The sequence below is a fragment of the Pagrus major genome, chromosome 15 (genome assembly GCF_040436345.1).
Source record: "Pagrus major chromosome 15, Pma_NU_1.0".
NCBI classification, from domain to species: domain Eukaryota; kingdom Metazoa; phylum Chordata; class Actinopteri; order Spariformes; family Sparidae; genus Pagrus; species Pagrus major.
This window is the reverse complement of record NC_133229.1, coordinates 12,352,099-12,496,277: the sequence shown is the minus strand read 5'-3', so window position 1 is coordinate 12,496,277 and position 144,179 is coordinate 12,352,099. Positions and strand designations below refer to the sequence as shown.

At 40.8% G+C, this 144,179-nt stretch overlaps 4 protein-coding genes across 6 annotated transcripts; 3 read left to right on the top strand and 1 right to left on the bottom strand.

Annotated features, from left to right (window-relative positions):
• Positions 1-9,217: 9,217 nt before the first annotated feature.
• Positions 9,218-14,374, top strand: btbd3b (BTB (POZ) domain containing 3b). Its single transcript, XM_073482267.1, has 4 exons — positions 9,218-9,528; positions 10,565-10,655; positions 12,588-12,706; positions 13,342-14,374. Exons 1-4 carry the CDS (start codon positions 9,218-9,220, stop codon positions 14,372-14,374), a joined length of 1,554 nt encoding a protein of 517 aa, XP_073338368.1.
• A 55,674-nt stretch (positions 14,375-70,048) lies between these two features.
• On the top strand, positions 70,049-92,332 carry sptlc3 (serine palmitoyltransferase, long chain base subunit 3). The gene is made up of 12 exons (XM_073481227.1): positions 70,049-70,289; positions 72,433-72,624; positions 73,750-73,904; positions 74,750-74,898; positions 78,785-78,909; positions 80,328-80,421; positions 82,896-83,001; positions 84,250-84,469; positions 87,371-87,497; positions 89,306-89,441; positions 91,300-91,429; positions 91,565-92,332. The coding sequence occupies exons 1-12, from the start codon at positions 70,188-70,190 to the stop codon at positions 91,676-91,678; spliced, it is 1,650 nt and encodes a 549-aa protein (XP_073337328.1). The 5' UTR covers positions 70,049-70,187; the 3' UTR covers positions 91,679-92,332.
• A 5,287-nt stretch (positions 92,333-97,619) lies between these two features.
• Positions 97,620-109,390, top strand: ism1 (isthmin 1). Of its 2 annotated transcripts, none has more exons than XM_073482510.1 (6): positions 97,620-97,772; positions 104,475-104,693; positions 106,180-106,462; positions 108,031-108,174; positions 108,314-108,403; positions 108,723-109,390. In XM_073482510.1, the coding sequence occupies exons 1-6, from the start codon at positions 97,635-97,637 to the stop codon at positions 109,238-109,240; spliced, it is 1,392 nt and encodes a 463-aa protein (XP_073338611.1). In that variant the 5' UTR covers positions 97,620-97,634; the 3' UTR covers positions 109,241-109,390. The 2 variants fall into 2 exon arrangements, with proteins under 2 accessions (XP_073338611.1, XP_073338610.1); XM_073482509.1 differs by having other exon boundaries at positions 97,635-97,772; positions 104,478-104,693.
• A 5,416-nt stretch (positions 109,391-114,806) lies between these two features.
• Positions 114,807-141,291, bottom strand: tasp1 (taspase, threonine aspartase, 1). Of its 2 annotated transcripts, none has more exons than XM_073482488.1 (14): positions 141,151-141,291; positions 140,312-140,516; positions 139,717-139,784; positions 138,170-138,238; positions 136,995-137,115; positions 136,058-136,142; positions 135,897-135,976; positions 135,645-135,751; positions 132,982-133,101; positions 132,156-132,234; positions 127,015-127,125; positions 125,095-125,202; positions 123,945-124,018; positions 114,807-116,179 (listed from the first exon to the last, which is right to left on the bottom strand). In XM_073482488.1, exons 2-14 carry the CDS (start codon positions 140,472-140,474, stop codon positions 116,087-116,089), a joined length of 1,278 nt encoding a protein of 425 aa, XP_073338589.1. In that variant the 5' UTR covers positions 140,475-140,516; positions 141,151-141,291; the 3' UTR covers positions 114,807-116,086. The 2 variants fall into 2 exon arrangements, with proteins under 2 accessions (XP_073338589.1, XP_073338590.1); XM_073482489.1 differs by lacking the exon at positions 114,807-116,179 and adding an exon at positions 122,017-122,171 and having other exon boundaries at positions 141,151-141,232.
• Positions 141,292-144,179: the final 2,888 nt, after the last annotated feature.

The following is a 144,179-nucleotide window of genomic DNA, read 5'->3' as shown; positions in this document are numbered from 1 at the left end:
TAAGATTTTATATGAAAAGCACCTGCTGTCTGGTTGACGCCATGCTAATCAGTGAACTCATCTGCTGTGATGTTTGGTCGGCAAGAGACCCTGCATGATTTAAACCCTGTTACTGCCTGAAAACACTTTACATGTAACATCTGAGTGATGCTGCAGGTGAGGGACTAGAAGTTTGTGAAACCTGAAGCCGATCAGTTGAGATCCTATACACTGATGGCAGTCCACCGGTAGAAATATCTATTGAATGTTCAAATTTTACCAGCCACTCAATAGATTAACTTTGTTTTTTTGGCTGATGATTGAAACAAATCAACCAGCCACTTGCATAATTTACCAGCATTTGGCTTATATGCAGGAAGGTAATGATGGGTTTTCAGTGTTCGCATGAAAAAGATGAAAACAAGCACATTTGTTAAAAATAGGTAAGTGTAACACAGAGGCAGAGTGATTGGACTGATTTAAAAAAATATTTTAGAGCAACAAGAGAGTTCCCTCTGAGAAAAAAAAAAAAAAAAAAGAACTGGGTAGCTCCCTGTAGCTGCCCCAGCAACCCCACACTTCAGCAGCATCTCCTTGAGGAGGCAAAACAGTCCTAGTCTGACATCAAAACATATGTCAACAGAACATTAAGTATTTCCACTGCAGAGCTCTGTTACCGCCTCACTGATCTATACAAGGAAGATAAGCTGTGTCCAGACTGGATTAGTATTGCAGGACAATCAATGTTGGGTTATGTTATTGAGTACAATCCACGTCAGTGATTTTAATAAACAATATGGGCTCATAAAGTAGTACTTTATTGCCCTCATAAATTAATGAAAAAGCATATACTTCAAGTCAGACTCCAAGGTAGGTCTACTGCCAAAAGTGTTTGAAATTTATGAATCACATATTGATCTGGATGGTAGTATCACAAGGAGGATAAGAGACATCCTAGTAACCGCATGTCAATATGTCATAATCACAAATAATAATGATTTTCACAGCACTGAACTCACTGAAAATCAACAATAAAAGTCCACACTGCTGGAGTTTTTTTCAACATTCAGGCACTCTAGGCTACGGCACTGCCTATTGAATAGAAAGCATGTCTGTCAGAATTTGTTCAAAGTGTAGATTTCGCTTTTCAAAAATGTCCCCAGACAAATTTCAGCATTTCCCCATGCCCACTGAGGAGTCTTCTGCCTCTTACAATGGTTAAAAACAGTATTTGAGCGTATATGGCCTTTCCCCAGATACAGTCTGTCAGTCGATCAAAAAATATACAGAAACAGTGAAGGAGTCATGATCAGAGGGGCAACAAGTGATAACTGTAGAGTTACAAGAGGCAGAACAGCTGGTAGGTCAGTTATCTTTCGTAGTAAAAGGCTCGAAGACACCAACTACCTGACTGAATCAGAACATAAAGTTTTCACTACACAAGTGAAACACCTGTGACGATTTGGACTTTGTGTGTGGTATTTCTCTGTGCTTCATGCTTTTGTTTTGTAAATGTGTTCTCATGTGCTCTCATCATCAACGCCAGCTTGAATCCTCTGGTCCTCTCTCCACTCGCTGCCAGGTTGTTTCCACTCGTCGCTGTGGTATATATGGCAGTACAGCTAGTGCTATTTTGTGTGACTTTATGGTCTTGTGTAACTTTGCTTACCCTCATGACTAATTTTTGTATCTCCTGTCATTCCCAGAGCCTGTGCAACTCTGAGCTCCAGCTCCACAGCCACCCTGCCACCCAGCCTCCTGCACCGCTGCCACCACCAGCCAAGATCCCTCTGTGATCCTCCACGTCTCACTCATCTGTGCCTCCACCTAAGCCTCAGCTTCCCGATATCGTGAGCCCCAGCTACTCCATCTGCTGAGCCACCAGCCTGAGCCTTCCTCCACTACCCATCCACCTGAGCAACCTAAATAAATTCCTTTTAACCTTTCCCCTGTCTTGGTGTCTGCTTTTGGGTCCAACACACAACTACCTACAAACTGTAACAACACCAGCTTAAACAAAGATGTGAACACTGATCATCTTGTGATTGGATTGCTGGATTCACTTTTCAAATCTATGCTTCCATTCTGTATTCATACTAGAGTTGAGTGAGTACTCAGCTGGAATAAGCAAACAGTACAAATAATGTTTTTTTTTTTTTTAGTATGAGTATCATCTCAGTAAAATGCATCTATCTGTACTCGTGATGAGGGAAAATCCTCGCTGGGTAGCTGACTGAGGTTTATTCAATCAAGTTCTGTAGAAAGTCATCACATGATCAATCAGAAACATTGATCTGAAGCTCAATCCTGAGGCTGCTCTGTAAATAGTTTTCTATAATAAGTACAAAATATGGCATCTTCTGATCAACTTCAAATCAGGCTCAGGTTAAAATTGACAGCTTCTGAGTACAGGTACATATACAGATAATTTAGATGGTTGAACAGATACAGATAATGGTGTACTTCCTCATCCCTAATTCACTCATGATACACGCACACTATCATATACAGTAGTATGACGATGTTAAGCACATGTAGCACATGCACATTTTTTTCTGGCCTATTGTTTTTAATCCTGATTCACTTTCATCAGCTCATTTGTTTGGCTGCTTTAATATATATTTAAAAGCCTAATCAGGGAAGGGGGATGCGATTAGCTTCACTAAATTAACTATATACATTACATCTGTTGTATTGTTGTATATTATATTGTGATAACAATGTTTATCTGTATGGCCCCTGTTAATTAAAAATATATATATATTCATAAATAAAGATGAAACCCCACAAAATAATGTAGTTAGCTAATTACATGCTACTTTTCTTTGAAAAAATTGCTACATTAGGATTACGAGCTAGTTAGCTAGACATGCTAATGGCTGTAGCTAAAGCTAGAGCTTTAATTATTGTTGCCAAACGAATTCACGATAGAAATCTGAAAAAAACAAAATTCTAGCAATCAAATCTATCTTTATGTTTGTTTACTTTGTCTCTTTTTTGGAAAATAAATTACCCTTGGGAGGTGGAGAGAGTCTGTTACCATAACTTTAAAAAAATGTGTCCAGAAAGAACAATTACACTCAATTACTAGCGACATCCCTAGTATCAGTTTAGGTTACAGCTCCCTCTAGCTGGACCCTTCCAGGTTTCCCAATTGCCAATAGAAATGTTGTAATCTCTCAATATTATTGAGGTGAAATACCAATTACTTATTATGCATATACAAAGCAAGAACAGGCTTGAATAATCACTCCCACGTTAGATCATTTTTACACTAACCCCTCTATCACCAAAGAGCTGAGATTCCCTTAGGGCGGCACCAAACTACGCTCAATAAATAAACCGAATTAACCACAGGGGGGAATGAGTAACGCATCAGCAAAGAGCACCTCATGCCATGCGCAAATCATTTAATCACACTAAAAATAATGGCTATCAAGTTTTACATGACAGCAGAGAGAGGGCGATGAGTGAGCGATGGCAGAAAGTGTGTGGGAGTTGGCATGTGAGCATGTGGTGGGCCGGGGTTATAAGGTCTTCTCTACACTGTCATTACCGTGTCCACGCAGTCAGCAGCATACACACACGCACAGCTGCAAAATAGATAGATTAGATAGATTAGATACCGCATTTGTGGGGGAAGTGTGCCTATGTCAAGATGGTTGCTCTTGTGCATGTGAACTGGGGAAGTTCTAGGCTTCTGCAGCCCTCCTACAGTCTCTTGCTTTTCTGTGCTCTCTAGGCAAGTAAAATTACCCCCATACATCTTCTGACTGTGACACATTGATTGTGAGCCACGGGAGAGGCTATCATCTCATCTATGGTGTTGTTGTCTTCTCTGGTCAGTTAGAATGTGTTAGGCCATCTGTAGGACAAGGCATTGTTAAAAATTCATGATGTTTTTTTCCTAATTAAATGTTTATCTGCACTTCTTATTTAAATTCTAACAAGCTGATTATACAACTGAGGCTGACAAATGCTGAGACAATTGGCTAAATTTACACTGTGATGGACAAGCAGAAAAGAGAAATGGAGAAAAAGTGCAGTGTCAGAAAGAAAACCGCAAGTTTCAAGTCACACACACATTCACATACACATTCATACACACAACAAACACTCACACTGTTCTCGTGTTTGAGTGCCGGCTCTCTCCTAGAGCCCGCTGACTAACAGTTCCCTTTTCAGGAGTTCTAAGCATCGTCTCTGGGCAGACGCCATCACTTCCGCCCCTTCCACCTGTCAGGTGCCCTTGCCTGCTTTAATGGTGGTGGTGGAGAGGGCAGGCGGCTGGGCAGGGGGGCGGGGGTGGACACTGGACGAAATTCTGGATCCTGTCCCTGCCTCTGTGTGCCAGGCCTGCATCACAGTTCATTTCCCAGCCTCCTCTCTCCTCCGCTGTGCTCAGCCAAGCCTCTCAGCAGGTGTCTCTCTGCAGAAGAGTTCTGCCACAATACAAGGCTGCAGCTCTCTGCGCTCGGACTCAGAATGGCAAGCAATGGCCTCCACGATATAACTAATGACCTCAGTATTTACAGAGTTTTGGAGGAAATTGACTTCGATCTTCCTACCGAACTCCATTGAGATTGCACCTCTTTTTACTTTTAAGGACTTTTATTTTACAAAAACTGTCACTTTAGTTTTTGTTTGAAAATTGATGTGTTACAGTACTATGAGCACCGGCCAGCAATTACACAGTATTTACAGACTTAAGGCCACTAACACATAATTTTTTAATTCATTCTGATGAGAATATACAGTCAATAATACAATTACTCTATAAGTTTCTGAAGATTTATGAATGCTAGCGATCTAACTTTAAAGCAAGAAATGTCTATGTGTCTGTATGTTTGTCTGTATGTTATTTACATATCTCAAGAACCATCCAACTGATCTACAATCGCAATTTTGACACGAAACATGTTCAATATTGATACATTTTGAATAAACAGTGAACACCCAATGTGCAGCAGCACTATGGCTTCATGTCTCTGCAGAGCTGGGCTCTCATGGGGAAGCAGACGCAAATAAAATGGACCTTAGCGTGGTGCAACAACTTTCTGCAGCAAAACATTGCAGTCAACAAGGGTTTTCTATTCCTGAGCAAGAACTGGAGGGTTACCTCAAGGGCTAGAATGTGTAGCATTGCTCCAGGATGCCTCTCTCATTAGTTTTTGTGGTCTGGCTCAGACAGTACCAATGTAATAATCCAGATTTTACATCAAAATAGCAAACATATTTGATATTATCAGGGTGGCCCTGATGAGTCTCTGAGCAGTTCGGGAGGCTTAAAACTGGATCTGTAAACCCCTTACATTACAAGATTATCTGTGCCGAACAGCATGTTTTGAACGGGCACTGCACTGGTTTACATCTATCTTAAAATAGGATGTATAAGCTTTTTGGACACAATAATGACTTCATGGAAACAGACTACAAAAAGTGATAAAAACTAGCATATGCTGGAGGGAACAGCAGGAAAAGTATAGAGTAGCATTTTAGGTGCCTGACTACATCTACTTTTTCCACCTTTTTTCAGGTTTGCATGTATTCCACATCGGCTGCAGTTACCTCTTAAAAGATGAAGGTATCCCAGTACAACAACTTTGAAGATAAAGGTGGTGCACTGAGTAGTGTCATCAAGAAGCAATCAACAAAGGCACAGCTGGACTTCTGCTGCTTTTTAACTGCACTGTTTGAAGTTAATACACTGGGGCTGGAGCAGTGCCAAGCACCAGAGAAATATTTAAACTGTGTACTTGCATCAGAAAATAAAATGTAAATCTAATATCACAGTACTATAAAGTCAGTTTTGGTGCTATTATCTCAAAAATGTAAAAGAATGACCTTTGAGATGTGTTGAGAACTATCTTGTAATGGTTTGTATAAATGTGTTCATTTCTACATTATTGTGTCATTAACGGACTTTCTTGTGGATTGCTGCGCTACTACTGCCATGCTAATGTTTTCCTATTCCGTGAAAATGTGTGATTATGTGATGACAAAGTGTGAGACAAAGGTGATGTTGACGCCGTGACAACACCATCATTACTTCCTCCTCTCACTCCTACCTCTAAATGTGTGAATAACACGATTGCATTTTCTGCTGATGAATGGGGAGAAAATGCAATTAAAGAAAGCAGGAAAGCCATTCAGCGTGATATATAATGACATCCTATTTATCATATAGGCTGCTGGAGCCTGATGCCAGATAAATCACAAAACTGTTGGTTAAACATGTGTATTCTGTCACCAGTTATCACGGTTGCTTTTTAAACATTACAATTTTAATTTGGCAGTTAGTAATGATGCTGTATTGTTGTGGAAGAAAAGCACAAATTTATATCTAAATGAAGGTGTCTTGGTATTGTTAAGATGTAGAATTATAGTAGGACTTTTCCTTTATGTTCATCATTGTTTTTATGTCTGTGTATACTACACGTCTGTCCTGCTGTTGCTAGTGGATGTGGTTACCAAGGTAACATCTCTAGTGGCCTGCAATTTGAGAGTATGGTGCCCTGTAATGTTGGCTCCATGTTACCATAGAAAATTTTTCTGTTCCACAGCACACGCTGTATAAGGGTGCTTAGGGGGCTAACGCTCCTCAGCGGAGCAAACACTAAGGCGGTTAATTAGGGTTTATGGAAAAATCAATATTGTGACAGTGGTTCAAGGAAGACATTTTCAATTAAATTTATTCACCTCATCCTGCTTTTTGCCAGTTGGATTTTTCACATAAATATGAGATGGTATAATTTGCAAATGAACTGCTATTAAGTGATAGCGCTACTACACACAATAGCAGCAGTAATATTATAAAAGCACCATTAAATAAAAGAAATAAAACACCCAATAATTATTACATCAGTTATGACAGCATTTCGTAACATAAACTTCAACCAACCACCATGAAATAGCTAAATCATCCCAGCACTTTAAATAGAATACCCCACTGTGCACAGGCCTCAGTAGACAAGAAGAGCAAGGCAACTGTATGCATTATACATTGTGCATTACATTTATAGCCCGGTGTACTCTCCTAAAGAGATGACTTAACAAGAAAGCTTGAGTTCAAGCACATCATCTTGGTTGGAATTGGAAGAAGTTGGTTTTTCATCAAAAAGGCCAGCAATTTTGCAAACCTACAATGCAATAACTGGACATCCAAGGACATCCAATCAAATCCAAAATGTTTAAAGATACAGGTATTTTAGCACAATGCAAATATGCCTATATCCTTAAATAATTTAGAATTAATTAGCATTTAAAGTGTTACCCACACATAGCCTTGGGTGGGCTGCTCAGCTTTATTAACGGCCCAAATGTATTTGGTGACCCATTTTAGCATTTTTACTTAAATTTTTTTAACCATCCAAGAGGCCGACACCATCTGCTATTGATTAACTAGTGGACAACCTGCCCTCACTCTACCCCTCAAGTCTACTGACATTCGCACGTGTTCAGCAGAGAAAAACAGAAAGAGAAATGTTTGGTGGTATTACATCCTTCCTGTAAAAGCACTGACTGAGATGCAACCTCTCTTACGTAATGTAAGCCTACTGTCCTGTTGTTTCCCACAATATTGTAAATGCACCCAGGTGTTGAGATGTTGCCCCATACAACCTTGGCTTTGATAAGCTGCATTATTAACGACAAACTTCCTCCACACGCGACTCACCAGACCAGACACATATTGAGAGAGAGAAACAGAAAGGCCAGGCAGGCCAGTGTGTGTTGATTAAGGTGGACAATTAAAACAACACTATGTAGGCAAACTTTAGAAGGGGCTTTAAAAACAACTCCTTTTAAAGGTCCAGTTTGTAAGAAAGTTGTCTCATTCCCACCTCGTCAAATACTGACGATGGGTCGGCCGCCATCCCAAGCATCTGTATTTGACAAGTTGGGAATGACAATCAAAAATTAACTTTATTACATACCTTTTACAGGACCTTTAAAGCTCCTATAAAAGTTTGCAAACATTGTGTTGTTTTAATCGACGACCTCAATGCACACACACTGGCTTGCTTTACCTTTCTGTTTGTAGCACGTATACTACATTACAAAATTCTAGTAACATAAGAATGGTTGTTCATTTTTTCCATTAATGTTTTGTCTATAATAAAACATATGTGAACTATACTGTACTGGTAAATACTGCTTAGAGGTCAGCAAAGACCAATGAATTGCAAATTCAACTGTTTGTATACATTTCTGAAAGGCTCAAGTATAACTGTCAGAAGATGCATGAATTAAGCAAATTCTGCCCTTAAAAAGAGCTTGTACTGTACATTTGCATTGCCCTTTTGAATTATAACATGGAGTCTATATTTATTGTTGTGCACACTGAATGCTGTGGCTCCAGGTAAAGCAAACACAGGAAGCAAAACTGTAGATGAATATATCATTCTTATGGGGCATGGCTGTCACTTTAATTGAGACGTTGACTATTGCATATTCAAGTATGTGCTGCACTAGGCAGCGTTAGCCAATCATGAATGCAGTGCGCTGCCATTGGCTGAGCTGTGGAGAGAGCCGTGTACTGTGCTGTGAGGGGCAGGCGGAGGGGGGCTCTCTATCTCCTCTGCGCTCTCCCATTCAACCTCTGTAGTCAGCAGAACGAGTGGCTGAGCGGAGCAACACAGCATCCACGGCTACAGCATCCTGCAGATGACTCTGTTCCATAGAGGAGAGGGAGGGGAAAAAAAGAACAAGTGCTGCTGGAGAGAAAAGGATAGATCCACACATGAAGAGAGACTGAAAGGGGAGGAAAAGCACAGGAGTAAGAGTGGGAAATGAGAGGAGTAAACACCGCTGCCTGCCTGAGGACCACTGCAGCTGTACTAAATCTGGGGCTGTCAGGCCAACCCTCAGCAAAGCAGTGAGTGAGAGAGGCGAGGGAGCAGACGAGGAAAAGATTTGAGAGCTGATCTCATCACTCTGGACTAGCAGGGATGGGAACCCCGGGAGCTTTTCTGGCAGCAGATCAAACTTCACATGGAAAAAGTGCCTTTGGATCCCCAGTCTGAACCTGACCTATCAGAGGACAGGCAAAACACGAGAGTTACCCTGTTGGTTCCTGAAAGGTGAGACCTCATACAGAAACTCAGACGACTGCACTGCTGAGTACAGCCCAGCTGCTGTCCTCTTCCCAAGTCCCCCCTCGGTCCTCCCTCACACCTGCCTGCTCCCGGTGAATGTCTTCTCTGCGTGCACTCCCACTGCTCGGCAGTTGAACACACTCATGGTCGATGCCAAGGGAAGGAACATGAAATGTCTGACTTTCTTCTTAATGCTTCCCGAGTCAGTGAAAAGCAAGTCAAGTAAGAGCTCCAAGAAAGGGAATGCCAGTGGTGGCTCAAAGCTGCCCCCAGTCTGTTATGAGATAATCACTCTGAGGAGCAAGAAAAAGAAGAAGATGGCAGCGGACATTTTTCCCACCAAAAAGCCGGCATCCACCACCACAGTGCAACAGTACCAGCAGCAGAACCTAAACAATAATAACACCATACAGAACTGTAACTGGCAAGGACTCTACTCCACTATAAGAGAAAGGTAAGTCAGCAAGTTTTTTTCTGAACTGGGAACCATTTCTGCTGCTCAAAACAGTTTTCATTAACATTATATGTAGGGGAGATGAATTTGGCTTTTTAATTAGAAAATGTCAAAAAGTTCAGTAGAAAAGAAAATGTACGTTCCACTACATTTCAATTGCCTGTTTTCTGAACAGAATCTCCCTTAAACCTAAAATGTATCACAAAACATTTATATCCGTTATCACTCTTGTATATTGAGGTCTGTGCGTGTTTCTGTGAATGTGTGTGTGGGTGTGGGTGTCAGTATGGGTGGGTGTTCCCTGTGCCCTGCCCTCAATCTGCTGGGGGGTATCTCTGTTTACACCTCTCCAGCTCCTGCAGACTTTGCCGCTCTGACATAACAGAGGGCGGACAGGCACCGGGTGCGTTTGATATGCACAACAGGCAGAGGCTGCTCTGTGCTAAAAGCAAAATATTTACCTTGGCCTATCAGTAAAAGACCCCAGCTGTCCAGAGCAAAATGCGTGCTTTCCGACCTGGCTTTGTTGTCTCTCCAGAACATCATGGGGCTGTTTACCCACCCCTGTGACATGTTCCACTACTCAATAATATATGAACACAGCTTTATTGTTGGTCCCATTCTTTCACAGTGGGGATTTTCCATTCAGTTCATTGTCTAGTTTGCCTTTATGTCATGTAGACATAAAGAGCTGAAAAATGATTGAGGTTTGAAAACGTTCTTTTGTGTTTAAGTGTGCTGTGTCAAATCAATAATAGGTCTTAAATATTGCCTGAAACCATTGGGACACTTGATACAATCATAAAACTCTTGTTTTTAGAGTTGCAGAGAAAAAAAAACATAAATGTATTAAACTTTGTTTTGCTTTAAGTTCAGTTAAATTGGCCATTGATTGGTAGGAGTTGTATTATTAATTTACATAAAAGGTCTATGTGCATTGATTCTTCTTTAATCTTATCTTCTTCTCTTCTAAAGCAAATGAACAGAATACAATATACAAAATACATTCTCTCCTTTTGTTTCTTTCCCTTTTTAGAAATTCAGTAATGTTCAACAATGAGCTGATGGCAGATGTTCACTTTGTGGTGGGTCAGCCTGGAAGGACCCAGCGGCTGCCGGGACACAGAGTAAGAAATCTCATCAACCAGTAAGATCACGGCAGCGAGGAGGAAATTAACAAACCAGCAATCAGGCCCAGTGTTGTTCATATCATATCAGCATAAATATAATCTTCCTCATTGCCAGCTGTAATAGAACTAAAATCCTTTGTGCTCGACTCTCACTTCCGCACCATGTGTCTTTTTCGAGACAGTCCTCAATTATTTATGTAAATGAGGCTGAAGGATGGAGGCACAGAGTGAGCGAAGGAGGAAGGGATATCCTCTTCAGCAGTCATCTCACACAGAATGGATCGCCTTTGTCTCTGCTTTAGCTCAGTTTTCTCACAGACAGCTCTGCAATTATACAACTTTTAATCAAACACATCCAACAGCACACAGTTGCAATGATAAGGCATATAGACTAACATGCATTCAACTCTGCATTTCACATCCTAGAAATAGTTGTGTGCTCATTTACTTAATCATCTTTTTGAATTTTGGAATGACAGCACAATGATTCTACTATAAATGGCTATAATTGGGCCCATATTTATCTTGTTTATGTTAGTTATAACCAGCAGGTCAACATGACTTCTTTGTTAAATTCACCCTCTGACCTCTTTTCAAGATGTTCACATAAATGATTGATTGAGGTTTATAGTTGCCGAGACCATGCACCTCATCTAAGAGCACATCATTCCGTCTACTCTTTATGAATATGATTATAAAATTCACATTAAATCTGCTAAGTGATTTTGCAGCCATGACTTCGGCCCGACTATCCATTCCAGATCTACACTGTCAGATGAGCTCTGCCTGGGTCATCTTTTTTTTGTTCTTTCTATGGGACTCAAATGTATTATCTATGAGTGGTAGCTGCAGCGCACTTTGTGCATTTATAGAAAGCAGTTATGGAAGAATATTGTGGATGACTTGACTGCACTTTATGCTGAGACATTATGCCAATGGGATATAATGACGATCAGGGCAGCAATTTTTATTGTGTCCATTTGGCAGGAGTTCAGATATGCGTCATGATTTAATTTACAAAGTTATATCCTTAGTAGATGGAGGATGCAGCGAGGAACTAATAGCAGTAATTTATGTGAACATCTGTAAAATACAAAATGGGTCAAGAGGTGTGACCAATCTTATTCCAATATGCTGTATTTATATACTTGTCTCTAAATCCACATAAAAACAACCGTCTTTCAGCCGACCTGGAAACAGAAACATGAATTTCAGTGTGTAGCAACAACAACAACAGTATTGTTTTTATAAACCCTTATTTGCACGGTTTATTTTAGACTGGGTTCACAGCAATTTACTTAGAGAAAGCCTGTGTGCCTTTTTTGAGAAAATTTATACCACCCACAGACCCACCTACACATACTTGTGCTCACACACAGACATAAAACATGAATGCACTTGTAGTGTAATTACAGAATTCATAAAATTGTATATAGTGCCTATTACTGAAATAATTAGTGGCATTGTGTTACATCTGATTTCATCATGAGTTCAGATAACTCATTAATTTGAGTAAATTGAACTTAAGCTGCTCTCTGTTCAGTTGTGTTATTAGGATTTCCTGTTTTTCTATTGTTTTGTTTTTTATCAGAGGCAATCTTGTTCATTAGAAATCTGCCTCCCTGTCCTCGGGGGAAATAGCAAACTGGCTGAGAACTGCTCATTATGTGAGAAACTCAACAGGTTCAATCCCTCCAGTGATTAGAATTGAGGCACTGTTCAAAACCATAAATAGATGTGTTTTCTTTTTTTGTAAAAAGTAAGACCTACATGTGAATTAATTGCATTAGTACAGTTCCCATTTCAAGTAATCTTTCTCTTTTCCTGAGTGTTACTACATGTTATGTGGCTTCAATCACAGACAAACTGCAGCATGTTTTCATTTCTCTGTTCACTCTGTCACTTTGTTTTCTCTTCTCCTTCCAATAGTATGTATTGGCTGTGGGCAGCTCAGTGTTCCACGCCATGTTTTATGGTGAACTGGCTGAGAACACAGAGGAAATCCATATTCCAGATGTGGAACCGGCAGCGTTTCTGGCAATGCTGAAGTAAGGATTCGCCTCTGTCTGAACTCTATAACATAGAGCATTTCCTTCAGCTGGCCCCATTTTGTGATCTTATGATACCACAGTTTAAACAAATAATATCATCTTTAGCAGCTATTTCAATTTGATGCTGGGGGAGAAATCTCTGGCACCTGTTTAGCTCTTAGCTTGCCAGACAAATAAAATGACTGTTTTTTTCCCTCTATCTTTAAGTAGAATCTGTATCTATTAATATTCATATCATTATTTTTTCTTCTTATCACGCTGAATCACTCCTTTTCAACCTCCTCCTGGCTGCTCTATCACTCTCTCAGTTTTATTTTCTGTGTCCTTGTAAGAGAGCTAGAGTTGGTGGTAGACTGTAGTGTAGACAGTGATTTCATTCTGTTTAGATTGTTGTTTAATTGTTTTCAGACATGATTTTGACTGATGAAGCAATGCTGTTGCTTACAAAACTATCGTATCAGTCAGTTTCAACCACAACCAACTAAAATGTCAAATGAAGATACTTTTGTTATATTGATCATGCGATATGGTCTGTTTTTGCAATACAATTATCATCTTATCTTGCATTTAATTTCTGTGGTGCTCCATCTGTTGTCTATTAAGCTGAGAATGTCAAATTTTTTTGTCAACAGGTACATTTACTGTGATGAGATTGACCTGTGTGCTGACACAGTGTTGGCAACTCTTTATGCTGCCAAGAAGTACATTGTCCCTCACCTGGCACGTGCCTGCGTCAACTTCCTGGAGACCAGCCTGAGTGCCAAGAATGCCTGTGTGTTACTCTCCCAGAGCTGCCTGTTCGAGGAGCCAGAGCTGACACAGCGCTGCTGGGAGGTGATTGATGCCCAGGCCGAGCTGGCGCTACGCTCGGAGGGCTTCTGCGACATCGACTCCCAGACCCTGGAGAGTATCCTACAGCGAGAGACACTCAATGCTAAAGAGATAGTGGTATTTGAGGCAGCACTCAACTGGGCTGAGGCTGAGTGCCAAAGACAGGAGCTCACCTCGTCAACTGATAACAAGCGTAAGGTTTTGGGCAAGGCCATGTTCCTGATACGTATCCCTACGATGGCTCTGGATGATTTTGCCAATGGAGCAGCCCAGTCGGGTGTGTTGACACTTACTGAGACCAATGACATCTTCCTGTGGTACACAGCAGCAAAGAAGCCTGATCTGGAGTTTGCCAGCCAGCCTAGGAAGGGCCTGACACCCCAGCGCTGCCACAGATTCCAGTCCTGTGCCTACCGAAGCAATCAGTGGCGCTATCGGGGCCGCTGTGACAGTATACAGTTTGCAGTGGATAAAAGAGTTTTCATTGCTGGTTTTGGACTGTATGGATCTAGCTGTGGCTCAGCAGAGTACAGTGCCAAGATTGAGTTGAAACGTCAAGGTGTACTTCTGGGACAAAATCTCAGTAAATATTTCTCTGACGGTTCCAGCAACACCTTTCCTGTTTGGTTCGAGTATCCAGTCCAGATTGAGCCTGATACCTTCTACACTGCTAGTGTGGTTCTGGATGGGAACGAGCTGAGCTACTTTGGACAAGAAGGGATGACAGAGGTGCAGTGTGGGAAAGTGACATTTCAGTTCCAGTGCTCCTCGGACAGCACTAACGGCACAGGGGTGCAGGGGGGACAGATTCCTGAGCTGATCTTCTACGCTTGACAAACCCTGTACATACATTTGACAGATTTTCAGTGCACTTATGGAATATGGAAAAATATCACTTTGTGCATAGTGTCGCTTTCTGTTATTTATTTTCATCACTATTGTTAAAAAAATCTCAGACCTGTGAAGGGGTCTTGTGTGGTTTTAATTTCAGTAATTGGTCCATTTGAGTAGGACCAGATATATGTTTCAAGATGTTGAATCGTCCAAATACACGGATGAAAAAAAGTCCTGAAGATAGAAAAAAATATCTTGCACTAAACGTGCATGTATAATATATGTAAATTCCAAAATGTATATGATGCCACAATTGTGGCCAATGCTGCCCACAAAGATATCTTATATGATGAATATGCTACAGTATGTTTATTATTTCTATGCTTGCATAGAATGCACATATATAGCAGCAATACTTCACATTCTATATTCTACAACACACATTTCATGCCATGACTCAGTCTGGACCATCAGCATTATAAATGAAGTGAAAAAGGCTGTATGATACCTAATATCAACTTAAAATTTCATGAGGCATCTGTATTTGAGTGGTTTTAATTGAATCTGCAGCTTTTTGATACTTTGAATCTAGTAACGGGGCACTTAGAGAGGGCTTGAGGGGTCTTAGATTAGGGAGCACTAGATATAATGAGACACATAAGCCCTACAGTATCTCTCTGTAGCATGTTGCTCTGCACCTACACTCATCTCAGTCACTCCATAGAGCATTCATTTAGATCAGTCTCATTATGTTAACAGTAAAACTTTACTTAAAGTTGTCACCATTCACCACTACGTGGTAGAGTGAAAGATTTCTTTGTTTTTTTATGTAAATCTGTCTGCATTGCAGTACTTACAGCATGGGCAGAACTGTTCCATTTCATCTAGAGTGTAATACTAATTGTTCTGGCGCCTTTGTTTTGTTTACAGCAAAAAGATCAATGATTGATTCAGTGTTAGAGGCTGTTTATCTTATGGACTTTTACTTCTCTTTGTTAAAAAAAAAAACTGTACACTCTGAACTGCTGAGCACTCCCTCCCAATGTGATCATACAGTATCAGTACTTGCAGAAGCATACTGTATATGCTACAGAATTACACATTGATCTTTTTTTTTTTTTTTTGATTTACTGTGCTTATTTTTTTTTTTTCTGGTGTAGGATAAACATCTGCTGATGACAACGGATGGACAAACTGGCATTCATGTCCTGTGTTTACGTGCTACAGTGCTGGGAGACCAACGAATGTGTATGATTGTTGATGATGCAAATAAACAAAACAAGTGGTACATATCGGTTGTACATCCCATCTGTGAAAGCGATAACGCTACATACCTTGCCTGAAATTAGGAGATGGGGACAGATGATGCCCTTCAGCACTGCAGTGGTTTACAATGCCAAGGAGAGCTGTCAGCTGATTGATGATCCCTATTTTCTTGCCACTTATACACCCCGCTTTTTGTCTGTCAAAATCTATACTGCATCCCACTGAACTCTACAAGACAATACCTCGCTTTCCTTGATATGAATTTTGATAGGCTACATCTCTTAAGTAAGGCTTTTTGATATGCCATCACTTCTACACAGACGTGAAGATCAGGCCTGAGTACAAAACTTTTATCACACTGACCAAATTGCTTTGACACTAACGAGTGTTAAAAGAAATGCCTTGTCATTCAGAACCAAATTTCAGTACGTTACGAGTAAATCTCTTTAGTGTCAGTGAGCCAACAAGGATGCAGTATGCTTCTCCCAATAAGGCTGTCTAACATGTATGTCATACAGAAATGAAGGACAAACATTATGCCAAGAGACAGGGTTCATAGTTTGTTGCACAGATAACTACTGTAAGTGAACTTTGTGCTGCTTGTTAGCTAGCCAGTGCAGCTAACCTGTATCTGCTCACAGGTGAGTCCGTTCACCACATCATCCACTGAGATGGAAGTCCCGGTGCATCCTCTTGAGGCAAGCCATGTGTTTACATGTTGCTTACTTGCTAGTCCTATACTGCACAGATATTCCAACAGTTTCTTTATTTTGGTCCAGCTATCCAGGTTGAATAAAGTGAGCAGAGTAAAAACTGTTTCTCCAGCTGCTTTGAAGAGCTTCCTCCTTTGAAGAGAGTAATGTGTAATGTAATTTTCTTTTTGTTATAAAGTTGTTTCATTCAGGAACCACTATCAAAGTCAAGATATTGACACTGGTATCATCATTTCTTTTAACAATATCCAGCCCTAGTGATGACATTGACCACATGGCAAACAATCCTGAATTTTTAAGGGTTGCATCTCACAAAGTGTCTCCTTGACATGGCCATCATGTGTTTTCAAGTATCAAAAGATAAAGGGAGAATGATGTTTCGATCTTGAACGTCTAAAAAAACTAAACTGTTGAATTCTCAGCATACCACACTGGCTGTTTGACTCAAGGTCGATCTTGATGTGTCTGTCTGCTGATAGAAAAAGACAAAAATCGATAAGAGGATTTCTACTCCTGTTCATATCTTTGTCTTAGACACACTTTTTAGAAGTGCTTCACTTGTGTTTTAGATGAAGTTAAAATTCCAATCACAGATACAGTTGCTCAAGCACTGGCAAAACAAAGGATTAATAAAGACACTTCATGGATTTTTTTTCAGTTTTACTTTCTCTACTTGCCTTATTTGCTGTAAAATTTAAAAATAAGATGAGTCATTTACTAAATCTCGAGACAAATTATCTCTCTTTCATAAACTGTATGTTCAAAACGATAATCACTCTAGGGAGCTTATGGCAGGTACTTGATTACCAAGGCATTCAATAATGCTGAGACCAAGTTTGACATCGCCAATGAGCATGAAGCCCTTGATGAATTGAACTCAATATGTTGGGGGACTCCGTGCTTCAGCACAATTTTTCATGATTGTGGCGCTAATGTTGTAAGCAAGATCATTAATTGCTTTGGAGGCAGCAGGGGACTAGAATGTGCCAGGAGTCAGGAGCAGGCATGCTTTCATCAGACACAGAGAAACACACCTATTTTCATTTTGCTAACTGATCTATGGCAGCAAAATTACAATTAAGAAACCACAAGCACCTGGGAAGGAAACACAAAAATCCCAGCAACACTTTTCCTCATTTTTTGTCCCAGAACAAGTACTACTCAAGTGTATCGACCTGACATTTTTTGCTGTTGGTTACATTCAGCTCATAAGGCAGGAGTGCTGCCAAAGGCTACCAGCTGACTGCCAGAACAGTGGTGGGAACCGCTCTGTTCTTCATGGAGCACATTACCAAAAACTACTTCAGTCAGCAGCTGTGTTGACAGCTCTAATCACTTGTTCTTACAGAGAAGATATTAGTCTTCCAAAACCTTTTAAGATATAAATCTATCATTGACTCATTATGTGATTACTGAAATGAAAACAAAGCATTTCTTATTTTATCAGAGGTAACAATTATTGCGGTTTAATTCTATGAATGAAATGCAATTAAATCCTACAGGGCTAAGAATAAAACGCGTGGTTAGGCATCTAATTGTAATTAGTTTATCAGAAACAGGAACATAGGTGAGCCTGTGTATTCCTGGTAAGGAAGTCAGTGTGGTGATACAGTATTTTCACTAAATATTCAAAATTAATGACAAATATCTAGCGCTGTTTTCAGGATTGCTCATTAACTTATACAGTGCTGGCATACTGTTTAATTTTACCACTGGAATCTCCATGTATTATTCAAAGTATTTATAACCTTACATCTGTTTATCAGAGTATAGAAGAGGATCACATGTATTATTCGTCATTAATCATAAATGTGACTGTGAATTCTGTATATGACATAGACAAGTTTGGGGGAAGGAAAAAGGGAAAAAGAGTTGGTGCATACCAAGACTGGGCACATATTGCCCAGGAAAGTCTCACTGAGGGTTTAATTACTGTTCAATACGAATTAAGGATGAAAAGATTCAGTCTGACATGAGGGAGGACTGTGGATTACCACTGATCAACATTCTTAATGCTCCGTAAGATTGATTATACCGAGTGCAGATAAGTCTGTGAACAGAACCAAAAAGCCCTTCGGTATCTAAGAGGGATGGTGTTGTTTCCTTACTCTATGGTGAACAAGCTGCACAAATCACACCACTGACTACTGGGCATATTAATGCGGTGCTAGATAGAAATGTCCACCCCACAGAAAAAAAAATACCAAACAAGGGAAAAGAAAACAGTGAGAGTTACCATGTTCTGTTGCTTTACCGTATCAAACATCAGTCTGTTTACTGCAGGCAATCACATATCCACTCCTGAACATCCTGATAATTTCCATCCGAGCAAAATGTCAATGAATTAATAATGGCCGAAGAGAGCAGGGAAACACAGCTGTGGGTTTAAAGAATTCATCAAAGAAAATAATTTAAAAATATGTTTTTTAATTCCACATATCTCAAATGAAATCTCAAAGCCCCTCCCTTGAAACCACGGCCATGTTTTCCCTGAAGGTATACATATATCCAAACAAGATTGTTCAATGCAACACCGCAGTACAGAGTATATTGGTGCAAAAACTGCCCAGTAAGTGTTATGAGTGCATCTGGCAAGGGCTGCTGAAGGTTACAATGAATTGCTATAATCCTAACAAATGTGAGGGTATCTGTGCCCCCCACAACCCTCATTGCACTAACCTCAGCCTACTGGCAGCCAGTCAAGCAAGGAACAAGGGTGAGAGGAGAATGACAGAGGTAAGTGGCAAGCATGGTCAGACTAGCATTCAGGTAAAGCAGTCACTCCCTTGATAATTACCCCATAGATTATTAGTGGACAGTCTAAGATGCAATTAATCACATGTGGGAATGGCAAAAGGTCACAAAGTTCACATGCAAGGCGCAGGTGGAGGCAAGGATGAGACAGGGGTTTGACTGATGATAGCCAGCTGTGCTTCTTTGTCATCCATATTCCCATCCCTGTGGTGCTAAAGACCTACACAATGTATGGGATATTATTCTCAATAAGCTCCTATCTCAGAGCTGTTGCCTCCAGCCGCATGCGGTTGGATTGCACTGTTGTATCGAGCATGCGATTGTGTGTCTCATTTATCTATTTATTTATTCATTGGTACCAGGCTGAGCTAAATCGTTTCAACAGGCTGGGCCACTGAAAGGCCAGCTTTTATGTTAGATTAGCCTGTTTATAGCGATGTCGCTCAGATCCAGATGGATCAATATGGCTGGGATTTCTGGAGGTAAGCGCTCCGTGTATCAGGTGAATTATGATTGCTGAAAAGAGTGGAAAATACGCTTCTGGTGGACAATGGGAGCTGCAGAGCCTATTCAAAGCAGCCAAAAATACAGACAACATAGTGATGGAGCATCAGGCACACACTGGAAGTAAATTTTATTAGCTTCAAATAGTGCAGAGGTAAATACCCTGTTTACATAATTGTGTGTTTGTCCTATGAAATAAGATCCCAGAAGGTATATGAATACTGCACTCAGGCAAAAGGTAGGTCTTTCACGCGCTCCGGAAGCTGAATTTGTTGGTGATGCATTATGCTAATCAAGCTATTTATTCCCACAACTATGGTCTCGTATACCTGTCACCCGCAGCCATTACGGCAAGGCTTGATCAAAACCTTGAATGTTGGCAGCTTCCCACTGAGAGAGGTGATGAGGGCTGAGCATGCTACTTTTTGTATGTACTCTAGTGCCTCTATTCATACTGAAGCATGTCCTCTAAGGCAGCTCCATGGCTTTGATAGTATGGAGTGAGAGGGCCCTTCTCTCCCCAGGGTCTGATATAATGAGAGTGAGCTTACTACACATGATCTGCGGCTCTCTCTCAAATAAGCTACTTGAAACGGCTCGAGCCTGAAACAGTACAACAAACAGCACTGATTCATTTGTACACATGCTCTGGCTCTCCCTCTCTTTCTCTCTGCGAGCTGTACGAGGGGGGGCTAATGTGTTTTAATGTGTGATAGAGAGTGATACAGAGATGGAGAAAGAGCACAGAGAGCCACGGGAGTCTAGCTTTGTAAGCACCCATTCAGAGCACGAACATAGGGAATCTGGCTTTTCTGGTTTAATTATTTCCTGTAAGCACAAAGAGAATGTGAAGTGACCGATTTTAAATGATTGCATTCATGATTTGCATTTGTACAAGTGTGAATAGAAATGTACTGTATAGCTATTACCAGAATAATGCTTTAACTGTGCCATTTCTCTTATTCCATCATTATCTGCTTTGGGATCTTATCACTCGGAAGCGGGGAGTCTGGTAATCAACAGAGACATTATAGGCAACAAGGTATTCCTTTTGTCAAACAAATCAGAAATATCAGCTAGACTGGGAGTCAGCACAATTTAACAGTGGCACACAAACGCATTTCCTGTCCCTGAATACACATTTCCACGAGCAAATTTATTTGCTGAATGCCCATTTTTCTCTCTATTTAACCTTAAAGTGACCGAACATTTTCCCACACTGGCAATTTCTGTCTGAATTATTGCAAGGAGTGTAATAACATCTATAGTGAAGTGATACTTCGCCTGAGTTCTTTGAAATCCAACTGAGCTCTACCAGCCTGCTTTTGTGGCCTAATTGAAGAAGTGGAGCGCTTTCTCTCCTGTTTCTCTGCCCTTTTTTCTATGTCCTGCATACCACAGGGAAAACCAGTTACTGTATCTAAAAGCCCACACAATTAGCATCGTTCAAAAAGGCATTACCTCTGCGATTCTGTCCTCATGCACACCGCAGAAGCTGGTGGCACAAAATTCATTATTGTAACTTTGCGGCAGAGATTCAATGTTCAATCAAAGAGGGATTGAGAGTAATACGCCTGCATTCACCGCAGCCCCGTATCTTTGTAATACGTCTACATAAACATCCCTACAGCTGCACGATCCCAGCCTAATTGTCAAGCCGGTGATGAATCTGATGTTGGTGAAGCAAAGAATCTTTTCTCATCTTACCATTAACTGAGATAATTAGCTGCAGCTGCCTCAACTGTCAGAAAAAAGGCACTTTCAAAGTTGCTCTAAAGCGTCAGAAGTTATTTCTCTGTGTTGTATCAGATAAAGAAAAATATCAGTCAGTGAAGGTTCAAATACACACGAACATCAAATGGCTGCACTTTAACAGTAAAATGTAAGACAGGTATCTTGTCTAATTGGCAGGTGAGGGCGAGAATTCAATGTCCCGTACCTTTAATATCATTTCAGAGATTTACAGGAGCTGCCATCAGTGTTCATCTGACCTAACTAAAACTCTTTCCGCCTATGCTTTTTTGAGTCGAGCCCCAGACTATTCCCTCACTGCCCTCAATAATGGCCTCAATTTTAAGCTTTACTGTGCTTTACCTTCCCCTTATTTTCGCTTCCCTTTGAGATACCAAAGCGTTTCTCGCTCTGAGCTGCTGGAAATAATCACAGGACATGAGATGAATAAAAGCTGCGTTTTGAGGAAGTTTTTTCCTGGTCTGACTTTGTGTGTTTTTTATTCTTTCGCTCGTATTATACATGCCTTGTACAGAAGAAAGCCAGGTGACAGCTATGATAAATGCAGCCGCTTATACTGCAGTTCCTATGAAAATAATGAAATAACTGGTGAACAATAGATGAAGAAAGCATCAGCCCTGTATTTGAAGCACTCATCCCAAACAGACCCACTATCTGTGTGATTGTGAGTAATGTGTATTTTTACAGGCAGGTAATCATACATGTACACAGGCGTAGGATGACCATTATGTATTCATTCGAGGAAGGTGGATTGTACAACAAATGGTGGTTGAAAAAGGGGGAAGAACACTATACATGACTGACAATGCTGAACCTGGGGTGTATAATCATGTTTGTAAACCACAGCGTAAAAGTGAGATTTACATTTTCTCTGAGTTAATAATCATTTGAAAGCAACAAACAGACAATTAAACAGGTTAAACCTTTGGATTTTCCGACAGATAACTTGCATGGTGGAAGATCTTCACCGCCCGAAGGCAACAACAAGTCAAAAGAGAGACGTTCATAACAACAAAGTAATGGTTCATCTAATTCCAGGGCAATTTCGTTGGCTATCAATTATTATGTTGTCACCCAAGGCAGCACTAAATCAAGCAGAGGAAGAGCCAAACATTCATATGCATCTACTGCTAAAATACTACTGTTTGCAATTCTTGCAGAATTAGCATTTGTGAGTAAAAGGTGGAACAATAGAAGGAAGTTAAATATGCTCAAAATGTGCAAGGTCAGGAAATGTGCATTGATACTGTAAGCAAGGCACTATGTGAATAATTAATATCTCTCATCAAGTACGACTGGGTTTACTGAGTAGGCACAGTCTGTAGTTTCCTCTCTCACTTACATATGCGCAGAATTTGCTGTTTACTGGGAAGCTGAATGGGTTTGAATACAGCTTTGACTGCTCTGAACACCCCCCTCATCATCTCCCTTCCCATCCCTTTACTGCATAAAAAAGGCACAAGGAATATAAAAAGGCCAAGTGCGTCAGCTCAACAAGATTGGAGTGGAGGGGATTTTCCTCCAGTGTGCAGTGCTGCACCTCCAGCAGCACGTATAACCACGGGGAGTAGGAGGGGCAGCTGGAATTTCATTTCTCAATGATGAAATTCTTTTCATCATGCCTCCTTTGCATAACAAAGGTGCATAAAATGCATTATATATGGCAAAGTGTAACTGGGAACCGCCACAAGAAGGCTTTCCAACACAGTCCTCTATTTCCAGGAATAGAAGCAAACTCTTCTGCACAATATTCTCCATTGCCTTGGAGAGGTTAAAAATATCACCGCCCACCACCATCTCAACATGACAAGTGTGCACAAGTCACAATTTATACATTTAATGTGATTAGGGTGCTCATGTAATTTCAAAAGTAATTCATCCAGTGACAACAAGGGTTGAATACAGTCCAGATGTTATTCATACCTATTTGCTATATCATTAAAGTCTCATGAACTAATGACTTGTTTCCTTGGACCTCACACAGAGTTCAGTGAGGCACAGCGAAGGAGCTGTAGATTTGTAATATTTCATCAGAGGTCTATTATGCTGATAAAAGGGATGGGATGAGAAGAAGGGCCATTACAGCTGCGGATCCATGCCTGGTGTCAGGATAATTTAATCGAGCCACTAAAGACAAAGAGGCGGCCTGAGGGAAGCCTCTCAATAACAGGCCTGACTGCAGATGACAAGTGGCACAGTAACCTGTGATTGAAGGGACAGACAGGAGGCTTTAGGGCAGCCTCACCCTGCACAAACGACAAGACTCGGAGGATTAAAGAGCTCAAAGATACAAAATGTGTTTTTTATGGATAACTATAAATGAGAAATAAATTAAGTTACAAATCTGCTTTTGAAAAATGTAGAAAGGTAATGCACATTCATTATTCCCACTGAAATCCACACATGCAGTGTCACAGCTTCTAAACAATGAGAAGAGGCAGTTTGTTTCCATGATAAACATTAGGGACGTGGGAGGTAGAGCATATGTGCAGGCTTCACTCAGCTCTTGATAAACGAGATATTTCACTTTCTCTGTGCCATATTGGATTTGTCTACAGCTGAGCCAACTGTGATCAATACCTGCAGATGTTTCTCTGTCTATGTGTGTCATTACTATTTAGATCAAGCTGATGTCTCATAAGGTCTGAATAGATTACAGACAGTCTGCATACAACAGACTTGGCAAGCAGCTGATAAAGCAACAAAGGTTCAAAGTTTTTGTGCCAAGGCCTTAATTATGAAGTGAGATTCATGTGACATGGCAAAACATTATAATTTGAAATGCAGACCAGACCAGACGAGCCTTGGCGGGACCTCAAAGATGCTCAGCCAATCACGTGGCTTCTAACAGAATGCATAATTCTTAACGTGTTTTCACTAATCACACTGGACGTAAATCAATAAAACATGGGTTGGAAGGGTATCTCCAGTGTTTTGAACCATGTTGCTGCCGGGAGCTAATGCTGCAGTCTGGTCTGAGACTCTTTCAAGTGGGTTGAACTTTAATATGTGTATTGAAGATTTTAACTGATGTACTCTTGTGTAACGATGTTGCCTAGCATGTGTCCAACCCAACCGCATAGCTGTATAACAGTTGTTGCTTATGCTAGTTAGCTTGCCATGTAACACAGCAACAGTAACGAACAGCCTAACCTCTACACATCCAACACATTGACTGCTTTCTATTCTGCCACCAGTGCCTTCTTCTTCTTCTTCTTCTTTTCCTTCTTCTTCTTTGAATCTGAGGATTTGGGCTCTTTTGATACATATTTCTGAAGAATTGATTCCTTTCTGATCACAAATGTGTATATCACCCGTATGTGTTTGGTTTCCCCTCTGGGGCATCAATGAAACATAATCTTATTAGCTCAGTTAGCTGATTATCTCAGCTAACTTGATAAATGTCCTGTGCCCTTGTTTGTAAGGTGAGGTCCTCAATGATGCATAAACACACCCACCTCGACAGTCACCACCAACAACATGGAAGATGGATCGTAGACCTACAGTACATAATATGAAAGTTTGTCTTAATGTGTCTAAAGGAAATGTTTCCACTTATCTGGTGAAAACATGTTTATATGGATCTCTGTTAGCTGACTGGATTACATTCTGTTAGAAGCCGTGTGATTGGTTGAGCATTCAGTGGCGTTTCCTTCAAGGCAGGTGTGATCTTTCGGTGCAGCCTCTGCTTTCAGTTCTGTTTTTTTCAGTTTCAGTTTTCCCTGTTGAATCGCTGTCAGAAATTCCAGATAGTAAGTCTTAAAAAGAAAGAGTTGAATCTTTGAAAGAAGTGTGCTGAAGTTTCAAAACCTTGAAGACACAGATTTGCAACACTGAAAACATTACACTGCAAACGTTGTGAGAGTAAAGCAATTATTTCGGACATTCAAATCTTCTTTTTAAATGTAAAGTTTTAAGGTGCACTATGTAGTTTTGGGGATAACATAGTCAGAAGAGAAAGATCATCATTGACTGATTTCTTATGCCTAAACAAACTAAAATATATGACTGAATAAACTAAATAAACAAACTGGCCTAAAAGGACAACACATTTTTTTACTTTGTTTATATTTGGCGGACCCTGCCACCTTTCTAACTTCAAACAGTGTTCAGGGGACCTTATTTTCCGCTTCCCAGAACAGCTTGTTAATTCAGTTACGAAAAAGATAAATATTTCCGAGTCTGTGTTATTAAAATTCTGACACTGAATTTCTTCTCCAAAGCCACATATTGCCCATTTAAATAATATTTTTTTAGTTTTAAAACACTTGAACTGAGTTTCAACCTTTCAAATCTTAGTTTTAATCTTTTTATATTTGATGTAATATAGCTTCAAACTCAGTGAGCTCTGCGGCTACATACATCTAGAACGGAGAAAGGTCGACCGATCTTAAAAATCACCGGCCGGTATCAGGAATGAATGTGGACACAGGCAGACGCATTACATAAATTATGCTTAAGCAGTGCTCTCCGAGTCATTCAGATATTCAATACAGCACTTCAGGACCTCAAGAAGATTTGCAGGATTAGAGGTTGTAAGCCAGGCCAGCTCAATATATTGATCGCCCCCTTCACTGAGAGCTGCATTCAATTTCCCAACAATTAGATGCACCTGAAGGTTAATATGGTGCTTTGTTAATCTGTTGTGTGTTGTGTTGTCTAAAACTAACTCTCTCTCTCTCGCTCTCTCTCTCTGTCTGTCTTCACTGTTCTGTTCCCCACTGCATATGTTGGTGCAACTCTGCCCATCTGATTGGCTAAAAGGGTCAAATCTCTGGCAAGGCACTATCCATACTGATTTTATAGAGGTCATTTAGTAATTAGTAATGCTACGATATTAATGCATTAGAGGAGAGGCCACCTCTCAGTGTGAGGTAAGTACTTTAGATTAGTTCTAGGCAACATTACTGGCCCAAATAAATTAGGTTGGTCCCTGCTATGACCTTGTAACCACACTAACTCCTCCCATGACCGCAGTATGTTTTTAATAGGTCTGCCTATTATACCCACTGGCAATTTTGTTTCCATCCATCCCCGCTCGCTGATTTCATATTCTGAGGATGTTGCAGGAATCATGGCTGTGTGAGAATGAAATTTCTCTCATGGGATCTGGGGGTTATTTCTCTGGTGTGGGATACATTGGGCCGCAAGAAGTAGAAATGACAGCAACATTACATGGTTGAAATGAAACCCCCATAATGTTATCCATTTTTATTCATAAGATGCTATGCCTCTCGTTAGGTTTCTGTGCGTGAATGCAGAGTGGTGGAGGGGATTTTGTAGCAATAGATCAGGGACAACTGTGAATTATGGGGTCAACAGAAACATAAAGTGTGAGTGTATCTGTGGATGTAGCACACATGATACTACTACAGCCACAGTCAGCCCAATGAATTCATACATCCTAATCTCTGCTGAGAGTGAGCGGCAGAGCGAGGAAGGGGCTGATACTGACCAACCAGGAAGGAGGAGATTAACTGCAGAGGTTTCTGCTGCCGTCTGCTATTTTAGGGATAAACTAATGGCAAACTGAAAAGGGAAACAATGACTCCAGATCTGGAGTAAAAGTAGCTGAAGCGGAGATAAGAAAAAAGAGTCCTTCATTCAATACCTTTCCAGGTGAAAATGTAAGATAATGCTTTTAGTTCCTGTCACTCTATAATTCTTGCTCCAAATGCATTATTATCATTAGGCCAAGCGCACCAAACTTTTCCATCAAAGCTTATATTTTAAGCAGTCAGGACTAAGAGAGTGTAATAATTGGCCTTTTTTAAAGCGTTTTTTTAATTTTTTTATTCAGGCACAGTTAAAGGGTTTCACGCAGTAGCTGTGCAGAGGCCACAGTCATCTAGAGTCTCCACGCTTGCTGTGCAGACTGGGGAATAATGAAGAAATTAGGCCTGATGGGAAATCTTTTACAATAGCTATCATTTTTTTGTTCTTAAAAGCCTCGGTTTTACTTTTACTGGCCATTTGCACTCTCTCACTCTGCCTGAAAATGTACCTTCAGTGGTCAACTGTTTTGAACTGCCTCATACCAAAGTGACAGTAGTGCTTACTCATACGGCTAGTATTCATGATTTTCTTTTTCACCCAGAACAACGTTAACCTCCACTCCAATCAGTGTGAGAAGGTGACAGTAATTCCAAATCACTAGTCCACTTTCCCTGTCAGGTTTCAGTCATTTTCACCTTCACCATCCTCCCCTTGGCAACGGCATATTGCCACCTCTACTACAGCTGATTCTGCAAAACTGAGAAATGAGATGGATTGTGCAGGTGGTTTTACTGCATGTGTGTTTGTGTGTCCGCGTGCATGTGATGTAATCTACAATGTGTGTATATTGCAGTGGATGTTACAAACCCAGATGTCTCTAATCAGTCAATATTTCAATAAGATTGATAATACTGCTTTGCCATTTAAAGGCCGCTGTCCTCACTAATGACTGATAATCCATGAGGCAGCCAATGACTCATACAACGAAGGGTAAACCCTGCATGAATGTATGACATCAATATGTTCCCTCGAGGCTACTGATTCACGCCATATCCTGCTTTAGCTGACATCACAACGCCATTTTTAAGAAAGATGGTACATGTGAGGCTTGCCCTGTGGAATAATATCTACTGTAGCATGTTTGTCCACGTGAATCAGGCCATCAGAAGGACAGGGCCAAACAAAAGTCACTGTGAAGGGGGACTAGGTATATATATACCTACGGGGACTAGGTAATATTTTGTATGTATATTATTATACATATTATATATATATAAATATATAAATATATATATATACACACACACACACACAAAATATATAGTGTTTGTATATATAAAATATATAGTGCTTGTATGTATATATACAAAATATATAGTGTACACCAAGTTGCACCTCCACCAACCTTCCCTTTAGTGAACAACCCACTCTACCTCCTGAGCCACAGCCAACCCCTTTACCCACTTGGTCAGTACTGATGATAATCTGACAATATTGTCACAACATTGATGAAAATAATGTGATATTTGGTTTTGTTACCCAGCACTAGCATTTATCACAATATAGCCTTAAAATACATACATTTTACATCAGAAACTTAAATGTGAAATATCCCTCACCTTCAATTTTACTCTATCCTGTAAAACTGCTAATTTAAACCATTAATTCAAACTCACACTGCTCCCAGAATCCTTCCATTTTCTCATCTCCTCACACACCCTCCTACTTCCCCCCCTGGTGGCGGATGGAAAAGCAGTTGGGGGTATTGCCTCGGTAATTGGAGAAACCTTCTGAAACATGCAGATGAAGCAGGTTGAGAGACGGAGAGGAGAGGAGTGAAAGTGGAAAAGGAAAACGGACCAGATTCCTAATTATCCATCCCTTTTCTCCTATTCCTTCTTTCTTGCTCTGACGGGGTTAGAGTCGTACAGCGGAGGCTCCTTCTACTTCTCATGCTGGCCTCGGCATAATTAGGCGCAGTGTACAGGGCTGAACAGGGATTGATGATCAAATAAAGGCCTGAGTGTGGAGGGGGTTCAGAGGAAAGCTGGGGCTTTGATGAGAGGGTTAAGAGCACTGTCAGCACTTTCACTCTTACACATGTTACAACATAACACCCTGTCAGCTGACACACAAGCTGCCTTTCAAGAAACTTGGTCACACAAATGCAAATATGACGTGTACCCAAACCGTTCTGAAACACTGAATGCATTTTTGCATTAAGAGACCTTAAGGTAATAAAAGGCCGGTGCAGTTCAGTGCATTTTCAAAATGGGGGGAAAGAACAGGTAGCCGCAAAAAGCACATCAGAAATAATATTGCTCCTTTGTGGTGAAAGAGAGCCAATTTCAATGAGGTGACATTCATTTCCTTTCAGGTGGTGAGAGGAGGATGAGATAGGCTGTCTGCTTTTTAATATATCAAACAGTGTCAGAGCCCCTGGTAGCACACAGCACGGGCAAATAGGCTGTAGTCGACTACATTTTTCAAAGCACCGCACAGAAATTGTTGCTATTTGCATGAACATACAGTACAATGTGGATAAATATCACATTGCTTGTGAGATGACTGTGTCTCTGCAAGTGTGTTTGCGTGCCTGCCTCAGTGTGTACAAACTCTACTCATGCATGTGTGAGTGGATGTTAAATTCAGGATGTAAATTTCTCTTTTGCCATTTCAGACAACCAGCAACTGTAGCTGCAATCCATTGAGTCAGGAGGAGATGCAATTTTACTTTTGATTGTGCATTAAAGTAGAGATGCTAAACTGAATTGTGGGCATAACTCACCTAAATAAGGACAACATTGCATTTATGTGTGCAATGTATAGCACAAGACCTCTAACTGTGAGATGTTATCAAATATGCTCCAATCCAAATTCCAAATATTTTTCAGTGTGATATCACATTGTTTTTTGTTCTACAAGTTGAAACACAGTTCTCTTTTATCTGCAGATGTCACCTGTCTATATCCTGCCCTATTTTTATCGTAATGTGTATTCCAGTGTCTCTTCTGCTGCAGATGTTTTGACAGCCACATTCTGGTTTACTTTTTCTCCAGGCAATTTCATCTTTAATAAACACACACACCTCTTTGCAAAAGCTAATTCCCACTGAAACGGGAATGTTGAGCATTCTTCTCCTGGTTAAGCCACCTACCGCAGCAAAAGGAGACTCAGCGCTACCCTTCTTGCAGGGTGCCGGGCTGCTCTTATCGCCCCACCACGAGGCCGTAGAGGGGTAATAGGATTGAGGCTCACAGAGAAAGTGCCATGCTAACCAAGCTGGGGAGGGCTGAGGCACAAGTGTGAAGGGCCTCTGCGGCTGTCCAGCATCATGAAAGCAGAGAGGAGCAGGCGGGGAGGATGTGCTCTCCTCGCTCCATAAATAACCCTGCTAAATTGCAGGCTTTGGAGGGTCAGTGGGACACTGGTCTGCCAGTGTATATCTGGAGGCCTGGATATAACCTGTAATCCTGCAGCCCAGAAAACGAACAGCACAGCAGTTACGGTAAATGTCTTTTCTGCAAAATGGATGCCTGGGTGTTTATGAGCTTGGAGAGAGCGGGACAGAGAAAGAAAGAGGAGAGAGCGAGAGAGAGTCGAGGCAGGGTGGGGGTGATTTTATAGTTTGTAGTCAGTGTCTGAGTGGTAGACTCCTTCCTTGGCTGGCTGGGTCCCAGCAGCAGCACAGCATTCACTTTGTACTCAGAGGAGGAAGATGAAAGCAGCACTGGGTCAAATAGGGATGGGGAGGGGGCTTTGGGGGGAGGCAGATGCGGAGGGGCTTTATTTGACAGACAAGTCGGATCACTTTGGTTTCGGATGCCGGCTGGATGTGACTGTTACCATTCAGCGATAACTCTTGGGGTTAAGCAAGCATTCAAAGATTAAATAGTGACTTTAAAAGTTGCACTGATTCTCTGTGATGATTTGAAATCAGAATCCTGGAGCGCCAAGTGAAACAATGTTTTTCCGTTCGCCCTTCTACAGCATGTTCAGTGCTGCGGGGGAAACCAATCCACCTGTCGGCAGTTAGGTGAGTGGGTGTGTATTTTAGTTACATCAGCGCTCATGGGAAGGGCAGTAAAAGGCACTGTAGGTGGCAGAAGACCGATATGGCCAGCCCCGTTGTTTTGATAGCATATACGTGGCCTGCGGCAGTGAACGGCGGATGGAGGGCTATAGTGAAGATTTAGGGTTATTATTAAGAGGCAGGCACAGTGTAACACTCTGAGATGCACACGGGCATGGACTTGATATCTGTATCAGATTGGTGAGATAGGAGGCATCCCCTCCAGGACTGATTACTTTATCTGGGAGGACCATAAAGCATACAACAGGTACAGACAGCATAAAGCATGGTAAGAAATATAGTCTACCATAAGATTAAAGCTACAACACATTGAATTTTTAATACAATTGCTGCTAAAAATCATATTTGTTCATTCACCCTCTCTGTACCAGATGAGCATGAGGAGATTGGGATGACTGGATATGATTGGCAATTTGGCGTGCATGCAAACACTGATATGTAGTAGCACAGTCATGGGCACACAAGCAAGTGAGTTTTTGATTATGTTGAAGTGCCCTCTCATCTGTATGCCATATTACACCATAAGCTGTTGCATTGCCTGTCTTGTTTAGTTTGATTGATGGTACTGTTCAGTGCACCGAGTCCCATTAGAATGGTTTCATTCGTTTCACACACGCTGGATGGCGACAGCCTGCTAGCCGATGCTAAGAAAGCTAAAGTTGCTGTCTGGCTATTCCTGACTTCGTGGATAAAGGAACCTTTTTGTTTTTTCTGGACAAAACATATCTCTGTCACGAAGTGTCTGAATAAACAGGATTTAAAAAGGCAGGGGAGAATGCTTAAGGGTTCATCACTTAGAGCTAAAGAGTTCAACGGTATGGGTGACCAGGTTTGCAAAAATGCAGAAATAGCTGGAAGCCACAGCAGTGAAAGATCACGGGAATCTGCACTAAAGAAATTCAGCATTGTCAGGAACATTTTCTTCAGATCAACATATTTCTGTGAGCAGATATTCTCACTGATGACTGACACATTCAGTACCTTCAGAGATGTCTGACAACTGAACACTGTATGCTACGTGTACCACTTTAAAGTGACTATATCCCAAATCCAAAGCTACTGATCTTAGTGATCATCTTGACTTGTAGGTGTCTGCATTTTTATTCTTACATCTAAGGACACACAGGTTGATCTAACTGTAGACCTATGGCCAGTACAAACTAGAATAACTATCTTTCCCGCCAAGGTAAAGCAATCATTCCAGATAAAGTCTGACCTAGTGGACCAGCCATACCACATCTGACTGCTTTCTCAATGCTGAGTTTTGCATTCTGACCTACAGTATTACAGACTGTTTAAGCACCTGCTGTGCTTCTTCACTTTGATTTCAGGTTACACATCTGATCCAGTGTTACAAGTGGTACATTTTTTTTACTGCTGGGAATGTTCGTTTCCATCTTCAAATATTTTCATAAAATGTATCTTTAAAAAACAGTCACTATATCATTACTGTGAACACTAAAACATTATTTTGAAAAAAATTACCATCCTAAATGTCTTTTTCCTTTTAATTACACTTCTATTGCCTTGCAAAATGCAGAATTCAGCAGCACTTACATTTGAAATGTTAATCACATATGCATGATAAAATTTTATTTTTCATAATTTGAAAGGCGACACCATTTTATTATCAAACCAGAGCTGTGCATCAAGCTGGAATCAATCTCAAAATGCACATGCATGAAATTATAGAAGCATTTATGGCTAAATGAGATTGTCAGCCAATGTCATGTGTGTCACGGCTTCGGTTTTCCTCTATTTGCTGTATTCTAATTTATTTCTTGACAGGCTTGATGAGATAAAGTGAAGAGTGGTCGAGCTGGTTGTCAAGAGGAGACACGGTCTTTCTTCTGGTTGCCTTTATGGTGGCTATCAGGGCTTCTGATCTGGCTGAGAGCATGCCTGCCACACTGAGAGGGTCAACAGCCCTCACACTGCGACAAAACATGTTTTTGTTCTGTGACTGGCACCGATTCACCACACATACAGCCGCTGTTAAGTGTATAAATGTCTTAATGGGGAAAAAGCTTTCCCCTTCTGGGAATGATAGAAAAAATAACAAAACACACAAAGAGCAAGCTGAAAAGGAAATGCATTATATATGAGGTAAACTAGGAGATCATTATCAATGTGACAATAGTAGAGGAGGTAATAATAAAAGAAACACCGGTGTGTCTTGGTGACACTGATTCAGATGCAGCCTGAGAGCTTTTATCTAACACACATGACAGGATGTCCAATACAGTATAAGCAGACTGACAAGCCTCATGTATATTATATGTCATACCAAAAATCTGCACTGCTTCCGGTGAAAGTTAAAGTAAGCCTACAAAACCAACATGTCAGTGGATGTTTATTTGTATATTTTTGGACGCTGAAATGCTAAATCAGCTGTCATGTGTTTGCTACTATAACAGGATGCATTTGAATATTCAAATGTACCAAAGTTTTGCTGAATGAAATTTCCATGTGTAAATTCTCTATTTTTGCACATCTTGCAGTAATCTGTTGTCACTTGACAACCTGAGGTTTTTCTTGTCATCAAAAAATTCAACTTTCTATGCACAAAGAACTTCACTTCTCTGATATTATGTATGGATAACATTCTCTCTTTTCATTTAGATTAATGTCTCCCAACTTGTCACATGAAAGGCTGTTATCTCTTCCTCTTCTAAAGTTTCTACTGTTTAATGTCTGAATGATCCACTGGTCTGATCCATGAGGTTGCAGTATGGCTTTGATGTCCCTTTTACAATCGGCTATTTCCGATTGTGATGTTCCTCTTGATATATTGTATCTTATATTCATTTTCGTCCTCCTCCTACTAGTTTTCTTTTCTTGTCTGTCCCTGTGATTCTCATTCCTTATGTGCAAGAAGTAGACACACTGTACTTTGTCACTGGGTGAGCTTATGCTTCAAGACACACAATCCTGTTAGGAATTGGCACAGCAACGTCCATTTGATGCCAGTCAAAATATTACAGTCTGTTCGCCGATATAATGAGCAATGGCCATAATGCAGCTCATAATGAGGCTTGTTTGTACGTCTACCTGGTGTAGTATGTATTGGAACAATGCCACATTGGTTAAATACCCAAATCTGTCACCATGTGTGTGCATGTTTGCGTGTGCTTGCTTGTGTGCGTGTTGTTGTTCCTGTTTGAACCGCAGCAGCAAGGCGCGGATGCTACCGTGTCAAAGTGATGGGCTTTACTAATATGAGCCAACAGTCTGATCAGGATTCAGCAGGTGTTCTGCGTAGAGGAGACTGACGTCTGCTTGGGACCATCCATCAGAGCTAAATGGCAGATGGTCCTCTCTGTGGCCAGGCAGGAAGTGCACTAACACAATCGCTGGAGAAACACAGGGAGCACTCTACCTGCTGATAATCCACTTACGCAGAGACAAAGCTGCTTTAATCTGCCCGCTCCTTCCCTGCACACCCCCGCGCCACACGACAAGGCCAGGCTTCAAGCTGGAGAATAACCATTGATCCACTGCACACATGTAAACAGGCTGAGCACCGACAGGGCGTGTTTTAATGAATCCCTAATCACTCTCATATTTGACAGGAGGATTACAGATAATAAATACAAACAATCAAAAACAATCAGACAATTGCATTTAGTTTTTCTTGCTGTTAAATTAATTATATCTCTGCAAAATATATGTATCAATCTGGCTGAAATGATAGCAGAGCCAGATTATATCAGTATTGACAAAAAAGAGATGATTAAAAGAGTATGCGCAAAGGAAGCAATCAGGTACGACACATGAATGAATGAATAAATGAATAAACTCTGATTTAATTGTCCATCTGCTGTAAACCCAAGCACTAGATCCAAATGATGAAGATCAGTTGGGAAATTACATTTACAAGGTTCTGCCTTATAACACAAAGATTGCGTATTGTGCCAATATGCAACCTTTATGTATGAGCAACCATCAAGTAGCTACTCGGCTTGTGCTCAAGTGGAACAGGCATACATAATGAAAAACCTTTACTATCATATCCTCAGACTCTGAGATCAGTGTAAAGCATAACTGAACAAAAACTCAAATAACCTAAGTTCAGATTTTATCACAGACAATACAGACAAAGAATCTTAGCTGTGTTGTATACTTCCCTGTACATTTTAGAATTTTAGAAGTTGTTTCGTGCTTTTTATGTTATATAAAACTGCAACTGTATATAAAAAATATTGTTATGATATAATATTTTCTTTTTTATCTTTTAACATTGTTAAATGTCGTATTCATTCAATCAAGAAACTCTCTTTTGGTCTTTTGGACAGACTTTTTCCAACATGGCTTGTTTTAAGATTGCACTATTTTCTGGGATGCCCTGGTAGCTTGTGACCCATATACCGAGGCTGACACTTGTGCCCTGGGTTCAATATCAACCTGCAGTCATTTGAATCCTTTCTATCCACTTTCCTATCTTTCTACAGCTATGAAAGCCCCACCAAAAAGAGCATAAAGAATTAATTTTAAAAAAAATTGGTACGTTTTCCATGACAGCTGATTTTATGTCAATGATCGAATGTCTACAATATTTAACTGTCTAGGCTGAAATATTTACATTGGTGTTAAAAGTTTAATCTCAAAGACAGTTCTCAGGTGCATTTAATACAAGCTACCACAAGCACTGTACAATACATCCCCATTCCCAAAAAAGTAAGGACACTGTGTAAAACATAAATGAAACAAAAGTGTTTCCTACACATATGGTTTACTTGGGTGGTCCACCCAGATATATGTATGGCTGCCTAAGTATATTTAGCAACCCATTTTAGCATTTTATACTTGAGCTTGATTAACTGGCATTAAGGTGTTATTGATAACAGTATGTACGACAGTATGTAATGTCGTGCAAACTCAAAGTGATTCTGAAGAAAGATAGTTGATTTTTGAGTCTGATTCTTAGGTCGTCAAATACTGACAGGAACACTTCATTTACATATTACAAGGTGTTCTAACTTTTTTTTAAATGAGCTCGGTAATTCAGCCTGCTACCATGTAAATTATTATTATTTAATTATTATCTTCTTTTGATAATGAAATAATACTCCTGAAATCAGAAAATGCTGTATCCACACAAAAAAACACATCACTTATACTATACTACCATGCAGCCCGCTGTACTGTAATGTACTATGGTAAGTGCAAATAACAGCATGACCTTCACTATTTCAAGAGAAACTGAAATGAGCAAAGCCTGCAGCTTTATAGACCATTTTGAAATCATCTTTGAAGCACAAGGCATGTAAAAAAATAAATAAAAAAATAAAAAATAAAAAATCATTACGTTTCATCCTTTAATGATTCACATTTGGATCCAGGATGCTTATTAGAAAAGCCAGACATGGAGCTGGACGAGGTTCATCAGGCCAGGACCTGGAAGCCCAACTGGGAGTCATTAGATAAGAAGATGTAGTTTGATTGAGATCTTTTGCCAGGCTGTTCCTGATGATTGGGATTCATTAAACAACAGAAAACTCACTGAGGCTGACATCAGAGAGGTCGGCAGTGCTGAAACCCTGCCCACATCAAAACCAATTGATAGCAGGTTTCACTGTTTCTGTATCCCGTGGTGCAGAGCTGTTCTTGCTTATGAACTCATCTGTTTAACAGTTTGAATAACGGAGTTGTCCTCTTTTCTCAACGCGTGAGCACTGGAGCTCTACGGGGAGGAGGTGTCAGAGCGTAATAAGAGGGAGAGAAGGAATGAACAATTAGTGTGGAGTGGTGGAGTGGTGGAACAGTTCCACGTCGAGGCAGAGGCGAAGAGGGGGGAGGGAGCCATGAAAGAGGCCAGGTGCAATATCGCATCCTTCCTGTCAGAGAGCTTAAAAGGAGAGCAGAGGAAGAGCGTTTAGCTCTGAGGGACGCATGTGGAATGCTGACCACAGGTTGGAAGAATCGACTATTCAGAGTGCATCTCTTCCATGTGCCCTGTTGGGTCGGGGAGGTTTCTGCCAAGTAAAAACTGTTGCCAACATCTTCTGAGGTGCTTGGAATACCGACAAGGAAAATCAGGTCTGGAGGATGAGAGCTGACCTTGATCGCAACAACTGTGATGCTCTGCTGAGACTGCATGCTAGTTAAAAGAAGCACGAGACACCATGAGTTTGCCACAGTTTTCTTTTTGTACTTGATATCATGAGGATGTTTTAAGGGCACATTTTTCTCCCTTTAGCTGTAAATGGAGAAAAATAAAATAAAAACATCTTTGAGGAAATTAACTGATATTCCTTATACGCATCATTTACTGACCTCCATGCAATAGTTCTCTGTGCGACCACTGCTGCTTCATTTGTCCTGTATTTCATAAAAATCAATACAAATTACATTTCTAGTACGTCAGCAGATATGCCATAAATATTTTTTCATGTCACTGGGAATTGCAAGTGCTGCTACGTTCTCCTACTGTATGTCTCTGCTCCTACTTCCTGCCAAGCATCACATCCAGCTCAGTCTTTCATTGCCAGACCTACATTCACACACGACATGTGCCTCCCTGAGGGAAATGCTTTGTGTTATTTTGTACATAACATAAAATATAAATTAAATATTTTGAAATATTCAAGGCAAGAAAATACTGCTTGGTATATCTTAAACAGACAACAGATACTAATATTTGAACAGTGACAGCACAGGAAGATAAGAGAGGAGGGTGTAAGGTAACAGAACATAACAGGCGTGGATAAAAGGCTTTCCACAGCTGTCCAGCTATGATGTGTCCTCATTCGGCTCTTTGACTGCCTTATGTTTGGTATTAGGGGGGCCTCTATGTGTTCACATCAAATTTGTTTGCTATCGGACATCACTGGGTATTCACTTTGGTATATACATTTAAAAAAATTAATTCATTTTTGTCACATAAATTTAAAAAACACTTTGACTGTTGATCAGAAATCTGACCAAAACATTCTTTATGACATTTCCCATAAAAACTGCACTTTACTGGCAGACATGTTAAATCTCTCCATCCACTCTCCAATGGCCCTGACTCCAAGTAAAGGCTAAAACTTAATGGTCTTTTAATTTCTTATTGCCTGTCTCTGTGATTGGCCTTAAGTGCTACCCAATCTCTTTTCTTTGGTGATTACTATGGGAACTTGTCAGACTGGTTAATTGGTTCTATTGGTAGACTTTTTTCTTGAAAGGGCTTTCTATTTTTTCCAAGGGCAGCAGGTGTCGAAAGAACATCACTGCAGCCTCTTGATGTCACGAGGACCTCTCCAAATTACACTCATTAAGGCAATTCAAATATCAGGACCCTTACATAATTATGTGCTATTAAAGAATTCAAACAAGTTTGAGATTGGTTTACAAAGACAGAGTTGTGCTCACTGCCACCGTCAAGTTTTAATTGTTCTCTCAAGCTGGGAAAAGATTTAACTTGTCCCTCTAATGACAAAGGAGCATTCGTGCTTTTTAGTCATCAATGTGCTTTAAAATGTCAGTGGTATCTTTTGTTTATGACCACAGGATGTCTTTGCTCGGTCCAAATTTTGTGAAGCAGACCAAAGTCCCTGCTGAGAATTCTTGGTGTTTGTCCATCATTGATTATGAGGTCTGTTAACAGCATGCACTAACATCTCAATTCTCAGTTGAGATGAGTGCAAGGTTCAATAACCACCCGCTGCTCTCATGGCCAGAGTGTCTTTTTGCTTGTCACAAGTATGCAAAGCATTGTCTTTCAGTCTTCATTGACATTTTCACTCCAAAGTCAATACCAGCCACTTATTCGCTCAGTCATAAGAACAGAACAGGTCTAGTGGGTAAAAAGAATTCTAAAAAAAGCAAGGGCACAACGTTCTTTAAAAGTTTTGTCTCTCAAGGCAGCTGAACAGTTCTTGTCATTTCTTAAAAAGGTTTTCTTTCCTGACAATCTCAGGTGAAAAATAAAAAAAAATACTGGTACTTAGTATAAAAGAAATGTCACTTTCACGGCGCACAACAAATGCAGAAATAACCACAGATGAACAGATTAGTGTTGCCAAGTGAGATATTGTACAAAGTCACATCGCTGCTTGTCCTCAAACACTTTACAACCAGTTCACCAATAGGAACTCACAAGGCAGAGGACATGTTTTTGTATAAGACACTGAAGGACATTGACTCTGGCCTTAATGTATCTCATTAGACTACTATTTTGGACACCTAATACACTGTTTGTGACGCCTCCAGGCGGTCCTGTGTGTCATTAAAGGACTTTCTCCTCACACTGTTTTAATGGTTCAACCCATTGAAAACTTTTTGTGAGGGTGGATGAACTGTGCCCTATTAATACTCTGAGCAGGCCTTACAGACTAACGACTACCTTAACTTGAGGTTGGACAAAATCAAAGCCTGGCTTTTTTGACAGTCAGCTTCTGGTTTTGAGGAAAGCCTCTTGGATCTAAATCTTTAAGAGTGCTTTTGTCTGAGAAAGTAGGACATCGTTTGGACATAATGAGTAAAAGAGCAGATGTGTAGAGTCCAATTATGCAGTTGTAGAGACTGAGAGAAAGGAAGAAAGGGCACTTTGTTTCGTTGGCAGGTGGAGCAGATGCATTTTAGCAGTAAATGTTGCCTCAGTGGTGTGTAGTAAGTATTAAAGTCTTATCAAAATCATTAACAAACACGGTCCACTACTAAAAAGAAAATTAAACTGCACTGTCAATCAAAAACAGCTTGTGTTTGTCGATATAGTGGTTCTGCTGTGAATAGCAAATATGTACAACTCAAGTGCCACTTGGAACTGTATTTAATGAGCGGCAAAACATAAGAGACTTTTTTTTTTCCAGCAGCAATTGAGGTGTCCGCGGATGCTCTTTAGGGCTCTCTAATGAATAAATGGCCAGGCAAATGCCGCCTGACTTCAGAACATGCTGGTAGCGGGCTCCAGAGTTAAAAGCCCAAAGTGAGATTAATCACTGCTGCTGAGGGGGATGATATTCTTTGTTTCTGTTAATTTATGGTCTCTTTACGACCAAGAACCAACATCACGCCTCTCACATACTGTAGGTGCTCTGCCACTAATCATCAACAGCTCCTTGGGCACCTCTTTAGAAAATGTTCACAAGATGAGTTGTACAGAAACAAGATATCAAGGCTAATGCGCTGTTGCTTCCATGAAAATAAAGGTGCTCGAGGCTGTTCTTTCTTCTTGCTCTTTATCTATCTACAGTACAGCATTGTTTGTTTCACCTATTCTGGACTAACACAAGGTAAGAACTAGTAAATGTTACAGTATGATAGAAAGACGAGGGCAGCGTAGTATGACTGAGAGGAGTTGTGTTTGTGGACCGGCCTGGCAGGGGGAAAGACAGCTTTTAGTCAGGAGGCCTAGCACAGGATCAAAGTGAACAGCAACTCCTCTTAGCTAGGTCTGATCGGGGAACAGGACAGTCGAGCGTAGCTCTCCCTGCAGTCTGTACATGACTCATGGTATAGTGAATATTTCATGGCAGGCGTCACGGAGTTGACAGTAGTTCTGGCCACAGGGCAGCTCTAATAGACAGAAGAAAGTATGTGTAGAGGGGTGAGGAGTTGGGGGGCATTAGTATTCATAGAAATGAGTATGTACTGTATATGAACACACACGTGCACAGCATATAAAGTGTTGTAGAAACATTCAACTATCTAACAAAGTACACACAATCTCAGACAAGTTTCTTTCCTGGCTTCATAAGGCACCTGAGACGCTGAGCTGTGACTTACCAGATACACAAATATTCCCCTGTAGCCCTATTAAGAAGCCTCTCTTAAAAACACTCCTCCTCTTCTTGAAGGCAGAGCATGCAGTAGTATAACACAAAAGATATGCCATATTTATCTGGTTAATAAGGTGCCCGGTTATGTATTATTTCATTGTCACCCACACGGTTTCCTTTTTGTTTAACACAGAGCTTACATAACTGCACCGCATTAAGCCAAACCATTAAATGCATTGTTGGTCTTTCAATAGTTTTAGAGGGCAGCATTCAGCATCGACTGCTCTGTGACAGCCTCTCTGGAGAGGCCAAATCATGTAGTCTTATTATAGAGGAGACAAATCAAGTGTACCCAAACCCTCCCCTCCAGCCCTACTTTCTCAAGGTTATTTTCAAAGATAGCTCATGTCTTGCTACAGTATGTGGGTTGGGCCTTAAGTAAGCCCCGCCACTAGAGACATGGTGTAGCCCTATGCAGGAGAAGTAAGGGGGCTTCAGAGGCCACAGAGGGACAGGGGTGTAACTAATTTAAACCCCTGGGAGGCCTGCACGGGCCCTGACTTTTGCCCTGGTGGAATATAGTCAGGCCACTTGAGTCCTGGGTGTGTTGTGCTTCACACATCACAAAGGCACTGTCGACTTGTGTGTTAGCATTATAGCACTTAAACGTAATGAGATTTAGGCTTGCTGCATCATGAAGTATGACCGCCTTGAGAAACCCTTGAGATAGTGGTGGCCTTGTTCTGCCTAGGAGCACAAAACAGACTTACATCATATCAGAATCGCCACATTCCACAGTGAAATATGATTATGGACTCCAGAGGGGCATGTTCCTTCTGTCAGTGATATTGTAGCTGTCCCACAGCATATCTCTCAACTGCCTCCACTTCTGCTTGCGGGAAGGAGTACCACTTTTACAGCTCGCTGAATTCAAAGAGAGGAATCTCTGAAAACATCCCACCCACTCTGATAAGGATGTTCTTATTTACTCAATTCAGGAGTGAACATCAGCAATATCTCTTAATAAAAAGAGTCACATTCTTGATTTCCAATTTTATCGCACTGTGGACGTGAAAGGGAGCAGACTGCTGCAGCATTGTAAAGTATCCCTTTTGGTGGGAAGCCAGGCGTTACTAATATTGATTTATTTTATTTCATAATGCAGTATAATGAGCTACCTTCAGTCAAGATCTGTCACCATACATTACTATCTGACCACACCAAATGAAAGCCATGCTGCTTTTCAGGCTATTTAAATGCCTCGGCCAGATGACTATATGCAGACAGGCTGGAAAACATGCACACTGTGCAGACAGCTCATCTCTGCTTCTTTATCTCATGAGATCAAGATCTACTGTTTATTCTGTTCTATGTGTTCCATATGTACATGTATGAGGAGCTATTTTGAGAGAAAACAGAGATAAAGCCTAGCACCTGAGGGTAAGATCTAAGAGAGATGTCCTTTTTCTAACATATCACAACTTTAGCTGTGGGACTGCGCCTGACTTCAGTCCTGTTTGAACATCTATCATCTGAACATGTCATATGCAATACTGCTGCAATGTTGAATTTCTGAATTTATTTACCCAAGATACAAGATAAGTTGTTATGATTCCACAAAACAAGATTGTGTACCGGAGGGTTGTTTGTAGTCCCTTTATATTACTATTTAAACCAAAATTATTTAAATGGATTAATAATTAATAACTCACAAAAAATGTACCTATTTTTTATATTTCAGTGCGGAGGATAACTTAAAGAGTCCCACAGCCTGGGGAAAAATGCTGCCCAGTAGTCTGGTGGGACAGCAGCGGATACTTCTGTATCTTTTTTGGAATGGGTGTTGCCTTTAGTGACCATTAGGCTCTGTGCAGAACCTCACTTCGACAATATATCACTGATGCTCAGTAGATTGGTAAAAATTAGGTTCTTGGCGGTTTTAATCCACCCCCTGTAGAGCCTTCCTGTCCTAGAACAATTGGCATGAACCATGCCAGTTTTACCTTCAGAAGTGAAGTTTCTAGTCAGAATGCTTTCTGTTGCACCTCTGTAAAAGTTGACAAGGACTAACTAGCTAGCATGTGAGTTTATCCTTCTTAAAGAGGCTCTAAATGACAGTTTGTAGAAATTTACATGTATTAATAAATTGTTTTATTCACCATATATGAGTGGATTGTAATGTGACATGAAAAATGAGACCTTCTCCATCTCTCTTTTCTGCGACAGTCCAAACAATGTGGCTTTATGCACATTCTCAAGTGCCTCGTCTCAGTGCCTTGCTCCACTCCACTAATAAAGAGCAACAGGACAAATGGAGTCTGCTAAAATAAACTACTGACCTGCTTCCAAACGTTCCACAGAGCCCCTTTAAGTTTTCTTACGAAATAAAGCCATTTCTGGGCTTTCCGTGCCAAGGTGGTGATGTGTGATGGCCGTGATAGGTTCTATGTGATGTTGATTCTCAGAAACCTAATACTATGCACCTGCTCCAACTCAACTCTACTGATGTAGGGATGTGTATCTTTGCCTCTTTTTTTCTAAAATAAAGAATCAACTCCTTCTTTTTGGTGTTTAGGTTGTTCTCTGGGCAACACCCTGCAAGACTGTTGATTTCGTCCCAATATGAACACTAGTAATTTGAAATCCAGCCGGTGATGGTGGTGTCGCCTACAAATTTCAGGATGGAGTTTTTTCTCCATGTCTGGGGTTGCAATCCTGACTCTACTCTTTTTTTTACTCAAAAGTTATTCATTTTTTAAACATTAGCTTCTTTCTCTCCAGTGAGTCGACATCATGTTCCTTTTCTTTGTCAAGAAACATTTTCAACAAAGACTTGAGTGACAAAATGTTATAGTTGTAAAAGGTAAAGGACCAAATAAATGTAGCCTAGAAAAAAGTGCATACATCAGCAAGTCATCAATGCTGACTTTTTGCAGGTATTTTGAAGAGAAGAAACCTCTTCAAAAAGGTGTAAACACATTAAAACAGATGGTTCCAAAATGTGGAGGACATGAGCATCTTCAGTGCATGAGTTATATAACGCTTACATAAAGAAAAAAAACAAACTATGCAGCATCTAGATTACAGCAGGGCAGCCCTTCACATCGGCCAATCTTGCCTGAGGCTGAGATCAGGAAACATCCAGATGGCAAGTTTTTCTCTCTATCTCTTCCTTTTTTCCTCACAGCTTCACCCTGTTAGACTCTTGACTGCTGTTCAAATTGTACTTGGTCTGTCTTAATAATAATGCCACATGAACAATTATAATGCCAGTGTGAGCTAAAATGTCTCTGTTGCAAGAAAACAAACAGGATAACAAATGGCAGAGGCTAAAACTGAAACATATGATTATGCAACTACCCACTAAATGTCTGCTTCTCATACGTTCTCTGTCACTATACACTCCCTTTATGTTTGTATCTGCAGGTGCATACACCATGCTTGTGTCCAAATTGATTCAAGAGCACAACAGATCGCCATCACTTGTATTTTTGTACCAGAACTAACTAAACTGAGTGAATCATACAAAATGGAAGAAGTGCTGATGAAAGAACACATGCAGCGTATCTAATGGCAGCTCAGTGGATGATAGTGGTGTGTGTAGTACACCTGTGCTGGGCCTTGCAGCAGATGTGCTGGCCTCTTCACGTGTATGCACTAAGCAGGAGTAAAGAATCGTCATCCAGGCAGGTAATCGGCTGCTGTTTACATTGCCGTTGGCAGACCCCTCCTCCCCTGCTTGACACATCTGTAGTGTTCATTAGAGCTGAGGAGCTCTGTGCTACACTGTGTTATCAAATCTGGCCTCTCAGGCTGTTCACTTTGCAAGTTCCAGTTTCAGTCGCCAGATCGGTGCTCTGTGCCCAATGTTGGGCAAATCAAAATTTTAAGTTAAATAGTCCTAGAAAAGCATTAAGATTGCATTTAAGATGCAATTTAGACCTTAATAAATGCAAGATTTGTGCTGAACCTTTTTGGAGATAGGTGTTGATTTTTTTTGTTTGTTTGTTGTTGATGTTGATGTTGTTGTTTTTTAATGTGATGATGTTTTGGTTGAAAGCCACACAGGAGGGTTGGGCACCAGAAGACAGCAGAGAAGTAGAACAAGAGGTAGGAAAAACAAAGCGTTCAAAAATGGCAAATGGGTTTACACAGGCAGACCACGGAGAGGCGGGCAAAAGCAGTTCATAGAGGAAGGTTTACCCCAGGTGCTTCGACGCCAGATGGAGAAACAGCTGAATCAAGTCCACGGAAAAAGACTCGTCATCAGCTCCAGCCTTGAAATCTTCATTAAAACCCTAACCAAATTGAGATAGACAAAGTGAAGGAGAAGGGTACATAAAAACTCTCACAAAAGCTTGTGAATGGGCAAATTAAAATTCAAAGTGGTTTCACAGCAGAGTGATTTGACTCTGAAATCCAACGCTTAATAGATTAAATCAGAGTTATATGCATGCCAACCTTTGTATTAATTACTGATTTCAGAATATATTAATTATACAATCACAGTCTATGTGTGTGCAGTAATTCGAGGAGACAGGGATGAGTGCTCTTTATTATCTTCATTATGGAAGTTAGAATATTATTCAGCAAATGCATCCTGTAATGAATTACAGTATGTATATCATATCATTAGAGGAATTTGTCACACTACATTCCCTCTGGCCTCTCCGGCTAAAGCAACGCCATCTGCATTCTCACAGAGATGGCAGTAATTTGCTTATTAGGAGAGTCAGAGTCGTTTGTTTTAATTATATTACATTTGTACGCTAAGTAACTTCAACGTCTGTTGTGTTGTGTGTGTCATAGTCTGAGTTATCATCATATTGCTATTTATCTTTATTTGTGGTTAAATATCAAATTATTTCTCGACATATGTCTTGCTTTGTACTGCAGTGTTTTGAGCCTCCTGTTCTCAGGCTGCTCACTCAGATTATTTTTACCACAAAGGTGATTTAAAGGTATGTAATGCAGATGAGTACTATAAAATATAATATGGCTTCTATACAGTTAACTACAGTGTAACTAAAATGTAGAAACAAAATGTAAGTAAAATTTTATGAGATACAAAACAGATCTGTAACTATAAAGTTGTTACCACAGAGTGGGCATAGAAACTAATGAGGCAAGGATAGTTAAACTTTCTTATTTGTCTGCATGGTTAAAATTCTGTAACAGATTTTCTGGCTAAAATGCTGCACTCTGGCATGCATTTTAAATCACCATTACCTTGCATGTGGTTACAGTCCACATAATGTTGATTAAGTGACTGGATATATTTGGACTATCTTTTGCACTCACAGTCCTTTAACGCAGTCATTAACATGTACCTACATTCTGTCTGATAGATTTAACTGAAATACATTTACACCAATAACAGAACATTCAAACTGACCACTCGTTAGTTTTAAATGTAGACAGTGTAGTTTTAATTGGAAAGAAACACAGATTTGCTGTAAACAAACAAGACTTCATAGCACTTTCAGTGTGCACATTGTAAATCAGTGGATTAAAATGCCTACCAAAGACAGGCAACACTGGCTTGGACGTGCCTCATTATGTATTATACACTGGTTACTTGACCCACAACACGTCCCCATATTTTTCCTCTCTTTCTACCTCTTTCCAATTTAAGCAAAATTCTATGAAACAGGCCACTGGGAAATTATTTCACTTGTGGCTGTGGGAGCACAACAATGGACTGTAATAACACATGACCTGCAAGGTGTGAGGTTACGCGAACTGTGTGTTTCTGTGTGTGCGTGTGTGTTTCTGTGTGTGTGTGTGTGTGAGAGAGAGAGAGAGAGAGAGAGACAGTGTGTGTGTGAGAGAGAAAGGAGGATAAGGGAGATTGAAAAAGAGAAATAAAGACTGATGGTCATTCTGAAGGTACCATGTAGAGGTTTGATTATTTGATTATAACAGTCATGGTTTTGTCCACATTTAACATTTTGCATTGTGTGCATCTTATAGGTCTAACAAACATGTTGAATGCATTCCCTACCTGGAAAAGCATGAATGCACTAACTTTTGCACTGTTAACACTCTTGTCTTTTATTGCTGCATTGCTACTTTTAAAGCACATGACTTCCACCAACTGTTAACACCCTCTGCAGCTGCATTGTGTGCATGTGCATTAATGGAAACATACTATTACAAGCTATAAATTGTTAGAATACACTGCGCTACAACCTAAGTGGCTAAATTTGTAGTTAAATTAGCCTATTGCTAGCGTTAGCCAAATTATCTTCTGAGGGGGATGCAATACAATCTGATATTATTCAAATTAAAGAAAAAACAGAATAAATACCTGGAGGAACTTCAGGCAGGCTTGGACTACAGGAGGTTTGAAATCCTAACCACTTTTGAAATCAGGCTGCATCACATACATAAAGCTACACAGTTGTTGAGCACTCCAATCTCAATCATACACACACTACAAGATACCATTAGAGAAAAAGTTCAAGAAACTTAGATCATCTATGCCAGAGAGCACTGAAGCCATCTGGGAAGCTTATGGTGGTCAGACAACTTACTAACACATTTTAGGGTTTTGTTTTAGGGTCCAAAATGTGTAGTCAATTAATTTTAAGTCCAACTTGTGCTCAAATGTTGTTCATTTCTTACCAATGTCTGTATTCCCATTAATTCAGACATCTGTAATACTAGATCACCAAGTGTAGTTTCAAATTTAACTATACATGCTACAGTCACAATGACATATGACTGTGTATTTTCACCACATCAGTAGATTTCTGGAGCCACATTTGATACCAGTGTGTAGCCCCAACAAATTATCCCATAACCAGTGTGTGTGTGGGATAGCTGGAGAGGAGACATTAAATAGCATCCCTGAAAGTTGCTCCTAGTCTGGCCCCATCACTGCTATGTCAGGGCCTGGACAGCCCCACTCAGGGACCTCTCACGCGTTCTATTGCCTTCCTGATTGTCATGGGAGATTAGCCGACCTTAGGACCTGACAGGAGCTAGTATTACTCACCTTGACCATGCCCCCTCTGCTCTGCAGGTTTCCAATCAGAACTGGCGCCAAGCTCCCCATTCCCCAGCAACCACACTTGGAGGTCACGGTTCTCTGAAACATCTGCTTGTGACAAATAGCTGCTGGAGGGTTGGCCCATGGAGACAAGATGAGAGGGTCTGTGTGATGGAGAGAGGAAGAAAATGTACAGTGTGTGAACAGGACAGGCCTACAGGGTGGAAGGCCCCCAGGCAGGGGAACTATCCTCCAGGCAGCCCCTGTGCAAAGCACTAAGAGAAGAGAAATTGCCATAATTGTAGAATATCACACTGAGCAGTCCCCGCAGACAGACTCAAAGTAAGATGTAAAACACAGGACGCTACTAAAGTTGTGCTTTTCTTCAACTGCTTTAATCATCAATTATTAATTTCATTTTGGGGGATTCAGGCACTGAAAGTTTTTATTCAAAGCAAACAGGCCTATGATTTTAAGAACACCAACAAGCGCTGAATATCTTTTCTAGGGCCCAACCTCCTGACTCCTGGCTCTTTGATCATGCATGCATCTCATGCTCACTCTTGAGAATTTTTTGTATATTCCTTTCTGCTTACCATCTTAGCGTATGTCTTACCTTCAGTTCACCCCAAAACTTTCAGAAAACACACTTACAGAAGGAGGCAAAAAGAGAGGGAGCAAAGAGAGGGGGGCATGAGTCCAAAGATGTTTAAAACATGAGGGGGTTTTGTTGCCTGTGTTTTGCTCACAGCCATAATTAAATTCTTAATTAGCGAGCCCTGTGGAAGAAATACATGAAGATGGAATTCAATTTAGAGCTCTAACTCATTTGGCCAACAGTAAAGGGGAAGAGAGAGGGGAAGAGGCAGTGCAGAGGTAAGAGGCAAACCCAGCGGCTACAAATGAATACATTGTTTTAACATTAACTCGTATTAATGCAACTCCTGCAAATATATCTGTAGCTGTTGTATCCTGTGAAGATCTCAGTGAACCACAGCTTCCTCCATTTACACCAGCCTGAAGAGGGTTGATGGAAGACAGGATGTCATTATTTATTCCATATGCCCTTTGCACCCATGGATTGTATGAACTGAGGATATGACATGTCATTAAAGTGCTGAATGGATGGACTACTGCTGTGCACCAGGCCTGTCCTGGTGTACCTGGGCATGAACTTCATAGATAGAGGACATGGTTAAGTTAGCTTTATTAGAAAACTAACTTTAGGCAAAAAAGTAGGGGTCTGAAAAAGTGCTGCACTTAAAATTCATTCATCACATCTCCCCTGTCACACACATCTTATGATCCAGATCATCTCTCTCCTTAACCTTCAGAGTTAACCATGCCGGGCCGGACCAGGAAACCATCAAGCGCTACCTACCCACAGGCTGGCCTGATAACTTCAACTCATCGAAGTGGGAAATAGAGAATCCATTTTTTAATATGTCTGCTGAGGTCTTTAGTCATGCCTGGCCTCTCCCTGTGCCTCTCTGGCCTACTCCGGAACAGCTGTGACATAGCTGTGAGGCTCCGAGGAGGAGTGTGAATTTGCCGCAGCCCTTTGATGTGTCAGCAGTGCGTTGGCGGCACACCTCTGTGCAATATTGAAATGTGATGCAATGACGATAGGTAGGGTGAAGAACTGCCAGGGGCGAATTAAATATGCTCTGCCCCGCACGGTACTCCTTGCCTCTAGGTCCTCAACTCACCCCTTGAAATTGCAGATGTGTTGTGTGTTTTTGTAAGTGTTGGTGGATACGGGTGTGAGAGGGTGTGTGTGTGTGTGTGAGTGCTTTTGTACAGATGTGTGCGATTGTGCTTTAAAAGTGTGTTTGCACGGATGCTGGAGTTCAAGCGCAATGATCAAAACAACAACTCTAACTGTTCTTTTGACCTGTTTCTCTTCTTAAAATAAACTGATGTATAAAAATAGATACATTTATTTTGAAAAATCCTCACTCCAGTCAGAATGCCCGACTCCATGAACTGATGGTGAGCTAGAGGGTCAACTCCCAGGTGATCCAGTGAACACAGAGGCGAGCTGACAAATGTACTCATGGTCCGACCTTCCTGGCCGGGCACTGCAGAGCTCTGCTGATCTGGAAGTAAGCAGCCGGCATCCTGGGAGAACGGAGGCCTCATGGCCGGTGGAGTGGAGCTGAGAGTGAGGGGGATGATTGTGCAGTCAGATCAGCTCTGCGGAGGCGAGGGTTTAGAGGCTTTAACGTGTACGCAGCACATGTAATCCCCAAGCCCCAGGGTAGGACTGTGTGCCAGTAGGATTCTCAGCAGTGCTACCATTCAGACGAGGACTGAGAAAAGATATTTTATCATAAATATATTCATTTGTTCAATTCTTCATATTCCAGTGTGCACCAGTCTTCCTCTTAGTCTCCACAAAGTCCAACAGACACCGGCTTCTGATGTTTATCTTTTAGCTTTATCATAAAATACCCCTGGAGGCACAGTGTATCTGCTGCATCTCTACCTACAGTATGAGTGGGTCTGCTTTGATTCATCAAACAAGATCAGCAGATTTAATGACTGTGTGTGGATATCATGCAACTGTACAACCATAGTCATCATCTAATCAACTCATCAGTCATGCTATTCGAAATTTCAGGGGTATTGGATTACCAATTCTCCATTTCCTCGACAAAACCCGGAAACTCTGATCTCCAGAACAAGAAGACTAGGACATTGTGCTTATTGAAGTTTACTGCGTTCTGTGCTCTCCGCCTCCTCCTTTCTCTTGTCTCTACCCTTCCCTTCCCTTGGTTCACACCTCCCAAAGGGAGGGTGAGGAAACCACGCATCAGCACTGTGCAGGAAAAAAGCAGGAGGAAAAAGGCTCTTTGCAGAATATTGCTGTCTTGTAATACATGAGCACGGCAAGAGTTAGTCATTATTTTGTGCAGACAAAAAAGACAAATCTGTCACTCAGTGCCTTTGTTAAACTTGGTACTAAGAATTATTAGGATAGTTATAGCATGGACACCCATATAACAACTTTGCAACTTTGATGTTGAGATAAATGCAATGCAATTTACATTACATTCTGCGCATGGACAAAAGAAATTGCAAGTTCTTAAAATGAAGCACATGAGAAAAGCTGATTGTATGAGTGTGCTTGTAAAACTCTAAAACTTTTCCAGCCACTGTTAAGATAAGAATCAGCCACCCACCCTGCATTTTCATTTATTTTAACCTTGTAGTGTAAAACTAAGTGGGAATTTGAGATGCCTAATAGCAACTACTGTAAGAGTGCTGCTTGAAATCCAAGGAATTTAACCTTCCTAAGTATGATTAATCATTGTGTGCAATTGCTAATTTCCTTTTCAAAGTAGCATTACTTCTCCGCTTGGAATCAATCAATCCTCATTTCATATCCTTGAATTAATTTCCCCCTTTTCTTACTAAGCAGCTACTTCATGACATACTGTGAGCATGCGTGCAACAGTTGATGTAACTCATAATTTATGCAATCAGATACATGCGTGACTACTGAGAGGATCTTGATCTTCTAAGAGGTCTTCAGAGGAAATCAGTCTCGTGAGTGTGAAAAAAGGGAAAATGACTCTGATCTGATCAGATAGAATTCACATGTGTTACTGATGGTTTATTATCATTTTAACTACAGCATCCATAAGTCACACTGCCATTTTGAAGAAAATGGTTTGAACATGTACTGTAGTCCCATATTGATATGCATGAACAAATCAACAGTCGAATTAAATCAGATTATTAGATTAAAGGCAAAGTGTAATCAGGATCTCACGCATTGGTGGAGATTCTTAAAGGCAGCGTGTGATGTGTGTGTGTTCAAGCAGCTCAAAGGAGACAAGGGGAGCTGTTTAGCCATCGGAAAATTGCACCCTATAATGTCTTACAAGTGGCTAACTGAGCAAGAATAAAATTAAATTTGAATCCCTCTCAAGCGTCTCTGTGTCACGCTGCCACAGAAGCAAGAGCCAGTGTTCAGGGCATTCACTGTTTTTGTGCTATTGTAGCAAGTGATACTCATTTTGGCAATAACAGGAGCTCTTCTTTCTAGAATCTGTGTGTTTCGTGTGAAGCACCTGTCAGCCAGGAGACTGCCTTCAGACAAGCTTATTCATTCCATCAGCCGTCTACAACATTTCTCTGAGCGCTTGACTTGTGTGCCGCCGCCAGCTTGACATGCTGCAGGGAGTCCATGATATCCCCCTCCATTACGAACCCGACTTGAACATGGGGAGCAGCTCTGTGCTGACATGCAGAGTAGATTGATAGCTCTGTGCTACTTTTAAAAACAATTTTCTGCTGGTTTGAGGGGGTTAATTATATCTAGGTCACTGTTTTTTGATGAGATCTAAGGATGTGTACCAACCAACACAAGCAGCAAAAAAAATGCTGCATATAAGCAAGAACACAAACACAAAAAAGCATTTGCATGTACGCGTGCATGCGCAGACAACACACACACATGCACCAACACAAACACAAGTACACACGTACAAACACACACACTGCATAGTGAATCAACAAATACTATATTCAGAAGCCTCCAGAGCAACTAAGCCACTGGATGGATGCCTGGAAACTGGGTCATCTACAGCCTTAAATGCAGTCTTCTTTTTTTTCAAATTCCAAGTAATTCTTTTAATCTTCAACATCTTGCATTTGCATTTGCTTTAGATGCTGGAGAATATGTTGAGCTGTGTAACAAGAAAAGATTACAGTCTGAGCAGAACTGGTGGCCATAACTCACAACAGCATCACACTGGGGCAAAGAACATTCTGACCAGGCAAAATCAGATCATAATGTTACCATTGAACGGTGCAGCTAAAGAACACAATGTAAAGTACATCCAGTGGAAAATAAAGAGTATCTTTTGAGAGATAAATCTGCATCCGTTTACTGCAAAGTATTCTGCAAAATATTATACAAGTCAGTCTTTCAGACAATTAAATGTAAGTCTTTTGATATTGTATGATACTTGTTGCTATCTAATTCTTTCTTCACACCTCAAACAGATATTTCCACATGGGTACTTTCTCTTAAAAAAGGAGATCAGAGCAATCAGAGGTGACATCAGTGGTAAAACCCCCTCCTGGTGTGGCCTTCTAAAATCTCACCCCCTCCATGGTCAGCTAATTAGGTCACTCTCAGTGGGAGGTTTCAATATAACCCTTTGTACTGTATGTTAAAGGTCCGGTGTGTAGGATTTAGGGGGATCTATTGGCAGAAATGGGATGAAATATTCATAATGTTTTCATTAGCGTACAATGGGGGTATAACGGGAAGTCACAGTTCAGTACTACTTCGGAACAACAGGAAGAAGTAACACAAAATCCTGAATGCATAAGGCTAAGTTTCTTTTTCTTAATCTCCAATGCACGTTGTTGCACGTTATTGCACGTTGGTGCAATAACAGTTTATTCCACCGAGTTAAGACATTAGAACTTTTTAAAATTGCATTTGAAAAGACAATAAAATAAAGCAATAGTTAGCAAATAAACAGTTTAAGATTAAATGTCTTTATAAAGAGGTTATGTATCTCACTTATTGGAAAGCCACAGTAAACAGTAATCATTTAAGCCCTGATTTAAATGGGCTGACAGTTTTAGCAGATCTCAGGTATTCACAAATTTATGTGAAACAACACAACATGCAATCCTCATCCAATCCACCACTCACTCTCCAAAACTTTCCCACACAGCTGATTTGAAAGCAGCGGGTGGGTCCTCTGGCGTCTCTTGTGAATTAGCCATATAGCATCACAATATCTTCTTCGTCTTCATTTATTGTGTATTCTTCTTCTTCTTCTGCTTTTGTTGTTTAATGGCGGATAGAAAGCAGCTGCCACTTACTGGGTTGTCCATTGACATATGCTCTCTCCATATGACAGACAGACATATTCGTTGTATGACTGCATGCATCAAAATGTGACGTCCAACCAAATCAGTTGTACTGAACTCTTCCCTGTAGCATTGTATGGTCTCTGCCGTATGACTTGCACTATCCCCTTGAGATAAATGTGTGGTCCTGCTGCTATACGATAAAACCACATATTTTTGTGAGCTGTTGCTATGTTCCTGCACTAATATCACCAAGATAAATCCAAGTTCACTTCTCATGCTGGGCCAATAAATTCATATGCTGATTAATGGAAGTCAGTACTTTTATGTTCACTTGAGTCATTTTTAAAGAACGTCTCCCCACTTGCGAGTGAGCAATTTTTAGACATAAGAGTAATGACTACAAAGATCTGTCCTTTAGGGTAGCAAGACACATCATTCTGGACTGTACCTGATCAAAATAGAAACCATCTATAAAACCTGCACTGATAGGAACTGCTTCACCCATCAAATTGTGTGAGAGGACCATACTAAACTTAAAATACATTAATTTTGGTGTTGCTGAAGTAAAAGAAAGGTTGTGTGTAAACTCTAAAAAGAGGTCTTAGAGACGCCAGAAAGTCCATGGTGCAGTTTGTCACAAGTCCAAACATAATCACAACCATTAGTAAATTAGGTAATTACTGCAGGGGAACACTTTAAGCACAAGCCCTTATGAATATTCTGAAACAATAGACTGAGAGTCAGGAGCTTCCTATACTTGGAAAACTAAAATTAGCCAAGAGCCAACTTGAAGTGCATTCTCAATATATAGTACAGGCCGAGTATGCCAAGGAGCACATTTACAAACTCTGTGAAAGTGCTTAACTGGCATGAACGCCGGAGGAGGTTAATTGGGAGTGCAGACAAATCATTTTGTAGCCTTTAACCACAGTTTGGTCCAACGAAAACAAACTGTAAGAATGATTCAGCCATTAGAGAGGTGCAGTCGTACACTTGCTTTTCTCTCACAGAAACATCTTGGCATTTAACTTTGCAATGCCTGTTTCCCCAAATGCTGATCGCCAACTTCATCAGCTGGAACATCATTATGCAGATACTGTTCTGAATTCCTATCTGCAATTTTCAGATGCACTCTGGAGTGTTGCATTATTAGGCTGCTGCTCTGATTTATTCTCACTGATGCTGTAGATCAATCTAAATGATTCCTTTCATTTCATGGGTTGTTTGGAATGATGCATGTTAGCGTTCTTTAATTGAGATGTTCAACCCCTCCCCAGTGTCCCCTCCTGACATTTACGGGGGGTTCCGATGAAAAAGAGAATTTGCATATCAAACACTGGTTAAACCATTCTCCCGGGAATTACTTTTTTCCCATATAGCATAGTTATTTTCTCTGTTGTTTGTTTATCTGTTATTTTCCGCATCATGATTATTTGATTATTTGAAAATGAATGTGTCAGGATTGTTTACAGCGTGAGGGTAAGTGATGAGAGGAGTTACGAGGATCTGAGGGCTGCTGTTTTTAAGTTCACTAACATTGTAATACACATGTTGGGATAAGGTGCCTACTTGAGACCAATGTTAAGAGTAAGAATTTAAAATCTACATCATAATACAAGCAAAACATTTAATATTCTCAAATAGAAAACTACTCATCTCAGCACCTGCATGAACGTGTCCTGGTTGGATTAGAACTACACTAACAAAGTCTTTTCTCTTACAGTAAGAATACCCCATCACATGTGGTAACATCCCCCTCTCTTCTCCCATTGGCACCACTAGCCTTCATAAATAATTAAAGATTTAATCTGTGATATTTCCAAAGGTCAGAGGCACAACAAAAGAGAGAAATGCCAGTCCTTCCTATGCAGGAGCACATGCGGTAATCACTCCACACTGGGTTTATGTTTTCACCTAAAAGCTCTATCAAGTGGGCCAACAGATATGAGGATATGTGTGGAGGAGGGGGGTGGAGTGGAGTGAGGAAGCAGAGGTGCGGAGGCCACCACAACCAAACAATGTTGAATTTGCCATTGTCAAAAAGACACCTCATGAATGTTTCATCCTTTTGTCTGGAACTGGGCAGGAGGATGTCTGAGGGAGGCGTGTCTCTGAGACCTGAGTCACTTTACTCTGTGACAACCCGGGGAGGGCAGCCCCACTTAGCTCGGCCGTGGGTTTGGAGCGAGAAGCCACGCGCACTTTCACGCATAAATGTCGGGCTTCATGCATTAAATGGATGTGGTCCCTGATGGGTTCCTTCTCCTGATGCATTATCAATGAGACCCGCTCTCTGCATCACAGCCCCAGCCCAGACAGAAAAGGCTCTATCATCTATTTCCCCCTTCAGTGCTTCTCTAAACTAAGAAGCAATGGAAATTTAAAGATATGCCTCAAGGTTATAGTGAGGCATCAGTGAAGTGGTTTAGGTTCTTGTATGTTTTGCAAGTTGAAAGAAACATATAATTTTTAGAAACAATATCTGCTGCTTATCATTATGTGCATAATGTATATCATCAAGTAAAACCAGTGTTGGGGGTAACACGTTATGAAGTACATCACTGTAGTACATCACTGTAATCACATCACAATTGTCTGGAACGCAGTAATGAAACATGTTAATGTTCCTAAATTCAGTAATGACATTACAGTTACTAATCAACAATTATATTGTTACTTGTGTCACATAAGTTCTTTAAGTATCTGCATAATAGGTGGATGGAAAGAAAATCATCAAATGTGCCTCTTCATTTGCGCTCAGGCAACAATCGCCGGACCTCTAGTGATATCCATCACATTCAATATGAAGTATTACTGCTTTTACTTTTTTACCTTTTAAGTCTGTCATTGTCTCATGGTGTAAGGGAGGATAAAAGACAGCTGTTTGTCCTCTGTATGTCTTCCTTATTAGGATGGGGATTTGCGCTGACATGCAGGCATATGTGAGGTTTAAAGTTATACTGCTAACTGGCAATTAACTGTGGAGTGGTGGAGTCACTTAAGAGTAGTGCAACAAATAACTTTTTATAGGAAACAAATAAGCAAAGTAATGCATTAATGGCTTTCCAATAACAAGAAGTACACTGTGTACTTCTGATTGAAGTTGCTTCTGACCTTCCAAATTGCATCCTTTTTATTGTTTCCCTTTCTTTAGTTAGACATATATTATGCTTAAGCTGCAAAACTGTCAAACTGAGTAGCCATAGTTGGACTTAATAAATATGTATGAGTTCTAAAGGTTTTATTAAAATCATATCTATATGCCACTATATGCTATATGCCACTCTGTTGGTGCAGCTGACTCATCTGCTTGTTCTCTTCCTCAGATTACAGCTGAGAGCTGACGGTTTTATCTCGTCATGCCACCCTGGCAGTAAAATGTAAGACTTCACTAAAGTAAAAGTTTCCCTACACTTCCTTGGCATTGAAGGTAGCTTTAGTCTCCCTCTTTTTCTCTCACACACGCACTTTATGACACACTTGACTAGTATTCCCTTTGTGCTGTCTGCTCCGTAAGGATGGAAGAGTGGGATGCTGTCAGACTGATATGAGGAGCTGATTGTGTTTATCTTGCAAACAGAGAGTACACGACATTGATTTTATTTGGTGTTGTTTGTGCCTTTATAGTCAGACATGACATCAACAAAGCAGAGGAGGTTTTGTTTTAAGGATATTATGTGTTTTTTAATAAGTTAGGTAACTGTTATCTGCATTAGTGTCCAGCTGCCAAACCAGCACCTCTCCTCCACACATTTTCTCACAATTTCATATGCAATCTCAGCTCCATCTCAAACCCAATTATATTTCCCACATTATCATTTCTTTCTGCAAACTGCTTCTTGCTATTGTCTTCTTTTTAACTTATTTCAAGGAGCTTTGAGACTGGAGAGCATACGGTGGAAGGTGGGAAACACAAAGAGACAGAAAGGGGGAGTGTGAGGGGATACATGTTGTGGGCAAGGCTGGAAAGAAGAGATTGTCGCCATGACACTTCACCATGACACCCCACCAGCAGTACATCCTGTTGTTCTTCTCTTAACAGAGTCCTGCTCTTGTTCTCTACTTTGTCCTCACCCTCGCTTTCTTACTCTGCCTGAGCTTGTTGTTTGTCATTCTAACTATCTGGCACACACTCTTGTGTTCTTGATTGATATCTGAGGGCAATAATTAATAGAGTATGGGTGACAGTGCCTGTAAGAAGAGGGGCCAGAGATCCAATATGAAGAGATAAAATGTGAGATTAAAATGTGTGAGTGTGAGAGAGACAAGGCAAATGTGCAAATCTGTGTGTGTGTGTGTGTGGCCGTGTGCATAATTACATGCCTCCCTTATCTGATACTCAGGTCTGAGGGGTGTTTACTTGTCAGAGCTTGTGTCTGGTGTCCTTTGTTTGTAGCACCCACTGTTTTTAACCTCCACTCTGCCTTTGAGTTAGTATGTTTCTGTCAGGCAGCAAACCCGGCTTGGCAGGCCCAAAACAGCCAGTCTTCCCATTAAACATTCATGAACTGCAGTGCAGTGGCACCAATGCAGAAAGGTCACTCAGGAATGATCGGTTTAGTCGGGTATAGCTCTGCGCATCAACATGCCTGCCCATAATAAATAAATACATTCCCCACAGGCCTGCACCTGGGAACTCGTTCCTCTCATAATAGAAAAAGAAAATCCCATTGTTGCATGTTGTGGCTCCTGAATATGGTATTGAAGCAAATTATGTCACACACCCGAAAATAAGGCATTTAGTCCAATCAAACACCTGAGTCTTTAAATGAAGAGGCCACTGATTGTACCATTAAAGGGGCAGTTCACTCAAAACATAGAAGAACTTTTGTTTTTCTCACATGCAGAATGTGATCTACCTGTCTGGATAGATTCGGCGAGATTTGACCGCTGTTCACTCCAGTTTAAAAGGACTCAGTAGTATTTTTTTTGCAGCAAAGCCAAAGAAGATGCATTTGTAAATTTGAAAAACCAATGTTTTTTTCCAAATGAAAGGATAAAAAACTATCATAAATAAATACATGTTGTGAATAGTTTCATCTTTCTGCTCAGGGCTTAACAGCTGGCAAACGTGATTCAGTAGGAAAAGCAGTTCTCAATTAAAAGATTACATTGAGGTCTGTGGAGTACCACATCATTGTACTTGAAAAGAGACATACATGTGACTTTTTCAAATTTAACTCTTTGGTGCTTTGAGTGACAAAAAGAGTATTTCTGACGTTGCCAGACTTCTCAGAGTCACATTGCTGAAGATTCTTTAATTATGTTCAGCGAATGATATTGAATAATGGCTACAGGCAATTAATGAACTGAAAGATAGAGAGTCCTGTGTGTGTACTTCTCCCATCTACAGCTCTTAGCTGGCTGCTTCTTTGCCCACACATCTTCACCTGCAAGACTTATTGGGTTAAATGTATTACAAGGAGTTTTTATTGGTAATAAAACAAGTCTCTTAATACTCATGCCTTTATATGACCCACATAACTAAATAAGATTATCAGCGAGAGGATTTGGTATTTCTATATAGTTTTTCTTAATGCCTGTCGGATTCCCCATGAAGTAATTATCATAAAATTAAAACTATTTCTCATGGCCGATTGCTGAGGATGACTTTAGATGTTTCGCAGCCTGAGTACTCTGTAGTTTGCTGGGACAGCAGCAGATATTTCTGTATTGTCAAATGGCAGCAGAACAAATGGCTTATAACAGAACATCTTATGTTGACCTTGCTACCAAACTATATCTTGCTGTTGGCTTATTATTATTAAGAGATTATATTACTAATGTTAATAACCTTTTTAGATGTTGATAACGTTAGCTTTTTCAACAAAATAACTATTAACAAGCTACCAAATCAGTTAGCTGCAGGTTTACAAGTAACCTAAGAGTATGAAAAGCACATCAAATCACACTTTTTAATCTTGCATAGCCACAAATAGATTCCAAAACCAAAATGCAAGATCTTTATTAAAGGTGGTGGTAGTGCTTATACAGCTTTTGTCCACAGGGGCCCCAAAAATCAAATACAATTTTAACATTTTCTTGTAGCTGCTTTAAGTAACTATTTAAGCACAAATGATATTGAGTCAGCATTAAAATTTTGCCTTTGCATCTTCTCCAAAAACAATCCAAGTACAGTTTTCTTAAATACACTGTAGTGGTGCTTTAAGGACAGACTGGTTAAACAGTTATTCACTTTGCATAGTGTCACTGCAGCATTAACCTTAGCATTTTACCTTTAGCAGTTGTAGGTTGTTTAAAGCACACAGATGTGACTGAGGCCATTAGAAAGTAATCGCAGGGGATCTGATTCAATGGACTGGGAAGGGCTGCTTGAAGGGCCAGCAAAACAAATCACATTACACCTCAATTAACACCCGGGAGGACTCTGGAGCCCAGTTTCATTCTCAGCAATAAAACTCTCTATCTGTCTAACACACCGCCTGCATGCAAATAATGTACATACTGTACATCTGATGAGAGCAGGAGCAAAGACACTACAGAGGAGAGTCACATTTATTGTACGTGTAAGATCCCGGCTTCAGCTGAGCTAGTTACAGTACAGAACTGCAGCGTCTCTCTCTGACCCCACTCGTCTCACTTGGTTAATTATGATATGCTGCATCTGGCTTAGAGGGCAGCGACTTGATGAGTCCACCCTGTGGAGCGGCCGGTGTCCCCATCCAAAGACAAGGACAGTCCCGCAGAGCACCCACTGTACAGCTCAGGGCCAATTACCCACCTGCTGCATGACTGCAGCTCAGGGGTGTCACTTCATGCTAATACCAGTCCCATAATTGCTGCTGTTTTCCCAGTTAGAGGGTTATGAAAATGAGATCTTAGCAGATTTTAAAAGCCACTCAAATTACAACATATAACTGGTCGGCTTTGTTCGTATTGTTAGATTCAAGAGCAGGAATTACTGAGAAGAGACACAGCCAACTACTAGTATTAAACAGCCATTAAAAGAGAGCCTGGGATTTTTTGGTAGTGTATTAATATAATTATATGGTAAATTAAGCTTAATTATACCTATTGAAACTTCTCTATTAGTTATATGCAATCAAAATTTAATTTGTCTGAGAGAAAAATAATTGTGTAAAATTAAATCATGTATGTTGTTATTGAACTCAGCCTCCTAATGTGACTGCAATTAACAAGTGAAAACGCTACACTGTTGTAGTCTAGAGACGACTAGTAAAGAAAAAGAAAGTGGTAAACACACACAACAGTAACAGGAGCACTTACTATTTCATTACCTGCTTCGTTATCACTGTCACTATCTCTCTTTCACGCTGGTTAGGCAGCGCGCTGGAAAACTGTGCCTTCCGTTCATTTTCATAGTCGATTCCTGAGGCTGCGCCCGGCTCTCCTTCTCTTTGCCATCAGTTCCCTCAGGACGTCAAATGCAGGCTTTTGAAAGAGGGTAACAAATCAAGGTCAGAGAAATATTACAGATGCTGGAAGGCTAAGACCTCTACTCTATTATGACCATTATGACAATCCATGACATTGCCAAGATTAAGAGAGAGACAAACTGTAGAACAGGTTGTGCCAAAAAGAGAAAAGGATTTCAGTTTAAGGCTTGGTCTCACTGGGTTCCACTCTGAAATTGCCTTGCAAATTAAATGTACAGATGTTCAAAAATTAAAGCAGAGCGCTTTGTGTTCAGCAGCACAGTGTGGTCCCAATCTTATCAGTACAAGAGGAACGTCCCAAAAAGATGTTTTGAGTGGAAATTCATCCTTTATTTCGCTGCCCCCTGACTCCAGTGACTAATCATTCAGCTGCATGCTTCAGCTGGCTTTTGCCTCTAAACATATTAGTGAAGATGATGATGAGTGACAGAGACTTTTACATCTCGCCCCAATTAGCGAGCCACCCTTTTTCCCCCTCAACATTCGCTATAGGAGGAGGGTTGACACATGCCCATCAGTCACTCACCTCTCCCTCCGCTTGCAAGCAACCCTCCCCCCTAGCCTCCAGACACACGGGCCTGTTGCCACCAGTGTCACAGCCAGCCCCCATCATTCTCAATGTCCCTTTTTTCCCTTTTCAACTGCACACTGAGATGCAGCACAGACAAATCAAGAGAATGGAAGACTCTCCACATACAAAAGTCCTATTAGTGCTCTTCAATACTGGAAAATCTTTTAGTCATCAGGTTGGTGAATTAATTCACCTGTCTCATGATTGAATAGGTTGGAAAAGTTTTGAACTTAATAGGTTCTCATTTTCTGTGGTTTCCTGCCAAAAAATAAAATAGTGAGCGACAGGCTGAAAACATTCATGTCACTGGCATGAAAATAGTTAACACCAGTATATCAGCACAAGAGGTATCAGTACACAATATTGGTTATCAGCAGCTTCAGCAACAAAACATGTGTGGAGCAATCTGGTGAACACCCATAGTGACGGTAACATGAGCAGACACACTGCAGGAATACAATTTCTCCCATCTGAGCACAAAACAGGTCATTACTCAACAAAATGGTTAGGTTTTAGCACCTCAGCTTTTAGCACCAAATCAAAGGCAAGATTTTGAAAAATACCACCTAATGGTGTGAGTTTGTTCCCTGCAGCTGTGACACGAACCACTGTATACCACTGAGGAGGAATGTGATCAGAGGGAGGTGAATGTTGTGTTTCTTGTGTTGTTGAAATTCAGAGCAGTAGAGAAACCATGTTTTACCAATTAAAACTTAACCAATTAAAACTGTTGACTTATTCTAATAGCAACGGGCCTAATGTCCACTGTGTTTTGGTTTTTTTTTTTAAAAAAAAGGACAAGCCAGACATTAAGAAATACTTTGTTAAATGCATCCATTTGTTCTATTGATCTCAGTTTCATAGAGGGAAAGTGAAGCATTAACTTGCTTCTTTGCTCTGTGAGTTTCCTGTATCGACCCGTTCTTCTCGGGAACTCGAAAGTTGAAAGTCCATACATGAGCAGAGGCCTCGAAGAACAAAGCGGCCTTTAATTTCATGCCTGTGTTAAACCAAAAAATTTAAAACACAGGTCTACGAGAGATTCTGCTGCTTTTGAAGGGACAGTTTTTGCTTGTGATAGCTTAGTCAATGAGTAGGTACAAGCTTCCTTCTGTTCAGTGATACGGTTGGCGGTTGTAGTTTGGTAGAGAGAAAATATTTCCTCCATAAAACTGCTCAATAAAAGTTCTGTGGATTGTCTTGAATAACCCGGTCATGATTTGTGTAAAGAAACATTGCTGTTGAGTTTTTCAAATGCATCTTTTGACGCTTTGAGGTCCACAAGCTGAACGCCATCTAATTCCATTATGTTGGAGTGAAGGCAAACATCTCTACAGCCAATATCTCCAAAACTCAGCAACTCACACCAAAACCATCTAGATGAGTAAATAGCTCAACATGTAAGGGGGAAAACATGTATTTTTGATTTTGGGGAGAACTGTCCCTTTAAAAGAAATGGGAAGAGCTGATGTGATTAGCCTTTACTGAGACCTGCCAGAACAGTCTTCATCCAACTGACAATACATTTATCCTCCTCCAGCCTCTTCTCCACATTTCACAAGTCGCAATAATTACTTGGTGGCAAGCTCGCACCCCCAGTTTGCACTAGCCATTTCATTTGCACCCAGTTTTAGGAAACTAAGAGGCATGGGTGTCAGGCTCTCACCAGGTGTTGCCTCACACAAGCCAGGATAAAACCTGCAGTGCAGTGACAAGGAGTCAAAGCTGTGCGTGGCTTATAAGGCTTATTAACATTCCTCTCCAGCCGAAGCTGGAAGAATAACAAATATTGAATGTGACTTTTAAATACAGTAACTGTGATATTCCCATTTGAGGACCGGCAGTGTGTTGTAAATGAGTGGAACAGCAGTGTGTCGTAATATGGATTGATACCCTCATAATAACTGTGCTCGACTAAGCAGGCTTTCAAAAAAAAGAAGCCCCTTCAGCTATCTGTCTCTCTTTTTATTTCTCTTTCACTTTTCATACTAATGCAAATGTGATTGCACAGCAGACCAGCTCAAAGCAAAACTGGTCCCACACTTCTTGTGGACTGACATGCTGATATGCCCGGTTGTAAATGAGTGTACATAATGGGTTTTAATTTGAATAGGCTTTATTATTGTTTTTTTTATATTTTTTGCATCTTGTGCACAGTGTCATTTTATGTCAATGTTTCAATCTACTTTTTCATGAACACACAATAGTGGTGTGTCACAAAATGAAAAGCCATCTTCAAAGCGGTTCCACTGAAGAAGTCTGATTATTTCATCTTAGTTTCAGAAGCTGTGCATTGATTTGAAAAGTGTTTAATTTGCTTTGGACAACAACATAAAAACAAATCAATATTTCAAACTAAAGGCACTGAGACAATCAGCACCTTTTATCATCAGCCCCTCTCCGCCTACAACAAAGCTCAATGAATTTTTTTTACATCTCAGTCTAATTCATGTCCTTTACAAAGACCGTTTTCAACATAAAGGATGTACAAAGCCCTAAACACCACTGTAACAATTACTTGATTTCTTTTAAATTACATGCCACAAGAATTCTTTCAATCAATCGGTCCTTTACATCAAATCAAGATTGAACACTTGAAAAGGGAAACATCCTTATGCTGTTATTCTCTATTCTACTTTGTTACTATTTCTTACTTACTTCTTTTCTAAATGTGTTTAGAATTATTCTGAAACCGTGTGTTTTGTTGCTTTACTAACTATGCCTTCCTTGCAAAAGAAACATTGATCAAACTAATTGTAACATATGTACAGTACCTGCTCTCACACAACACATGTAAAAAGTACAATGCTGAACATCTGAGTTGTGACTAACACCTCCCTCCACATATTCTCATTTATTCCTTTTCTTGACAGCGAACTCCTTTCTTTTACAGCAAAAAAATTGCCATCTGCGCCATCTCATCTACTGGTATGTCCACAAGACAACATTTTCTCCACCCTATCCTGAACACGGCAAACTCTCATCTATCCTCCCGGACACATTTGCCCAGTGTGACAATGACTTCAGAACGGCCCAGCGTGGGAGGAGAGACCATCCGTTAAAATCAGCCCACGTCTGTCCATTCATCAACCACCCCGGAGAGGAGCTCGCCTCCAGGAGTCCCTGCCTTTTCCTGGCTGTCCAGCTACCTATCTGGATGGCTGACTGACGATGTCGAGGAGATTTAGTACGGAGTCTCAGCGGGCCTGGTCAGGACAATCCTGGCAGATAGGAAACAGTAATTACAGCTGGTAGGGGGAAGGCTCACTGGGAGTGTGGAGCCTTGCAGAGATTCGATGCCACAAGGCCAATAGATTCCTGGGTACCTGGAACAAATGGTTGCTTCAGTTGTCAGAGCAGAAAAAGGAACTACAGATTTGGGCAAATGTGACTTCAGAGGAGGTGATTTACTGGTTTAGCTGTCTCCTCAGTGACATAATTCTACCCAGATGGGAATATTAAGACTTTGAGTTCACATTCTGACTTATGTATGAGCTATTCAACATTAATAACGCTTCAGCAGAGCCCATTTTACTTCCACCGACTATGCTAATAAACTCAGCTACCTATATTATGTCTGCAGCATATACATATTTCAAATTCTCTCATGGTATTAACATTCTGCTTTTGGGAACAGCACATTAAAGTGATGTTTATAGACCGAGGAGGGAATGACACAGTTGGGAAAAAGTGGTCATATAAATGCAGGACATACCCTAAGAAGATATTTCTTCTAGCCTTGCAGTGACTCATTCACCATATCTCCAGGACTTAATTAGGGTCAACACAGACAATAAAGTGCCAACCTGACCCACAGAGACACAGAGATTTACAGCAGGATCCACACAGCCTCTGGTGATGTCTGCAACATCATCCATTTCTAAAATCTTCTTGCTTCATCTTTATTTTCCACCATCTCCCCGTTTCAGCCGACAACTCTGTCATTCTCCTTCTCTGTCATTCTGCCGCTCCCTCTTACTTTAACCTTTCAAGCCACAATCTCGCTTTCTCCCACTCTCTCTATAAATATCTGTCTCTGAGTCTCTTTTCCCCCCTCTCCTGCTCGCTTCTGAAGAGAACGGGGGGAATCTTCCATCCCCTGTGGATGTGAACACCCACTCGAGGTTAGGAGTACTGCAGCTTGCAGGAGCTAACAGAACAGGGCTTCGACTGTCATATAAGACTAATTGAAGACACAGTACAGTCCACAGCATTAATAGCCCCTGCTGTCAAACGCAAACTCACTCATCTGGTTGAATTTTACCATCTATAAGATAATACAGCGAACCCCATTTTAAGTTTTATATCCTATTCAGCTGAGTGGAAAACACACTCTGTATTCTTTACACTGACAAAGCAAAAATACAACAATGCAGCCATTTTATGCATCAACCTTTTATGATTTTCTCATTTCTCTTGGTGGTCCAAATGGATTGAGTGCTTTGCAGAACTATACATAGCCACGCTTTCAACTCTCTCTCCTGGCTGTGACTCAAACAAACACGCCGGCGTATCACAACACATAATATCACGCTCCTGCCATTCCAACATCCGAATGTAAGGAATCTGAGCTCACTGGGTTTGTAAGTCTCATGTGATAAGAATGTCTGCAAAAGGGCTTAAACATAAAATGTTAATGCAAGATAGCACAGTAGATACAAAATTCAATATTCCTCTTTTTAATGTTTTTTTTCTTAATGCTGTCTGATGTGGGTATTAAAATGAGGTCAGCCAGGCCTGACGAAGAAATTACATGATTTAATGGCACCCCGGGGGAAGTTTAAATATAGCTCTGCATTACAACTGGCCTCCTACAGTACAGCATGACATGAGTTCATCCATAAACACTTAAATCCTGGATGGGTTTGGCTTTGAGGAGTATTACGGGGAGCAAATACGACGTGTCAGCAAAGACGTGTCTATCTGCTAATGCACATATTTGCTTATAATCAAATGTTTCATTCTAGAGAGACTATGAGTGTAGGACGTGGAGATAGGGCTGTGTGTGTGATTGTAGGCTGAGATGCTGTCCCCTGCACTGCCACTAGGTGGAGGGACAACCCATGAGTCTTGTAGGCTACTCATCCAAAAACATTTCATCTGTGAGCATTCTGGACTCTACAAGTGTTTCATTAAAACACTCATAAACATGTTTTAAATTTAATAAACATCTAAGCAGAGGACTAAACCCATGAGGCATATAAAAAGAAAAACAAATTATTAGGCGAGCTGGCAAAATTCTAAGTATGTAAGTGTATTAAAACACGCAAGCAAATCAAGTATGGATTCATCATGTATTCAAAGAAAGCCCATTTTACATGACATTCACATGAAAGCAGTGTAGATGGAGATGTCCCACTGGGCGCTCAGGGCAGCTTATTTCCCATATACACTGTTTCACCATCCATTTGTATTCAAGGTAGGAAATCTCTTTCATGGGAGGCTTCAAAATCATTTTCTCCGTCTCATCTTTAAAAGGGAAAACTGCATCTAATAGTCTTAAATGCAGAGGAGAGAAGCCAGGCTGAGAAATACAAGGATCAATCATGTCAGGAAATTAAAACATCAATCAATATCAAACAGGAAGCAAAGAAATGACGTCCAATCCTCAGTCGCACCAAAAACATGAAAGATGCTTGCTGAAGTGTAAAACTGAGAATTTCCCCGCAGAGCTCAGCCTAATTTTGTGATCGTCCTTAAAGACTGATCAACTTTAGTTAAACTCAACGATAGTGTGTTCAACTGCAAGATAAAGGCTGACTCAAAGGTCAGTGTGAGAAACTTCAAATTGCAAATTATAATTGCTTAAATGTGCAAACTGATTAGAAGAATTAACACACACACAAAAAAACATTTGTGTAGTCAAAATGAACAGTGCTACCCAGATTGACATAGCTAATGAAGCCTGACAGATGTAGGTTACATCTGGTCCCACTGGTAGAAAGCAATCCTGTAGTGAAGGCTGGGAGGCACCAGCCACTGTGACAGCTCCATTCAAGACTCCAAGCTGAGCTGAGGGGAGTTGAGAGCTGCGGATACCTTTAATTTACTAAGACTGCTGTATGCTCCCCTCCATTCAATCATTCTCTCTGTAACAGCTGGATGCAGGCAGACTAATCCGGATTCACGATATGTCCTTTTTCTCTCTGCTTCACTCAAAGTGCAACACCCCTGATCTCCCAGCACTCCTCTGTCAGCCTTCCTAGTTTACCCTCATGCAAATGTCGGCCTCCGTTTGCCCCCTTCCTGACAAAGAGTCTTGAGTTATTAGACAACACTAACCCTCATCAGTTAGTGTGAAGTGAGGGCAGCTCTGAAGTGATAGAAGATGACACGTGTCATCCCACAGAGACTCAGTGTTTGCAGCCAAAACATCACACAATGCATTCACAGAGGGCCTGATTCTACTAGCTTTGCAATTCAAATGAAGACTTAAGAACTTATGACATCTGTCAAAGAGAAAGTGCAATTTCCGACTGTTGTGGGTTGAGAAAGGAGGAAATGATGCCTGTCAGAGAATGGTTGTGAAGGATAGAGTGTCATACCTACAGTATTGTGATAAATGATGTGTGTTAAAATGACATGGGGGATGGAAGATTTCAGACAGGCTCTAAAATGTCCCATATCGCAGTTCTTTAATCAAATATGACCCCTATTAAAAACATATTAGGGCTGCAACTAACATTTTCATTGTCAATTAATCTATCAATCTTTTAACTGATCAATCAATTATTTGTTTGGCCTATAAAATGTGAAAATGGTTTTAAAAAATGTTGATCAGTGTTTCCCAAGCCAAGGACAGCATCCTTAAATGTCTTTTTTTTTTTTTCCCCAACCCAAAGATATTCAGTTTGCTTTCGTAGAGGAGTGAATAACTCTATTCACATTTAGGAGGCTAGACTCAAAGAACTTTGAATTTTATTTCTTAAAAGATTACTCAAACCAATGAATTGATTATTGCAGCTGTAAAACACACATCAGCAGAATAGCTCAACAGAAACTAATCAGTATAGTGAATGGTAGACACTGACATCCAGACATTTCCTAATCATCACGGCAAAATGTCCAGACATGCACTTGCATTCCAAACTCCAAGTTCCCCTTAGCATTAACACTTGGACTGTCTGCATGTGCTTGTGCACACCCACCCAGAGACAAGCTCTTCAAAATAGCAACAGGTCAACGTCAATATGTAAACAGAAAGCCTCACTTCACTTACTGTCACAATACCAGGCATATTCCAATTTACTGTGCACCCTCAAACTAAGTGAACCACAAGACCACTGTGTGTAGGCGTTGACCTTTTACTAACAAACAATCTCTTTGTGTTTGCCCAGAAGGGAAAATATGAACAATGCAGGCAGACACAGAATTGTCAACAGACTGACTACAGGAGTAAGTTTAGAAGGCTACTTTAGATCTGACCTACGTCTGTAACCATGTGTCTGATTTATGACTCTTCAGTAAATCATCAACTAGAAAGACTAACTGCAGTGACTTCAAATTGCAGCACAATTTCCTGCTCTAAAACTGAAGCGTCTCGGTGCTCTGCAAAAAAACTGCCAAAGTAGCTGCAGGGGGTGTAAAGTGTATCATTTGGCAGAGCTGGGCTGTTTAACAATACTGCTGTAAGCCATAACCTAACATATAATCCATTTATGTAGTCAATAAAAAGTTGTTACACTCACTGTACATGTAGGACAGCAGTCCGGCACAGTGAACATGAGTTCAAGCCCCCACAATAGCAAGCATCTGCTTTCCTGAGGAGTCTTTGGGTCAGATGGAGCCCTGCTGGTCTCCCTGCCCTCTGACCTGGGACTGCATGAAGACACATTCACATTATATTACTGTATATTATCATACAGCTCATTTTTCAGCAAAATAAGTCAATTTAAGTGTATATATCCTTCAATTGATTAATCTAAACTATATCAGTGTTTAAACTATCTGTAATGTGACTTTGAGGATTATTATTACTTTATAAACAGATTACTGTGAGAGTCAAATTGTGCACTCTGATGCTGATGCAGCAGAAACAAACCTAGTGCAATAGGTTGTTCTAATATCTTGCTACAGTGAAAGTGCAGAAGTATTATCAGCAAAACGCACTTTAAGTAACAATTGTTGTAGTACTTGTTATGCAGCAAAATGGCACCTTTGAGGTCTATATTTGCATACATTGTATAATTGGATTGTTAATACAGGGGCATCAATTAGTAAGTAGCAGTTTATTGTAGTAGGTGGCTGAGTTGGAGGAGATTAATTTTAAGTACGTAAAAAGGACAAGGTACAGTAAATGGAAATACTCAGGTATGGTACAGTAATTACACTATAAGGTAAATACACTTAGTTACTTTCCACTACTCAGAAGTTATGATAAAACTATATTCTTCAAAAATATCTTATGAGTCAAACTAGACAGTATGACATTTGCAGTTGAGTTTGTCACAATCTCACTTTTGGACAAAGAGGAAGAGAAAGTTGACACATTTACACGATAACGAAACAATCCGTTAACTGAAGTGTGACTCTTTGTTGTGTGTGTGTTTTGGAGAAGCGATATTCAATCACACTAACAAATCACGAGGCTGAGCCAAAGCAACAGGAGGAGGAAGTCACCTTCCTAAGTTGAGTAAGGCTCGTCGGTTTATTACCTGTGACAGTCAAACAGAGGAGAGACAGTCGCCGCTGTGCTCACAGCAACATGGCAAGAACTGCGGCGAGCGGCAACTTGAAATCACATTTGAACGAGAATGGACCGAAATGCGAATACATCAAGAAAAATGGTTATCACAACAAGAGAGAGGTATGTCGATGAGCGGCTGGATTTACTTGAAAAAATATTCCTTGAGCAAATTATTTTCTGAACCTGTTTTAAAGTTCCTGTGACAAGTATTCTACTTCTTTCTTGAAGAGATAGTGTTGAATCTGTACGTGTGTTGTCTTCATTAGGGCTCAATACCTGTAGCCACCTCTGTGACGTAGGCAAACGTCGTGACCCACTGGCTGCTCACCTCACAAAATCACAGCGATGCAATATTTACTCTCGTTGGTAATAAGCACGTAACAAATAATTGTCTCACGCTGCTTTTTGTGTCGTATATTGTGCTACCAAAAGCGGTGACGTGCACCAGGAAGTTGTTAAGTTCCTCTGTTGTAAAAAGAGCACAGTAAACATAATAAATGAACCGGCGACCCCGCCCTGAAATTCTTCCCATTTGCAAAAGCAGGTTTCTTTGCCTCACGGCTGAGCACAGTGTGAGGAAGGTGCAGTCACCCTGGGCTTTAGTTGTGGAGATGTTTGCCTTTACATTGTTGCATATGCATATATTTTGACTGTTGAGTGACTGGTTAGTTAATTATCTGTTGGCAGTTTGTCTTTGCAAGTCACCTGGTGTTTTGAATTTAAAGCCACTGTGTTTTTCTGATTTGACCTATGTGTTATTGATTTTGTATCACGTAATTTCCATATTAATAACTCATGATGGCTGTGATGAAATGTATTAACACGTCTGACCGCTTCAGCTAGTCCAACAACTTACTTTAGAGGCATGGCACTCAAGTAACGTTAATGAATTTAGCTAAATTAGCATTACTCCTGGTATTGAACTAAAAGTGATAAATAAGGGCTTATGTTCCCCATGGTGTATTTGAATTATAATCTCAGAGCGTATCGGCTGTCCTCCATCTTGAATCTTATCCACAAGTCACTTTTGACATTCCTGACGTAGTGCTAATTGTTAGCATCATAGCATCAGTTTTTGCTAGCATTAACTTTGACTTTTCAAAACCACTCGCAAATGCGTTCATCAACACTTACCGCTGCTTAAAGTTATGTCCACAAACCACAAGACTTTACCGTACAAATGAAAGAAAATATATATATATTTCGTCTGCTGCACAAAAACAAAATTCGATTTAATTCGATATCTAAGCTGCAACTGTCCAAGCAAACAAAAACGGCAGCCGGAAGTGACTCATCTCATATTGATTAAGGCCTACTACGGCCGTTAAGGTCCTTAATTAGCCAAACCTTCACAAGCAACAAGGTGTTCATACTTTTAGTAAAAGTAGTTTGGTCACGGTCGGCTGAAGTCTTTGGTTGAAAAAAGAGTTTTTATGAATATTTTTCCACTCAAGGTGGACAGAAATGTCTTTGTAAATTGTGGATATACCTTCATAACAATGGTGAGTTATGGAATCTAGTGACAGTTTATCTTGCTAACAGAGGTTAGCTCTGTGACTCTTTAGCAATTGTAAAAGACTGGTGCTGCCACTCCTGTCTTCGGAACGTAGCTCTGTTGAATAGCTGAGATAACTTTGGTAAATTCCTCTTCAAGTTGCATCATTTCCACAGTTGGCTTAATGGCAGCAAGCAATGTTAGTTAGTTCAAGTACACATTTAAATCCTTTGACAATTTTGCATTATGACAGCTTACTCACACTGTTACAGGGTGATTCCCGCCTCCCAAAGCCTCACTGTACTTCCTTTAAACTCTGTTTAAACATTTTTAAATTCTATTAACTAGCTAAACTTAGAAAAAGTACAATGTTTTGAGTCCAAATTGGCCCTTCATCAGGTACAGCTGTAGCAGTCACACTGGTCTATATACTCAAAATCAAGGTGTCCACAAAGTTACCCCTTAATGTAACGCATTTTATTATTATTTGAATGTAAACAAGGCACAATTACACTATTTTTGCAGTTTTTGTTTTGTGTGACATTACTGTAGATCGTTGTCCAGTTATTGTTGCTTCAGTGTTGAATAATATTAGTGACTTCTGTATGTGCACCAGTAGACCACTGTCTGTCTCCTTTTTATTTAGGTTAATTGGTGTGTAAACTACAACCCTTCCTTTCAAATCAAGCCACTTTTATTCAAACAGCATTGTTCCCTTTTGTCTTGTCTGCAATGTAAGACAGCCTATTTGGTTCTCTTGTTGTATAGCAAAATGGCCCAGGGACTGGTGCTGCCTCCAGGCAGCACAGGCATGAGTCCTTTGAACAGGCGCCCATGTACGTGGCTGTCATGACATACCTGGGCTTTGGCATTGTCACCCTGTTTGGCTACTTCAGAGATTTCCTCAGAGCCGTGGGCTTAGAGAAGTGCCACCTCGCCCAGGAAAGAGAGAAACAGAAGGTAGGTGAAACATGCAATCAGCGCAAACATAGGCATTTTTCGGCACATGCACATACTGTACGAACACACACATGCTCGCAGACAGTTGGAGCAGAGAAGCATGCATGCCTTGGGTGTCAACACATTTTGTTTCCCCCTAATTATTTCAATTTTTGCTCTTAAGCTCTCTCTCTGCCTTCTTCCTTCATGTGCCTCTGCACTATAATGTTGCCATGGGTGAGACAGGACACCACAGAGAATATCTGCTGAAGACCTAATTAAATCTCAGAGGATTCAAGTTCTTTCTTTGTTACTGTGTTTTAGATTCCAGATAAGGCACAAGCACTGCCAAATTAGAGCCATTGTAGTACCAAAGATTTGATTTCTTAAACCCAAAAATAGTTGAGATACGTTGGTACTAATTAATGACTTGTTCTGTGTGGCTTCTATTAAAAATACTGTAATCTTATAAAAGCAAATGCCATGACAACATTTTGTTGTTATCAAGGTAAGGCAATATGTGTGTAGGCCGAGACAATAAAACAGCCTCTAGGAGGAATAACTAGGAAGTTTGCTCTCTTTGTTCGTCATTTACAGTATTGATTAGATACACAAAGGGGGATAATGAAGGCAAAGGCCCAAGTAACCTTGGTAAATATCATTGTCATTGGGGATGTCAGTTGGACACAATTTAATGAACTGCTCTTAGAGGGTTAGCATCAAATGAAAATCATGCACTATATAGGGGAGCCCTTGATTACCTGGCAAACTACAGTGAGAAGGGTGGGCAAGGAAATGTATCTGGTCACAAAATTATTTACTTTTGACCTTAATTTTCAAACAGAAAATATTTGTTTTTCTTGTTAATGCTGAAACCACTGAGTGAAAAAAACACCTTTTACTGTAGCTAATGTGGAGAATTTTAGTTCCAAGTTGCTTAAATTTGTATCAAGAAGAGAAATCTTTCTCTAACATTCAGTGTTGCCATGAATTGTTTGGGTTTTTATGTTCTCATGCTTTTATAGCTTTTAGTGTGATCTGCATGATCAGAATTCAAGAAGTCCCTTTTCCTGCTCTTATTGCTCCACCACTCTGTTACATCCTGCTGTTGGCTGACTGTGTGAAAATGTCTCTCATTGCTTTCAGGATTTTGTACCGCTTTATCAAGACTTTGAGAACTTTTACACTCGCAACCTGTACATGAGGGTACGAGATAACTGGAACCGTCCCATATGCAGCCTGCCAGGACCTGTCTTTGATCTGATGGAGAGGGTATCTGACGACTACAACTGGACTTTCAGGTACTGTAATCCAGTCATCTATGATAGACATACTGTAGATAAGCTTAAGACAGACCAAGTATTTTTTTGATCACAATCATCTCTCTTCCTCTGTGAGCTAATAGTGAAAGATGGAACCTAAATACCATGGGTATGTGTCTTCAGCAAGTGTATTTCAGTCCTGAATTTCTTGGATACATTTTAGATTTTTCTATGCTGCACAGGGACGTGCTGTGTATTCATGGAATATATTATGAATAGGAATATTAACAGAGCTATGGGGAGGAGATATGACACTATGAATTGGTAAAGAGGGGTAGGCATGGATTACATGTTTAAAGAGGTTTAATGTGACTAGGAAAAAGTAGAAACGGGGCAGTCGGGTTGTCTTATGTGGTGACGTGCTGTGAATGGGTAAAACATGCGGTTGGGGTGCGTACATGAGCAGTGAGAAGAAGTAGGTCAGTTGATGAAATGGAGCAGTACTCTTTAAATACTCTGATATTGATGTACAGTGAGGCTTTACACTGTTGACAGGCTGTGTGAACTGGTGTGATGTGTACCTTAACTTGTCTACCTACATATCATAGGGAAGAACAATCTCTCAATTCTGACTAAAATTAGTTGTGAATATTTGATTAAAAAAAATGTCAAAGAAAACAAGAAAACAAATGCTGCTTACACAGCAGGTCGCTGTTTACCTTTAACATTGTTATAATTGCTTCTAATGAACAACTTTATGATTAGCAATTACATTTAATTTAATGTTGATTACTTTTTATAATATGTAATCCGATCTCTGAGAGTGTGTATGTATAGAAAAAAATAGAGAGGCTAAGTGATTCCTAATGTTTACATGCTTGCAGGTTAACCGGGAGGACGATACACAATGTCATCAACATGGGCTCTTACAACTACCTCGGCTTCGCTGAGAACAATGCTGATTTCCTGAAAACTGTGGCAGACAAAACACGCCAGTATGGGGTTGGGGTTTGCAGCACAAGGCAGGAAGTAGGTGAGTTTGTGGTCAATGTTCAGTTGTACAGATAAAAAAGATTGTCTGGTACTTGTCCTCTTGCGCTAGTTTCAACATGGGCATTCATTTTATCTTGGGTAAAAAGTGTCCACTTCACAATTAAAGTTAAAGTGCATATGGTAGTGCTTCAAATGTCTTATATGTGCATCTATTTTAAGCGTCTCTGGTAGGCAGTGATGACACTGAATAAGTTTAGTATCAAACTGGAAATAAAACTCCATCTCCCTCATCACATATGCCTTCATTTATTACCTTTCTCGTGAATTATACTGCCCGCGTGTTTAATTATCTTTCAGTAGCTGCAATGTTATATGAATTATTCACCCTTTGTTGAATAATGTACCATTTGGGCATAAGCTGAGATCATTACATACTGGTCCACACTGAGGAGTGAATGAAATGATACCACTGTGGAATGTAACATCATGAAACACCCTGGACATTAGGCTGGATGCAAGAGCAACATTTGTGATGGAAGTGTTCGAACAGCAGGGATCAGAAAGTGAGTTGTGTAGCTTCAGATTAATTTTAAATGGTGTTTTATCCTCTGAACTTCAACCCGGCCTCTGATGGTGTTTAACTGGCTGCGTGCACAAGGATCACATGTTCTGGCATAGCAATGAAATCTGTTTATGGTCAAAACCATAAACATTGTGGACTTCATTGAACAGGCCAGACTTAGCAAAGTTTTCTTGAGAAAAGAAGCTCCTTTTCTCTCCATCACTGATGTTTAGTTTGTGGCACATGACACCACTGTGCTGTGTATCTACTGAGAGCAGGGTGAGAAAGTGAGCTGACATTCAAGCTCAGAGCGGGTTGAGTCGCTGCGTAGTGTTGCATGATATCAGTGGTTTGACAAGAACAGAGAAAACCAGAGGCATTAAAGTGCATGTGATCGCAAGTTATACGTATGTCAGAGTGCAAGTGCAAGCCACTCCCACACACACACACACACATACTCCTCAGCAACATCCATTATTCATTTATGTGATTTATTTATATGTTTATTTCTCTTTCAAAATGGGACTGTTTTTCCCCGGGTTTGTAATGTGTGTTTCAGCTGGCTCACCAACAGGGTTAAGGAATAACAAGCATTTCTCCAATGAGACCTTATTAAGCATCAATTATTAAAGAACCCAGTATCTCTGTAGTAGCACTGACGCCAGCATCACCAGTGTTTAAGTTCACATGTAGTGATTTGTATTTGTGATACTCAGAAAACCTTTAAAATCAAATTTTCCTGGATGGGATTTTATTGAAATTACCAGCAGTCTATTTATTTAAGTGTTTGATCTAATCTCTTCTTCAAAAGTTACAAAAAATTATAAAACATTCTCCCACAAACACTAAACATGCAGGTGCACAGAGTGCAATTGAAGGTATTTTTTTATTGATGTGAGTGTAGATACAAAGTGCACTAAAAGCACACCCTGTGAATAAACAGTCATGTCAAACATTCATGGATTTGTCTTAATGGATGGCTCACTGTTCCCACTTTTCCTTTAATCATTAACATACAGTGAATTGAATAATGATGTCACTCAAATGAATGGCCAAGAAATACTAAGTGCAGCTACAAAGCATGTAGTTGTAAGTATGTGTCCAGTAATACCCCAATGCAACAGGGCTGTTTTACATTTTAAAACTAAAACGTAATTGCTGCACAGGTCTGTTGAGACTTCAATCGAGGCTGGTGATAGAAATTATTAACTCTTCCAGGCTGGGTTTTTTGTTGTCTTGTTGTAAAGGCTTTGAAGAAAAACCTCAGTCACACGTTTACAATAAAAGAGACAGGTTTAGCTTGAAGATTTGCAAGTACAATCTTTATTGTCCCTCTACAGTAAAAACCTTGGAAATAGTTATAGAGCTTTTTTTTTTGGTAATTCAGAGGACAGTTGACCAAGCTCAATGAGATGCACATGACAGTTAACTCAGGTAAGCAAAGTGAGTGAGATCTACTAAGGACTCCACTCACCCTTACCTGAGAGTATTCAGACCTAGAGCAGTGCTATGAGGTTAACACATCAATAAGGAGGCAGGGCATCTCGAAGAAGCCCCGGCTAAATAAAATGTTCTATATAGAGAGCAAATGCCGATACGGTCTGATCAAAAAAAGCTGAGCACGGCAGTAGGGGCTGTGAGCCTGAGTGGTTTAGGAAATGTATGAATCGATTTGACTTGGCGCAAGGCCTGATGAAAAGCTCTGCATGGGAATCACCATAAAGGCAGAGCTGCTTCACTGTATTATGGTTTTATACACATCAGTCGATACCCATTTTCCAGTCCTTCCTGAAACATTCAGGCTGTTTGAACTTTTTAATGCCGGCTCTCTGTGGTTACTGATTGTTATTGATTGTGAGTACAATAATTAGTATCCCATGTATATGCAATTATTGCGCCGTTTTCTAGTTTTCTTCTGAGGATTGCCTTCAGCTTCATTTTTATTCACATTGGCGATATTGACAAAAAAATTTGATCTCGTATTCTTTCAAAAAATTAAAAGTAAAATAATAATTAAATGATTATTACGATAATACACATATTGCTTTAATATACATATTTTATTCAGAGTTTCATTGTGTATCTGCTGTAATGTTTGCAATTTTATCTCTACAAAAACAGCCACTTAGATATTGAAAATTAATGGGGTTATCTACTGTACTGCATGGTCCGAGTTAATGTGTTTTACTCTACAGTTCGGGAAAGTGGTCAGAAATCCACTTGCCCAATGTCGGTTTTTACGGATTTTATTATTAGCTGTTTATCAAACAACAGCAAAGACTAAAGTAAAATGTCATGTTCAATCTTGTCCACCTTTCTCTTAAATGTGCGGCAAACTGCACATTACATAGTTGGAATCTTACCCACATCCTCAAACGCCACCCAACTAAACTCCTCTTCTCCCCCACTTCTTAACCCACTGCCATTTTCTTGAGGCTGCCTGATCAGTACTGCACATATGCAGCTCTCAACAGACGATTCACTCCTAAGCATCTTCCATTATCATCTCTGGAATAAACAATGGGTATCATTCTTTCCAAACATGGCATTTTACTTGCCCCAGGCAACCAAGCAGTCCTTACTGTTAACCCATGTTCTGTATTGTTAAAACACTCATTAGCATTAATAAGTCACTGATGAGTTGGAAGTATTTAGAGAGTAACTTTAGTCTCTATAGTATAGTAACAAGTAACTACTACAGTAACTTTCTAGTAAGTAAAGTGTGTGATAAATGTATTGGACACACTTGTTAGAGTATATTTCTACCGTGCATATATATAACATTGCCAAGAGCCAGCAGAAATAAAATACAGTGTATATGAACCTTTCTCTGCCTATCTCTCTCTGTTGTATTGTAACATTAATTATTTTTATACCAGCGAGTGCAAGGGCAGTACTGAAAGCCCCCCAGAGACAACCCAAAAAATCCACCTTTATTGCACAAAATAGAAAAACACCATGTCAGGTGACAGATTACAATCTAGCCAATTTTCTAAATGAATTCTGGTCCCCACCTGTCACATTGGGTTATAACCACTGTCTCAGTTGCAAAATGTGCTGCAGGGCCATTTTAGACCTTGCACTTGCCTTGAAATTACCTGGGATGAAAAGAGGTAGTTGAACTAAATTACAAATCTACCACATCTTGAAACTTTATAAATCTCGTTAGAGCCCTAGAGTGAAAGGAGCTGATAACACGTGTGCTGGCAGTCCAGGCTTTTGCATTTGGGTGTATTGCTTTTTATTCATCTCTGTCAAAATGTGTGATTGGATGACAAAGACCAGAACACCTAAGGACTAATGGACTACCAGATAAACCAGCAAGTACAGTGATTGTTACCCTTTTGTGACCTCTGTCCTATAGGTAACCTAAGCATCCATGAAGAGCTGGAGCAACTTGTGGCCAATTTCCTTGGAGTAGAGTCCTCCATGACTTATGGGATGGGTTTCGCCACCAACTCAATGAACATTCCAGCACTTGTTGGCAAGGTTTGTGATTTTCCACATTAAATGCCACACACTGTATATAGGAAATCCTACTGTAAATGGGTGTAATTTTCACAGCGCAGCAGAAATTAATCTAATTAGCCCCAGCTTTTGTTCCTGTCTTGCATATGGCCTAAATTAATGAATAACAGTCAACTAAATTCAGCTGCGAACAACTCCCGACCCACCCCCATTAATTAAAATCATAATTAAACATTACAGTAGCCAGGAGGACGAGGCTCTGGGCATAGCTGCTTTCAGACACATAGACAAGGACGGGCAGGTTTTGTTAAGAGCACCACTCAAGGGTATGATTACCCATACTCTGGCCTGTCGGCACACCAGCCTGGCTCACACAGACAGCCTTGGGTTACCAGGGGCAACAAACAGCATGAATATCTGTGATTGGACTGGACAGAAGGGAAGAGGAGGTTGACTGTTTAAGTGATGAGGACGGGGTCGTTTATGCAGACCAAGAGGTGTAGCAGCCCCTTAGGCTACAGCCCCCACAGTAACCCTGCAGGGGCTGGGGGGTCAACCCACACTGCCAACTCTATCCTACAGGGACAGGCTGTGCCAGGACAGGCTTTGCTGTGCAGGCAGAGCTACATTAGAGTGACAGCTGCTGGTTGACCAGGGAGCAGGCCAGCTGGACCCCAGGCCAGAGCGAGGGTATCTGTCACTGAGATGGTGTCAACATCCCCTCTACAAGAGTTCATTCAAACTAATGCAGTCAAATGCTTAGAGCTTCAGTGTTAAATATGCTAATGTACTGGAGAGAATTTCGTGGAAAGGCTGAATTCATTTGCATGCTAATTTGTATGGAATATGAAGTGCTATACATTATGAAAATTGTGATGTGTCTGTCGGCCGAAACTTCATCAGACATGAAAGAAGTGAAAAATGACATAACGTGCAGTACATGCAGCTATCATCGCACACGGAGGACATAGATGGAGGTGATTACGATTGAGGCATGGATGGGGGTGGAGCAAGAGGAGTGGGCTGACATGTAATTGGTTGAGTTGGCCAACTATTTTACAGTACATCCTCTCGGTACAAAACTATAAACTAAAAACAAAACAAAACAAAATGTTGAAATATATTTAAAAAAAACAACCAATCACAAATCATATAGGTGGTAGCACACACTGCTATGATTTTCATCCATATACGGTACCTAATTCATTTCTTCCATACCCAAGGGAGAATCTAGTTGGCCCTCTTATTAAGTATAGACCACTAAATCCAAAATATCATCATATATGATGCAAATATCTTATCAGTAATCAAAGATTCCTGCCGGATAGTCAGTGTTACGTATATACAGAAATGTTTTGATTTCAAGAATGGAGGAACATGTGATTCAGCTATAATACTGGAAATGTGAAGTCTGTTACTCTTTCTCCGCTGATTTCCAGGGTTGCTTGATACTCAGCGATGAGCTCAATCACACATCCCTCATCTTAGGGGCCAGACTGTCAGGAGCAACTATCCGGGTGTTCAAACACAACAGTAAGTCATGCAACTCTCTCATTTCAACATAAGTATAAATCTTCTACATTACAGCAACACAATACACAGCATCATTTACAGCAAGCAGTGAGCTCTGTGTTGTTTCAGTTTGCTAATCAAACATTGTTGGAAGCGCTATGATGCATTTTGCCATAGATTATTTGTTGATGAAGTTTTGATTCATGTTTGTTCAGCCACTGCTGCTCACATCATCCAGTTTTTTTCTTGTATTTGTTCCAAACTGTTGCTGCTGTGAGAAACACATCGCTTTCAGTGCGGTACAGGATTTGCCTTTGGAAAGACCTACTTAACATTCTGTGTTTAGAGCAGCAAATGTAAACGCTTTAATGAAATGGGTTCAGTTTACAGTCACGACTGCATCAGCAGCAGAGCAGTAAAACAGAAGTTTATTTTTATCGAAATGTCATCTGTTCTCTATTATACTGTCAAATTACATATTGTCAATAGATGATAAGGGAGAATTATTAAGCATGAGTGATACAACATTCAGTGTGCTTGCATTGGAAAGATCCACCGCTCTTTCCGGAGACAGGACAAATGAGCCAGTCCTCTGGCAGCAAATGTGTCCTGACAGGTACAAGCAGAGTCAGTTATGGGTTCTCCAAGCTGATCCCAGAGGTCTGTCTAAAGGCAAAGAGCCCTCAGGCACAGAGGAGCTGACCCCTCCCTGCCTTTATACTTTCAGCACCAGATCCTCTTTTATTAGTACAAGACCAATATTTACTTAGAGGGTCATACCAATCAGCTTAGCCACAACAAAGGATGAAAGTATGTGTCTGAAATGTCTGACATTACTTGTTAACCGTATTTGTGTAGTGTATCTTTAACAGAGTTTCATACCACAGACTAAATGAACAGGTTAGTCCAGTCTAACATTGCCTGGCTTGTTTGTTTGTAATACTTCAAACAGTCATAGATGAAGTACATTCCTGTTGAAGGTTGCCATGCGCATTTTTTCAAATAATGAAATGCATTTATTGGGAGGACCATCTAGTAGCGTATGTGCACCCCAAGGCTCAGTGTAAAGATAATAGCACGTTATGGATATTCACAACCGTATGCACGTGACTTGTGCAAAGAGGCCAAGAGTACGATTCTCCTCCTCACAGTCATACAGTATCTGATACCGTGGCTTATCTTAAATCAGCGCCTAACTGTGGAATAATCTTTTCATCCTTCTTGACTGTGAACACAGCAAGCCACCGTGGGTTGCTCCTTCACTGTCTGGTTCCTCTGTGTAGATATGTGTGTCATGGGTGTACTCTGCTCTGTTGAGCAAGTGATTTTACCAAAAGAGAACCGCTGCCTCCTCAGTAACCTGTGTTGTGTTGAGGCAGCAATATTGATCATGTTTGATAGAATATTAGCTATGACAGGTTTACTCCCTGCTCAGCTTGCAGTTATACTTTGAATAATGCTCCTTATTAACTAAAGCTATTCAATACTGCCATCTGCTGGTTAAGAGCATCACCATTACCTGTCAGGAGCTCTAAATGCCACTGGGAAATTGCTGTTGTTGAAGCCCAAAATTTCAATCCTAACGTTAAGCATCCATGCAGGCTGCACTGAGGAGACCCTTGGCCAAACCCACATTCCTGTCAGTTAGTAATCCTCTCTGATACAAACATTGCAGGTGTTCATTAGCATCAGACTGTAGAGGTATTTCCTGTGTGTGATTTGTGAAAGGTGTTTCTAGCAGATAAAGTAGTGCCATGTGTACTCTGTGAACTGCCCTGCCCTGTGGAAATTATGACTCTACTTACTGTTGTTTGCTTTTAGTTGGTGTTCCTTGAAAGCTATGATTTGAGTATTGTTACACTCAATATATTGTTTTTGCTTTGCACCTATAGAATGTTTAGCTGCAAGTGATTTCATATTACAGTACTTAAATACTAATAGTTCTTTGCCTTTTTCCATAAATAAGGCTTGAATAAGGACTGGGCAATATATCGATGTTATCGTGAAAAGAGACTATATCGTCTTAGATTTTGGATATCGATATAGCATGATATGGCGTAACTGTTGTCTTTTTCTGGTTTTAAAGGCTGCATTACAGTCAAGTGATATCATTTTCTGCAATTCCCAGACTGTTCTACTTACTTGTCTTATGCCATTTACTCACTATATCCACATTACAGATGATTATTTAGCAAAAGTAATTTTGAAAATCAATGTTTTGAAAGTGTCAATATTTTTTGGTCAAAAAAATAAATGTATCAGACTTTTTGGTCAAAAAATATTGACACTTATCACGATATACCAAAAATATACTGCGATAGTCTTTGAAGGCCATATCGTCCAGCCCTAGTTTAAATTTACATTAGATTACTGAGTGTTTGCCTGCTTTTTCACTCTCTTTCCTTCTCACTCGTGTGTGTGTGTGTGTGTGTGTGTGTGTGTGTGTGTGTGCGTGCGTGCGTGCGTGTGTGCATGTGTGTGTGTGCACATGTCAGACATGCACAGCTTGGAGAAGATGCTAAGAGATGCGGTTTGCTCGGGACAGCAACGGACCCACAGGCCCTGGAAGAAGATCCTCATCATGGTAGAAGGCATCTATAGGTCAGCTGTCATTATACAGCACACAGACACACACACACCCACACACACACTAGAGTAGTCGCTCTCTCACAGGCACATATCTTTTGTCAGTGAAGTAGTTGTATCAATCTGTGGAAGTATGGGCTTCCAGCTGGTCAGGCTCAGGTAGAATTCTTCATTTGTAACCTGAGGAGAGAGTCCAGTCTGTGTTTAGCAGTTTCTGTAATAGTCCCTTTTTCAATTGCTTCCCTCTCTACCCTTGAATAATAGAGTGTGTGTGTTTCTATGTGTGTGTGAGTGTGTGGGTGTATGGTTGGGTACTGTTTGATTACTGGAGAGAGGAGAAAGGTATTGTGTGTCTCTCCCGGCAGTGAGCTATCCTGAGTCTTAGTGACCCTCTCCATCTGCTCATTAGCTCCAAATCAAGGCCAAATGGAGCCACAGAGATTGACTTGGCTACACCCCCAGCTCCAACTGTTTATCACGGCCATTTTCTTTTCTCCTTTCTTCCCTCTTTCTGCCCTCACTTGCGCCCCACATTTCAATGCTTTATGAGTGAAAAAATGTCATATTCATTGGGCTTTCAGTCAACGTGTTATTTTTGTAAGCTTTACAGCATTCCTCTTATCAAACGAAGAGGAAAACCTTGAACATGGCTATCAGTTGGTATTAATTAACCAGTAATTCCACAACAATGCTGGTAATTTGAGAGACAACTTAATTGCACATCATTGGACTGCCTATATCAGGCAATAATGCCTAATGTCAGGCTCAGACATTCAAGAAATGTCGCCCTGTAACTTCAAAAGGCTCGGATAAAGAGTAAGCAAGCTTTAGCTAGATCCTAGGCCTGCCTTTGATGTCCACATCGGTCTTGGTGAAACCCTGTCTTATGTCATTTGGGCTGCAGACGTTGTCAGCCATAGCAAGGATAGCAGGTCTGGGATTGCTCCATTCCCCAGCTATACACTCACTCATTCTGTCTATTTGTAGCCTTAAAAGGCTCACATCAGAGGGGAGGAAGAGATGGGAGAAGGGTGGGAGTAAAGTGAAAGAGGCCAACAGAAGGATTCTTAGAAGATTGGGACATGTGAAATTACGTAATATGCATTTACATATGCTCTTCAGCAGATAAAGTGAGGTTGGGGTCAGATTTTTTTCCTTTTAAATATAATCACTTCGAGTGTTTGGTTTATAATTGATTAAATGTGTGTGTCCTCGCTGTCCTTATGTAACAGTATCTTTGTTTGTGTGATTCTCCATCATTAGCATGGAGGGCTCTGTGGTGAGACTTCCCGAGATCATCGCACTGAAGAAGAAGTATAAAGCGTATCTGTACCTGGATGAGGCCCACAGCATCGGAGCAGTGGGACCATCAGGGAGGGGCGTGACCGAGCTGTTCGGTGTGGACCCAGCTGATGTGGATGTGATGATGGGTACCTTCACCAAGAGCTTTGGGGCCGCTGGAGGCTATATCGCAGGAAAAAAGGTTCCCGTGGATCTTTAGATTTTCTATTTCAGCTCTCTCTGCTTTCATTTGTAGTTAATTTTCATATAGTGTTGTCAATATAAATGTGGAGATGCAGAGACAGAATATCATTCTATACTTGGTTTTCAACCACATGATTAAGATAGGCCTCCTGAGAATACTTGGTCAGAAAAAAGTTTTCTGGTTTTATTAGATAGTTGGCAGTAGGAGAGCGGATGAAAATGTGGGGAGAGAGAAGCAAGGCAAGGGTATTTGTATAGCACATTTCAACAAGGCAATTCGAAGTGCTTTACATAAAACAAGATAAGAGAAACACAAGGTCATCTTAAAAAACATTTAATAGGGTTTAAAAGGTGTAAAATTACAGTGAGATATGAATGAATAGATCCAAATTTAATTTGAAAGAGGCGTAGGCAATTGAGAGTTGGTTCGGACCTCTGGCTTTCTGGGAGTTTATTCCAGAGGGGTTGGGGGGTCACATGCATTAAAGTAATACTGCTGGAGGAGTCACCCCAGACTGGACACTCTGATATAAAACAGCAACCTGTCCTGTCATGGCACAACAGCTAATAGAAAAGAAAGTGTTTTCTTTTTTAACTATTATTTTTAAACCAAATCAGCCAAGTAACAACCCTGCCTTTTTTAGATTATAGTTACGTCCATCATCTGTTTTTATTTCACTCCATTTCTCTCAGTTCATAGCACACCTGTTTAAGACTGAACTTGTAAACACTGATGCAGACCTGTTGATTCTGCAGTCAAGCAGAAACTAGTCTTGTTGCTATGCAAAAATAATCCCCCTGGACTCAAAGAGCGCCAAGATATATGTAGGTGGGATTAATCACACTGAAACTCTTCAAATAGCCTTGGGTATGTTACTATTCTCAGAAAATCAAATAACTGAACTGACTTTCTGATTCTTTCCTGACATTGTTTAAACAACCTGGAAACCATTGTCTGTGGAACAACATTAAAACACATCATACTAAATATTTTTAACTACTATTTATCCAGGTCTGTTTTTGAAGATGTATGGGAGTCTATCAAACACATTCCCCACCTCCCTTGTAGCTCTCATGTGTCCAACAAATGTTCCCCAGGCTGTGACTCGGGGCCTTTGTAATTCCTTTTTTTACTCCATTAAAAAGTACACTTTAGTACATAACCGCACCGCTTTTGTAGGAGTTGATTAGAAAGCAACAGAGGAAACGGCCATGTTGCTTGAATTAGGTATTCAGAGAGGGACCCCTTCCTGCCTTCGCCTTATGTCGGCTCAGCCCCTCTCTGCCATAATAAGAAGGTAAAGCTGGCAGAGGGCCAGCCCCTTCTTGTGGCAGGCGTCGGAACTGCGCTCCAGATTTAACAGGATGACTTTTAACAAGCGTGATGATGTTTGAAGTATGAACACTCTGCCTTGTTTGACAGCTGGCTGTAGTAAACTCCTGAGAGAAACAGGCAAGGAACGAGGGAGAAAGCCTTTAGATTTGACGTATTTGTTGTTGTGGTGAAATCCCCCAAAGCCTACATTAAGTGGATTCGGGTCGACCGACAAAAGGCTCCGCAGATGTGTTCTGGAAAACAGTCATGTTGGAGCTATTTTATGAGCGTTCCAAAAATAAATACCCCAATAAATATACTCCAAGCTCCTTCTAATTCACTTCAACCTTGCATGAAGGGAGCTTTTTTCATTGACTCTTTGCTCAAAGCCTGGATTGCACTGAAATAAGATTATTAAATGCATCCGTTGAAGAACCAAGTGTGTACAAGTGCATGTGGTCTTCTGGCACCGCTCCTACTCTGTGGCGTTGTGTATCACCACATCAGTATTACGGCCGCAGAGTGGCTGAGGAAACACTCTGAGCTGTCAGGCCGCGCCGCAGACCTGAGATGGATTTCGGACATGTTCTCTTAACTGGTTTATCTTGGTCGCACCAAAATCCTGCGGGGCCCTAAAGCGGTGAAAATCCCCCCCTCCTCCTTAAACGAAAACAGATGTCAGGTTGTTTCAAGGTTCTTATCCTGCGTCTGAGCATTTCCACCAAAATCCCTTCCCCTCATGTGTGTGTGAGGAAGCCGCAGCCGCCGCCCAGTGGGGACAGATGGCGAGTGAGTGGAAATGGTGGCCAGACAGCATCTCCGGCTTCGTGTCATCACCCCTAACCCGCTGGCCACCACACAGCCGCCACCGAGCAGCAGCCCATCACATGGCTCCAGGCCCTGCTCCCAACCTCGGACCACTTATACACACACACACACACACACACACGTGCTCCAGGGACTCATGACTGAATTGGTTTCCTGAAATCCTGCTCTTCTCCTACAAGAATTAATCTCCTGCTGACATTTAGGAATAATGAGCACGATGGTCCTCATTCTGGCTCATTTCAGCATTGGTTCTTTCTTGAATTAGTGCTCTGGCTCTCTCAAAGCGGTGAGCAGGAAAGGATCCAGAGCTGTTTTACAGGCAATGCCAAGATAGTCATAGTGACAGTGAAATGACTTGAGGTATTTTAATTGATTCTCAGGTGTTGACTATACGTGAGCTCGCTCTAGTGGTGCTAAAATATTAGTGCAGGGCCACACTACTGTTGCATAGAAGATCTGAAGGTAACACTTAATAACCACTATTAATAAATGGTTTATTTACGGTATTGGTATAAGTATTGATTAAACATCAATGAAGAGTTATTTCACTGTTAACAAACAATAAAATGCTTTATAAACCATCTATAAGTAACTTTATCATAAAGTCTCAACTGATGTTTATAATATTTTGTAGTAGTTCATTTATAAATATTTAGATGGCCATTATAAAGTTGTAACTGACGTTCATAAACCTTTACAACTGCTTCATAAAATACTGTAAAGTTTGATGATTATGTGTGTGACACTATGTTGCAGGAGCTGGTGGACTACCTACGTAGTCACTCCCACAGTGCAGTGTACGCCACAGCCATGACCCCCCCTGTCACTGAGCAGATCATACGCGCCATGAAGTGCATCATGGGAAAAGACGGGAGCACAGAGGGTGAGTGTCCGAACGTCGTCCTCAATCTCAATCTTTTTGCCAACAAACTCGTCAAAACCCGATGTTCTTTACAGAGACAAATATTATGTCTGGCTTGTAAAAATCTTTACACCTCTTTATATAATTTTTTATGGAAACAATAGCAAACCAAATCCAGAGGACAGCACCAATGTTAACATTAGGAGTAAGTCCAGACCTGTGGGGAAAGACAAACAGCTGCTTGGTCAGAAAATGTGGTTGCAATTACGGGGGTCTGCAGAAGGAAGAGGGAGGACGTGCAGTCCATGAGCACACGTGACCCCAACGTGGAGGAAATCATTTTCATGTGTGTGTTGTGAGGAAGGTTGTACCTCTGAAAAGTTTCTGCTTTAATGGCATCAGACACAAGGGCAGGGAAGTAGTCATTACCAGACCAGTCGCAGTACTGCCAGAGCAATTCGTCTTGAGTTATTGTAGTTGTGATCCTAGTTGTAAAAGAGACGTATTAGAGTAGAGATAGCGCATATATAGTAAATAAATGGAGGATAGTTCTACACAATATGGCAAAATTAGGCAGCCATGTTTACTGTGAGACATAAAAGAATACACACTTGTGTCTTAGATTGCTGTAATGGGCTAATCACTCCAAGGACTAAAGCCTGGCGTCTGATGGTTGAGGTATATTGTAGTTTCATGCAGAGATTATTAACTTTCTCATCTGGCTCTGAACCAGACATGCTTTGCATCTGACGTAGCCCAGTGAAATAGCTGTTGTGGAAAAATCAGTCTTGACCTGTCTTAAAGAAATGAGGGGGGGAGCTGCAAACAGTCTTTCAAAACATCAGCTCTAATGTCCATCACAAAACTATAAAAGCCCACCATGAGGGGAAACATCACATACTCTTTGCATATATGCCTGATCACTTTCATACCTCTTTCTCTCAGCCTTCCTCTGTCCCCCTCATCTTTCTCACTGATGTTGAATTTCGCACTTTAAAGCAAACTGGTGGCAACAGCTCTGAAATAGGGAGAAACTCGGCCAGACAGCAAGATCCACACATTCTCACCTACTCATATGATTTCTCTGTCTGCCAGCAGGTTTTTGACCTCTGTGCCCTCTATCTTAGCAGAGAGAAACAATTTACAAAATGGGGCCTGCGCTTTTTGGCAGATGCCTGAATGTTATGTTTTTTTCCCCTTCTCTCTCTCTGCTGAGATAAGGGGATTTAAAGTGCTCTCTTACATCCCCATGAAAGAACTGCCAATCTGTTTCCAGGTAATCAGGGGGAAACAGAGCTGTGTTCCAAGGCTGGGCCGTGCCAAACACGGCTGCAGCCACAGAGCACCAGGCTCCCCAGTGATTCACATCATTTGGAAACACAGGGGGTTAGCAGGGCAGGCCGCCTCTGCTGCCTTTGATTCGTTTTCTAATACATTTATCTGAGCTACATGTGATACTTAAGCATTATTTGTATTCAGTTTCAGTCATGGCTACGCTCCAGTGGCAGTTCACATTCACTCATTTTGTGCGAAATCCATCGTATCCAATTTGCAAACCCTCATTTTGGCAACGTGTGTACCAAAACTGAACCATCTGCTGCTGCAGCTGAGTTGCAATAATGACAAAGTTCATAGTGGAGGCTGGAATGGCCCAGATGGAGGTGCAGGAATCAGGATGAGATGGCACTGAATAGAACTCACACTACATTAACTATTACTGACAGGTGATGTCCCTCCCCATAGGGGGACACCGGAAATATGGTTGGAAAGAGCAGTGAGATGGTACTTTACTCATGTACATCTGGTGGTGTCCTTGTTTTAATTTTGAGGCATTAGACGGATACGGCAGCTGGCAGAGAACACCAGATACTTCAGGGCCAGGCTGAAGGAGATGGGTTTCATCATCTATGGCAATGATGACTCACCTGTGGTTCCGATCCTGCTCTACATGCCAGGCAAAGTGGTGTAAGTGCACTTCAACTCTCCCCAAAAACACTTCTTCTCTCTTTCAGAGTGTGATTACCAGTTTATTTATTATGCATTTGAAAGAGTAAATATTAACTTCATTATACCTTGTTGTCAGGAGCAGTTTCAGGTCAGCTGATAGTGTTTCATCTCTAAGTGATTTGGATGGCTGCCATATTACACGCTCCAAAGTTTCCATGAATCAGTAGTGTAGACTGTCTGTGTAGACTCTGGTTTCTGTAACCACTTAAGAGGCAACATCAGGTATTGATTATGTATTACCCAGGATTGCTCAAGCCACTCAGGTATAATCAATTTGGTATAAAGTGTCTTTCAATGCCAGTCACTGTTAATATCCATGAATATCCAGTAATTGCCATAATGAGAAGCTACTATCATATACAGCCACAGAAGTAGCTTCTGATTTTACATTGCTCAGCTTTCATGGGCATTGATGGTGACTGGGAAAAAAGTGAGTCTCCAATCATTATTTTGAGACATTTTGAAAACAATTTCAATATTGTTTTTTGTTATTTCATTTCATTTTCAAGATCCGTATAATTTTAATCTTGTAACAACAAAGATGTGCATTCATTATATGAAAAATAATGTACATTTCTGGAGCTATATATTGAATCTACTTCTTTTTGAACAGCCATTGTCTTAATGACATGCAATAGATCTTAAGGTTGCTTTCATTACATTGAAGTCTTGCACTGACATCTGTGTGGAGCACTACCCACACATCAATAATCAACTAAAAGATACCGTAAATGTGTGTTCTTACAGATTGACGTAATCATTTTCAGAGAACATTTTAAGGCTTGAATCCTCCAAACTGCCCACTTAGTTCCAAAATGAAGTATTATTCACTGCCTCATTAAAGTAAGAAGACATCGGATATGCTGCTTCTAGCCCTTCTGGAATGTTAGTTACATGCTCTTTTTAATTTATCATGCTTTGCAGAAATGATCAGATAATTAAAGATTTGGACAGGCTGGAAGGAGCAATGTTCCTCATGATATTAATGTTCTGAGGTGGCTTGTGGGTTGTCACTGTGCATTTTGGAGACATCAAACCTTAAAAGTGTAAAAGTAGTGTGAGAAATGTACCAATGTGTATTTGGTAGGTGGCTATCAATGCCTGATTCTGTTTGCTATTCAACTGTTCAGAAACTGATGCCGTGTTCGCACAAGTGCCAGTGACTTTATAGGCTACTGGTGTCAGATAAAGAGGAGAAACAATCCTGGTGCTAAATGTTTTAAGCAGTGTAATGGGAAATGTAATGTTCACAAAATTTTAATTCAGCGTTTTCAATGAATATAATATAACAAAATTACAGATGACTCCATTTCCTGGAGTCAGAGAATTTCTTATTCCATTGAAAAAAAGGGTCAATTCCCACATATCCCACATATGATTTATTAAAAAAGTCTGACGTTTTCGGTCACAAGTACCTTTCTCAAGACAATCCAGTCATAAAGTGACACGGTGCTGAAATACAGCCTAAAATTGCATGATCGTCCACAGCTGTGTTGGAAGTGTATTCATGATCACATACACACATACAACTGTCATACCATACAATATCTTTAGTCATTTCAGTAACACTTAGAAGGAAAAAAAACTGTTCAAGTTACTAGTGTTTATACAAGACATAGCCTGAGTCCATAGCATATAAATGCCCTATTGGGTCCTTCCAACTTTGAATTCATCCATGTACAAATATACAAAATATACAGTATATGAACAAAACAAACTAAACTTAGGTTGGACTTCTGTTTTTGTCTCGACAGTCATTTGTGTACTAGAATAAATAAAAACTCATAGTTGTTTCTCTTTTATTGTTTCTGGACAGGGCTTTCGCTCGAGAAATGCTAGAGAGGAAAATTGGCGTTGTGGTAGTCGGCTTTCCAGCCACGCCGATTACAGAGGCCCGAGCTCGCTTCTGTCTGTCTGCAGCACACACCAGAGACATGCTGAACCAGGTACACACACACACACACACACACACACACACATTGACATTTACCAACATAAAATACCTCTCTGAGACTAGAGAGGTTGTTTTTTCCAAATGAATTTTATACACACACCTTCTGAGAGTTTTCCTTTCTCCTCAGGTGCTACACCATCTGAACGAGGTGGGAGACACTCTCTGTCTCAAGTTCTCAAGGCAGAAATATTCCCCTCAGCCTGACCTCTCTGATGAGACAGACTTTGAGCTGGACAGCTGATATGACCCCTGACACCTTCATTTCACAGTGTCAAAACTAAGTCTGAAGTGTCCACGCTGCAGCAGACCCATAAAGGCAGGACGTAGAGTAAACACCCGCGTCTCACAGCAGAAGATGGGCCAAATGTCTGGCAGCTGCCACTTTGTATATGTTTGGAAAACATTGTGAGTTTACAGCACGCTTATTTGTGCGTCTTCAGATGAGTAACGATATGAAATATTTCTGAATAAATGTATTTGTAAATACATAAAATGAAATGATTGCACAAGAACTGTGTAATGTACCTTTATATAATGAAGTTAAGTTTCACTGCATTAACTTTTGAAAATAGTTGTACATTTTTAGATCAAAACAGCTTTTTTACACAGTCATCCTAAATACTAATGTCTATATTTAGACAGTGATAACATTTTATGGAGGCATTTTTGCTTCTCATAAAGTAATATCAGCAACTATTGATTAAAAATGCTGCTGAAGTTATTATTGTAGAAATGTGTAATTTACTTTCTTACCATAAAGTTGTAGTTTTAAGGAAATTATAAGGAAATTGTAGTTTGAAGTGTTCCACTCTGGTGTATTGCTACACTTAAATTCTGAAACCGCTGAATTTTATTGTATTTTTTTTCCCAATAAAAGACCACACATGAAAACTTCCTGAACGTGTTTCAGAGTAGGAAGGTTGATTAATTATCCAGATGACAGGCTTCTCAATGTTCTGAGCCTTCCCTTTGGAACGTTTCCTGACACATGATTATTTACACTACTCACTGAACTGATTTTAAAGATGACAGAGACACCTTTATTGCGTTCCAAAGTGAACTGTTTTTATAAAATGTCTTCAGTGTAACAACACTTTCATCTCCAAAGTAAATGATAACCTTCCTGTAAATAATAGATCATGCAACAATTACTTCTTTGACATGCAGTTAAATCTCAACAACCCCTGCGCTGAATAAAAAAGGTGTTATGGCTTGTTTTGTGGTGAGACTGCTCATATTCACCGAGTCTTAACAGCTTAATTGTTGATGTTTTAAAGACCTGCTGTTCCCTTTCACGCACAGACTGCGTAAGAGTCGTGAAGGTAAGCACGCAGAGTATGCAGCACCTGAGCCAACAGAAACCTAACCTAGCAATTAGCATTGAACTCTAAATTCTCGTGGTATGGGGTAATCATTTGATTAGCACAGGAAGGATTATAGATGGATGATAAATGTGTTTTCACAATGTGTCAGATTGGGTCTAGTCGACACTTGTTTGCCCTCGGGATATTATAGGATGTTTGTGTTTTTTTCCTTCCCTATCAACAACAAAGTGATATTTTTTACAAGATGGAATTTAAATGCAATACGCAGTCCTTGGGAAAAACATGCTAGATGAACGTAGGAGGAGATGGGTTAAGAAAAGTTATAGAAAAAAAATCCTTCTCCCCTAAAGCAGAAAACCCTTGAAATCGATGCTCTATACTAGATGGCTTTGTTCTGTAAGTGAATATTCACATATGGGTCCTATAGCCAGAAACAATAGAAAACAGTTTTGTTAATCCTCAAATCTGTGATGTCATAGCAATGCACTGTTCCATAAAGACCTGGAGGAGACGGGAAAAGTTGGCCTCAAATGTTGCACCGGGTGACGTCCTCTGGATCTGTGCTATTAATTTGTGTTTACTTTCACCTTTAGTCTGAATGTGAACATTGTTAAATGCATTGTGGGTTTACAGCAGAAGACAGATGTGTGTAAAGAGAAGCTCAGAAGCAACTGAGTGCATCACAGGCATGGAGAGCTCAAATACTAAGCTTAGTGGTGGAAGAAGTATTCGGATATTTCACTTGAGTAAAAGTAGCAATAATACAGTGTAAAAACACCGTTACAAGTTAAGTCCTGCATTCAAAATTTTACCAAAAGTGCATAAGTATTAGCATCAAAATACCCTTGAAGTACCAAACCTTAAAGTACTCTTTATGCAGACTAGCCTATCCCATTTTTAAATTTATTTATTACTAAAGATTAATCCTGATAATCAGAAAATTGCTGAATATCTGATCTGATAATCGGATGATTCAAAGTATACAGTTTGTCTAATTTACTTGTATTCTAACTGTTGATCCTTAAGTACATTTACATAAAATTAGTTTTTATACTTAAGTACATTTGATGTCAGATACTTATACTTTTTCTGTGGATGACTTTCACTTTAACCAAAGTAATATTTAGACATGATATCTTTGCTTCTACTCAAGTTTGACTTTTGGGTACTTATAACAACATTGATGATAACATATTATAATTTGTTGATTTTTATTTTTTACTCAGTTTGAATCTGTAAAAAGTCAATTAAGCCAAGGCTATGTAGTGAAATAAGGGGTACATTTTTTGACCCCTACATGTAGTGGGATGGAAAGAAGATTAAAATAGCATAAACTGGAAATACTCAAGTAGAGTCAAAACTGTACTTAATTACAGTATTTGAGTACATGCCCTTAGTTACAGTACTCCACTGACTAAGAACCTCTGATTATGCAGGCAAACTATTATCTTGCAGAGAGGTTAAAAGATCATGTACTGGTGGCTTTTTTAAACTGCTTTTGGCTTAAGTCAGAATTCAGACTTCACATGGTTCAACTGATGGAAGTCTATATAATCCTAAATGTGTGTGAAGGAAAGCATAACATGGTTGTTAGCAGACATGAAACTTACAAATTTGGCCCACTAAATCTTTCTCCGTGCAGATCCTTTATATTATAACAATCATGCTGGCAGCAACCCACGTCACCAGTCTTATAAGAAGTCATTTGAAAGACTGGTAAAACATAATTTTATTTTTTCAGAATCATTTGTATTGAGAAGATTGCCAAGTAGGTTTTCAAATGCAAGTTTGTGTTTGTGTTGTGGTGCATGACAGTAAACGTAGTAAGTGGAAAACATGAGGAAAGATACAAACAAGTCCTGCAAGTCAAGAAGCATAAATAGAAGTTTGACGATAAAACATGAAAACATGTTATCAAAAATGTGTACAATATGACAATATGTTATTTAAATGCAAGAGTTTACAATGTATTGACCAGGAGAGTTAACTATGATGGATTATTAAAGATATAATCAAAATGATCTCCTCCAGAGGTGTCCATTTCTAGCTAAAGATACAAATTGACAGAGTATGGTAACCGACTCTGAGCGCCAAGCAAGGCGGGAAGCACGTGTCTTGCCAAACTTCCCTCCAGTCACTTCTAACTGCCCTCAGTTTCAGCAGAAGTGGCAAATGGTCTGCGCTGGCATTCGAAACATCTGTGCAACCAGACTACTGGTGGCAAGGCCCCAGAGACCTGCCTGCCAGCCTCTTTTGAACTGCAGATCCAAATACACTGCACTTATTGGAATGGCATGTAGCTGCTATTCTGAAGGGGGATCCTCTGCTACGCCTTTGATGTCCACCACTGTGTCCAAAGCAGGCAAGCCATTCTCTCTGCTCTCTGTTTTCCATTTAGACAGAGAATTTTCTATTCTGGAAAGGGATTTTTGAAGTGAAGCAGACAAAGAACAGATTTACATGGTTTAGACAGCTATTCTCTGCCTGGAGTAAGACTGTAACTGAAGAGTGCAGGAAAGCTGTGCACTGGGAACTACTTGTTAACAGAGAGCGTAACGAAGTAGGCCAGTGTGGTGGATTTCTATAATTGTAGAGTCTAATTCAGACAGCCTTATCAGATATTTGTGATTGATATAGGGCGTTTTAATGACTGAATGAAATGTGACTCTAGGTAACAATATTCATCCAAGGTGTTGAATTACCCAATGCTGCTCATCACCTTCTGCCACTGGATGTATTTAGAATAAAAAATCAAGCTGCGCCTCTGACCACATTTACTCACTGTGCTTTTTTGCACACATGGGCATCAGATGGGCATATTGGAGCTCAGCTGAAGTAAGGGTCAGGGCCAGAGTTTACCAGAATTCTCAGAATAGCTCCTATGAATCATGTTGGAAACTCAGTGAAAGATGTCTTTGGCTTGTACTCATCACATTTGGTTGAGCCTGTCGATGAAGAGACGTGTGATGCAGGAAAAATGAAATAAAAAGGACAATAACATCACGTTTGTGGCATCCTACTCACTAATGTTTATGTTTATTTAACGTAACTCTGCTGTAGCAGTCTACTTTTGAAGATGCATTGGCTCAGCTGCTCTTCTATTATCCTGTTCATGTGCGTCATTACGCGCCATTTGGCCACAAGGATCATTCATGCGCGCATCCGGATGACCAATATGCGTTTTGATCGGAATATGTCCTCAACTAATCTGTGACAAATACATTTATGACACAGCATCTGTAACATTATTGTTCCACTTGTGGCCAAACTGGATTAACTGACCTCAAAGCTGATATTAGATGCACGCGGTTTGCTCCATGTCTCGGGGGGCTCAGTGGACTCTCGCCCAGGCTGAGGCAGCAGCATCCCTCCTCGGTGCGTAATTTGACACAGCGACCTGTCCTTTGAAGCTTTGAAGCGGACAATTAAAAGTCTCAAGAGAGATAATCACATTACGCACCATTTGTCTTGCTTTAGCGAAGTGTTACGGCACCTTCCGTCGCGGCGTTTTAATTCACAGCTGACATGTCAACAGGAGAGGCAGACGTCCTGCAACGCGCCTCCGGGCGTCTTCCTCTGCTGCGCTGTGACGCGCCTGTGTGCCCAGTGCGCCTCCGGGGACCACCAAGGTTACTGGGGTTGTCTCAGGAAGCCCTCATTGTCCCTGTGCAGTGGCATTTGTGTCATTAATACAGCATATAGGGTTTACTTAATCAGCATACATATCCGTGGTTTAATGCCTATTGAAATGGGGAAATATTTTATAAACCTGAAATACTGTTCTCTGAGATATTTAGAGGTTTTTAAAAAGATAAATCTCTGTTATTTTGATCCTGTAACTTGAACGAACTTAAGTGCGCCTCAACTGCAGTGGAAAAAGGAGAAAAATGAACTTTTGGCTTGTTTGTCATTCGAGCTTCTGCAAGAATGTTTGGTGTCAAACCCCAGCCGGACTCCAGCTTGGGGAGGACTGTTTCAGAGGGACGAAAGAGTTAACCAGGGGGGAGGGCGCCTGCACAGGGGCGTATAGTATAAAACCTCCTCAAGAGCGCACAACAAGAACAGCGTGTGTCTTAGAAAGCCGTAGTTTGATATGGTTTGACTTGTTTCCTCCAGCAGGACTCGTAAAGACGCACGCAAGCCCGCACCTCTTCGTTCTGGTGGGGCTCTCGATCCGCAGCAGAATGGATGAATACTGTTTTTGAAGCAGAGACAACTCCACCGTGAAGACATAGGTTGTTTGTTTTTTTGTTTTTTTTAACTACCTGTACTTTTTTTTCTCTCCAAAGGTAGTCTCGTCGAGTAACGCGTTGGACAGTGCAGAATGTGGACAAAACAAGAAGTGCGTAAAGCGGCTGAAGTGGACACGAGGAGTGAAAAGTGAAGTGTTAGGCTGAGAATGTGGCGGGGACACCACGGGCCAACTGGGCTGCAAGTTTCCTGAGCTTGGGGGTTTGACGAGGGCGCAACAAGAGCGGAAAGTGTTCATGCTGCGCGCTGGGTCAGCCCTGCAGTGTATCGATTGGCAGATCAGAGCATTAACTTGTGTCCTGTATGGTTTAAAAATCAAACTCCATGAATAATCAGTGAAAGAGGACACCTTTTAATTCAGGACAATCAAAGAAAACCCCCTGGATCCAAATTCATCTACAGCACTTTTCTCCAAGTCATTCGTCTGCCCCTCCTCCGATCCTTTTCCCTTCTTCTTTTTTTTTTTTTCTTTTTGCAATTCTGATTCCCGAAGTGGCTCCGAAGTGGTGTTGCGGCTCCTCGTCCCCGGCGGATCCGGAGATTGGAGTCTCTGCACCGGGAGGAGGCGGAGTCGGAGCTCCGGCCACAACGCAGGCTCCCAAGAGCGGCCGCGTCAAAAGGATGGTGCGACTGGCGGCGGAACTGCTGCTGCTCCTGGGACTTCTTCTCCTCACCTTGCACATCACGGTGCTGCGGAGCAGTCCGCTGCCGCAGGGAAATGTAACTCTGAGCCTGGATCAGGACAGAGCACTTAGAGAGGTGAGTCAGGAAATCTGTTGGGGAAACTTGATGCAGAGGGTGATATCAGAGAGGGCTCGTTTGGTCACAGATGGGTTTGATAAAAAAAAAAAGGGCTCAGGTAAAATGAAGCCTCCCCTCCCAGGGAACCGTTGGGGATTGTTGACATACACATGGATGTGGACTCCCTAGGGTGTCCCTCGGGAGTGGCAGGGAGCCAGCAGAGGGGTGGAAGATGAGGCAGGGTCACAGAGCTCCCCTCACCAGACGCACCTCCCTATTGTGGGGGTTAAATGCTAGCTGCAGGCACTTCTCTGTCATCATGGGCTCATCACTGTCATCCAAGCTTCCAGTTGATGAGGTGGAGGGTCAGACCTGATACCCTGATACCCTGAAGTGATCCCCCCCAACACACAAGCCTCAGAGTTTAGTGTGGAGAAGAGTCTGGCATCAAACTTCAACCCTTAATCCCAACTTTTTTTATTTGATCCTGCACCTAATTCACCAGGAAATCTTAATGCAATCTGGTCAAAATACAGTTTTCATGACACTTTCTTGGATTGTCATCCAGTTTGGAACAGAGCTGCAATGATTAATCAATTACTTGTCATTAATTAAACAACCGCCAACTCTTATGATGAGCAAGTCAAAAAATCCAAGTCAAAATTCCAGCTTCTTAAAGGTAAATGTTTTCTGGTTTCTTTCCTCATCTATGACAGTAAACTAAGTATCTTTGAGTTGTGGACAAAACAAGACAGCTGAGGACGTGATCTTGGGGTGTGGGTAACATTTCCCCCCATTTTCTGTTTTTTTATTGACCAAGCAACTATTCCATTAATGCAGAAAATGATCAACAGATGAATCGACAATGAAAATAATCGTTAGCTGCACCCCTAGTTTAGAACAGGCCTTGGCAAAATTTCACAAGGGGGGACGTTTGTCAACATGACACCATTTAAGACAGGTTTAAAAGTTTAACTGCCCATTTTAACATCAGCATAAAGCACAGGGACTCCAGTCGAGCCTCAAATCCTGACTGGAGGGTTAAGAAGGGTCTGGGATCAACAGGCTTTTTTAGAGAGTGTTAAGCATCCTTCAGCTGCTTTTTGATGTATATTTAGCATGCTACTGAAATACTGTCTTCATGTCCCAGTGATAAATGGGTATTTATGCCTACTGGAATGGTGTCCCTTCATAAATTGTTTGCTGGGGCTCTGGGGGAGATGAATGGAAAGAATTTTGACTTCAACAGAGGATGGTGAGGGTAATTTCTCTTATCTCCACTATCACTGCCATCACATCACTGCCGGCTGACTATATGCAACAGCAGGCCTGTGTTCGGTTGGATATTAGGGCATGCAAAGCTGAGGAAATATTCCAGGAATTTATCGAATGTTTGTCACACAGCCAAATGCTGGATCGGATGAGCCGGGATGAGGACCAGGGTGGGTGTTTCTCCTGAGGTATTGCAGTTAAAATACTAAACACATGCAACCCATTCCAACCTCCACATCCCTTTTGTCACTAGAGTCCACATTTACATTGAGATTCTGGCTCGTGATGAAAGAGCCCAACTTTGCCACTCATGCCCCATGTTGAGTAAAGGGATGAATGTTTTTTTTTTGTTGTTTTTTTTTCTTTTTTGCTCATGAATGCTCCGACTATGTGCGGACATGCCTCACTGGCCCGCCACTGAAGGCGGTGATGTCATCTTTCGGCCGGGCTTGTCACGGCCCAGGGGGTGTATTGTCAGGCCAAGGTGTCATTTTTAAAATGCCATTCACAGAAACACAAATGACAGGATGCGGCTCCATGCACCTGTAGTGGAGAGAGAAAACTCTCTGGTCCAAGACACATGATGTGTCACCCAGGGAGGCACATTCATCCAGAAATAAAACATTAACTGTACTAAATAATTAATCGTGATTTTCCTCTCCTCTGCTTATTTTTTTCTTTTATTTTCAAGAAGAATGACTCATATTTGAGCTCTTAAATCCTCCATGGATGTCAGTTTGATCCTGTAAATAAACACACACACCCAGTATGAGGCATATGACAGGGGGAAGGATAGTTTTCTCTTCCACCTACGTAAGTGTAGTGCTGAAAAGCATCTGGCACAATGTGCGCTGCCTTCATTTCCTGCCAACCTCCCTGGGGGAAGGACCCCTGAGTTGCTCCCAATTGAAAATGGAGTCATGCCCCTTTAAGCAGCCCTCACAAAGTGAAAAAGGGGGAAGCGGGAAAAGAAGAGGAGATACTGTGAGGGGGGAGAGGGGGTGGCTTGTGTGTGCAAGTGTTCATTCATGGCTTTTGGGGGGGGGGGTGACATCCTGGGAGGCCCCAGATGAACTGAGGAGGAATGGTGTGTCACTTTTGATCTCCAAATTAAAGCATGAGGAAGATCTCCGATGAGTGATAGCGACTGTAAAGCAGCCTCGCCATCAAAGCTGATTTTTCTAACATTTAAATGAGTTACTCCCGTGCACATATACAGCCTTGGCTCTATTAGAGAAATATGACAAAACGGCATGTTTTCCTCATTAAATCCTGTTAGAAAGCTCCACTGAGAGTCATTTGGAAAAGGCAGAGAGAGGTGTTTATGTCGAGATTATCAAGAACTGATGGACTTTACATAAGTGATACACAACTGTGATGACTAATCCCCATGTTGTGCATTCTTTCCATTATTTTCAACACTACTTGAGTTGGAAAGAAAATCTGTTTTTTGGATGTGTAAGATTTCATGGTTTGTCCTTCACACGGCTGAGCTCCCAGATGGAAATATAGACTTAGTGAAATCTCAGTGCGGTAATTTCCCTGTTTTCCGCAAAGTGATGGACTGTTTTTGGCAGTTCTATTCACAATCTTCACATTCTTCCAATTTAAAATTCGGCTTTAAGTCTTTGATTAACAGCAATATATTTAAGGCAGATACTTTTCCGTGTTTTGGCAAGATTCTGATGTATTTACTACAGTGAGAAGTTCCGCATATGTCCTGTTGGCACTAAAGAAAGTAAGACATAAATCTGAATGTCAACACTGTGTGCACATAACAAGGGCATCTATTGTCCACTGTTTGACTCTGCTGTGAGGAAATGAATATGTTTATTCTGAACATGAAATATTGACATTGAGAGAAGTCAAGTAGAAGACTCAAAAGCTCTACAAGGAAAATCATGCATAAAACTGTTCTTTCTTAGGTCCTTGATTGACACTGGCTTAGATTAGAGAAAATGTCTTGTAACATAATGTTGGCAGGTAAATCCTAAATTAGGTTTGAATATAATTTTCTAACTCACCTGAATGTTGATATACACAGCAGCTCTCATATTCAACGGTGTCAGCTATACGGCATATTACAACTCACCTTCATGGATGTCTTCAGACATTACTTAACTTCACTATGGCTCAGTTTGTAAATTATGTAGCTTTTTACAGACAGATATATTTCTCCAGAGCAAACTGTCAATTTAAACACTGTAAAAAAAACTTCAACAAAATCTTGTTGAATTTCTGGTCGAAAATATCTTATTAGACTTAATGTAAGACAAAAACCCCTAGAAAGTAGCATTTCAGTGAGATGAATGCAACTTGTTTGTCGATCATTTATACTTTATACTATAGATGTTTTTTTATTTTTTTTTTACTCATTACAAGCAAGAAACACCTGGTATTTGATGTTGAAGTGGCATTTTCCCCAGTGTAGTAACTTTAAAGCAACACTATGTAGAAATTGCCATTTTTGTGCAAATTGGCGCCCCACACAGTTACTGAGTACAACACCACCATCCTGAATACAAATCCCAGGCCTGTGACAATTTGTCAGATGTAATGTAGGTGCTAACTACAAACAAAACTCATTACATCATAACAGTGTTATGTGTTGAAAACTTGTATCTTGATGTAAACATGTATGTAACGCTGTGATCCCACCCTCTCACTGAAGTTACACAGTGCAGAAACAAGTGATAGAGACAGAGACACCTTTCACCCTGTTACAAGACACTGTACCATCAAAATGATTTTGTAGCTGTTAGTTTAAGGTCAGAAAGTTACATGATGTTGCTTTAAAATCTGTCCATGGTGATAACAGATTTGTATAATGAAACAACCTGTAGCATTTAAGAACATTTTGGGAATCAGTTTGATTCGTGCTGCTTTCCTGTGTAGTTTCTTAATCCTTGGGGAGTCTGATGGCAAATTATTACCACTAGTTTTATTCAAATGTGCAGCACTTGAGCAATATTCAGTATCTAATTTAGTCTCAAAAGTAATTCTCCCATTTGGTGCCTTCTTACCTGAATGTCTGCAAGATTATCATTGGCCTGTACATAAATCAAATCGCATTACTACTAAGCTACTAATATTTGCCCATAAACGGTCTGTGTTTACAAGCAGGCTTCAACCCAACGAGCCCCCACACTGAGTGAAACATCATCCCAAGTGTCACCCTGGGATCAGAGCGCTTTTAAATTTGACTTTAAATAAACCAAATTTGTGTCAGGATTAGATAATCTGCCTGCCATGTGTAATACGGCGTAATATGACACAACAGAAGATTCAGATGGGATTATACTGGATAATGAAGGATTAATCTGTCTGCGAACACTGTGACTGGGTTTCACGAACTGACAGTTTGCGTATTCTGAAACATTCGAGGTGGCATCTGCTTTCTTTTAATGGGCCGACTCGAGGAGAAAGTAGTAAGTCATAAGTCAAGGATACATGTGCGACTGCAAAACACCTCATAGACTTATGATGGGAAAACAAGAGAGAGAGGTTGTCTGAAATGTGTGGCAGTTAAGTGTTTTGTGGCAGCAGGTGGTCTGCACTTTGATGCTAATATAATCCATTAAAATCTAACCCACTCAGAGGAGAATAAGCTCACCTGTTTACTGTATTTACAACTCTATATATGAATTAACATTGTGATTGAACCTGTGAGTGTTGTGCTGGGCCAGCTCCCTCAGAGGAGCTCAATTACAGCCACTGAGTGACTTCTGAAGGCTGGGAACTTGAAAGACAAGGTTATCACGTGGCCATCTCAAAGCCCAAGTGCTTTTGATAGACCCACAGAGGGTCCTGTGATGTTCACATAAAGGGTCGATGGCTATTGAAATGATGTCTTTCTCTCTACTGAGCTCTCAGCCATAATTGTTTGGTTCTGGAAAAGACATTTGTGGTTTTAATTGGAATCTGCTTTTTCAGATTCTTTTATGATTGTGAACATAAATTCTCATAAAAACTCATCATCTTATCTACAGTAAAAGCCCTTTTTCATTCGGTGGCTACAGGCAAAATGCAGAACCACCTACTCTTCTTCCTCAAAATTACGGGCAATTGTAATAATCATTGTAATTATGGCATTAAGATATGCGATGTGAAAGTTTTACATTCTTTGAAATGCATCATACATCATATGAACACCCATCCGGTCTCTGGTAGTGGATTAAGAAGAGTAATGCTAAATGGAAATGGGAGTTTGTCTGTGCAGCCGCTGTCGCCTCCGTGGTTGACTTTAAGTTACATGTACATTTATAATCCTCCCTCCCTCGCTGTGCAGCTCCATTTACAGCGTCTATATTGTCCAAGAGTGCACCTTGGCTGGACACAAACAGCTCCACTGGGGGCTTTTATGCCAACCACAATGTGGCTGAGCTGACACTTTGTCTGTGACTGGCCACCGCAACCATACAGCACTGTTGCCATATTCTCAGGCCTCGGCCCAGCCACAAAAACACTGGGGAGGAAGAAATGGGATGTGAAAAAAGAAAACAAGGAACGTGATTGATGGCTCTCTTTGATCTTATTTTCTGCCACCACAGAATGTATGATTGCCGACTACTTATGGCTGTCTGTCCAATTGAGGAATAATTGTTCCTTCTGTGCATACCTGACAGGAGACATATGCCCTAACTGTCCTTTTGGGACGGATTTACAACGCCCTCTGTCAGAAAACCAAATGTTTTTCTGTCTTCAAGGAGGCAGATGTAATTATTTTGCAATGTTTGCTTAGGTTTTCTCTGTATAGCCTCAGTGCAGGAAAACCTTACATTACTCTTTTCTCCCAGCCAGCACCAGAACATGCTAAAGATGTCCACAACATTTACTATGGTAAAGCAACAGCGTACTCCGCCAGTTAAAAATGGAAAAATATACAGTGTAACTGTGACATTGGCTCTAAATGCAGGCTCTGGACGGATTATATTTTAGTGGAAGCAGACGGACTTGGTGTGATGTTTGTCTCACTGTTTCTTTCTGGGCTCCAAGTAGTCCAGACTCCAGAGGATTTATGACAGAGGTCACGGCCACACAGACCTCTGTCAACATGAGAGATCAATCTAACGCAGCTGAGTGGGCAGACTCTGTAGATGCCAAGTGACTAACAGGGAGTCTTTACATTCACACAAAAGGGGATGCAATATTTTTTAACCATCCTAACAATCTTAAATTGTGAATGTACAGCTACGGCTGGCCAATATATTGATATTATTTTATTATCTTGATATGACACTATATACATCAATGTGTCCTTTTAAATGTTGGATATCCGATTTTGTTCTAGAATTTGCCAAAATATTGAGATATAGTCTATATATATTGCTGGTCTTTTTTCCCCCGAGTTGCAAAACTGTGACCTAACTAAAACATGATTGGTCAGTTGCAGCCAGCCCTGGCAAAAAAACAATAATAAATGTGTGTTATGTTTCTTTCTCTCCTCAGCAGAACAATATAAATGCAAAAAGCAGCTCCTCTTCCCAGCTGCCTCCTGAAGACCGGAGATCTGGTCCAGAGCACCGGTTGACCCACAGGCCCGCCGCCCTCCCCTGGGCACAAGGCAGCAACGTCCACAGAGACGGCCCTGGAGCCTTCCTCCTGGATCTGCACAACTTCCCCGACCTCTCCAAAGCCGACATCAATGGACAGAATCCCAACATCCAGGTGATCATGTGTGTCTGTGCACCTGCCAGTGTGCTTTGATGCTTTCACTCACTTGTAAGACATGGCTACTCAAGCACACAGGACAGGAAGAGCAAACAGGAAGAAGGAGAATAGTTTGGTGCACATCACTACCCCCTTTTTCTCCCCCTTCCTCCTTCTGTCATCCCCCCCATCCCCTTTCACACTTCCTGGCTTGTAGTGCAGCTTAAGACAGGCACTGAGGTCTCCCGTCCATCATAATGACAGCTGAAAGGCAGACGCTAACCAGCAATGCCTCACGACTAACCCATGTGCAGGAGGACAGACGGAAGCTTATGTAAATGTGTGGCAAACCCTTGCCCAGAAGTCCCTCAGAGGTGCAGATGGCCAAGTAACCGCATCCATGTTTAAATCATTCTCCTGTCTAATCCAGCGAGGGGGTCTTTCCATTTCTGAGAGCATCGCTGCTAAATCCGAGCACGAACAAAGTGTATTAACATCTCAAGATGTGGGAAGAGAGCGGAGCAACCAATTGAGCAAGGGTGTGAGGCTGTGGGAGAAGGGGGAGAGGAGGAGGGGGGTGTCTTTGATCCTGGGATTCATCTGGCTTTCATGGTCTGGAGGAGGCTGAGTAGCCCTTTGAACTTTGTGTTTAGGTGGAGAGAGCCCAAGAGGTGGGAGGGTGACTGTGGGGCAGGGGTGATGGTCCCCCCTCATCTGGGAGGCACATGTGTTAGGACAGAAAGGGGGAAGGGGTTGAATCGTGGGTTGGGGTATCAGAAAAGTGTCACCTCATGGCAACCCGATCGCCTATTCTGCCCAAAAATGTTAATGTATTTGATGAACATTGACTTTAAAGGGACAGTATACCTCAAAAATACAGATATTCCCTCTTACCTGAAGTGCTGCTTATCCATCGATTTTTTTTTTTTTCTCTTTGGTGTGAGTTGCCAAATTTTAGAGATTTCGGCCATAGAGATGTCTGCCTTCTCTCCAATATGATGGAACTACATGGCACTGGTGGTGCCAAAAAATTACATTTTAACTCAACAGCAATGTCTCTTTCCAGAAATCAGGGGCCAGTTACTCAAGATAATCCACAGTGTTAAAAGTTTCATTTCGGAACTATTTTCTAAGCTAAGATAAGCTAACTAAGCTAATGTTACAGATCAGCCAGGGAGGGCACCATTAATGTTTACATCCTGCACTGTCATAAGCCTCTCATACATGAGTAGATGCACACTTCTGCATGGTGATACAATTGGCAAGTATAGTCCTGTAGAACGAAAAAAGTTCCTACATGATGCTCTTAACAAGGTCCGTGAAGTATCTTGAGTAACTGGGTCATGATTTCTGGAATGAAACATTGCTGCACCACAAGCCGATTTCTCAGAAACTCTGCAACTCACACCAAAGCAATCAATGGACATATAGCCTAACAAATATGAGGGAAAATATATATTCTGGATTTTTGAACTGTCCCTTTAAATGTACTTCTGTTCTTCAGGTGACCATTGAAGTGGTGGACGGACTGGAGAGCCATGAGCCAGAAAAAGGCCTCCGTAAGGAAAGCAAACCCAACTGGGCTTCTCCTAACTGGAGAAACTGGTGGCCTCACACTTCTTCCTCCTCCGCCTCCTCCTCTTCTTCCTCTTCCACCACTCATCAAACAGAGGAGCATGATCGCTCCTACGGGAGCAACAGCGAGGACAGCAACTTCCTGAGGCCGCCGACAGACTGGGACAGGAGAGGAGGCACCGGGGGAGGAAGCAAAGCTCAGACTGAATATGGTGAGAATGACAGCAGGGTGTGTGTGTTTGTGTGTGTGTTTGCGAGGAAATGAGTGCACAATGCAGAATGTTTAGCTGTGTCCATAGGCTCTTATTTGAGCACTGGTCTCCAGCATTTTCCACAGATGGCCATAGTCTGATGTGGAATCTGTAATTTGCAGATTTGCTGATTTAAGCTGTCACCATAATAAGTGCAGTCATCCCAGGCGAGCCTTTGGGAGCCCCCTGATTGAAGCCTTTAACACTGTTTTACGAGACGGATTCCACTGTGGTGTGGAGCTAGCTACGTGACACAGTTTAAACGCCTCGCTACATCAAAGTTCAGCAGCAGGAATGGGGCCAGAAGCACTGTTTGGCTGCCACACCATTCTCACAACACTCTCCAAAAAGTAACCCCGCAGATAAATCTGCCGTGGAAGAATTTACACTCACTGTCATACAGTATGCGTCCGGCCCGTGTTGTAGCATGCCCAAACCAACATGGTCGAACAGGAATGCGTGTGCTGTGGTAAATGTCATTTTATCCACTTGCACTTGCACTCCAGCGGTGAGGAGGGTGATTTTATAATCTTTTTTCATCAAACCAAAGCCCATGTTTAATGGTTTTTGGCTTATCGCTGCGGTCAGCTCTCATTCATCCTTTATTTCATACCACACTAATGGACAAGTATTTATTTTATCATCATTACTGTCCTGGTTTTAATCATAATTGGCTGGACAGGCTGTGAGGGCTATCCATCACAGGCCACTGATAGTTGTCTCATCTGTGGGCTGAGGTAAGGTTATTATCAAGTTTTCTAAATTCTGAGCTCAGTCTGAGCTCGGTCTGAGCTCTTTGGCCACGTAGTAAGCTACAGAAGAGGCAGGGGAGCAACGCTAGATGGCTATCTGGCCTGTATTCATACAAAATGCTCATAATGAGGGGCAGATGGCAGCGGGGGGGTATATAGGAAGGTTTGGACCCTGGCCAGAAATACTTCCATCCCAACATGCCCACATTAATTCTCCTCATTGATGGAGTACTGCTTTCAAGATGTGTGTCTGTGTGTGGTAGTGATGGTGGTGGTGGGGTAGTCACAGGCTTAGTGTAACTGTTTCCATGTATCCCCATTACAGTGATCTGCTCAATGATAATTGGAGTTAAAGAGGATTTCTTGCCGTTTCACTTCCCATTTTCAAACCAATGAATCACAGATAGAGCGACCGAATGGTGTCGGGGCTGATTTCTATTTGCAAGTTCCCTGCTGGATCCCCTGTAGCTTTGTTGGAATTTGCAAAGTGTTTCCCTGTTTCTTCACTAACTGAACACACATATGGTGCCTTCGCCTTGGACTCAACTCTGCGCTAGCAACATGGTGCATGTATGTGTGTGTGTGTGTGTGGACAGGCTTTCGTGGTATCTGCTTTGAGGGGCAAAGTCAAAGAGAACTTTGAGCTCCCCCACTTCCCCTTTCATGTCCTCCCCCACTTATTATTAGTGAGGCATGCTAACAGGCCTGAGTAAGTTCAGCATGTGGCCTGCATCAGAGCTGAGGATCTCTCTCTCTCTCTCTTTCCCTCTGATCCAGACTATATGGACGGCGAGGGGGACTGGAGTAACTGGACGGCGTGCAGCGTCACCTGTGGAAACGGCAACCAGAAGAGAACCAGGTCGTGTGGTTACGCCTGCACAGCCACTGAGTCCAGAACTTGTGATATGCCCAGCTGCCCAGGTAAAGACTTTGGATCGCAGAACAAAAAGATTCCACACCAGTAAAGATGGTGTTACTGGATAGCTTGTGAGCGCATGTGTTGCTTTAGCCATCTTTCATCTTTTGATCCACCTTTCACTGTGCATTCATCTCTCTGAAGGTATTGAAGATGCCTTCAAGACAGCAGCGACTGAAGTGAGCCTGTTAGCTGGAACAGATGAGTTCAATGCCACGGAGCTCTTTGGTGTTGGTAAGATTGGGCCTCCTCTTGTCTCACTCCAGACTATCCCTCATTCAGATGTTCTTACACTATCAAAGACAGTTCATCCATCTGGCAGCAGTGTTCCTTCGCACACTGAGCATTCCTCATGCTCGGGCTGCGCTCCATTACTGCGCAGAGACGAAAAAATGTGTAGCAGGGCAGGAAGAGCACGGTATGCCGCTGTCCGCTCTCTCTTTGCCCGTCTGTTTTTAATCAACGCAGTGAAAACACACCTTCATGTTAAATACTACACCTTCTAATGTCGGGAAGGAGATGCAGCAAATAACGTTGTCTTCATCTCTTCCAGACACAGATAGCTGCGAGCGATGGATGAACTGCAAGAGTGACTTCTTGAAGAAGTACATGACCAAGGTGGCGAACGACCTTCCCAGCTGCCCTTGCTCCTACCCAACTGAGGTGGCGTATAGCACTGCAGATGTACACGACGCTCTCACGCGACGAGACTTCCGCTGGAAAGACGCCAGCGGGCCAAAAGAGAAGCTGGAGATCTACAAGCCCACGGCCCGTTACTGCATCCGCTCCATGCTGACGCTGGAGTCCACCACGCTGGCAGCGCAGCACTGCTGCTACGACGACCACATGAAGCTCATCACTCGCGGCAAAGGGGCCGGCACGCCCAACCTCATCAGCACGGAGTTCTCCGCCGACCTGCACTATAAAGTGGACATCCTGCCCTGGATCATCTGCAAAGGAGACTGGAGCCGCTACAACCAGGCCAGGCCGCCAAACAACGGGCTGAAATGTCCCGACAACCCTCAGGACGAGGACTACTACAAACAGTTTGAAGAAGCAAGGGAATTCTAGCCTGACGTAGAAAGGACCGAGAACAAAAACACACTGCTTAAATATTCAGCTAAACCTCAAAAATGGTGCTGAAGCCATTTCTTTAATTCTGTTTTAGGTCAAATAACACAAGAACTTTTAGGCTCTGAGGAACAAGACTTCTTTTGGACCAAGAGGAACAAAAATCCAGAGTCAGAACGTATAAGGAACTTTCCTGACTTCACCAAAACCAGGCACGAAAAGTTGCTTTGTTTTTTGTAATTTTTTTTTTTTTTTTTTATAAAATATGCCTCTAAAAAAATGAATGAAAATTTTGCCAGTAGCTATGTCACCAGTTATATAACTCAGATTTGGTCACTAAAGGGAGGACTGAGTTTATATTCTTAAAAAAAAGGGAATTTATTATTCTTGGAGTCTTCGTTTAGATTGTGTCCGTGTTCGTCTCCATAGACTGTTTGTGTTTGGTGAATCCGAGAGGCCTGTGGTAATAGAATAATCAGATCCTTCAGGAATGTGTCGGGGGGTGGGGGGAGGGGGGAGGTAGGGGTGCGGGGGGGCAGAGAGAGCAGGGTCATCCGATTTTCTCCCATTTTGTCATCTGCAATATCCAGGTTCTCCAGTAAGCTTGTGAGTTTATTTAGCATGCATCTTATTTCCACTGTTAATTTACAACCCTTGTGTCTCCGAGGCAGATCTTCATTGTAAAAAGCCTGCATTATTTTTGTAAAGTATTTATTAAGTTGTAGCTGCGTCTGAGTTTGACTGTGGTTTGTGATTCACATGTGGCTGAATGCTAACTTGAGACCCCTCATGAGCTCAAAGTGTTTTTTGTCATCAATGCGCTTATCCGTTTCTCAAGTTAGGATTAAACCGTAATAGAGCGCAAAGAATGTGTGAATTCGACTGTACGGAAAGATTTTTTGAGATATAAATCTATGAATAAATTTATTAAAAAACAAAATAAAACAATGAATGTGTCGCTAGAAAGACAATCTCTCAAAGGTGTTAAAATTTCAATCAAAGTTTCATCAGGCTGCTGTGAGATTACTCTGCTGCTGTCAGGGGAAATTCATCTGCAGGAAAAAAAATCTCATCTCATCAATTAAACTCCTCCAACAGGCTTAAGCCAGCGCACAAGACTTACATTAGTTCCATCCAGTGTGGCTCTCGGGCCAGGCCTTTTGATGGGGTTGTGATATTTCTTCAGAGGAGGCGAGGAGGAGGGTAAGGTTCCCTTGAATGTGACTCAAATTCTTTGTCTTTGGCATGTATCCTCGCATTCCTGGGTAATTTCCCAGTGTACACACGCACTCTTCTCTGTCTCGCACACACACTCAGACTCAATGCTGCCTGTCCATAGCAAGGACCTCTGACCATTCCCTCTCCGCTGAGTGCTGCAGTCATTGTCACACAGAGAAAGCCATTCATGGTGCTCTCATTCCTGCAGTCCTGTGTGCGGCACAGCTGGCCGGGTGCGGGGCTCGTCTTCATAATGCAGCAGGCCCCAGCACGTTCCACACCCCTGAGGCGCTACTTGCAACTGCCTAGTTGCTTCGCCTATTCATACAAAATTCCTCTACACGCGTCCTTCGACCCATTTATCCCAAACACAGGCTTTTATCAACAACCCACCCTTAAAACACTTGCTGTAAATCACACAAGATACATTCTTTTAAACTGTAGACACAGTTTTTCCGCTGTACTATCAGAGTCATAACGTGTAAAGCTCTCTTCAGTCTTCTGTCCCTCTCTGCAGTAAAAAGCATGGTTTGAGGCTAAGATTACAGTAACCGGCATGGATCGTTATCTCAGCAGACCGTCTGCCGAACAGGCCATGAAGATCAAAGTGAGGTGTTCGTCTTTATTTTGAGACATTAGGGCCAAGCTCAAATTGATGACATACCACCACCAGCACCACCAGCACAGCCTCCGCCCCCGGTATCTCTTCTCCAGACAGGCTCCACGTGTCTGGAGAGCAGGCAATTACTAGTACACCCTCCTCACTTTTCATCTCTCGTTTCTCCTCCCCTCCCCTACAAACACTGGCACAACTCGATTCCTGTGCCGTGGCGCAGGTAGGAACACAAAGATTTAGAGGCGGAGTGGAGCTGGTGTGAAATTTGATGAGAGGGCAGACGTGCTGTAGAACAGCGGGTACAGGGAGTTCAGAGAAAACTTGTTGTGTTGGCTGTGGGGCGTCTGCGAGGCCTCGCTTTTGTGTTACTATTTCTAGGACTCTACTCTGGTGTATTTCAAAGGATGCAAAGCACCATATTAGTGGTATATTGTCAAGGATCCCAAAGGGCTCATTAAGCATCACCAAGATATGATTGTTGGTATTCTGCCTCTATTTTTGTTATGAGAAGCAACGTGCTTACACTGTATTTGGAGCGGGTTTCACGGGGCCGGCTCTAGGATTTCTCAGCAGCATCTCCACTCAAGAGTTAACTGTGGGAACGAGAACACAAGAGAAGTTAAAAAGACGAAGAAAGTAGTGGAAACTTGGATGGGTTAATGTTGTAAGAGAAAGCTCAGCTCCTCTCCGACGCTTTTCTCGAGAAATATTTCATGTTAAAACAAGTCCAGGTGGTTTGTTGTCCCATGCCTGAGCTCACATGCAGGGCCTCTATGTAGGTAAAAAACCGCGGTGCATGGTGGCAATCAGGCATCTCTTTGTTTTGTGGTGTGGTGCAGATGTGGCGGAGTCATTTTTAGCCTCGCTGCCTCACTTTCTTTCACTCACTCCCTACTCTCTGCTGCTTTATGGGTGGTGTAGCACAATGCAGGAAGTGTCTGGGCCGCAATACCGCAGGGCCCTAACGGCACGGCAAACCTAATTAAAAGGTTTTTCTTTGGTCTACTAATCTGGAATAGCTGACCTGGACCAGGAGGATGCTTATCTAGCCACTCTAACCGTCCCTCTCAACCTTCATCCTTAATGTCCTGCCGGCAAAGCAAGGGTGGGGTTGCTGGCAGTCTCCCTTCAATAGGCTTCCACCTTTGGCACTTCAAGTCAGGGGAGGAGCGGGTGGGTGGGGTGGAGGCAAACATGCGCCTGGGTATACAGCTGAACAAACAGGTCAAGTAGCTGTGGAGCATATGAGAGGGCAGGGTGCCTTACTTAACCCCTGCTGCCGGGACATCACTGAGATGCTGCACAGATCCGCAGCCACACCATCTATCGCAGAACAATGGCAAAGCACAAAACCAAACACTCAAATTCACTTGAACATTTAGTATCACTACAAAATTAACATCGTCTTGTGAGATGGCTGTAGTGGCTTGAGTGGCACCTGCTCCCGTCTCATGTTTAATTCAAACAAAAGCTAAAATAAGCCATACAGCTCATAAATTCACACACACTGTCGGACAAGCTGTCGGACAAATGAGGACAACAGAGGAAAAAAACCTGCTTTGCCCCCTAATAAAAGAGTTATTATATACAGTCATGCCTTTCATTGAGCTAAACTCATGACTAATGTACCACCACATGTTTTATATGCTCTGCTCGCCTCACATGCTAGCAGAATCAACGCAAAGGCACTTTTAAAGAGACAGACTTTATTTAAAGTGACCATGAGGACCTTCATATTTTGTTGATCCCGGTGGGCCCTGTGGACAGAAGTGGTATGAGAGTCTTCACCTTCTGTCATAAAGATCTTGAACTGACTAACTAATGTGTATTTGACTGGGAAGTGTGTGAAAGAAAGACGCAACATATTTGTAATACTTTTTCACAGCTGTGTGCAGGATGCTTAGTGGTGAGGTAATGTATCTATTTACAAGGTTACAAGGTTCATTTATTTATAATTTAACAAAATCTTGGTTGCAAAATGAAATTGAGTTTGAGTCATTTTTGGCTACATCACAGGAAAAGGAAACAAAAAAACTGAAAACAAACTATTTGCTATGGCAGATAGCTGAGGATGAACTGAGGGGGCTTAATAACTGTAATATGACAATAAAGATGTTTAAGTGCTGTGTATACACCTATAGTATACAATAACTATACAGAAATAACCAATCTTCTCGCTGATGGTCTTGTTTGCAAATGTCGGTCATATAGAGGCATAAGTGTAGTAAACTGATACTGTTTCATTGCCAGTTAAAAGTTGCTTGTACATTTCAAATCCAGTGAATCAATGTATAAACAAATAACATCCATGTTGAGTCACCGTGCACACACTCAGGGTCAGGAGAAATAAGGCAAACGAAGGCGCAGCGAGAGGCCGGAGTGAATAAATCACTGTGATGCTTCCCAACTGCTCAACTTTTTGGCTTGTTGCTCTAAAGTGAACTTGATAAAATCCTGATGTGCATGAAGGTGAGAGGCGTCCTCCTCCTCTGAACCCTCACGGTCATGTCCAGCTTGGTCTGACAAAGACAGCCCAATACACTCTTGTTTTAACCCTGTTTGTAAGTGTTGACGTGAGACACTGGCGCAGAGGGGCTGTAACAGTGTCGAGGGGGTCGGTGGCCCGTAGGTGGTGAGGGAGGGGAAGGGGGTCAGCGTGAGCACGGAAGCTGCATGGCTGTGATTCACTGTGACAGCAGCGCCTGGCATGTGAGGACAGCAGGCCAGGCGGGCAAGGCTGCTGCCTTTGATCTTTATTTGCTCCACCGTCTGTTTAGCATTTAAGAGCCTTGCTGAGCGCGAGGCATTGGATACACCTTGAATGGCTCAGGACCCCATCCACTTTTTAAAGACCCGGGATCCTTTTTCAAAGCAAAGGGGATCCAGGACAGAGAGGGATGATGTTCTGAATAGGGCCGAGGGTCTCCCAGCAACACAGATTAGCTCTGATGAAAAGAGAGCACTCCATAATAATGCGTGATCGAGCTAATGGAGGGTGGTGTGAGTGTGGGTGAGAGGCAAGGTAACACATATCTCCTTTTAGAGGGGAGATCAAACTGGGGTCAAGAGGCTGCGGGACAAAAACAAACACGCACAGCACCACCCTGACCAACCTTCTGCAGCTCCCCCTGACCTGTCAAATACATTTTGCGCGTTATTGACGTCAAAAGAGTGTGACATCTTGCACCTGAGAGGACCACATCAGACACAACCAGGCATGATGCATTGACAGGGAGGCAGCTCTCTCTCTCTTCAAACGGTGAATATATTTATCCTCCTCAACATCTCTATTGCACATTCCTCTCAGACACTACAGTGGCCGCGATCCAGAGCCAGCAGCTGGACTTCAACTAGAAACTGGGACAATTGATATAAATAAATGCCCCGTCTGATAAAAGAACCATTGAATGTATACTTATGCAGAATTTCATACATTTCTAAAAGTCATCGAGGTTACTCGACACAGACTCCTCCTCTCTCATGTTAAAATGTTTCAGCAAGCTCACAAGTCCTCCTGCAGAATTCTTTCTCCACTCCAGTTCCCGTCCAGCATGTAATTTATTCCCACATTATACATTTTTTGGCAGTCCACAGTTCGGATATTTATGCTGTCTGTTAGGGCTTACACAAACTCCTCACAGCAATGTATGGGAGTTTATTTTGGAAAAGGGCAAATTTGGAAGAATATGTCTCATGTCATGGAGTTTAACAGAGTAAAGATAGACACAGAAATGTAGCAACATAGATTTTATTCACTTTTGGAGCACTTTGGAGAGCTGTGCACATATTACCATTTCAATAGCTTATACCATTTTATATTAGATGCATTTTCAAGTAAAGAATAAACAAGCTCTGTCATGGTTTTAGTAGTAACTTGCAAAACCAGAGAAACTGGTTATCCCAACAGAAGTTTTAATTTAGACCCTTACTCCTTTCAAGTACAATTCTCAAAAGCACCATTTCATGGGCTTAATGTATACAAATGAGGTTTAAGCTTTCATTTTTTAGCAAGAAAATACATGTCTCTGTCAATGTGACTATAGAAATATACATTTTAAAATGAGGACTAACAGTCATGTTTGGTGGTGGGGTCAAATGCTGCTACCTGAGCACTATATATAGCCGTATATATGTATCAGCATCACTCTGGAAGTGCATAGCTTCCTGCTTCATGATCAACTCTACGCCTGTCAGTGAAGTGGCTTACTGTACAGTAGGTTATGTACATGCAATAGCTATGTATTCACATTTTAAAACAATCAATCAAAGCAAAGCATTCTATGGCTGAAGTGATTATAATTCATCATGATCCAAGATGTACGTTATGCTACATTATACAGTACGCTGGAGGATTAATAACAATATGTGTGTACGAGTACATGATAGTTGATCTGACAACATTGTTAATAGCTTTTATCATCACTGTTCAACCCTCACAGCTGTAAATGCTTCAATTTCTAACAATTATCTTGAGTAGCAGGCAATCCACAAGGTGCAATCTGACATCTTTTTAAACTCGAAAAAGTATTTAAAGAACAAAATAAGGTCTGGCATTTGAAACGTTTGAAAATAGTCACATCTGTTCAGCAATACAAAACAACAAGAACATCCACCCTGTTTTCCTAAATCATAGCTTATATACAAAAGGAAGGATGCCACTTTCAGTTGGAAAAGAATAAGAAGGAAAAAAAAAAAAACGATACATCAAGGCAATGGTGTATCAAGTCTAATCCAGGTGACACTAGAGAGCTTGGGGGGGTTCAATTGGCATAGAGTACATGCTGGAGGCAGACAGTGGCAAAGGGAAGTCCTGTAAGTGCACTAAGTAGAAGCTAACACCCCTCCCTCATTCCATGGCACCTGTTAAAACAGCTAAAGCTTATTACTTCTGGCATCACAAAGGTGGTGGGGAGTTGAACGTGGTGTGTGTGTGTGTGTGTGTGTGTGTGTGTGTTTGTGAGGGTTTGTATTGGAGCATTGCTGAAGAAGCCCAGTAGGAGGATGAATGCGGCTCACTCCACTACGCTCATCAGTCGACACACACCTCCCTCGATGGCCAAACACTGTCCAGGAACAGTCCCGGGTGGTAATCTGGATATATGTGTCTGCAGGCAACAAAAGACGACACACACACACACACACACACACAATGAGTGAATCATCCAAGGTAAGGTATACACACTGAGACAGAGCTACAGGAGCAAAAGGAAAACCTAACCAGGTGTAAATGTACTGAAAATGTCTGATTTTAAAATTATAAATGGTGTAAACATTAAAAGATGAAGGTAAGAATTATATTCTTCACAATTCTTATAAAATGTACAAGTGCTGTCCTGCTGCTGAATAGCGTTGTATTACGCGCCTTCACAGTGCCAGTATAGTAGTTAGAAAATATCACAGATGTGGGTGATGCACAGGCAATTTCAGTGTTCAAGAACACATATCGGACTGCTCCTGTTGCATCATGAGAATGTACCCCTGAAGTCCGAAGATGCCAAGTGAGTATATATAGAGAGACAGAGTGAATGGATAAAGGGAACAGACTGCTAGGGTTTTGTGTTTGAGCAGAGACAGAGGAGGAGCGATGGGGCAAACACAGCTGTGAAGACAGGAGTGATACTTCAACCGGGGGATCAAAGGTGACCGACTCTCCCTGCGCCAATAACGGCTGTCATCCTCCTTCCTCTCTCTCTCCACAGAGGGTAACCCTGGCTCCAGCCTCGGGGGAAGAGTCCATCCACTTATTGACCAGGCAACTGAATTGGCCTGACATCACTCCTTCAGTCTCAGGAGCCTTCATCTCTACTGGACTTCTTTTTGTGTAGGCTTGGACTATGGCCCCCTGGCACCCTGAGGGCAACTGTCACTAGAATGGGACAACAGCCAGACAAGGCCATGCACACATGGCAACGCTCTCAGGGGCTATTATGCCTCCAGGACCCCTTTCTGGGTTCATCTTCTAAAGATGAGGTTAAACAGGGCCCTCGTTTAAACTGTTTTGAGTGAAGGTCCATGGCTGAGTCATAATCAAATAATGGTGACATGCTAAATGTTTTCCTTTTGATGTGTGCATGTCGACGGGAAAGAGTTTTGCAATGTTCTTTTTAAATTCCTACCACATTGAGGACACAGCTGAAAATACACTACTTGGCACAATTAGCAGCTAGCTGTATGACTTCATAAATTTTGCGAGAAACTGTGTCGGAAAATGACACCAATATGCTCTGACCCTCACCCTTACATGCAACCTTGTGCCATGTTAAGCCCTTTTTGTTTCAGTCTGGCAGAATGAACAACATGAGTGAGTAAGCAGGAAGAGTAAAAAGGCTCACTAAAGCAAACAAGTGAGTAATTACATCACCACAGTGCTAAGAGCAGTGCGTGCCTTTCACAGCTATGGAGCTACTAAATAAGTCCAGGCTGCAGTGACACAGTGGTGAGGATGAGTAGTACTTCAGGCTCAGGAGTCGCACAACAGATGTCCTCACACTTCTGGCAGTCTGGTTAGAATCAGACAAACAATGCTGGAGCCGTATGTGTAAACACATAACAACAATGCCGTGCCAACCTTTACTATCACATTTCTTTTATATTGTGCTTATTAGTCTGCAGCAGGTATTCAATTCATAGGAAGAAAAGCTTTCAAACCTTTTGTTGCTTCAGCTCAATTCCATTAGCAACACAATTCAGTACTGAACCAACGTACTTGGACTAAAATCTTGCTGCTGTGCTGGTCCTCATAAAGGAGGCAGTTACTTAAAAGGCATCTCTTTTGCTATTTCAATGCTTGATGTGTCCAGAGAGTTATAGTTACCATGACTGTACATCTAAACTTCTCCTTTACCATGTTCACAGTCACAACCCCACTTGAGAGTTCTACATTTACTTGTTTAAACTGCCAATACACTTGTTTTGTTTCTTTAACTTATTCTTTAGTAATTACTGATTGTAGAGTTGTAAAGCTGCCATTGCTCAACCAAAACAGGAAGGGAGGCATTGTTTTCCCAGGTCACTATCCCCAGGTAAGGATGGAACAACTCGAATAACTGTGGAAACTCTACACTGCAAAAGAAAAACAACCTCACTGATGGAGCAGGCAGAGAAGGTGAAGAGGGAGAGTGACAGAAACTGAGGTAAAACAAGAGAGAATGGATGGGCATTCAATTGAGGGAGACACGAGGGTGTTGAGTCAAAGCCTATTAGAAAAAACAGGCTTTCATTCTACTCGATCCGTAAGTAACAAAATCTGCCTACTTAGTAATACAACCAGGTGTTTTACTCTGCCTTTTTATAGCACTGAGATCAGGGTTTCTAAATCAAATCAGGATTCTTATGCCTGTTTTTTGTTTTGGACAGTAGCCAGGCTACTAGCAGTAGCCATGTTGCTGCCACTGTCTTTTCAAAAGCGGCAAACAACAGTAATACCACAGGGAAATGCTACGAGGGGGGAATTTGAAAAGTTGTCTGTTTTCGCTTTAATGAATTCTTGTGGGGCATAAACTAATTATAAAGTATGTGGGGCTGAAAGGGGAGCAAACAAATGTAGAACAAGCATGGCACTCAATAGAACACATACCTCAGCCAAGACCCAACAGTCTCCTTTTATTCTAGGATCTGTATGAAATTTCACTCACTCAAAGATACCAGCCACCTAAATAAGACTGATTTTGTCATCAAGATCCATGCATTATTCCCTGAGAAATTAACGAAATGACGAATCCTGGATCTGTGCCCTCCAGATTCGCACCAAAAGTTAATGGGGACTATCCTGGGCCAAGGCCCATTCTCCATCTGAGTTTCCGCTTAGTATTACACAAGTGTAATCCTGCTGACAAACCAACCAAACAACAAACAAACAGCCAAGGCAGAAGTAATTATATGATAGCTTTGATTGATAGTCAGGAACAAAAAATGACGCACAGAAATGAACAGTGAGCCTGTTTTCAGTGACCACATGACAGAACTACGTCTGAGTCAAACATGACGTGAAAAACACAGCTCCATTGTAACTGTCGGAGAAAAACAACATTCTTTGACGATATGAATGTGTTTAGGAGCGAGAGAAGCCACACATTAACACCACAGTGTAGACCGAAGTATAAATTTGGATCTATGACTATGCCGCCTTTTTTCTGTTGTGGTTTTCACATTCTTTTCTTTTTAAAAAAAATAATAAAACAATCATATGCTATTTATTCTCCATGCAAGATGGATAATAAAACCAAAATACTCCATAATAAAAGACTTTTTTTCATGTAACATACAAAGCAGACAATAACCAGGAGGACTGAACTGCATGCCATTTGATTTTCTCCGGCCTTACACAATTTGAGCAGCAAAAGCTTTATAGTGGTAATGATGTCCAGGAGGAGGGAACTGAGGCATGGTGGTGGTGCAGTGGATCCTACACTTCTCTTTCATCTGTCCAATCATGAGAATCACTAAAACAATAGTTTAACTGTTTCAGAAGTGCCGCCACTGGCCTGTCTATGCGGCTTTCTGTAGCTCTGTAAAACATGGCTAGATGTTCTGATGTCCTATCCAGTGCAAACACAGGTGAGAGTTTGAATTAAACCAGATGCTCTCCCTCTGCAGCACCACTGCTTTATAGCTATTCTACAGTTTAATGTCAAAAGGATTAGGATACAGACTCGGCTATCCCCAGAAACAACATCTGATTGAAAAGTAAGAAAAAAAACACAGAGGAGCTGCCAACAGAGTATCTGAAAAACTGGCCTGACATCCAACACATTTTGGAATGAGCTGAAGCATGCTTCACTGTTCTTCTGGGTTTATAAAACTGTTGTTTGTCAGACAAAATACATGCATTAAAATCTGAGGGTAGAAAGACTGTGAAAGAGAAGCAGACTTGCTACAATACAATATAAATCTGGTCTGACCTCTGTCCTAAATACTCCTGCTACTGTGTATCAGCCCTTTCATGTTCTTATCACAGAAAAGCAGTGGAAGATGGACTCTGACTGACTGGTTAGAAACGCCCAGTGGGATGCTAATAGGAATGGGAGGAATGTCTGAGGAATAGCAGCTGAGGCTGTGGACGGCTCTAGCTCTATATGCACTCTCTGCAACTCAATGCACTGAATATTTATACAGCCTTCAATAAGGATTAAATATCAGGAAACCTATTTAAGTGCAACAGTAGTTTTTTATCAAGTTTTCTTATGTACTGCCTGTCCTGCCTCAGCTTGGTCACGAGCATCAGCCTTCATCTGGACTGCTCAAGATGACAAATAAGGTTTAATAAGGTCCATAGGCACTTTTGACCATGCTGAGTCGAACCATTCTCTGTTGATTTGCTTTTCCATTATCGGTTTAAACACACAGGGTTGTGCCAAGCTCAGCCACGCGAGTTGGCTCAAAGCATGCCCGACATCTTATAGCCGGTTGCGTTGATGTCGAACGAGCTTCGTCATCATTCAGGGATGAATGGTAGCTTCTCCTTCCTCTTCTACATCTCTTTCATAATCCCACTGCCGTTTTTCAAGCAATAAGGGTAGATGTCAAGCAATATTGTGAGAACAGCCTAAAAATTCATGATGATAAGTAACTGACAACTGACAATCACTGCGCTGCTTTAAACACTTAAAGCCAAGTTAACACTGCAGGATTTTAGCGCTGATTATCCACTCGCCGACAGTTTTTGAAGATCAAGTACTGTTGGCTTTCCAAAAAAATCCCCAGATCAGACGCAAGTCGGCGCATTTAAAGACACGATTCCAAGAGGTTGCAGAAAGTTCACCAACACCCGATGAATATCTAGCAGAATAAATTTGCCCTGTCCTCGCTTCACTCTACTGGCTACTGGTATCTTTTAGAATTCATTTTAAAGTCCTTTTAATCATCTATAAATCCCTACATAATCTAGCTCCCTCATTCATCAGTGATTGCTTCCCCTCCTCTCCTTTCTTCTAAACATTCCAAAAGTATTCAAAAAAAAAAAAATGTGGTGAAGCTGCTTTCTGTCATTATGTCCCCAACTTTGGAACAGCCTCCTCTTGGATCTTAGAACTGCAAACAACCTTTTTTATTTCTAAAAAGAAACCAAAAACCCATCTTTTTAATTTCTCTTTTAATGTGGAGTAACTGCATCAATTTTTTTCTTGTATTATGTCAAGACTGTTATATTATCATCATCATTATCTTATTATTTTTTTCTCTTTACTCATTTGTCTGTCTGCTTGCTTTAACCCGTTATTTCTAAATTTTTTTGTACTGCCGTGTATTCTTTTATTCTTTGTTAAGAACTTTGGGCTGCATCTTTGCATGAAAGGTGCTATATGAACAAAGTTGTTCTCTCCCCTCTGTTGTCATATTCTTTCAATTAAGCTTCCTTGTTTTTTTTACTGAAATCAGCATATAAACAACTTAGACGGGTCATTACCATGTCAAATCTCGTCTGTGTGATCTCGTAATGTGTGACCCCTCGCTGATCAGTCATGTAGTGTGTAAACCACAACCACTGCAAGACTCCCAAGTACAAGACTGAAAGTTTTGAGTGTGAGCAGTACAAAGATCTAATGACTTTGAAAGTGGTGTAGTGCAACCAAGGCATTAGTTTATCTCCGCAGAATCTGCATTGCACACTTCTGCCATTCTTTTCTACTCGGTCAATGAGGAAGAATGTCCCCTCAGTTTTGACACCTGCCATCAAGGCCATGGATATGCAGGTGCCACCTCCTGGGCCTCTATGGTGAACAGACCATTTTCTAGCCTGGGTTTAAAAGCAACAGACATTATGAATGGAGCTTGATCGCATTGCGGTTCCCATCGCTGGCTTTTTGAACTTCACCAGATTGGAAATTAAACAGATGCTCTCTGTGGCATCCCCTCAGTGGACGGTGTGTTGGCAGTGGGCTGGTGGGTAACTCTGGGCCCAGCTGGAAAGCAATGGGTGAAACCTTGTTTTGCACCCAGTGTAAAGCCATGATAGACAGAGCAGCCAGCTTCTCTGGTATGCAGATGGTGAAAGCCACGGAGGCACATGGGAGCTTGGTTGCCCCGGCCCCACAACTAGCTGCTCAGTAGAGCAGCTGTGTTCTTGGTTGCACTCTCCAATATCACTGTGTCACCAATGCCCTGTTGAGTGGAAGTGGATATCAATTACCAGGAGATCCAGAAACCACAACTGACGGATGATATTCCTGGATCCGCACCCACTGACTCTATCAATTTTATGAAGAACATTTCACATGCCTACATTAATGAAGTGCTGCTGGGCGACTGAAGGCACTAGGTTTCTCAGAAAGAAGTTATATGACAGGAGGGATATTGTGAAAAAAATGTACATTATAGACTTGCGCCTATCATAAACCACCAGTAATACCACTCTCCACTAATGGCTGCAAAAACCTAAACTGTACAGGCATTATGTAACAATGTGAACAAAACAAAAACTTACAAACAAGAGTCATGTTTAGAGAACGTTCCCCTGAACAGAACTAAGTTCACCGTGTTCTGCTCACCTCTTTACATTGGCACAGGCGTGAAAGGGGAGCTTGCATGCTCACATTCCACCAGAAAGCCCAATACACAGAGCACATCTGACAAATATGCAGATTGATACTGATATCCCCAGTGGTGCATGACTTTCAGTAAACTTTATGGTACTCTAGGACCAGGTAGGGCCAGAGAGGGGGAGTGACGAGAGAGACAGACCAAGAGACAGGGAAAGGGATGGGTGAGGGGGCAGGGAGGCTGGACGAAGGGCAAACACTTTGAAATCTGACCCAGGCTAGAACAACAGTGCCCTCTCTTTATACAGAGTGACAGAGATACATTAGCCAAACAAATCAGTCTGAGCTGAGACTCCACTTAGAGCCAGGAGACCAGAGCATTGGGCCCTGTTGCTTAAGAACCCACACTGACTAATTCAAATCATAAATTTGTATGGTGGCAACATATGTATTCAGGAGCCTAGAGGAGGATCACAGAGCCAACCTCAGACATCCATCGTAATGTACACAACATCATAATGTCTACTGAAAAGAATTCTGCAAAGATTTTTAGTACAATTATCCAAAAGCCAAGGTCACTAGCATACAAAACATGACAGAAAGCACGGGTGGTGCAGGGGAAAAATTCTTGCCTATGACCACAGGGACATATACGTCAGGTGGTCTGACCAATATATCACATACCCTTAAACGACAAATTGAGAAAAAAAAATCAGAATTATATTTTTGCAGTCTGGCAGGGTTTATGAATCTGCCACAGATTTGCCACAGTAAAGAACAGATTCAATTTTGAGCCACTGATCTTGATAGGCTTCAAGCAGTGAGCAGTGCACTTGTGGCCATACTACAGTTGTTTGGACCAATCAGTGCTCCTGTGAGGAACTGCTAGCAAATATGGAGGTGGTTTGGGTGTGACAAACAGCGAGAGAAGCGACTGTTCATTTGAAAAAATCAATGGCATCTCCTAAAAAGGTTAGCTTAGATGTTGGTATTGCATCAGTTATCAGAACTGGGGAGTATATTTCACTGAAAGCAGAGCAAAGAAAAGCACTGCAGGTTTTCTCGATGGAAAAGATGTTTTCACACCTTTCTTTCTGAGATAGACTGGCTTCAATGGTTGTAGCACTCTCCTTCTGTTGATATTAGCTTATTATCGACCAATAGATGGTGGGTCCAATTACCTGTCAAGTATTTTTTGAAAGTAGCTGCCCTTTTCCAAACAGCTTCCAAGATCAACTTCCCAGATGTAACAAAACATCTTGTGCATCAGGTAAGTACAGTCTTTAAGTTTTATTAATGACATAAGAATGGATACATTCCTATATAAGCTGGTCTAAGTGGATTTGAAACTTAAGGCAAAACATTTTGTTTGTCAAGCTTATATTGGGAAGCTCACCTTTGCTTTGCTATCTTGGGCAGACATGTAGCCAACACACATGCTCTCTGTTGTGTGACTCCATAGGAACTCCACTGTGAAAATGCACAGATAAACGGATCAATTACAGAGCGAACATAAGAATATCAATTCACATAAATATACATTTATATACATGTCAAAGAGTAAAGGTGCGGGGAGACAACAGACTGTCACTAAACTATAGTTAAACTTCACAAAAAACTGAATTGAAAACAATAAGGTTTCTGCTTGAGAAAAAAAATTGGCAGGTGACTCAGCATGTTAAACTGTGGTAAACTCTGAGCATGCATCATGAAAATATATGACCTGCAGTTGTGGCATAACTGCAGAGGAAGGTAGGACTTGAGTTAGAGTAGAAACTCAATTACAGTACCCAAAGGATGTGGTTGACATACTGTTTATTCTTGTAAATCAACACAGGGCCCTTTGCAGTCCGCAGTAATCTGAGGTAGTCCACATTCAGCATGTGGGCTACGGTCCATAAAGAGCATCAAACAGGGCCTGACCATCACTGAGTAAGTGATACTTTGGAATATTTTATCATTCAAGTAGACATAATGTATAAAATCAATAGTCGTTTGACATTGTGGTTAATTTGAAATCAAGATGTGATCCCTTCCTACCTACGGGAGAAACATCTGCTCTACTTAGTCAGTGAACTTGAACTCTTCCTTTGGTTTCCTTGGAATTGAGGGCTTGATACACATCATGTTAAAATGAACACAAAAGGGCAAAGGGCAACACTGAAACCCACAAGTTTGGACAGAGTTCTGATTAAGTCAAATTCCATGATGGTAACTTTGCAAAAGGAAGGATCCTCCTCAGAGGCTCTCGGTAGAAAACCAGATCCACCAACAGAATCAGCCAAACTGGGCAGTATTAACATGGCCTCTACTTGTCTGAAGATTAGCTGTTGTTTCCATTGTGGGAGGTCTGTGTTTGAATCTGTGATAGATGAAGGGTGTGAAACCAGAGCCTGATTGTGCAAGTTAAAACACAGACCACCCGCTAGGAAAGCTACAGTGCCTCCTCCCCCTCCTTCCTATCTATCTGATGATGGATTTTTAAATATTAACAGCCAAATCTGTGCCTACCGTGTGATCAGGCTTGAAATGATTTCATGTCTTACCCAGTATACCCTGAATATTTTGAGATGGCGGAGCTTCCACACATCTGCAGCAGCGCAAGACAATTACACCACCCAAAACACGATCTTCGCTGGCCAGAAAGGGTGAGCCTGGAAACAAAGAAAACACCATACACGAGATGACCAAAGGAGGCAGAAAGATGGTGAAAATGGCAAGTTTTTCCTCAATCAGTTAAGTCTCTTGTATTCTTTTAGTTCTCCACCCTTACAAATCGAACCAAGCATAACACATGAAAAGACTGGAGAAAACACTGCCTTTTTAATCGAATTACAGTGATCTATGAGAAAAAATATCCATGCATTCAAGTTGTTTGCCTATCTGACCAAGTTAAACAACTGAAAGCAATTATTCTGTCCTCACGTATTTATTTTATTTAGCGGACTATTCAATGAAAAAATATTTCACTCCGTTTGTATGGGCAGGTTTTTAGCACATAACGGGCTACTGACAGGTAGTGTCATTTCTATATCCCCACACTGTACACACACTCCCGTAACTCAATATTTTAAAGGGAAACATCCAGCTACATGACTCTCACAGACCTTTGAGCTTTCAAAAAACAAACAGAAAAATCCAACTGTGTGTGGTATGAGAACCTTTCTAGCTCCCTGACTAAACTTCAGAAGAGGCAAACTCGAATGAGGTGTTGTGTATGCAAAAAAACTTGGATTGGGTGATTGGTGTAGGGCAATAAAGGGGGAAAAGGCTTAGGGTGGAAAAGAACAAACTATAAAGAGCTAAAGCATGTCTTGAAATGTCTCTACACAACAAACAAGTAAAAGAAAAACAGGATCATTTGATGAAATTATTTGTTGTGCCTGTATGCCATTGTTTCTTTGAGCATTTCAGACAAATTTTGGTTCCATGTTGTAATGTTTCCCTCACTCTATAAAACACGTTTTGGAGTGAAACTTGGACAACTTTCACACAAAATCCTGATATGTGTTCTACATTTTTAGAAGCCTCTTAAATTTCTTTTGTTAAACATTCCATAATAACTCTGACATCTTTTCATGTTGTAAACATTAGAGGAGTTCAATTATTGCCTTAATGTCGAGCATTATGTTACCCATAACAATAAAAGAAGAATAAACGAATGGGATTAAGCTACTTTGGAGTGTGAATATTTGTGTGTGTGTTTGGCAGGTGTTTTTTACAGTGAGACCTAAAAATACTGATGGTATTGTCATTAAAGTTATTCTATTTTGAGAACCTGACAAATGCATCATGAGTGAGAGGCCTCCACATCACAGACACTGTCATCATTGCTCTTGCTCAGGCAGGATTTATGGAGCTTTCTTTGACTTAATGTGCATCTTGAAAGGAAACAACAGAAGAATTAACTTCAAATTGACTTCATCCAGCCCGTCCAAACGTCTCAGTGTTACAGATGTTCATGACAAAGCCGAATTGGGACGGACTTCTAAAGGAGGCCAAAACAAGGCAAAAACCACCACATGTTTCCACATGTCCTTTCTTCCTGCGCTCTGTCTTCTCTCAGCTATCCCAGTGGTCATTCAGAGGCGCAGCAAACATACTTAACAAGACTTTCTAAAACTGACCACTTCTGAGAATATGGCCAAAAAATTACATCTTCACATGAACTTTCAACAAAACAATTATGTCTTCCAGAATTGTCTTGTGGCCGTCAGCTATGGTGTGTGGAACATTTGAAGGCCCTGTTTAAACAATGAAAACGATCCATAAATCAAAAAGCAGTCTGCTCTGATTCTATTATTTCCAATGTTTCCAGTTGTTAGCTCAGTCCTTATGTTATGCAACATCTGTTTGTTAGTTTAATTCTCTTCATGCATAATTGTGTTTTCTGCAAACACGTTCTTGGCTTACAAATCAGTGTGCATGGAAAGGAGCGGGAATCAGGCTGCGTGCGGGTGACTCACTGATGAACTTGTTTTGCATAGCCTCCAGCAGCGCTTGGTGGGCATCTTCAGACTGCATGGCAGCAGAGCATTCCCGTGCCAGCATGGTGCGAATCAGATGCTCTCCACAGCCTGGCAAAAGACACACAAACGCAGATTAACCTTAATAATTAACTTGTATTAAACTAATTTCTCTTTTGCAAAATTGCATGCCCTCAATCAGAACTGCACATGGGCTCCAGTGTGTTCACTTTAGGAGAGCTGTTGCACATGTAGAACAAACCACTTACGCTCAACAATCCAAGGCTTTTAAAACATTACTTGTGTATGGTATTAATCACATCTTGATATTTCACATCTTGGTGTTTAAGTGAATTTTAAAGAGATCAGTGTGTATGAGTATGTCCTGTTTACTAATTGTAATGCTTTCCTTTGATGTTTAAAACTTGTTAAAAATCACATTTTTCCAATATATCTGATTATTAAGTTACGTAATGGAAATTATTGCAAGATTAAGGATTTGTTTTTTTTCAGCTCATACACAAGATTTAGTGCTACTGCATTCATTTTAGCAGCTTTAAGCAGCCGAGTACTGCCTTGCTCATGGGCACACTGACTAATTGCTCTAGGAGGGTTTGTGTTTCAATTCAGTTTCCCCTGCCAAGATTCCCAGCTGGTCTGGGTATTTGAAACAGCAACCACCCAGTATTAATTCCACTTCTGTAAACTGTGAGCTCGAGCTGGCTCACTGTGTAACTGCAGAATGTGCATGCATACTTGCAAATGTATGGATTATTGTACATTTATGCATCAATTTAATGTTAATTGATCAAAATGCAAAAAAAACATGTTTTATTCATGTGAATGTGGAGGGTAAGCAAGACGGAACTACTTTAATTAGACCACTGACTAACAGTAGGGCGTAAAGACAAGAAACTGCTGTGATTGCACGCCAAATCTAAAACTAAAAAAATATCTGTAAAAGCAGTGACACACTTTTCTAACAGTCTACAGAAACATAACTGTAAACTGTAATAAAAAGGTGTGTGCGAATATTTTATTCATGCTAAACTCTAATCCTCTGGATACATTCTAATAAAATCAGAGAAGTGCCAGCAGGGTGTGCCCCAGTTGGCTTCAATTAGCACCTGAATCTGTGTGATAGTCTTCATTTATGTGGCATGTGGTATAAGAAAAAAAAGTCCAAGGAGAGAAACAAAGCATTTAAGCAAACCAGGAACTATAAAAGAAAAACACGGGGCAGTCTGCACAAATGTCTCACCTTACCCTCACCCATTTCCTAGTCAAAACATAGCAGGTGTGCTTTTTTATATCTTAGATAATATGCTTCTTACTGTTTAAAAGACTAAGATTAACACCAATACTTGCTATTGCCGAGGAAATGACTGATAATGAATACATGCTGCATGCTTACAATACGATATTTCTCAAAAGTAAAGTCTGCTTGTAGAAGAAATCTGAAAGTGAAAACAAAACACATCTGGCAAAAGCTCCTGTGAAAACCCATAAAGACTGAAGAATATAGCCTTGTTGTTTCTGTAAACACAAATGAAGGCCCCATAAAATTTCAGGTAACTACAACAAAACTGAATGCAGGTCGGTAACTGTGGAGACCAGCTGCCTGGAGCGATTTGAAACTCTTTTTTAACAAGAGCAGAACATCGGATTGGCCAGGTACCTCGCCTTTTGTAATGTGTTTACCATAAACTGCTCTGTCCTAGGGGATCAGGATATTACGGCAGCACAAACACAGTCGAACTGCAGCAAGAAGCCCAGACTCAAGCAGCAACTCAACAGAAGGGAAATGTTAAAGGAAAGAGGCCAGCGAACGGAGACACAGCATGTGACAGCCAACAGCAGCGAAAGTAAACAGTGGAGTTTGTGAGCTGTTCTCTCACTGGCCACAGCAAAGTGAATGCCGGGCAAAGCAGTCAACGCATATAAAACAAAGAGCCACATGAGGCGCATATTACACAACAGAGTTAAACAGAGGGGGAGGGAGGGTTGGAGGGAGGGTGGATGGGCAAAGTGGTGGTCAGGTGAAGGGAAAAAACAGTGACATATAGGGTGAGGATCATACTCCTTGACTGAAAATGACTGTTTTTCGGTTTCTTTTGATGGGAATGCCTTTCATGTTAGGAAATTAAAAACAGGTGTTATACTGGAACACACATTATGCACTCCATACCCATAAGGAAAGCCTTTTTTTTTTTTTTTTTGAGCAACATCAAAGGCAAAGCCACAATATAGGAAAACAGGATGAGGTGAAAATACATACAGAGCAAACATCTACTGGGATAACAGTCAATTATTACCACCATAATGGTCGTATACTGCTTATTTAAAGTAATAATACACAAAAGATCAGTGAAAATGGGCCAAATTACGCATCACCTTTAAGCTGCAGACATATTCATTATCTATTGACCTGAATTATTTTGACAATTAATCATTTAGTCCATAAAAGGTCAAAAATTATTTAAAATGCTCATCACAAATTCCCAGAGCCCATAGTGGGGTCTTTGAATTGCTTGTTTTGTCTAACCTACAGTCTAAAACCCAAAGATTATTCATCTACCATAGTTAACAAAGAAAAGCAGCAAATCCTCACATTTAAATGACTGAAATATATTTTTCTGGGCCCTCTGCTATATTAGGCCTTTCAAAACTGTGATTGCATGATTACAGAACAAAGAACAAAGTCCTAAGAATTGTTTAGAGAAAAAAAGGGTCAGTATAACTGTTTTTGTTGCTACACTGCCAGAAATTTCTCACTGATTGCTGGTGATCATATATTCAGACTAGCTTTAGCTTTGTGTAAAATGCTGGCCATCTCAACAACATCCAGCTACTCAAGCTTCAGCCTGTCTGCTCAAATCAGCTCATCTGCACTGAGATGCATTAGGCTACAGATCCACATCAAAAGGCTTTAATGTTCCCCAGAAGCTATGTCACGTTAAGACGACTACACATCTTAAAGCAGTAATATAGCCTCTCTACCTCACATTCAAAACCATACAGCTCACAACCAGCAATCTTGCTTACAGCTAAAAGAGGCATGCACTCTCATTTGGTTGTATACATTGTATAAATATGTTCAAGAAGAAGAGATGGCAGTTTGGTCCTGAAAGGAAAGGATGTCTTTGTCCAGTTGACTCTCTGTATTAGTTAAGAGACAGCGCTTCAGGAGATATCTTCCCTGATTCTGTGTGTGCTGACAGCAGACGACGAGCAGTCACAGGAAGATGGCTGCTATCGTTTCTCTACAGGCAGACAAGGCTAAAGCATTTTTAATCACAAAATTCACAAGGTTCTTGTTGCCAGTAGAGGCAAAAAAAGCTCACTCTCACAAGACAGGTTGGTGCAATGAAGGCTAGAGTTTAGTCCATAAAAACACATCGCTTATCCCATTCATCATCTTTTTATATGTCGTTCCACCCACCTGAGGCTGAGGGAAAGACGGGTTGCAACTGACTGACTAAAACTTTTTTTTTTTCAGACCTAGTGTCGCACATTTACATTCGCTAAAGACAAGGATTTTGGGATGTTCTGGTTACTTTGAGTCATCCACAGACCAAAATATTTGCCAGAGATGCCAGATGATTTCAATCAAAACATTAGACACCATTCTGTCCTGACCTCTGCATTATGTTTCAGTTCAAATCCTTTAAAATACAGGAAAATATTATCGGATGCAGACTGTTCTTGCAACATTAAGATTAAAATCTCGTCTGCTACAGTGATGCTGAACAGGTCCAACCGAACATTGCGCCAAAGTCTAGATGGCACCAAGCACCATTAACTTTCTGTTTTTTATTTAGTACAATAACAGCTGCTCTAATGGCCTGCTTTACTGTTCAGATATATCTGGTATGAATTTGTTGGATGCATTTTTATTCTCTCTTGAGAATTCAAAAGTCCCAAATGTGCTCCACTGTGCTGCAGTTGTAATTTATCTAGACATTTTACGTCATCTTTGTAAGGCCATCAAAAAAACTAAAATGATTGTAGCTACACTTAGTATCACAGGGATTTAATTATCTAAAGCAGTCTTTGCAATCTTCATACAGATTAAAATCTATTTTAACAGCACTGTTCTGTGTAATAAATGTGATATGATAGCATTTGAGGTAGTCAAACCTGTCTAAATAGCTCCGATTTCCTTTTGCATAAATTACTGACTAGGTTTAAACCTTGATGACCAATAATAAGGGCAATGACAACTGGCAATATATCCAATTGGAGTAGCCAGTTCAGCTTGCTGCGTCTGCATGAAGAGAGACAATACCCACCACCTACTTCCTCCAGCTCCTCCTCCTGCAGCTGACACTGCAGACACCACAGAAAGAAAGAAAGGAAGAAGGACGAGCAGCATGTGACAGGTGACAGCTATATTAATCATTACCACGGCACAAAGTGGAAGAAGTGGGAAGAGGGGGTAGTGAGGATATTTCTTATTAAGAATTATATAAAAGAAAAGCTAAGTTATAACAGGTGACATCTACTGGGATTTAAATTATTACATTTCATTTCAAGAACTGTGTTTTCAATTTTAATTTGATTTAGACTTTATTAATTAAGGCTCCTCATATTGGTAGAATTAATGACTGTGTAGTTCACATGAAAAATGTAAACCTGGTAAAATCACTACTGGATGACTTTTGCATGTAATGGTAGATCATAAGTATAATTCTTCATTTTTCATCATAAAAATCAAACATTTACTGCAAACACATGTATACCAGCAAAGTTCCGATTTGAAAGTGTGCTGCTGCACTCCCAGCCGTTCTCCCTACATCATATCTATAGCAGGTGTCTCATGTCAAATGTCACTGCAAATCCAAGGAGCTTTGCAATGCACCTGGCATGCAGCTGACTAACAAAGAATGGAGAATGATGACTCAATCAGCTGAGGAAGTGACTGATGAGAATCACTCAGCAGGAATGGTTGGAGGTCATCGGAAACTATTATCAGGCTGTTTGAAGCTTGACTCACTGAGGCTGAAAAAGGGGGCTCACATCAAATATCTGTGTCTGATTCATATCACCTCTAAAACAAGAGTGGTAAACACGAACGGTGAGAGGAAAAGTTACACATACACAACTGCGAAGGAGGTTAAAGAGAGTGAGCTGTTGTATACCTGAGGTACTCACTGCTGTAGAGTAAGGGTTCATATTACAGGTGTTTTCAGCCCAGCAGCCACATCCATAATGAGCGGCCTGATAAAAGACAGGAAAGAGGACATTTTAGATGCAGAGGAGTTTCGTTGTTGTTTTACGTTTAATGTTTTTTGAGGAGGTACTGAAAAATATCAAAGTCTATAATAACAGCTTTGACTAAGGGCCCAAATAAAATAATTTCAACACACACTACATGCTGGGGTGGTAATCTCAGCCTAATTTACATTTCCACATCATTAAATACACTAGAGCAGCATGCCACAGTCATGACTCTATAGCGCTGAGCTTCAGCTTTTTTAACAGCAATATTGTTAATGAGGTCAGAGCGGTAAATCTTACTGTTTCAGTCATTCTGTTCAGCACCCATTATTAAGATGTTGTTTTTTCCTGTTGAGCAGCTGTTAATGCAAACTCACAACTTCCTGTAGCTGCCTCGGAATTAAATCTTTTACTGGATTTGTGGAGTTTGCGTTAGCATTTAAAGATGGGGCACAGGACATGAGGATGATCAGAGCAAATTATTTCCTGTTAGGCGACCTCATTCATTTAGACTTTCCATTTTAGAAAAAAAAAAAATTTTGCTCTATTAAGTCCTTTTCATACATAGATCTTACAAAACTGCTGTAAAGAAATCTGTCATTACACTGGCTTTGCTTTTTTAAAACTGAACAAAACAAATAATAAAGACCTGGCTCAATCTTTACTTGAGTTATATAAAAACACATTATTTACAGAAGTTTTTATGTGGATTAAGACAAAGCTAGAGATAAGGAAAGGAAAGACTACCTGGCCAACCCTGCCAGGATGTTTCATGGCCAGGCCTCCACTGGACACAGCTGCAGCTACATTCCCTTCCAGGTCTACCACAACGGCTCCCACCGTATCGAGGCACCCTGAACCATTTTCCTACATCAGAGGGGTAAGGAAAACACAGATAAATACCAATAGACATTTTCAAATGAGAATTTTTCCTCAAGTGAGGATTTCAGGCAACATAAAGGAGGAGAAATCCAAAGCAGAAACATCTTTTTTGAATAAATTTCCAAAATTAAGAATGTTCTGCATGGATTTGTGAATCACTTTTCGTTGCCCTTGGTGTTTCATTAAAAATGCGCTGTTGTGATTTCAATCAGCTCTTTTCCTTCCCTGATTGCAGTTTGCTTTGGAAGTGGCTTGTTTGTGAACCATCATGACTCAGACTGCATGATAAATAGAGTTCTACAGGCTAGATGTGCTGAATGGCATTTTGATACATGATCAGAGCTCTACTCCTACCAGAAACTGAAGATCTTCATTGAACCCTGGACTAAAAAGCCAGAGTAAAGAACGCAACAGTGGTTCTCGTCTGTCTTATGCTCTTCTAAATCAGCCCTGTCTCTGGGCTTTTGAGGCCAAAAACAACCGGAGCCAGCTATTTCAAAATGCTACAAAGTCTATCCTGTCATTCCTTATCAGTGTCCTAAAATGAAAGAATCCACAGTAAATAATGACTGTAAAACTCTAGGACATCTTTGGAATTATACTGATATGCTTAAGATCTTCCTAGACAACACTGCAACTACACAACATCGTGAGACAGGTGCCTATATGGTGCTGAAAAAAAGAATGGAAAGACTTTATTGCTTGGCAAAAAGACAGAGACATAAAAAAAGAACATTGTGTATGAAAATTAAAACCAGACCTGGTGCAATAACGCTTTCTGTTGAAGCTACAAGTCTCTAATAGCACTTCTTGATACAAGAGAGGTTGTTTCCTGTTTACTGACTTTATATGCCAGTGGCAGAGAATAAGGTAAAGGCTGGGTTGATGCCAAATTCCTGTAAAAAGAAATACCCTAAAACTCAGAGCATGGCATGCATTTGAACAGTCACAGTGTATCAGTTATGTCCAAATCAGGAGTAGCTTAACTGCACTGGTCACATATTAATCTTTAATAGGTCAAGCAGTTTAGAGTAAACATGTGAGAGACAGATGAGAGCAGAGGGCAACTCAAACCTTAAACTCTCATTAGGCTAACTAGCCATTTGGCACCAAGATCAATCATTTAATCATATATCAGTTGCCTGAGTCAACATACAGTCCGTCTTAGTTGTTAGTCTTTCTTTTAATGGATACATCATTAATACCGAGGATTGATGTGACTCAACTAAATAAACAGTAATGCTGTTCAAAAACAGGTCCAATGAAGCATGACTGGCTGTGGCCATTTAAATGTTTTACTTCATTTAACACAACTCACATCCAAACCAAGATAAACTCTCCCACCCTCTTCTGTGCTGCTGCCGCTGCTTGTGACTTTAGAGCTGTCTGCTCTCAACTCGGCTCATCATCAGGCCACTCTCCAGCTGTGCTGCTCAGGGCACTGAAACTTTGCACCAACTCTTGTCAACACTTTAATCGCTTCTTGGAAGCCACTGCGCAACCTGGTAATGTCATTGCCTGTGATGACAAAGTGAGATCATAGCTGGTAGAATATATCTTGAGGTCGTAGTTGTGGAGAGTCGTTAAATTTCTTTCTTGTATAAAATACCACATTCTACTTGATGTTTCCAGCCTTTTTTAAAATTCAGTTTGATGCCACATATCACCATGCATAACTGCTGGTTTAGAATCTGCAAAGTTAGATGCAGGCATGATAAAACAGACTTCAGGACCACACAAATACAATCACTAATAGTAGGCTCAACAAACTGCGTGATGCTCTTACTGTTACTACTGCTGTTACTTCTTACCCATACAGGTCTTAACTCTGATCCCTGAGTTTAAGTATATGTCGGGGTTAATAGTTAATACCTTTGGTTTGTTCCCAACACACATCTCTTTTGCTGTTTGCTGCATTATCTTCACTGCATTCTGTTTGTTCTGTTCCTTTCTAAACCCAGTGGAAAGAGATTCTTATGGACCTTTACTAGCTTATTTGACACCATCTGTTGCTGTGAGAAAAACAATTAAAATGTACAATCTTGCCATTTGTGTTTTGGAGAGATTCTGAAGAAGCAAATCAGAGTTTTAAATGTAGAGAAACAATACTGTAGAATTAAGGTGAAGTAGCTTCATTTTTTTAGGTTTATGAGACCTCATTTCAGTACCTCATGCAGGCACAGGACCACTATGTGCTCCACATGGGGGCATTGATAATTAGATGGTACATTATGGATTTCTGAAATGTTATTGTTTTCATGAAGTCCTATCATCATGAAATTTGGTGGAAAGCAAGATTTGGATCATAAGCTGCCAGTAGAGAGCATTTTGTTCAGCACAAATGATGCACTTGGTCAGAAGGTCAGATCTAAACTCCTGAAAGCAGCTGTGGGGTAGAGAAAAAAAAAACAGGACATTCACTGTGAGGAATACTGCTACAAAATCAGGAGGAGGGGTGGCTCCATTCTGACTCAAGTGATGTCATATACTGGATGCCATCTAATTTAAAGTGATAACATAGAACTCACCGTTTCACTCGATTGTCGTCTTTTCTTTGTCTGATTATGTCCTGTGTCAAGTTTTTCTGCCAGCTCCATCTTCCGCTTGTTCCTCTTATACGCAGACAGACTGAACTCTGTGTGGGAAAAACATCTCAATCTATCATATTCATATAAATTGAGGCACCCATTTCAAAGCATCTGTTTTGATTCAGTTTTGCAGCTACAGGAAATACATTTCTTAGATGAAGCGTATTTCTGAATCTGTGCAACAAAACTCACTGGTGGCCATTTTCTCTGACGGACATGGTGGTATTCCATGGCTGACTGCCCAATCATGTGCTCCTCGCCCCACTAAAAAGCTGACAAAAAAGAAAAATGATGTCCATAAAAGCAGATATGGTCATATTAACAGGGAATTAGTTCATTACTATTATAATCACCAGGGCGGTATTCTGCCAGCAGACAGTTTCCCTCTCTGTGCTTCACTCAGTAGACGATCTGCAACTAAGACTGGGTTCTTAATACCTAGAGGAAAACTCAGAATTATCATAGGGCTAGAAGTTTATTCCATGTGTAAACAAATCGAGATACTTTTGCAAAAACACAGTAATATTTCAGACATATTAATTCAAAAGAGAAATAGAGGAGTCCTAAAAATAACAAATCCTGTGTCTCCCTCTTTGAGTTTTGTAGTACAGGGGAACTGAATATATCTGTGTTGTTTTGTTCATTTTATACAGGAAATACAGTATGTTCATTTAGTTTACTGTGTAGTTTATTCACATTTACCTTATTTTGTTGATGATACACAAGCACACCTCTGAATGGAAGATTGAACTGAGCCTTCTTGAACACATTTTACTGAATTCTGAGACCTTACGAAAGCAGTGCTTGGCAGGTGTACATTTATATCCGAGCCAAAAAGAAGTTTCATTCATCATGTACAGCTTATATGTCTAACTGTTACATAATGCAGATGTGGTAATAATCAAAACAATATGTTGTCTTTTGGACTTAATGTTGAGTTCCAGTTTCCCCTCTGGGCTATTTGGAATAAATCATGAGTTCTTACAAAAAAAAGTTACTTTTGTTAAAAGCTTTCTAGGAAAACTCTCTGAGTATGGTGATGTGTACATACTAACAGCAGTTCTAGTTTATTCTCCATGTAAATAGTGGGTGGTCCCCCATTGTAAGGATTTATGCTGCCAATCCTTCTGGTAATCTCCAAGACAAAAAAAAACTGGTAGAAAGTACATTGTTAAAACATGTGACAGATAGAGGCTTGACTCATTACCATTACTTCCAGGTGAGTGGACTTCAGCACAACATCAACATGGCAGTATTAGATAAATATCAACATATTGTGTAGCAACTCACCACTTATCGCCCCTACGGCACCGTAATGCAGTGACTTCCCATCCATGATACTCGCATCACATTCAATTTCCCCTGACAAATTAAGGTTGGAGCCCATGCCCGCGTTTGTAAAAGGAGAGTCCTGAGAACAGTTAAAAACAGGCAGAGTCTGGAGTTTGTGATGACCTATACTGTCAATGCTAATATGATGAAGGAAAGTCATTCTTTTTTCATATTTTAACCAAGACTCGTTATTCTTTCTTGTGGTCCAAAGTCTTACTGTAACAGCAATATTTTCAGACAAAACAAGAGTGAATATTTACTATAGGTCGATATTTCTAAATTAGCAGTTTATACAGTATAATAGCCCTGCTTAATGTGTTATTTTACTGTAAAAATATATATATATATATTCAACAAATCAACATCATGAAGGAAAAGTTGCAGCTGGTGAACTGATGTCTGTAACACAATACAAATTAGACCCTGAAAGACTTCACTTTGTTGTTGTCGCTTATGTCATCTGCCTTGGACAATAATCTTTACATTAATTTTAGGACAAAGGTCTTATGAGGGCCAAAGGTCCTTCGTAATTATTTGTTACTCAGTGTTGTTGCTGGCTTTGTCTTATTTCTTACTCAATAGGCTGTTAATTGTTTAGCCAGTTTGTGTCTTTGTTTCTTGTATCTATTGTGCTACATGTTATGCTTGAGCAGGTTTCTGCTAATAACCAGATGATGGCTTTTTACATTCAAACCATGTAAGTAAAACTACACTTTTAAAAGGGGTAATATTGAAAATGGCTTTCTGTGGCTTGTATTTATTTATACAGTAAATGGGTATTCTAATCTCGTGCTTGCTACACTGAACTGCTCTGTACATTTTTGCAGCTGCAGAGAGCTCATCAGAAACACTGTTCTTCATTCCAACCCTGCCCTGAAGAAAATCACCCCTTACATCATCCAGCAGGATGTACGTATATGAATTTAGAGGCTGGAGCAGAATAAAGCTGTTTTGGATAAACGCATACACATGTCAATTTAAGTTTCTCTTGGATGTTTTTCATTTAGTAATTATTTTTGTAACTCCAATCTGGGCTGTAATGTTTTTCTACATTTTCCATGAAGGGTGTTATTTTAAAGTGAGTTCATAAAGGTTGACTTTAAATTATCAAAAATGGATCATAATCAACCAACCTCAAGTTCAACCAGTGCTGCAGTCACTGCTTCCACTGCAAGTGCCCCAGCCTTGAGCCGGTCCACAGCCTGGAAATGACAGTCAAAAACATTATTTTCCTTCATCAAAGTCAATTACATAACAGTATGATAAGACATGGACAGATGTGAATTATTTAACTTTCTCCATAGCACTTATTTTGTTTTCTAGCCCCTTAAAACTACTTAGGTGCATTTACTAGATTACCATGATATCCTGTTAAATAACAAACAGAAAGAAAATGCAGCTGAAAATATAAACTAGGTAATTAGGATTTGAGCCTCATTAAAAGTTCATAATAGTTCATAATGGCAGATAAAACTAGATTAAAGACAGGCGTAACACATGCAATAAGGATTTTGGTTGAAACATTATGTTTGCCTTGTTTGTCTCTGCATGAAAAAGGACACAGTTCACATGCTAAGAAGTTTTAATGAGGGAATATGCGAATGACTGCTGGCATAAAAGCTAAATATTGCCTTTAAAATTCAACTGATTGGTCTTAATGCAAAGTAGCACAACTCATCAACCATCTAACACCAATCCTATCGTAAAGTAAGGGTGATGACTACACTATGGGGTTAGTTTTCAGTTGTAAGGATGTGAGGAACTTCTGAGGAGGAAAGAACAATGACTGAAATTAAATACAAGGACATTCTTAAGAAGAACCTGCTTTCGAGAGCCAAAGAACAAAGACTTCCCTTCCAAGAGCAAAATGATCTTAATACAGCCAAATGAAAACTGGACTGACTTCAAAACAAGCACATTAAAGTGCCTGAGTGGTACTGCCAAAACACAGATTGGAACCCCACTGAAAATATATGGAACAACAGCTGCTCACAGATGCTCCACATCCAACCTGAGCAAACTTGAGCAAAACTCTAAGAAAGCGTAGGAGAAAACACTGTATCAAGCTGATACAGCTGAATTTACAAAAAGATTAACGTTCGTAAGACATTATTTACTTGGACAGGTAGTTTAGATCAGAACACATACGTATATGTACAAAAATGTAATAGAAAGAAGTTAACACACACTTTTACAGTATTTCAACAACTTTTAGTCACCCGATCTATGGTCACAACCTACCAAATTTGATAGAATCAGAGCTAGTAAATTGTTAACTATTAAATTACTTATTGTAGGGTTGAAAGCATTATTCTATATTCATACCACAAAGAAAGGAGTCTCATCAGAATTCTTTGTTACAAACATATTTTGCATATTTTCAGCTAAAATTATGTTAAATATAATGTTGAAGCAGCATTCTTTCATTCTTCAAGGAAAGCCTTAAAAAATGCTACTTTAATTGATGATCAATGTCAATCTGATCTAGTGCTCTGTATTCAGAAAGTATTCAACATATTAAATGCTATAAAGAGCCAAATGATCTAGATTAAAAATTTAAAAATCATTAACATTCCATTAAGAATAACCCTGGTTGTGTGTTTAAACAGCACAAGGTTATGTTGCTTGTTGCACACATACACATTCAGTTTACTTTAGTATTACTATACAGTGAACTTACTCGCTGGCAGGCTCTTTTGCACACATGCTTGTACTCCTTGGCCTTAGATTCAGAATGGTATCCTGCTCCTGAAAACAAATAATTGGAAGAAAAAAAAAAAGAAGATGGTTAACCCCCTCAAAGCAGAAAACTACACCTAATGTTTCAGTTCACGATGATTGCAGGTAGGTGCTATAAATACTATACTACTATAAACAATGTTTACTTATTATGGAGGTGCTGCTAACTTGTTCCTTCTACAACCCAATTCCAATAAAGTTGGGACGCTGTGCAAAATGTAAATAAAACCACCAACCTCATCCTTGCTTGTGAATGACTGAGCCTTTCAAGGATGCCCCTTTCATACCTAGTCAATTATGATACTACCACCTGTTACTGATTAACTTGTTTACCTGTGGAATGTTCCAAACAGGTGTTTTTGGAGCATTCCACAACTTTCACATGTCCCAAGACTTGTGACTAAAGCATGTTGCTGGAATCAAATAAAGAATATCTATTCTATTTTTTATGTTTTACACAGTGTCCCAACTTTTTTTGGAATCACGTTTTTAATAAGATCTTAATTCTACTTGTTAATTATGGTTTGCGCACTTACCTGCGTGCACCAAAACAAAACCACCAACAGGTTTCGGCTCTTGATTTTTGCTTGCTTCCTGTTTTTTGGACCATGAGTTGGACAGGGGGGAGGAGGGTTGCTGCTCCTCAGCAGAATTCATTACACTTTCCATAACCCCTGCATTACTTAACACGCCGATCATGGCCTATCAGACAGTGGAATGGAAATCATGTTCACTATACACCTGTGACAGAAAAAGACATATTTGCATATTAAAATTGAGGGACAATACAGGACAGGATACAACATTTTCAATGGACGACAGAGATGTAAAGAGCATCTTACAAAGCAAAATGGTGGTTCTCAGCTCTGTGCCACTGAGGCCACAAAGGAACTGGCACAAAGTAGGCACTACACTTGAACCAATCCTACAGCAGCAGCTGATTTCATACATGAATACACAATCAGCTTAACACTTACTCTTGACCACTGTCTGTTGTCTGTCAGTAACGATACATTTACAGAGGTACTAAATATACCATGCAACTAACATCTACCTTGCAGCTAACGGTATCTTTAAACATACCATTCATAACTGCATAATCCTGGTCCACAAAACCAGAAATCAAGTTCACCCTAACTTTACAAACAATGCTGCTCATGTATCGTTACGCATGCCACTTTAAATGTAACGCAATTAAACTTTAAGCCTTAGCCTACTTCGTTTGTATTACGGGTCTGTTTAATAACTACAGAAGGTTAAAAATGACATTAAGCACAAATAAGTTCTTGCAAGTCCTAAATGACAGCCTTGTGTTTTCGTTAGCCTGCTAGCTAACAGCTCGCTAACACACCAATCAAAACAAATCGCAACTCACGATTTTCAGTCCTCTCCTACCGGCGACAGAACAGCCTACTGACCGCGACGTGAACTGACATGTGTTTAATACACATGCACGGTGGCTGGACTCATAAATGTAAGTGAAGCAAACTTTGCTGCCACACACTTTCACCGCTCTGTGCTAACCGCTGCTAGTTAGCGAGAGCACACAGGAGTACTTCCTGGTTCAGATACACGTTGCTAAGGAAGTGCGCCGCGGGCAAACACTGGTACACGTGGGCGAAGCTGCGCTGAATGAGACTGAGATGCTGCTGGAGGAGTAACATGCAGTTCCACTTCTTATCCTTCTCATATGTTGAGACAAAATAGATACACAAGAGGTGAAAACATTAGGTATAAAAGATATGTAATTATGAATCTGAAAGATGAAGCAGAAAACGAAGTTTTGTGACAATTTGCACATCATCATCAGTTCATATGTTAAATGATTGAGTTAACAAAAAATGAGAAGCATAGATTTTTTTAATTTTAATTTCAAACTACAAATTACAGCCCTATAATTCAAGGGTCAGTCATCCAAATTGCAAAGAATTGGCCTGTGTTTTCTTTCTTACCCCTCCTAGTATATTTATATTTTGAATTTATTTGCCCAGGTTTTGAGATATCTGTCAGTGCAATGGAGATGAAAGTATGTGTCTGTAGTGCTCACAACATGGAAAAATTAGACCTAACTTTTTACACAAACATGTCTCTCCAGAAGTAGTGCCCTGATTACGGCGGTCAACCCACAGACCCAGTTTTCATCAGAATTAATCTCGCCTTTTATTGTTTAGCTACTGACAGTAATGCACTTGATAATAAGCTAATCGTCTAACTTTATCATTGTTAAGACAAAACATGAAATAAAAGGCTCATATGAAAAATATACGGAGTCCCTATAATATGAAGAGTCTACACTTACTGCTCACTGGAGGAAAGCTTGTTTATTATTATTCATGTTACTTAATCAAATAAGGAGAAAATTGAGTTTGTGACAGTTTAACTTATTACCATGGTTGTCAGCCATAACAGAGCAATGATTTGTTAGCCTGGTTTGTGAAATTAAGAGGGGCTGCATTGATTTATATCGTGTGTAAATTTCATTACACAGTTGTCAGTTAAGCTAACTGATCGAATCATTCCTAATAAAGTTGTGACTGCGATGGCAGCTGCATGACTTCACTCAAACACAAAGTAAATCTTATTCACTGCAGAGATTTTGTCTTGTCATAGCAGGAAACTCATAAGTGTAACTCATTTTGTTAATTATAGCTCAGCTCCACTTAGGCTATCAATAATGTTAATAGTTACACCTGTGCTTTTTTCTATGTCGTCAAAATGTCTGCAGACTATTGGCTGCTGACAGTGAGGAAATTGATATCCCTTGTACTGTCTGACTTTGAATGTCAATGTATAATGGTGAGAATAAAAACAGTCTCTTTGTCTTGGATTGTCGTGGGTAGCACCAAAAACCACTAACTACATGTGTTAAATTAAAAAATGTTTTCCTGAGTGACCCCATGGTCTGAGGTTAATGCCATATAACTGTGACATCCCTGGTTTGAGTCCAGGGAATGGAGCTTTCCTGCATGCATCCCTCTCTTTCTCGCTCTCCCTGTTTTCAAATAAATAGAAAATGTGCACATATGTTGTCAACCACCGAAGTCTATAGAAACACTGATGGGAAAGAAGAAAGATACACTAGTTGGCCATTTGTCACACTGTTATAAGTTCGAGGGTACATCTTTCCAATGAGCCACACTTTTTTTCACACTGACAGTGTTCTCCTTCAGTTGTCTTTTTGCTGCACATTCTTGAATAAATTGCACCTTGTGTGTCAACTTACACAACTAAGAACTTTTTAATCAGAGGCCATCTTTCGTCCAAGAGGTATTTTTAGTGCAAGTTTAGGTTTCACAGCTGCAAATCATGCCCACAATAATTACGCTGCCTCCTCCAGAACAAGGGGTAGGGAAAGGAATAAGACGTGCAATTCCCAAGATATGGCCATTCTGACAATTTTGTGCTGAGCCTGTCGGGCAGCTGATAATTAAACCCTGAAGAAAGACATTCAGTTCTTGCCTCAGTGTGAAGAATGACTCAGTATTGCTTCAGACACAGACAAATACACAGCCTTCGTGACTATGATTGGCTCTTAAACTTCAGAAGAGTTTACAAGCCAGTTGCTTCCATGCAGTTAACTCTCCAGCCATTTTCCTCTTTTAACTTTTCCCAATCTACACATGAAAGATGTTTTATAGTGAAAAGAAGTGAACTGCAAAGGATATGACACAGAATTTCTCAATATCTTTGGACATCAGTAGGCAAAGATTACTGCTTCTTTCTCAAGGTTCTTCTAGACATTAAATTACTCTTTGAATAAAATGACAGCCTGTATCACTGCACAAAGGTCTGTGCTTCCAAGATTTAAAATCTTAGATTAGGAAATATGTGATTAATTATCTTGTTTTCAAAGTTATTCACTAGATTCTATCTTTGAATTCATGGTCAATTTGATCGTGGATATTCACTTTAAGCCTTGATTAGTCATAAAATCTTAAAATTGAACCATTTATTGGTAAACAAGTTAAATGTGGTAGAGTGAAGCCGCATTCCATCTCGAGTAACAGCATAATAATTATAATTCAGTTATTTTCCACTTAAACTGGTGATTTTTTCTAGTTCCTTCTTGTGTCTTTATTTTTCAGTGTGCCTAAGAAAAGTAATATTTGCTTATATTCAGTATATTTCACGTATTACTGTGCTGTCTGATCACAGGTAATGTGATCTAAAAACCTGCATTCTCCACCAATCCTAATCTTTTAATGATAAATAACCAACTTATTTCAAGATTTAGTAAGTCATTTTCTCCTCACCTTCAGTGTTTATTTCTTGTATATTTGCTTTTCTGTTTTGCAGTGTCAGATTATCACTTTTCCTATCTCAGACTGTAATGCAAAGGCAGCTGTACTGTTTCACTATATTGTTTGTGCTGTGCAACATTAAGAAATAACCCAAAAGAATACA

What these genes read in the sequence shown, in the direction of transcription:
- sptlc3 (XM_073481227.1), top strand. Translation starts at nt 70,188, where the DNA reads ATGGCAAGAACTGCGGCGAGCGGCAACTTGAAATCACATTTGAACGAG. An exon ending in GACTACAACTGGACTTTCAG is followed by an intron (nt 73,905 to 74,749) that starts GTACTGTAATCC and finishes ACATGCTTGCAG; the next exon opens with GTTAACCGGGAGGACGATAC. An exon ending in GCTATATCGCAGGAAAAAAG is followed by an intron (nt 84,470 to 87,370) that starts GTTCCCGTGGAT and finishes ACTATGTTGCAG; the next exon opens with GAGCTGGTGGACTACCTACG.
- btbd3b (XM_073482267.1), top strand. Translation starts at nt 9,218, where the DNA reads ATGGTCGATGCCAAGGGAAGGAACATGAAATGTCTGACTTTCTTCTTA. An exon ending in TACTCCACTATAAGAGAAAG is followed by an intron (nt 9,529 to 10,564) that starts GTAAGTCAGCAA and finishes TTCCCTTTTTAG; the next exon opens with AAATTCAGTAATGTTCAACA. An exon ending in GCGTTTCTGGCAATGCTGAA is followed by an intron (nt 12,707 to 13,341) that starts GTAAGGATTCGC and finishes TTTTGTCAACAG; the next exon opens with GTACATTTACTGTGATGAGA.
- tasp1 (XM_073482488.1), bottom strand. Translation starts at nt 140,474, where the DNA reads ATGATCGGCGTGTTAAGTAATGCAGGGGTTATGGAAAGTGTAATGAAT. An exon ending in TTTTGTTTTGGTGCACGCAG is followed by an intron (nt 139,785 to 140,311) that starts GTAAGTGCGCAA and finishes ATTTGTTTTCAG; the next exon opens with GAGCAGGATACCATTCTGAA. An exon ending in ATCCTGGCAGGGTTGGCCAG is followed by an intron (nt 132,235 to 132,981) that starts GTAGTCTTTCCT and finishes GTCTTTTATCAG; the next exon opens with GCCGCTCATTATGGATGTGG.
- ism1 (XM_073482510.1), top strand. Translation starts at nt 97,635, where the DNA reads ATGGTGCGACTGGCGGCGGAACTGCTGCTGCTCCTGGGACTTCTTCTC. An exon ending in AGGACAGAGCACTTAGAGAG is followed by an intron (nt 97,773 to 104,474) that starts GTGAGTCAGGAA and finishes TTCTCTCCTCAG; the next exon opens with CAGAACAATATAAATGCAAA. An exon ending in CACGGAGCTCTTTGGTGTTG is followed by an intron (nt 108,404 to 108,722) that starts GTAAGATTGGGC and finishes CATCTCTTCCAG; the next exon opens with ACACAGATAGCTGCGAGCGA.